At 39.8% G+C, this 127,011-nt stretch overlaps 1 protein-coding gene across 2 annotated transcripts; it reads left to right on the top strand.

Annotated features, from left to right (window-relative positions):
- Positions 1–14,289: 14,289 nt before the first annotated feature.
- Positions 14,290–101,982, top strand: LOC115765537 (homeobox protein cut). Of its 2 annotated transcripts, XM_030709158.1 has the most exons (6): positions 54,189–54,793; positions 75,735–75,776; positions 91,465–91,585; positions 91,654–91,865; positions 99,710–99,990; positions 100,060–101,982. In XM_030709158.1, the coding sequence occupies exons 1-6, from the start codon at positions 54,263–54,265 to the stop codon at positions 100,178–100,180; spliced, it is 1,308 nt and encodes a 435-aa protein (XP_030565018.1). In that variant the 5' UTR covers positions 54,189–54,262; the 3' UTR covers positions 100,181–101,982. The 2 variants fall into 2 exon arrangements, with proteins under 2 accessions (XP_030565017.1, XP_030565018.1); XM_030709157.1 differs by lacking the exons at positions 54,189–54,793; positions 75,735–75,776 and adding an exon at positions 14,290–15,811.
- The last annotated feature ends 25,029 nt before the right edge of the window (positions 101,983–127,011 follow it).

Raw genomic sequence — 127,011 nt, 5'->3', positions numbered from 1 at the left:
AAAAGTGGCCACAAAACGCGGCAGGTACGTCTTTCCATAGACTGTTTCACATTGCTTAGCAAAGGTTAAAGGTCACGCTTTCAGCTGGCAACATGAGTTAACAAGTCGTGGAGTTTAAAGATATATAATAGATTATGCTCTCGGAACTAAATGCGAAAACTTTATAAGTGAAAGCCAAGCATGCTTTTTAAATCTAATTCAATAATTTGGGTTTCCTTTATTATACGAAATTCGTAATTAACATTTCCAGTCTAGAACTCTTACAAAAAGGATTATATAATTTTCATATTTTTTTTATAATTTTTTTGAATATAATGAATATTTAAATCTCCATGAAATGCATCAATAATATTTATTCTTATTTTAAAGTGGCTTCCAAAAAAACTGGATGTTTTAAGCTATTTCAGTTATTTATATTCAGCAATTGTTTGTCCTGACTTTGACATACATAGGTCGAAATTTCCTCCAGATCAATTTGGCACATATGTAGGTCCAAATTTCCCAAGACCATAAATCGGTCAAATCTCATCCAATTTTGACGAGGTTTGACTTTTTGTTCATGGTTTGGCCTCTAGATCAATTTGGCATCAAAAGCTGGCAACATTATTTTTGGTCGAAATTCATGTGAAAATATTACCCTCAAATATTCTTTGTTGCAAATTTCCCGACCCTGTAACTTGGTCAAATCTCATCCGATTTGCACGAGATTAGGGTCTATGTTCAAGGCTTGACCTCTTGATTTATTTGGCATCTAAATTTGTTACCATTATTCTTGGTTTTAGTTCTCGTCCGATTTGCATGGCAAATGCGGCTCAAAAGTTTAATAAACGAGAATTCATTCTTTAGCTTCAAGATCCGGAAACCTCTGATTCCAACATTTGGTTCTTTCCACGGGCGTGTATCTTTGGAAGATGTCTTCTTATACATTTCAGATTTGTAACTATGATAACCGCCCGTCAAGTCCATAAAGTTGTTTACATCCATAATGAAACGAGGTACATTTGAATTGTTAACTATTGCATTTCAAAAAAGTTGGTCCTCGCTTCCGATAGCCAGCCACAACCCTGTTTAAAATTCCATTGTTAAATACTTGTAGGTTGATTTCTTTTTCTTTTGGCAGCGATTAAAACTTGCAAATTTTTGCGACAGGCAACTGCTGCAGCTTCTTGCTAAAGTTTCCCCCTTTTCCAACCGCTGCTCTTGCTGATTTCTTTTGCTATGCAGCTGCCAGGCGCCGCAGCTGACTTATCGATAAATAGAGAACAAATACAAAATATGTGTACATTTAGTACATTATGGAAGGGGGTGAATGATGGTGGGAGGGGGGCAAAAAACAAAGGGAAGCAATAACCAGAACAATACAAAACAAGAAAGAGAAGTTAGATTCGGCATGCCGAAGATTAAATACCCTTGAAAAAAATGATCATATGATCTATATGATATAAATGTAGGTATAATCTTCCCATGCCCATAACTCGGTCAAATCTCATCCGATTTCTACGATGTTTGTCTTTTTCTTAATGGTTTTCCCTCTAGAACGATCTGTCATTTAAATCTGAACACGTGTTTTTAGGTCGAAATTCATGTCAAAATCTTACCCCAAGATTCGTCTATAGACATGGGTCTAAACTTCTCATTCCCATAACTCGGTCAAATCTCATCCGATTCTTACGATGTTTATGTTTTTCTGACTGGTTTTCCCTCTAGAACAATCTGTCATTCAAATCTGAATATGTGTTTTTTGGTCGAAATTCATGTCAAAATCTTACCCCAAGATTCGTCTATAGACATGGGTCTAAACTTCCCATGCCCATAACTCGGTCAAATCTCATCCGATTCTTACGATGTTTGTGTTTTTCTTAATGGTTTTCCCTCTAGAACAATCTGTCATTCAAATCTGAATATGTGTTTTTTGGTCGAAATTCATGTCAAAATCTTACCCCAAGATTCGTCTATAGACATGGGTCTAAACTTCCCATGCCCATAACTCGGTCAAATCTCATCCGATTCTTACGATGTTTGTGTTTTTCTTAATGGTTTTCCCTCTAGAGCAATCTGTCATTCAAATCTGAATACGTGTTTTTTGGTCGAAATTCATGTCAAAATCTTACCCCAAGATTCGTCTATAGACATGGGTCTAAAATTCCCATGCCCATAACTCGGTCAAATCTCATCCGATTCTTACGATGTTTGTGTTTTTCTTAATGGTTTTCCCTCTAGAACAATCTGTCATTCAAATCTGAATATGTGTTTTTTGGTCGAAATTCATGTCAAAATCTTACCCCAAGATTCGTCTATAGACATGGGTCTAAACTTCCCATGCCCATAACTCGGTCAAATCTCATCCGATTCTTACGATGTTTGTGTTTTTCTTAATGGTTTTCCCTCTAGAGCAATCTGTCATTCAAATCTGAATACGTGTTTTTTGGTCGAAATTCATGTCAAAATCTTACCCCAAGATTCGTCTATAGACATGGGTCTAAAATTCCCATGCCCATAACTCGGTCAAATCTCATCCGATTCTTACGATGTTTGTGTTTTTCTTAATGGTTTTCCCTCTAGAACAATCTGTCATTCAAATCTGAATATGTGTTTTTTGGTCGAAATTCATGTCAAAATCTTACCCCAAGATTCGTCTATAGACATGGGTCTAATCTTTCCATGTCCATAACTCGGTCAAATCTCATCCGATTCTTACGATGTTTGTGTTATTCTTAATGGGTTTCCCTCAAGAACAATCTGTCATTCAAATCTGAAAACGTGTTTTTTGGTCGAAATTCATGTCAAAATCTTACCCCAAGATTCGTCTATAGACATGGGTCTAAACTTCCCATGCCCATAACTCGGTCAAATCTCATCCGATTCTTACGATGTTTGTGTTTTTCTTAATGGTTTTCCCTCTAGAACAATCTGTCATTCAAATCTGAATACGTGTTTTTTGGTCGAAATTCATGTCAAAATCTTACTCCAAGATTCGTCTATAGACATGGGTCTAAACTTCCCATGCCCATAACTCGGTCAAATCTCATCCGATTCTTACGATGTTTGTGTTTTTCTTAATGGTTTTCCCTCTAGAGCAATCTGTCATTCAAATCTGAATACGTGTTTTTTGGTCGAAATTCATGTAAACATCTTACCCCAAGATTCGTCTATAGACATGGGTCTAAACTTCCCATGCCCATAACTCGGTCAAATCTCATCCGATTCTTACGATGTTTGTGTTTTTCTTAATGGTTTTCCCTCTAGAACAATCTGTCATTCAAATCTGAATACGTGTTTTTTGGTCAAAATTCATGTCAAAATCTTACCCCAAGATTCGTCTATAGACATGGGTCTAAATTTCCCATGCCCATAACTCGGTCAAATCTCATCCGATTCTTACGATGTTTGTGTTTTTCTTAATGGTTTTCCCTCTAGAACAATCTGTCATTCAAATCTGAAAACGTGTTTTTTGGTCGAAATTCATGTCAAAATCTTACCCCAAGATTCGTCTATACACATGGGTCTAATCTTACCATGTCCATAACTCGGTCAAATCTCATCCGATTCTTACGATGCTTGTGTTATTCTTAATGGGTTTCCCTCAAGAACAATCTGTCATTCAAATCTGAAAACGTGTTTTTTGGTCGAAATTCATGTCAAAATCTTACCCCAAGATTCGTCTATAGACATGGGTCTAAACTTCCCATGCCCATAACTCGGTCAAATCTCATCCGATTCTTACGATGTTTATGTTTTTCTTAATGGTTTTCCCTCAAGAACAATCTGTCATTCAAATCTGAATACGTGTTTTTTGGTCGAAATTCATGTCAAAATCTTACCCCAAAATTCGTCTATAGACATGGGTCTAAACTTCCCATGCCCATAACTCGGTCAAATCTCATCCGATTCTTACGATGTTTGTGTTTTTCTTAATGGTTTTCCCTCTAGAACAATCTGTCATTCAAATCTGAATACGTGTTTTTTGGTCGAAATTCATGTCAAAATCTTACTCCAAGATTCGTCTATAGACATGGGTCTAAACTTCCCATGCCCATAACTCGGTCAAATCTCATCCGATTCTTACGATGTTTATGTTTTTCTTAATGGTTTTCCCTCAAGAACAATCTGTCATTCAAATCTGAATACGTGTTTTTTGGTCGAAATTCATGTCAAAATCTTACCCCAAAATTCGTCTATAGACATGGGTCTAAACTTCCCATGCCCATAACTCGGTCAAATCTCATCCGATTCTTACGATGTTTGTGTTTTTCTTAATGGTTTTCCCTCTAGAACAATCTGTCATTCAAATCTGAATACGTGTTTTTTGGTCAAAATTCATGTCAAAATCTTACCCCAAGATTCGTCTATAGACATGGGTCTAAACTTCCCATCCCCATAACTCGGTCAAATCTCATCCGATTCTTACGATGTTTGTGTTTTTCTTAATGGTTTTCCCTCTAGAACAATCTGTCATTCAAATCTGAAAACGTGTTTTTTGGTCGAAATTCATGTCAAAATCTTACCCCAAGATTCGTCTATAGACATGGGTCTAAACTTCCCATGCCCATAACTCGGTCAAATCTCATCCGATTCTTACGATGTTTGTGTTTTTCTTAATGGTTTTCCCTCTAGAACAATCTGTCATTCAAATCTGAATACGTGTTTTTTGGTCGAAATTCATGTCAAAATCTTACCCCAAGATTCGTCTATAGACATGGGTCTAAACTTCCCATGCCCATAATTCGGTCAAATCTCATCCGATTCTTACGATGTTTATGTTTTTCTTACTGGTTTTCCCTCTAGAGCAATCTGTCATTCAAATCTGAATACGTGTTTTTTGGTCGAAATTCATGTAAACATCTTACCCCAAGATTCGTCTATAGACATGGGTCTAAACTTCCCATGCCCATAACTCGGTCAAATCTCATCCGATTCTTACGATGTTTATGTTTTTCTTAATGGTTTTCCCTCAAGAACAATCTGTCATTCAAATCTGAATACGTGTTTTTTGGTCGAAATTCATGTCAAAATCTTACCCCAAAATTCGTCTATAGACATGGGTCTAAACTTCCCATGCCCATAACTCGGTCAAATCTCATCCGATTCTTACGATGTTTGTGTTTTTCTTAATGGTTTTCCCTCTAGAACAATCTGTCATTCAAATCTGAATACGTGTTTTTTGGTCAAAATTCATGTCAAAATCTTACCCCAAGATTCGTCTATAGACATGGGTCTAAACTTCCCATCCCCATAACTCGGTCAAATCTCATCCGATTCTTACGATGTTTGTGTTTTTCTTAATGGTTTTCCCTCTAGAACAATCTGTCATTCAAATCTGAAAACGTGTTTTTTGGTCGAAATTCATGTCAAAATCTTACCCCAAGATTCGTCTATAGACATGGGTCTAAACTTCCCATGCCCATAACTCGGTCAAATCTCATCCGATTCTTACGATGTTTGTGTTTTTCTTAATGGTTTTCCCTCTAGAACAATCTGTCATTCAAATCTGAATACGTGTTTTTTGGTCGAAATTCATGTCAAAATCTTACCCCAAGATTCGTCTATAGACATGGGTCTAAACTTCCCATGCCCATAATTCGGTCAAATCTCATCCGATTCTTACGATGTTTATGTTTTTCTTACTGGTTTTCCCTCTAGAACAATCTGTCATTCAAATCTGAATATGTGTTTTTTGGTCGAAATTCATGTCAAAATCTTACCCCAAGATTCGTCTATAGACATGGGTCTAAACTTCCCATGCCCATAACTCGGTCAAATCTCATCCGATTCTTACGATGTTTGTGTTTTTCTTAATGGTTTTCCCTCAAGAACAATCTGTCATTCAAATCTGAATACATGTTTTTTGGTCGAAATTCATGTCCAAATCTTACCCCAAGATTCGTCTATAGACATGGGTGTAAACTTCCCATGCCCATAACTCGGTCAAATCTCATCCGATTTCTACGATGTTTGTGTTTTTCTTAATGGTTTTCCCTCTAGAACAATCTGTCATTCAAATCTGAATACGTGTTTTTTGGTCGAAATTCATGTCAAAATCTTACCCCAAGATTCGTCTATAGATATGGGTCTAAACTTCCCATGCCCATAACTCGGTCAAATCTCATCCGATTCTTACGATGTTTGTGTTTTTCTTAATGGTTTTCCCTCTAGAACAATCTGTCATTCAAATCTGAATACGTGTTTTTTGGTCGAAATTCATGTCAAAATCTTACCCCAAGATTCGTCTATAGACATGGGTCTAAACTTCCCATGCCCATAATTCGGTCAAATCTCATCCGATTCTTACGATGTTTATGTTTTTCTTACTGGTTTTCCCTCTAGAACAATCTGTCATTCAAATCTGAATATGTGTTTTTTGGTCGAAATTCATGTCAAAATCTTACCCCAAGATTCGTCTATAGACATGGGTCTAAACTTCCCATGCCCATAACTCGGTCAAATCTCATCCGATTCTTACGATGTTTGTGTTTTTCTTAATGGTTTTCCCTCAAGAACAATCTGTCATTCAAATCTGAATACATGTTTTTTGGTCGAAATTCATGTCCAAATCTTACCCCAAGATTCGTCTATAGACATGGGTGTAAACTTCCCATGCCCATAACTCGGTCAAATCTCATCCGATTTCTACGATGTTTGTGTTTTTCTTAATGGTTTTCCCTCTAGAACAATCTGTCATTCAAATCTGAATACGTGTTTTTTGGTCGAAATTCATGTCAAAATCTTACCCCAAGATTCGTCTATAGACATGGGTCTAAACTTCCCATGCCCATAACTCGGTCAAATCTCATCCGATTCTTACGATGTTTGTGTTTTTCTTAATGGTTTTCCCTCAAGAACAATCTGTCATTCAAATCTGAATACGTGTTTTTTGGTCGAAATTCATGTCAAAATCTTACCCCAAGATTCGTCTATAGACATGGGTCTAAACTTCCCATGCCCATAACTCGGTCAAATCTCATCCGATTCTTACGATATTTGTGTGTTTCTTAATAGTTTTCCCTCAAGAACAATCTGTCATTCAAATCTGAATACATGTTTTTTGGTCGAAATTCATGTCCAAATCTGACCCCAAGATTCGTCTATAGACATGGGTCTAAACTTCCCATGCCCATAACTCGGTCAAATCTCATCCGATTCTTACGATGTTTGTGTTTTTCTTAATGGTTTTCCCTCAAGAACAATCTGTCATTCAAATCTGAATACGTGTTTTTTGGTCGAAATTCATGTCAAAATCTTACCCCAAGATTCGTCTATAGACATGGGTCTAAACTTCCCATGCCCAGAACTCGGTCAAATCTCATCCGATTCTTACGATATTTGTCTTATTCTTAATGGTTTTCCCTCTAGAACAATCTGTCATTCAAATCTGAATACGTGTTTTTTGGTCGAAATTCATGTCAAAATCTTACCCCAAGATTCGTCTATAGACATGGGTCTAAACTTCCCATGCCCATAACTCGGTCAAATCTCATCCGATTCTTACGATGTTTGTGTTTTTCTTAATGGTTTTCCCTCTAGAACAATCTGTCATTCAAATCTGAATACGTGTTTTTTGGTCAAAATTCATGTCACAATCTTACCCCAAGATTCGTCTATAGACATGGGTCTAAACTTCCCATGCCCATAACTCGGTCAAATCTCATCCGATTCTTACGATGTTTGTGTTTTTCTTAATGGTTTTCCCTCTAGAACAATCTGTCATTCAAATCTGAAAACGTGTTTTTTGGTCGAAATTCATGTCAAAATCTTACCCCAAGATTCGTCTATAGACATGGGTCTAAACTTCCCATGCCCATAACTCGGTCAAATCTCATCCGATTCTTACGATGTTTGTGTTTTTCTTAATGGTTTTCCCTCTAGAACAATCTGTCATTCAAATCTGAATACGTGTTTTTTGGTCGAAATTCATGTCAAAATCTTACCCCAAGATTCGTCTATAGACATGGGTCTAAACTTCCCATGCCCATAACTCGGTCAAATCTCATCCGATTCTTACGATGTTTGTGTTTTTCTTAATGGTTTTCCCTCAAGAACAATCTGTCATTCAAATCTGAATACATGTTTTTTGGTCGAAATTCATGTCCAAATCTGACCCCAAGATTCGTCTATAGACATGGGTCTAAACTTCCCATGCCCATAACTCGGTCAAATCTCATCCGATTCTTACGATGTTTGTGTTTTTCTTAATGGTTTTCCCTCAAGAACAATCTGTCGTTCAAATCTGAATACGTGTTTTTTGGTCGAAATTCATGTCAAAATCTTACCCCAAGATTCGTCTATAGACATGGGTCTAAACTTCCCATGCCCATAACTCGGTCAAATCTCATCCGATTCTTACGATGTTTGTGTTTTTCTTAATGGTTTTCCCTCAAGAACAATCTGCCGTTCAAATCTGAATACGTGTTTTTTGGTCGAAATTCATGTCAAAATCTTACCCCAAGATTCGTCTATAGACATGGGTCTAATCTTCCCATGCCCATAACTCGGTCAAATCTCATCCGATTCTTATGATATTTGTCTTATTCTTAATGGTTTTCCCTCTAGAACAATCTGTCATTCAAATCTGAATACATGTTATTTGGTCGAAATTCATGTCAAAATCTTATCCCAAGATTCGTCTATAGACATGGGTCTATCTTTAGATGGTTGTTCATAAAAAGTTTGATAACGGTTAAAAGCCTGTTTATAAAAAGTTTGTTTATGCAAAGTTGGGCTCAAATAAGTTAAGTTCGTTATCTTGAAAAAGTTTCTCAAATAAAAGCTTACCTTTCAACGGATTGTTCCTATGGAAGATATATGATATAGTGCTACGATCTGGGCCAACGTCGACATTTGTGCTTTCTACAACAAAAGAATGAATATATAAAAAGTTTTATCAATATAGCGTCACAGAGTCCTCAGTTAACATAGTCAAGTGAATAAATGGATAGATAATCTATGGGTATATCAACTTTTAGTTATTTATGAATTCCCTGGCGGGTTGCTCTGACGTCACACACTTCATTGGCAAATCATAATACCCTCTCTGCAGTGTATAGAAACCGCAAAGAAAACATGATTTCCATCATCATCTCTCAGCTTGTTTACCGCTCTTGACTTTGGCGCTGTCATTTGGCAATTTGGCAAACGCTTTGCTTTTGATTTGGTCTGAAATTGTTGTTTCTGTTGTTATTGTTGTGGGTGTGTTGCCCCTTGGGCTTGATTGATTCGTATCTATCAGCAAAGTTGCCAGACTCAATTAAAAATGCTAATTGATGTCTATTCTTGGGCCATTGTCAAAGCAAAAGCGCAATGTGAGATACGTGAACGTATCAAGCAATTAGCCACAAAAGTCACAGGCGGCAATTAATATTTCATTTTGTCAATAGATTAGTTGAATTTTGCAGGCTCGCGCTGTCAGCATTCATATTAAATTGAGCGTAATTACAAATAGTATTTGTATACCCTGTAGCATGGGCAAAAGGTGTTGCCAGACGGGTGGGAAAACTTGAGATACTAGAAAGAGAAAGAACTGGGAATAGGGAGAGAGAGCGAGAGTGAGAGAGAGATGGATAGAGATAGAGATAGGTATAGAGATAGAGATGGAGATGGAGATAGAGATAGAGATAGAGAATTAGAGAGATAGAGAGATAGAGAGATAGAGATAGGTATAGAGATAGAGATAGAGATGGAGATAGAGTGAGTGAGAGAGAGAGAGAGAGAGAGAGAGAGAGATAGAGAGATAGATAGAGAGGAAGTGAGAGAGAGAGAGAGGGGGAGAGAGAGAGAGAGAGGGAGGGCAAAAGGTGTTGCCAGATGGAGAAATAAAGAATGATAGAGATAGAGAAAGACAGAGTATGTAAAAGCTTTTTTCTTAAGAAAATTATTTAAGCACATACATTTAGTATACAGACTCTGTTCTACCCTGTACTTATACGTTTTATGCATTATGTATTCCTTTATCAAATCTCTTTCATCTGTTTCTTATGCTAGGGTATTTAATCGTCGACAACCCAACAGTCCAGAGTTCTCTATGTCTTTTTTATTATTATCTATTTTGTTTAATTTGCGAATTGGTGTGTGTTAAATGTCAGCTCAAATATTTATTTACCTAGCTGCTGATATATCATTCGACTCATTAAAGCAATTAAAATCTTGTTGTTGTTCCAGAAACTTTGCTGTCTGTGTGTGTGTGTGTGTGTGTGTGTGTGTGTAGATATTTATTTATTTTGTTTTTGGGGGCTTGTCGTTTGAGGGCGTGACACTTTTTAAATAGTTTAAACACATGAAAAAGTTGTCAAAAAGTTTACTTTTCGTTTTTATTACAAAACTCGCTCGCCCTCTCTTTCCCTCACTCTCTCACTCTCTCACTCTCTCTCTCTCTCTCACACTCTCGCTGAGAGTTGCCACCCAGCCGTAAAGCTAGCTGGGCAAACTGTTTGAGAAGTTTTAGTCAACTTAATTAGCACGTTGATTACTTTTAACGCCCAATCGAGCAGAGGCAATGATTTCATTAGCTGCTCGCGGCTGGCGTTGCCCCTCTTCGCACCGTTTGCCACGCCTTGCTCAAGTGTTGCCACATGGTTGATGGGAATTTTGGCTTTGCCAAGTGTAGCATAAAGTGCGCTATGATTATTTAATTGCCGCAAAGTCTCGAGCGTTCGGTAGTTTGGAAAGGTGGGGAAGGAGCGGCTAGAGTGCACTATTTGGCTGAGAGTCGTTGAAGAGTTGTAAACGTTGCCAATTAGTTGGCATATGGCAAGAGGGCTGCCACTTGGCCAATTTGAATACTTGATGACACTTCCAGCTGCTGTTTTTGCATTCACAAATTGCAAGTTCCCATAGAGAAGATAAGTAGAAGAGTTTAATAAAGTTAAAAGTAGTTAGAGCATAATGTGTTTGCTTGATTTCTTATGCTATTCATAAAGGTTGGGGCAGCTTTTGTTATAGAATACCAGCTGCGATTTTTACAAAATACTTAAAACCTATACTACTGTTTCATTAAGAACCTTGTCAGCTTGATGACAAGTTAAATCTTTTTGATAGAAACTTTATATATGCAAGTCTAGATCTAGATATCTTGGCTGTGTTGGGTACTTATATGTTCTGCTTTAATTGATAATGCATTCAATATATCCACAATTCATCAGATATGCTTACCATTATAATAATTCAACATTTTACTCAAGAACAAACCGCATATTATTGAATTTCCATGACATCATTGACGCAAAACGGTGGCAAAGGAGTTTTTGTTTTTTGTGATTTGCACTGTTTGAGTAAAATTCTCAACCGGTTCTAGGGCCGGTTTTGTGACCTGCTTAACTTGAGGAATCAGCCAACAGGGCCCTTTTTTGTCTGTGAACAGATCTGTGCATTGAGGTGATGAAATGAATTAAGGAAACAAGAAATGCAAATTATTATTTGTATATATTGCAGAGCTCGACATGAGCGCAATTATTTCATAGTTTCCAGGCTTTTAACCTTTTGCTGCAGTTGAAGCTTTTTGGAGATACGATATTTAACTCAATTATTTGCGTACATCATTCCGAATGTCGAATTGCCTTGTTGTCTGTCATTTGGGCCATTTGTTGTCTCATTTAAGCCGTGCAGCGTCTCAAATTAAGCGTTAAATTCAACACATAATATACGTTTTATGGCCCTGGCCCATGGCTTTACTATCCCCCCCACCACCCTTGTTGTTCCCTCTGGCCCCTTGCCGCGCTCTAATTCATCTGCCGCTATCTGCGAGGCAACTTGTTTGCCTTTGAGCTTACAAGCAGCAAACAGCGTTTGCCACATGCAACAGGCCAAAGGGAAAACCAAGAACTGAGAACAATGGGGCCTAGGCAGATATTTATATATAGATATATATACATCAGCCATATCATAGACATGGCTGTAACATGCCTCGTTATAATGTCTACCCAGGCGTTTAGTTGGAATTATTTGATCGCCTGACAAATCCTATTTGCACGCTTCGCAGGAAAATCAATTTATTCCTTCGTGCCTCGGTCTGACCCATAAAATTCCGCCGCGTCTTCGGATTTTTTATTGTGGCAACCCTTTTATCATTGATCATACTTACGAACTGCGACTACGCTTCGATTTTTATGGACTTGCTAAGATGCATTCGCGCTTCCTGTAGGTCCCATAAAATGAAAAGGGAGAGAACAACAAGTATGCGAGATAAACTGACTAGAAAATACCCTGTAGCCAAAATGAAGAAGTAGTTTAGGGAGAGAGAGAGAGAAACCCTTTGATTCATCTTATGAGAAGTGACCTTTGTTTAGTGTCTGAACTTTATGTTCCAGGCATCTAATTGTGTTTCTATATAGCAGAAATTGAAGCTTTTAATTCTGGGGAATGAGGGAAGACATCCATAACGAGAGCATAAGGAAAATGTTGCCCATTATTTAGTTCCGCGTACGATATATCTCTTTCTATAGATATCTATAATCCAAGAGTTGATCTTAGAGGCGTTATCGTCTCCTGCTTGCGTACATTTCGACAGAGCCGTCATACTCTCTTTTAACCATTTTCACAGGGTATACTTTATATGGGGAGGGAGCTCTAAAAAAACTCTGACTCATTGCCTGAGGTTTAATGGCAATTAGTTGGAAAATTTGTTCGGCTACCGTTGACGGTGGTCGCATCAGCTAGATGCTGGCCAGATTCAGTTCCAGTTTCATTGAAATGACACCCGGCCCAAAAAAAAAGGCAAAGAGAAGAGATACGCAATGTTGTCTGTGGTTAGGCGCAGGTTCTTGGGCAACATTTGAATGATTGCCGCCGCACATTGCCCGCTTGGATTATGTAATTTGGCTATGTTTTTTTGATTTTGTGTAGTGTATCTTTGGATCTGTGCTGCCCACGTCTGAGATCAAGTGGTGGCAGCCACATGGCGGGGCAGGAAGCGCTGCTCTGTTTGGGTTCTACCATGCAACACGTGGGCGTTGCTGCTGCCACTTCTGGCACACAATTGCAGCCGTGCCTCGACATCAATCACATACGTATATCTATATACATATATATATATATATATATATATATGTATATTTGTTGCCAATTGCGCGCAACAACAAGCGAAAGGCGATCAAATTGTCTGGCAAAGGCAAAACAAAAGCCGGCAATGTCAGTGCCAACATGTTCGTCCAGCAGCTGCATTGCAACATGTTCGACATGTAAGCGTCTAGGCGAACGTGTTGCAGCCAACATGTATGTTGCATGCGCTGCCTGCTGCGCTCTCTTGCAACATGTTGCTTGTGTAAGCGTCTGGACATGTTGCGCGCTCAGTTACAAGGCGAAAAAAACATTTTTGTGCATAAAGTACTTAAATATAATAAATTATTAAATATTAAATAAAAATGCAACTAGCTTAAGCTGAGTTGAAGTTTCTTTTGTTTAAATACCAACAACTCTTGCGACACTCACTAGCTGTTCCCATTTAATTGCTAAATTAAATTTCTTTCAGTGTATACATGTTGTGCTCTCAACATTGCGGCGCATCAGTTCAGATTTTGTTGCTGCCGTCAGATTCAGTTGTTATCTGTAAGTCGCTTCGTGTCGTCACATGTGCGGATTAAACGCATGCCCCACGCATCTACTTAGACAAAGTCTCTTCGGAATTCCAACTTTTATGAGGTAAACAAAACAAATACCGAGTGCAATAAAATAATAACACATATATCTATAATTTGTGCGTATTTCTTTGAGTTTGTGAGAGTATGTGCGTGCGATATTCACAAACGGTAAAAGTCGCGCGCGATTTTTAAATAAAAATAAAAGAAATTTGACTGCAAAATTTCTGAGAAATAAACTATTAATAAATAAATAAAAATATTAAACTTAAAATTCACTAAAACAAAAATTAATGTCAAATATTTAAAATGTTTCAAATTTAAAAAACTTGTTTTTAAATAAAAATAAAACACAATTAAAAATCTAAAAATACCAAAAAGTTGAAGAGTGAAGTTTCGGGCTATAAAATTGAAAAAAAAATAAAAAAAAACAGTCAAAAAAATTTTAAAAATATTTTCGACAAATTCTGTGGAAATTTTGAATAAATATTCAATAAACGAAAAATAAACAAAAAATATTTGCATATAAACAATTCCATTTAAATAATATATAAAAAAGTGAAAACAATAAAAAATTTTTAAAACAAATTTTAAAATAAAAAAAATTAAAATAAAATTTAAAAAAAAAACAAATATCGAATAATATAAAAAAGTAAAAGTAAATAATTTTAAAATAAAATAAAGCAACATTTAAATATTCAAATCAAGCAAAAAAGTGTTGAAAACTCGATAAATAATTTGTCAAAAAAGGCAATTAATTAGCGAAAAGAATTTCAATTGCGGCAATAAAAATATTTTTCCAGCAATGTAAAACGCAATTCGATTCAACGCAATGATTTATGTGAAAAAGTGAATTAACAAAAGAAAATGCTTTAAACAAATGCGAGTGCGAGTTTTATAGAACGTGCGACAACAAAGCGAAAAACAGGCGACGAACAATAAAAAAAAGAGAAACAGAAGGAAAGGTCCAAAGAGCAGACGCAGATAAAGATACAGATACATCTATAGCTGCAGATACAGATACAGCTAGAGCGGCAGATACAGATACGTCTATAGCTGCAGTTACAGATACATTTATAGCTGCAGATAGATTGAGAGATCAGCTCGTGGCAATGGGCAGCAAGGGCTTCTTTCCGCTGATGCTGCTGCTGCTGCTCCTCCTCGCCGATCTCGGCTATACCGAGGAGCATGCGCATCGCCACGCCCACAATGGCACCACCAGCGCGCCTCCGCCGGCTAATTCCCGCCGCCATCAACAGCAGCAGCGCCTGCAGCAGCTGCAGTGGGCGCAGGCGGACAACAGGCTGGACAACGGCGGGCATCATCATCATTTGCGGCACGAGCAGCATCTGCGCGCCGAGCTGGCGGGCAATGAGAACAGGCAGCCGCCGCCGTCGCCGCCAAAGACCATGCAGCTGGAGCTGGAGCAGCTGGCCATGTTGGGGCACGGGCCGGGCGAGCAGCATCATTTGCGGCATCACAATCGCCATCATGCCGCCTGGGAGCAGCGCGTCTTTCCGGAGCTGCACCAGCGCCAGCATCGCCTGGGCCTGACCACAGCTGCGCCAGCGGCTGCTGCCTTGGTGACGGATGCCCCACTGCCTCAGGCTCTGGGAGGCAATGGCACTGTGTCCACGCGCTACTTTGATCGCGATGGCATATATCCGGCCTGGACGCAGCCGCGCTCGACGCGTGCGCCCAATTGGCAGCAGGAGATTGAGGATGACAGCGAGGATGAGGATGAGGACGACGACGATGATGATGATAATGATGAGGAGGAGGACTATAAGGATGATGAGCCCGTGGCGGATGACAGCTTTGCCGCCGAGCTGGCCAAGCAAATGCCGCGCTACTCTTTCTTCAGCCAGAAGCTGCCCCAGATTAGCTCCACGGAGCAGGACTACGATGCCTACGATCAGGACGAACCGGCGCTGGCCACAAACAGGCATCCCAATGTGGCCGCCAGCCACACCAAGGCTGCCGCCAAGCGCAACATATTCGACTGGCTCTTCAAGCCCAAGCTCAAGCCGAAGACCTTAACGGAAAAGCCGCAGGCGCAGAGCGCCGACCACGCCTCCGCGGAGGAGGCGGCCTTCTCCAACGAGCAGTGGAACAAGATCGAGCACGAGCATCATCTGAAGCAGCAACAGCACCAGAAGGAGCTCCAAGCACTGCGCGACAGCAACAGAAACCGAAACAGAAACCGAAACGCGCCGCTGATAAGAGCCCGAGGCGGCATTGATAATGAGGTAAGTTTTGGCATTGCGCCCATTTATATAGCTATAGCTATAGCTATATCTGTAGCTATATCTGTAGCTATAGCTATAGCTATTGTTATTGTTGTTGCCGAAGTGATGTCATTAGACATTGTTATAAATACGCGGAGCAGATAAGTCAGACGCACACACACACACACACACACACACGAGCTGGCTGCCATGAAATGGGCCACAAATTGGATCGCTTTATAGCCCGACTGGTCAACCAGATAGACACACACAAACAAACCAACAAACACACACACACACACGCACACACAGTTTCAATATTTACACTGCGAGAAAGGAATGTCTACTATGAATCATTATACTTATCATGGCATTGAACTAAAAACTGTAAAGATTTCAGGCAAATGTATGTGACAGGCAGTTGGCATATAGTATATATATATGCCTGATCAGATCGCCTGACTGAGTTGATCAAAACATAACTATTCGTTGGTCTGAACGTGAAGATCTCGAAAACTTTGTTTAAAAGAAAAGCGGAACGAGCTGTTATTCTTTCATCGATATTTTGTCACTTTTTTCTAATTATTGATAAATATAGATTTTGAGTGAGAGAATATGTTTGCAAAGGCAGCTTAGCCTTGGCTACAGGGTATGTCTTAGTCGTGCATACCCGACCAGAGCACCCACTCTTGCCATTTTTCAACTTTACAACTCTTTTCCACCAAATTCCCACGCTTATGAGTGAAAAAATTACAACAAAAATGATAAAAATATAATTCAATTATAGCTACTGCAGCGAGCTTACATTCATCAGTCAGTAAGTCAGTCAATCAATCAATCATGATTGCCAAACAGTTCCATTAATTTCGCTCAGTGCATGCTACCTTTGTGTTGCAGATGGATGTGTAGGTAAATAGCCGTGCATACGCACTGACCCTGGCTAATACCGTTTGTGTTGTGTTTGGGCTTTGCCAGCAACAACAACAGCAACAGCAACAGCCACAGCCACAGCAATTGGCACTGTAACAGCAACAACAACAACAACAATGAGAGCTACAACAACATATGATAAATATTTACAGAATTTTGTTAAAGGGGCAACGTTGATTTCTGAACCAGTTGTCCAATTGTTTATCCAGTTGGCCCGGCTACTCCGCGCCGTTCGGCCAATGCGGCTGACTAATTGAAACCAGCAACAACAACAACAGCAACAGCAACAACAACAACAGCAACAACAACAAGGAGCAGTGGCAACCGCAGCAATTGCAACAATTTGTTGCATTTAATTTGCGCTTTTTGCATAGCTTTTGTTTTGTCAGCTTTTAATTGCATTTTGTGGCGCATTTCGTTCAAATTTCATTTTCGTTTCCTTTTTTCAGATCTTTTAGCTACACCTTTGCCTAATTGCAAAGTACAAATTTAATTAGGCCCCAAGCAAATAAAGGGGGTGTGGTGGGGGGGGGGGGGGGGGGCATACTTGACAGCCTAAAGACGCGCGCGAAACGCGTGCGACTCGCTAGCGTCTTGTTGTTTTTTACTCCCACACACAAATTTCTTCTGCTCTCTGTTTAATGTGGAGCTTTGTATTGTCTGCCAAAAATGCTGCTCATTAGGAATTATTTAATATTCATTAAGTTAAGAATTCAACAAGAACTCATATGTCATATGCTTGCCCCACAAGTAGCTGAATTTGTATACCCTAACAGACTCTAGACGGGCATTATGATTGCCTTGGCATGTCTGTAAATCACAAATGGAAAGATATGTGAGGTATATCAACTCGCTAGAGACAAGTTCCATTTATCCAGCTTTCCTTCTGTCTATGCGAACTAGTCCTGCTGAGAAGCTAGCCGAAAAGAACATTCGTATATCTGTTCCAGGCAGATATTATGTCGGAATTGGCCTAATCGGATCGCTATATTTTATAGCTGATATACGAAAGATAGGATGAGTTGTAGGTTCTTGTAGGAAAAATATATAAAAATTTGTCGAATATTAAATTCTTGTATGGAAAATGTGTAACGTCGAAGCAATTGATTCTTGTATGAAAAAAGGGATATCTTGAGCAAACTCTGCTTTCATTAGTCTTATAATCTTTATATATATTGAGTCAAATCCTATCAGGATCGCATTAGAATGTTCGACAAATAAGTGTTTGTTGGGCAAACTATTCTGTTTGCCAAGTTATTTTCATTAAGTTCAGCTTCGCTTTTCTCACACTTCTGCAGAGCAATAAGGCTAAAGTCTAATAAGGGTATTGAAGTTTCTGCTTGCTGAATATATTCTGACTTGTTTTCCTAATCGATTGATTTACTAATTTACGCCTGAATCAGATCTTGGCAATATGGAACTATCTATATCTCCTTAGAACAATCAAATCTTCAAGATATCGTGACCAAACTCAGCTGTGGCCAGCTTTAATATTCTCTTCACATAACAAGAATATGTCTAATCGGACTATTAGATATAATTATTATCTATTATCTATTATTTTACTCAACTGTAAGCATCATTTCGGCTACAAATTGTTTCTCTTCCATCTGCTTCGAAGCGTATTTAGTCTTCGACTTGCTTTAGCTTTTCTTTCTTGTTTGTTTCAACTTATTTATAGAACTTAACTTGAAACATTTCGCCACATCATTTGTCATATTGTTGCCTCAATTTGGCTGACAAATTGCTGTTCGCTTCGCTGCCACTTGCCACTTGCCACTTGCTAGATGTGAATTTTATTCGTAAAAACGCGCGAAATTGCGTTCATAATTAACACATAATTGTTTGTTGAATTTCGTTGCATGCTGTAAGTAAAATGATAAACAATGCGAAGCGCCATAAAAATCAACTTGAATAAAATGATTGAGAATGAAAACCAAAAAAAAAAGAAAAAAACATTGTAAATAGCAAAATAAACAGACAGCAGCAGCAGCTGACGGCACAAAGCAAAACAGCTGCAACAAAAACAATAACAAGTGTGTGTGTGCGGGTGTGTGTGTGTGTGTGAATAACACAAAAAGAAAAAAAATACAGCACGCGGCACGAGTCGCCTTTTACGACAGGTGAAATTGGCGCTGAGCCATTCGCTTGACAAGGCGCTCAGTGGTTGTTCCCTCTTCCCCCCTCCCCGCCCCCTCGGTTCCACTTCTGGCCACAAAAAGTGACACACATATTTACACATGTCTGCGGATGACGCCGTGGCGCTTTTGTTTCCTGTCCTGCCCCGCACCGCGACGACGACCGTGTCGGCAGCCACTCGTAAAATGTATCTCGATGTTTACATAATGCATTATTTGCATATTGCTCTCATTGCGGTCCTTGCTTCAGTTGTTGCAGTTGTTGCACTTGTTGTTGCTGTTGCACTTAATTGCAAAGCTGGTAAAACATTTTTTAATAATCTGCATACCCTATAGCTTTGATATGTGGGGTAGTTAGGATAAGAGTCGATAAATTCATGATGTGTCAAAATGAGGCTGAGTCTGTTCGAATGTGTCTATAGGGTATCGCTTAGTCGATCACTCTTTACTGGAGTACTTATAGTAGCCATAATTAGGGCAAGATAAAAGCAAGTCTAGTCGCATTTTTTAATATATGCCTATCTAATATGTATTAATCTGGTTACAGGGTATTAGCCAGTCGAGCACTCCTTACTAAAGTGTTACCTGTTGCCTTAATTGTGGCTAGGTAATCCCACCACATCTATTCAATGTTGTCTATAAAAAAATATGTATATAAAAAAATACAGGGTATTTTCCAGTCAAACACTCATTGCTGAATTCCTTATAGTTGCTGTAATTGTGACTGCACATCTGCTTGATCTGTCTGATTACAGAGTATTTCATAGTCGAGCACTCAATACCTATGCATGCCTTCTTTCTGATATGTCTGTAACATATGCTTACATCCAATAACAGGTTATTATGATTCTAAGCACATCTGCTTGATCTGTCTGATTACAGGGTATTTCATAGTCGAGCACTCAATACCTATGCATGCCTTTGTGATATGTCTATAACATATGCTTACATCCAATAACAGGTTATTAGCTAGTCGAGCCTTGCATTAAATGTATACAACTGCTTACAGGGTATAGCCTAGTCGGGCATTCATTGCTGGGTGATGCCTGCTCCTGCTGTAATTGCACTCATTTCTCGCTGTTCATTAACGCTTCAAGTGTGGTTAACCGGGGCGTATGCGTAATACTCAGCACTGATTTTAAATAGCGTATTAAAATTAACATTTTAGTTAATTACAAAGCGCAGCAGCAGAAATTAAATATTGTTCGATTAAAGTTGACAATTAAATGATCGCAGATTTCCAGCTCAACTGGGGCGAAAAATTGGGGGTCAGTTCCAAGCGAAATAATACGTAATATTCGCATTAATTTATTGCGCTTGCAGAATATTGAATATATTTTGGAAATTGATTTAGCCCATTTCCATTTTGAGGGCTTTAAATTAGTTTATGAATATTTAAAAGCATTTTTAAAATTCATGCATTTGAATGGAATGCATAAAACAAATGAAACATTTTATATTCTATGTGTTTGGCATTTGGCTTTGTGCAGAGAAAAGGAAGCGTTTATTCGCAGTGCCGAAGTTTGAATACTCTATTTAAGCGAAATTTCTTGTATAAAATATAAATATGAAATATTTTAGAGAGATATTCAATAGAATTATTTCAAGAGAAAGAAGAAATGTTTATTAATATTATTATAAAAAGCAAACAACATTTTGAAGCAACACTGACTTTTCATGGACTAGCCAGACAAGCGTACCAGAAATGTATAATGTGCCAACCTTTTGGAAGGGTATGGAAAAAAGCAGCTTAAGCTGCATTTGTCAAATGTTGCATTGAAATCGGTCGCATAAGCCTTTAAACTGCTTTTACCAAAGCTGTTGCTGCTGCGTTTTACCTGGCAGCAACAGCAACAACAGCAACAGCAACATCAACAGCAGCAACAATAACTGGGTATTAAGGAACAACAATTGCATGCAAAACAAAATAAATGTTTCAATTCAAATAACATATTTTACTCTTCGTTTTTTTGTTTGTTTTTTGTGTGTTGTCAAAAGGGTGTTGAAAAGGAAAATAAGCAAAAAATCGCATGCCAGCAAAATATTTGGCAACATTTGTGCAATGTGCAATGCAATTTGCAATGCTTTTCAATTGCTTTTCAAATGTTAAAGTTGCTGTTGTTGCAATTGTTGTTGTTGTTGTTGCAATTGTTGTTGTTGCTGTTGTTGTTGCTGCTGCCTTGAAAGATATCCTGCTGTTGCTCTTCTTTTTCGCCTTTGACCTTTTCGAGCAGCTTCATTTGCACACACACTCACAACTGCCACGCCCTCACAGCATGTGCCACGCCCCTGCTGTGCTGCCAGTTAAGCCAGAGATTTGCTTGTTGCTGCTGCTGTTGTTGCTGTTGCTGTCGCTTTATCATGCTCGTATTTGTAGCAGCTCGTATCTTGCTGTGTTCATAAGCTTTAAACTGCCTCTTGTATGCGTTTCTTCCATGTCTATTCAAACTAGCATCGCAACTAGCCCGCTGTGTTTGCTTTGCTGCCTTTTAGCAAATGTATTTGCAGCAGCAGCATCAACAACAACAACTGCAGCAGCAGCAGCAGCAGGAGCTGCAGGCTAAACAGCGCTTAGTCTGCACTTCAATTGGCAAAGCGGCTCAAAGTGAAATGAAAACCAACCACAAAGCAGCTAAATAAGTCCCAGCAGCAGCAACATCAACATTAGCAATAGCAGCAGCAACAGCAACAACAGCAACAGCAGCTGGAGCAGCAACAACAACAGCAGCAGCAACAACAGCAGCAGCAGCAACAACAATAGCAGCAGCAACAACAGCAGCAGCAGCAACAACAGCAACAGCAGTTGCAGCACCAACCATAGCAACACTAACAACAGCAACAACAACAACAGCTACTTTTGCATTGACCTTGAGCTGCTTGAAGCTTAACAACAGCAGCAACATTAACACGAGCCAACAGCTTCTTACAACATATTTTCTTATTGTTGCTGACAGTTGTTGCTGCTGTTTTTGTTGCTGTTGCCTTGCATGTTGCTACATCATCGTCTGCTGCTGCTGCTGTTGCTGCTCTTAGCTACTTAGTTGTAGCTTTGCTTGCTGCTATTGCTTATCCCAGCATATTGTTGCTGTTGCATGTTGCTGTTGTGTTAACTCTGGCTGTTGTCGTGTCGCGTGTTGCTGCCGTATCGCTGACTGTGCTGCTGCTGCTGCTGTTGACATTTGCTGCTGCTTTTCACCCGCATATCATGTTTAAAAGCATTTTCTTTGCTCTTATTAAGCATGTCATATACTTATTTGTTTTGCTTTCCATTGCCGCTGGCTTTCATTAGCAACAGTTGCAGCTGAAACAACAGCAACAACAGCAACTGCTTTATATAACTGCTGAACCATGTTGCTGTCGCATAAATAAAGCCAAGAACAATTTTGGGGATTTTCAATTGCACAAACTTTTGCTTATTGTCTCTGCGCCTTTTGTCTCTCTCTCTCTCTCTCTCTCTCTCTCTCTCTCTCTCTCTCTCTCTCTCTCTCTCTCTCTCTCTCTCACTCTCCCCCTCTCGTTTCATATTGCTTTTATTTTTAGCCATTTTTGGCTGTTTTGGGTGCCCTGGGCGCCCGTAATTTATAGCTGTGTCTAATATAAATTTCCAGAAATTACTCGCAAAAAAGCAATATAAATTCTCGCTCAGCTAATTGGCAAACGCCGTTGTCTCCGCTCGCCTGCATTTTCGGTTGACAAAGTCCCTGCTCGTGCGCTACTTCTTGAGGCAACACGATGACTTTATTAGACAAACAGCTTGGCTTGTCGCAACCTCCGAAGACCCCGCTCCAGCTGTAGCTTCTCCAGCTGCTGCCACTCCGAGCGAACTCCTCCCGCTGCTGAGCCACACATGTTGCGAAGAAATTCTTGGAATGCCGCGAAATCTTTTGCGGCGGCGTCGGCTTCAGCACTTTATAAATCATTATGCATATATGTATGTACATATTTATGCATGGGAGTGGGGCGAGGACAGTTTGTTAGTTAATCTGACAGCAAACTGTTTGTCAGCGGCAAGAAATTGATATGCATCTTTATGGAGCTGCATATCTGCTGGCTGCATTCGCCAGAAATCAGTTGCAACTCTTTGCTCTGAGCCCAAAAACAAAATAAACCAAAACATGTGTCAGCTGCCGACTCGCTGCTGATGATTTGATGAGCTTCATGGGAATGCTTCGGGGGACTTGGACGTGGAATTGGGTTCAAGGTGGATGATGCAGTTAGAACTCAGTTAGAACTCTCTGCCAATCAGCGATCACGTGGCAATGACATAAGCCACACTCGAGTCTCATAAATAAAAACCACGTTACGTGACGTGCAAGTTGAGGCGAGCCGTACGTGTGTGTCAAAAATATATGCTTAAAGTGCGTGCGGGCTTTTCTCTTTTGGTACTGGAAACATTAACACCTTTTAAAATCACCATAAAGCACCATGGGTTGATATATTGGCTAACTTTGAATTTCTTTGATTACGTTGCCCAACACTGTGTATGGCAAATGCATTCTTGATTAACTTGGGTATTTTATGGTACGAGTTTTAAGAATTTTGCAGGGCTTTAATGTGACCAACAAAAGAGTTTCTCGACTTATGCAGGTTTTTAAGCGAAAATATATATTTTCGCTCAACCCTGTGCTCTATAACTTTAATAGATGGCTCTTTACTGTTAGCAGCGAATCAAAAAAAAACCCTGCAACATGCAGAAGCAGTGTTGTAAAATGAGTTGCAAGTTTTGTAAATTTATATTTATGCAGTTTTATATGCGAAAATATTATTTTGCGCTTAACCCAGTGCTTCATAAGCCTCAAAGGCATATAAAAACTTCAACTCAGTGTTGTAAAATGACTTGCAAATATAAAAAAAAAAATGCTTAAATCTGCAAATGTACAACTTATGCAGCCGAAGTTCAAAGTGTAAAATCTTGTTCATATGCAGAACTGTTTTGCATGTTTTGTTTGAGACTTTTGAACGAACTTGAGCATAAAAATATTAAAAGAAAATTCGTAAGCCATTTTTACAGCTTAAGTCTTAAGAGATTCTCAAAAGTTTTCCCACCTATCGCAGCCACAATTTTCTCTTTTCCCTCAAGGCCGCTTCGGTATCTAATCAAGTCTGGCGCGTACTTTGTTAGCAAATATGCGGGCTCGCTTTCAACTAGAACAACAAAAGCGACAAATGACAAGCGACAAGAGACAAGCGACTGGAAAATAATAATATGCCCGTCAAAAAGGCCAAACAATAAATCATGACAACATACAAGGTGTGTGTGTGTGTGTGTGCGTGTGATTGTGTGTGTGTGTGTTGTTGTTGTTTGTGTTGCGGTGTCCATTTCGCAATCACAGCCATGCCCAATGCCATGGGCCTTGCCCAAATCCCGCGCCATTCCCGCCAAAAAGTCAGAAATTGTAACAGCAACATGTTGTTGTTGTGTGTTGTTGGGGGGAGGCATTCAAAATATTCCACGAATTTAATGAAGCCCAAAGCAGACAAGCGAAATGCCGCGCGCAGAGCCAATCAACTGTTAACTGTAAATAGTTGAAGCTCTTGCTCTCAGGTGAGCTGTAAATACCTGTGATTCCATTGCAGCTGTTGTTGCTTTATTCTAATTCATCAAGCGGAGCGCATAAATCAAACTCTGAAACGTCAATTGAATTGTTTTGAGCGCGCATCAATCAGACCAGACCCTAAACCTCTGCAACTCTATTCAAATATTCACCTGCTGTGAATCGGATAACTCTACCTGTTCACTTTGTTCTTGCCATATGAATTGCACCTGTTGTATTTTGAGTGCTTGATATTATCTGCTCGCTCGTAAAAAAAGGTCAAAGGTTGTTCATGTCTTTATGCAATATTGATGCATGGGCCCTAGGCCAAAGGCCAGTCTTGTTTTCTGATCATTAAATATTTAACATAAATCTTGACGCTGTCCACTCGACACAGTCGCACACTCATAAGTACTTGTGTGTGTGTGTGTGTGTGTGTGTGTGTGTGTGTGTGTGTGTGTGAGTGTGTGTATGTGTGTCAAAGAGTCACACCAAATTGCGTTGCCATTATATAAAGTAAAAGCCCCGATTAGACGCTGACAACAACAGCAGGACACGCAACCAGAGAACCCAAAAACACACCCACCTAGAGAACGAGTTTACGAGTGTATCTGTGTGTGTGTGCCAGAGTGTGTCAGTGAGTATGACAAGTGTCACCTAGTTGCATATGATTGCACAGTGGTTGCGTGTCTAGCTTGTGAATGCCAAAATATGCCAGGCCAATACTTTTGAGATACAAAAGTATCTAGACTCAAAAAGTATCTAAAGTATATTACGTATCTATGCCAGAGAGTATCTTTAGGAAGTTAGAAGTGTATGTGCATATATAATTTGAAATCTTCTGTTTCATTGCGAATCAATTATAATATAATTAAATTAATCAGACTATAAATCAATCAATCATAGTATAAATAAATCAATCCTAATATAAATAAATCAATATAATAACCAAAAATCTTAACATTTATCCTATCTATGTATTCCATCTACAATTTTATTTTGACTTGAAAAACGATTTCTCAAAGAAGCCAACATACTTTAAAATATATCAACATTTGTTATCGAATTGTTTTTAATATATTTGATCTATGTTGATTAAAATAATCTGAAGTATAAAGTAAAGTATAGGATTATTCTTCTCATGCAGTTTCTTCAATCTCAATTAACATTTAGGTTGTATTAATTTAAGTTTACAAATTGCCTGATTCGATAACTTATCGATAAGTCATCGTTCTAAATTGAAAGCAAATTTTTGTAGGTTATCAACTTGGTTCCATTTTCAATTGAATTTAATTCCCGTATTCATATGCTCTTAAATATTTATGTCCATTTCACTTGGACCACACCCATTTGGCGTGTGCGCCCACTATGCGCACAGCTATTGACATGCAGAGTTGTCGCAGCACTCAGTTTGGCTCAGTTTGCAATGGTTGTGCGCCCAAAAAGAAGGAAAATGGGAGACCGAGTGTTATGCAAATGACTGGCAAAAACGCATTTGACAGGTAAATCAATAAACATAACTCTTGCCACTGACAAGATCAACATTGCACTTAGCCAAATGTGCGGCGGATTGTGTGACGTGTGCGGGGTGTGAATGGCGGGCGAGTATCTAATGCATTTTTCGGGGAGTTTTGCATATGAAATTTGCATTCAAATGAGCTTTTCAATTAGTGCTGATGACTCAATTTCAAACTGCAGCTACCAAGTGTCATAGATGAGTATTCGATAAATAATCGATAGGTCGTCGGCATGTGCATGATGACTCAATTTGCAAGCTTGAGCTGCAAGCTGTTGAATACATAATCGATGGATCATCTTGTTTCAAGCTGAAGCTGTCAAATGCCATAGATGAGTAATCGATAGATACTCGATAGGTCTTTTTGCTGTAGCTGTGTTGACTTAATTTAATGCTAGAGCTACGAAATGTCAAAAAAGAATATTTGATAAGTAATCTATAGGTTGCCTCAACTTTAAATTGGAGCTACTAGATGCCAAAGTAAAGTATTCGATAAATAATAAATAGGTCGTCTTGTTGTAACAAGTTGAATAGATCATCACGCTGTGCTTAATGAGCTATTCTTGTTCTTGTTGCTGACTCAATTCAATGCTAAGCTATCTCATGGCATGGATGAATGATCGATACATATTCGATAGGTCATTTTGATTTTCATGATGAGTCAATAGAGTCATAGATGAGTAATCGAGAAATATTCCATGGGTCGTATTAATGCTTATGATGATTCAACCTGGAGCTGGAGCTATCATTTGCCTGAGTAAAATATTCGATAAATAATTGATAGACTGTTTAGTTATTGAAAGTTGATAAATATTCGAGAATTCGTCTTGATAGCTAAATTTCTAACTAGAGCTGCAGATATCAAAACTGAAATTCAAGTGCTCGATATACAATTGATATATCTTCTAATTGTTGAAAGATGATAAATATTCGATAAGTCCTCTCGATGACTCAATTTCTAGCTGGAGCTGAGCTATCGAAACTCAAATTCAAGTGCTCGATATACAATTGATATGTCTTCTAATTGTTGAAAGATGATAAATATTCGATAAGTCCTCTTGATGACTCAATTTCTAGCTGTAGCTATCAAATCTCAAGTAAAAATATTCGATAAATAATCGATGGGTCGCCTTAGCTGCTATTTGCTCATAAATCAACGAACGTGTCAAAATTGATAACATTCGAAACTCTTGAAGCCAAAATGACAGCAAATTGAATGCCAATGCCATCAAAGCATCCATAAATCGTCTAATTGATTCGATTGACACTCGATGGCCACTCGATTGGCACAAAGCAAATAAAAGCCCAGTAGCTGAGCGTTGTCTGTGGCCTGATGGGGTTGTCTATGGGCTCTCTTCAAAGTCTGAAGTCGCGTTTCGTTTTTTCTTTCGTTTTTTCTTTCTGAAATGTGTCAGACAACGAAATTGAATTAGAAATTTCCAACGTCTCGAGTTGCAGTTTTGCATTATGCATGAGGGGCTTGTCGATGAGTGCGGTGCGTTTGAGTTGCGTACAATGCATCAATAAATTTCATCAATATATCATTTTTTTTCGGACATTTTGATTGCCCCGCGTCGTCAAGTATTTTCTTACACAATTCAATTTATTGATTGCAACAAAATACTTTGACACTGAGCCCCATCGGAAAGGTGTTTCTTCTGGTATTTTTGGTAATTCCCAACTTATAACGGTACATTTCAGGTGTGTGTGTGTGGCAAGCACTTGAGTCTGAACTGCAACGTGCCACAATTAAAGTTAACTTTCGCTTTTCATTTGATTTTTTATTACACTCGCATGTCTCGATTTCGTCAGAACTTTTCCCCTTAGATTTTCCTAATCATTTTGTTCAAGACATCGCAAGTTCCACTCAACTGGAACTTGTTCAAATGATTCGGTCTGCATTCGGAGAAACAGAGCCAAGGCCAAGTCTATAAATATTACCCCAAGAAACGTGCGTATCTGTGGACTACGCAAAATACGTTTATTCATCTGATGATTCATAAATGCCAATTGCCCGTGCTCAAGGCCCAGGGCGAAGCTGACACCTATAAATAGTCGCAAACCGTCCGAAATACTTAATATTAAATAATGCAATTGAATTTTGACTTGATCAAACTTGTTGTATGTCAAATAATCCTGAGACTGGCTGATTGACTGAATGTCTGATTGATTAACGCACTGAGACAGGCGATTAAATGAATGATTGACCTATGATTAACTCTTGATCAACCCACAGATCAAATAATTTTCTATTCTTGACAGTTGCTAGACTGATTGGTGACTGATTGATTGACTCAAATAGTACAGAAAGCAGTATATATCTTACTTTATGGATGTAAGAGAATCCTGAAACTGATTGATTGTCTGAATGGCTGCTTGATTGACTGACAGCGTGGTTGATTGATCAACGCATAATCTAAATGATAAGAACTAGGAAACGTTCTGAACGGTTGTGATGTATGATTGATTCGTTGACTGAATGACTGTTTGATGATCATCGCACAGTTCAAATAGTCAAAGCTAGGAAGCTGCACTTTAAAGACTGTAACCATGTTAAACTAGTTGATTGACTGATTGATGACTGATTGAACTTACAGCTTAAACGCTGACAGTTAGTAAGCTAAGTAATCATAGCTCATATAAGCAAAATCATTATAATCACACGTAATTAGATGGATAATTACTTAAAAACTATATTGATTAGTTGATTGCAAGTCAAAGGTTTCTCAAACATTTGAAGTCAGCTGTTAAGCTGTTAATATACACAATAGAAGGTCGCATTGAGATAGGTCAGTGATTAGGTTTTATAATGAAGCCCCTCTGCCCACCCTCTGGTCAGAGCCGCAAGGTTCATCTCAATTCAAGCTGTGCCCTTCGCTTCGTTGAAACTCAATTTCCATAGTTATTCAAATGGTATTCAATTGGGGGAATGCACCTGCTGTGCTGTGCTTGTCGAGAGAGATGACTGACCCCTGGGCAAGTCATCAGCTAAACGATATCAAGAGTCGCATTGTTAATCACTTCATCAACGTCCGATGGATAAATGCGAATGCGAAACGGCAACAAATCGACTCCGAGTCCCAGACAAATCTCATCGTCAACAAATATTTTGCGCTCTGCTCGTGGCCACCGCGGGGCAGCTGCCAGTTGCCAGTTGCCAGTTGCAGATGTTGCCGCTGGTTTGGGGCAACACTCTTGGAATTATGATGTGCTCGTGCTCGTCGAGTTCGAGTTCGAGTTTGTTGCGGCTGCCAACTAATAATTGCCAACTGCGGGCGACACGCGGCGGGCCTTTGGCGGAGGGAGGCGGGGGCAGGCAAATAAATTTGCACTGAGTTGCAAATCATTTTACTGCTGGCGACTCCCAACTAGTACTCATTTTTTTTTTACTATTATTATTTTTGCATACCCTAGCAGCAGAGCATTTTAATTTGATCACGAACTGTGTTACCTCTGGTTGCTATAGGGTCGCAGGCAAGGCAAAGAACTTCTTTGAGTACCTGCTCGACTTCTTTGGCACTTGCTCAATTTTGAAGTACTTAGTTTATAAACTGTTATAGGTTAATCGAAATTAACGAGTGCTTAGCGCAGTAGGCTGAGGGAAGAGAGGAGAACAACCCCTCAAAAAATAAACGGAGCTTATGAAGAATATTTTTCTTAATTTGTTCAACTAAATTAACACAAAATACAAATTTGAGTACATAAGTGTTTAAAAACAGGCTAACGAATCGATCCTAGACTTAGCAAGCCTTACGACTAGAGCTGGCAAAAAATCGATGGAACTATCGATCAAATCGATATATTTTGAGAACTATCGCTTATTTTTTTGATGTGTTTCCAGCTCTGCAATGACATAATTTTAAATGAAAACATTTCATTTTGGCGTTTACTTGGAAAATAAAATATAACTGTCTTCTAATTATTTTCTTTTTAAAAACATCGATAGCATCGATATCGACTATCGAAACTATCTATATCGACGATCGATACTATCGATGTTTTGCTTAAAAACAATAGAAAATATCGATAGTCTAAGACATCTTCTAATTATTTTCTTTTTGATATTTAACTAATGTCTTATAATTATTTTCTTTTTGAAAACATCGATACCATCAATATCGACTATTGATATTGCCTATCGATACTATCGATGTTTTGCTTAAAAACCATAGAAAATATCGATAGTCTCAGACATCTTCTAATTATTTTCTTTTGGAAAACATCGATAGCATCGATATCGACTATCGAAACTATATATATTGACGATCGATACTATCGATATTTTGCTCAAAAACAATTGAAAACATCGATAGTCTCAGACATCGATGTTTGTCCAGCTCTATTTTAGACACATGAAAGACGTTTCCCTTCAGCTCTTTTCTTCGCTTGCTAAAAAGTGTATTTAATATTCAGCTTCAGCTGGGCTTGTCTATTCTTGCATGTTTCATATTACCTCTGTGTATTTTCGTTGCTTGGCTGTTTGTTTATTTATTTTTTTTATTATTATTTGTTGTTGTTGCATTCCGAGTTTTGTTTGTTTTGCGCAAAAGTTATGCGATGATGTCATATGCAAATGAACGACAGTCGCAAATTCCGTGCATTGGCCCGGCCCGAAATGACAAAGGTGATGGCAATGCTGCTGCCGTTTCACCTTAAGAATTATTGGACTGCAGTTTTACCAAATACTTGATTAAAATTGTAATTTGTATTTTTTCAAAATTCTTCTCTTTGCAGGTGAGTCTTAAAATTGGAATTTCCCAAATGCCAAATCCGAATCGAACTCGGGCAAGTATTTAACTGGTATTGCTTGCAGTCGAAATATGTTTTTCTATTCTTTTTTTTTTTATTACCGGACAAGTTCAGCTCGTAATTAGCCTTTGTCGTTGTTCTGAGCAATTTGTAGCTCTACCTTCTCCAGCATTTCCCATAGGCTGGGCTCCCTTCTAGCTTTTAGTCAATGTCTTTTCGCTGTCCGCAGCACACGCCTAACGGCCCATTAGTCACGTCAAATCAACACAAGTGACAGCAAAGTACACACAACACAACACAACACACAACACACACACTTTCCACCTACAGACAGCGAAATGAAGCCCAGAAAAACAATAAAGCCAAAGTGATCGTGACCAATTGTTGCCGTTGTCGCTGTTACTGTTGTTGTTGTTGTTGTTGTTGTTCAGCAACCCAGTAAAGCCAACCACAACGACAACAACAACATCCAGTGCCAAGTCGATGCCTGCAAATATTTGCCTCGTGTTGACAAACTTGCGGGCCACACTCAGTCCCCACACACAGCTGCACTTGCCCTTTGGCCCTTACCCACGGCCACGCCCCTCGGCCAGCTCTATTAAACCCAGTTGGCCCCTAGAATCGGACACTTTTTGTGTGTGTGTGTTTTTGGGCCTGCTTCCTGCAGACCAAAAATGCTCAGGCGGTCCATCAACTGGCCACAAAATGTCACTCAGCTGACGCCTCGACAAAATGGCTAAAAATTCTATAGCTAACCTCGGTTAGCCTTGAAGGGGGGAAAGGGCGTGTTAAGGGGAGCTGTGCTTTCATTAAATCAAAGGGGAAGATCATTTTCTAACTGGACTTCATGTACTCGGTCTATTATGAAACGATTAGCACGAATTATGTATGCAAATGTGGAAGAACTGTCATAAATAGTGCTTAAACAGAAGACAGCAGCAAGCTGGTTGCTGGTTCGAGTCCCATGTGTGGTTAAAACGACTAGGACAGATAGATCAATAATAGGAGTCAGTATAAGTTTCGAGTTTTATGGAAAGCAGTTAAGCTAACTACTTGAGCACGACAATTTTGGACGAGCTACAGGGTATATTCCAGTCGATAAGCTAAGCCCATTGCACGCTACTTAGAAGCGACATTTGAATACTGTACTAAAACGTGACTTTGTCTGGTCGCGCAAATCCATCAACAGCATTGACAGGCTTTGCATTCAGCCCAAAAACAGAAGATTACTTTTTGTGTGTGTGTGTGTGTGTGTGTTTCGCAGTTTTGCATATCCACATGCGACTAGCATGCGAAAATATTTGCCCGACTACGCACATTTCGCACATCTCTCGCATATGGCCGCATTCGCAAATAAACCCAAATCCTTTTAAGGCGCAGCGTTTACGTAGACCTAGTCCAGCTCCAACTGCTGGTCCCCCTGCCACGGCCCCTCTCGGGTAGCTGCTGCTGCTACCGTTTCTACCCAAATTGCAGCGCATCATGTGCAGCACGCTAAAAAATGAATTTCAAGCAGATATGCCACAAGCCACAACAACAGCAAAAACTACACTCAAAAAAACTAGAGAAAACCCAGCTTCAACCTCTTTTAAACAACCTCCGCAACGGCCCCAAAAACTCAGCCAAGTTTTTCTCTTTTTTTCTCCTGCTCTGTTTCTCTACATTTTGTGGGCATAGCGCGTTTTGCGGCGTGTTTGTGGCACTTTTTTAAGTGAGTCGAAAGGTTAGAAAAATATTTAGATTTTATATAAGAAAAGCTCTTGAAATTGTAATTATTGATTTATTTATTTTGAGAATCGCTTTTATAAGTATTTATGGGCATACGAATTACTGAAACCTCTCCAAAAATAAGCCAGAACAAGTAAGAGGTTCTAGTCGGGAGCTCCCGACTAGGGAATACCCTGAACCCTCTTCTTCCAACATCAAATGCATATATATATTCTATTTTAGAAGCTATATGTCAAGTTTGGTGACTCTAGCTCTTATTATTTACCAAAATTGCCCAAAAAAACAGGATATCGATATCGATTTTTATCGATTGCTTGGAAACGGACTTAGTTATCGATTATCGGAAACAAACTCGATCTGCGCAGGCACTAGGAGCACCTACATCTATTCAATTTCAAGTCTCTAGCTCTTATAGGTTCTGAGATCCTTGCGTTCATACATACGGACAGACGGACAGACAGACAGACGGACATGGCTAGATCGGCTCGGCTATTGTTGCTGATCAAGAATATATATACTTTATGGGGCCGGAGATGCTTCCTTCTGCCTGTTACGTACATTTGTCTTTCGCACAAATACAATATATCCTTTTTACCCATTTTTTATGGGTTCAGGGTATAAATATAAGTAACGAAATTTTTAACTACTTCTTATATTTAATTATAATAATTATTGAAATGAAATTAAACTCTTAAAAAGTGTATTAATTTGCTTGAATTTTTAGAGTTAAATTTCTTTATTTTAATATATTACATTTATTTACTTATGCTTAGTTTTATAGTCTGTCTTAAAGGTAGGGAATGCTGAGCAATATTTCACATACCTTTTATTTTTGACTTGGGAAAACAGCACTTTACATTTTATATGAAACATGTTTTAATAAATGAACCAAAAGCAGGGGAAGCATGTTTAAAAAGGAATTTAGAAGTTTAGAAGCTAGAAGTTTATTCAATCTACTTCCAAGCCTTATGGACAGGCTGTATATAATAATTCATTGAAAGGTTTAATTTTTAGTGTCAGATAGAGTTAGGCTTTGTTATAAATTTATAAAATATTATAAGTTTTATATATACTTATGTAAAATGCCTCAAAGATCTGCCCTATGAAAGCTTTCCTATATAAAGGAAAACAAACTCCATTTATTCAGTTTTATATTCAGGGCATTTGCAGGCGTCTTTGGCATAATTGAAAATTTCGGGTTTGTTTTTTAAGAGGGTGGTAGGGGGTGTGTCTAGTGCACTGAAATAAGTCCAGTGCATGTTTCCCCCCTCCCCCTCTCGCTCCGGCCCGCTGCCGCCTGCCGCTGGCCTTCAGAGCAGAGCGCCATTCGCTGCGTTCGTTCACAAGGCAAACAAACAGAAAACTGCGGCGCTGTTTGTCGCCGGAGTAGGCGACTTTGAGGGGGGCGTGGGTGGCTTGGCTGTAGCCAGATTTTAGCTAGCGGGCAGAGGGTGGAGTGGGGAGGGGGGGAGGGTAGGGTGTGGTAGACTGCCAACTGACTTGCCACATGTTAGACATTCTCGATGGCACGCGGCATCGGACAGGCGGACAGGCAGCAGCTGCTCTCGTCCTGCTCCACTTTCCCAAATTGAGTTTTTGGCCCACGCCTTGGATTTAGTTTTGCATAGTTGGAAATTTAAAGCTAGGCAAGGAATTTAAGCTGGAATGTTAGTTATTCAGCAATGGCCATTGGTCAGGCATTGGCCATGGCAGCGCCACAGTTGTGCTCGTAAGCCTTATGAGCTGCCAAGTCCTGGGAGCCTCTAATCCTTGCAGCGCCTCGGCTGAAGTGTAAATGCCGTCATAATGCTTGTACCGACATCAGACACAGCCGTACAGAAACAAACTACCTCCGAGTCCCCCCGCCAACCCTCCATTTCCCCAGCGAGAGGCTCGGCACGTGCTGCTTATTAGCCGTGCAGTTGAGTGCGTGTCAAGTTTCAGTTTTCGCTTAATTAATTTAAGTCTCAGCGCCAAGTAATCTGAGTATCGCATATCGCAATAAATAAAAGAAATTCATAAAAAAGCCAGCACAGAAACAAAAATAAAATATATATTGCATACACTCTGGGGCTTTCGCGCATAACACATACGCCGCGTGGGCTGCGTTTCACATAACCATCGGCGAGTTGATCTGGAGCAACATTGCAAATTAAGAATTTGTTATTGAAATAAATCGATCGACATATCGTACAGTCGGGCGGGGCAAAAATCTTATTCACAGACAGGACACGATTTTCGTAAAAATTAAGCAGATATCAGAGTTTATTTGTTAATCGATTTATAATCGGCTTATCGAAAAATTAAGGGTTCATTTATGTCATATTTTGAAAGGCAACTCTATTAATATATACTTTTTTTCAAAGGCAACTCTATTTAAATATCGATAAATTTCATGCTTCCATTAGTTCACAATTTGTTTGGTTATAGGTCGATATATTCGATAATATTCGATACAATTAAACATTTAAATGAAGCGATAAATTATATATCGATAACCCGATAAATTTATTGGTTATGTTAAACATTAATCGATAACAACTATTTGTGCAGCTTTATTTGCAAATTGAATTTAATTGCATGTCAATAGATTTTAATTGATAAATATTTAATGAGTTGATCATTCGTACACATCTATCGACTGATAGAAAAGTATTTCTCATAAGGCAACTTTTATCGCGATAGCTTTAAAGCGAATTTTCTGTAAAGTGCGTTCGGGGAAATCTCTTTTGTTGGGATTCGAGCAATTTGTCAGGCCGTCAAGTGCAAAAGCTCAATTGATAGATTGATCGCCCGCAATTTGGCGTTAAATAGTTTCGGAATTGTTCTCCAAATGGGAATTGGAGTCGCCGTCGATATAGTCAGAGTGGCGCATAGATATTTTGTCAGAGTCGCGGCGAGTGTTTTATCGCTGAATTCTAGCGTAAAATCAAATTGCTTCGAGGCACAAACTTGCAACCGCGTGGGGCACGAAGTGCTTTGACAACGCGTTAGCTGCATTTGCAGTGCAATTTTTGATTACATTTCAATTCGAGCAGGCCCGCACGCTAAAGGGGCGCCAAAACATAAAAAACAAGTAAGAGGTTCTAGTCGGGTGCTCCCGACTAGGGGATACCCTGAACCCTCTTCGTCCAACATTAAATGCATATATATATTCTATTTTAGAAGCTATATGTCAAGTTTGGTGACTCTAGCTCTTATTATTTACCAAAATTGCCCAAAAAACAGGATATCGATATCGATTGCTTGGAAACGGAGTAAGTTATCGATTATCGGAAAGAAACTCGATCTGTGCGGGCTTTAGGAGCACCTGCATCTATTCAATTTCAAGTTTCCAGCTCTTATAGGTTCTGAGATCCTTGCGTTCATACATACGGACGGACGGACGGACATGGCTAGATCGACTCGGCTTTTGATGCTGATCAAGAATATATGGGGTCGCAGATGCTTCCTTCTGCCTGTTACAACCCATTTTTAATGGGTTCAGGGTATAAAAAGATGTGGAATAAGGCAAAAAATATGTGAAAAGAAAAAAAAAATGGGTCACGTGCCGAGCACGCGGAACGCTCGAAAAATGCAAACGCAAACACTTGCTACAAAACTGCTTCACGAGCGGCACTTGTCTGTGGGCGTGGCACAAATCACAGTGCGCATACAAAATGGTAAAAAAAAACAACAACAAAAATGTGTAAAATATAGCAAAGAAGTGGAAAATACAACTAGAAAATGCTGGAAAATCTATCAAAATTAAATTTCAATTGCAATTGCGATTGCATTGAAACTGAATGACAGCTTGTTCTGCATGCCAGCTAGAGATGGGCGCGTGACTCGTGACTATGATAAATGACAAAAATTTAACGATATATATGGATAACTTCTCTCAGTATTTATATTTATATAGAAAACTTTCCTAAATATTTCTATATAAAGAAAACTTCTCTATAATTCTCCAAAAATATATAACTTCTCTAAGTTTTTCTATAGATAAAAATCTTCTCTAAGTATTTCTTTAAGTATTTCCATATATACAAAACTTCTCTAAGTATTTCTAAAAATATATATAACTTCTCTAAGTATTTCTATATATAGAAAATTTCTTTCAGTATTTCTATGTATAGAAGTTTTCTCTAAGTATTTCTTAATGTAGAAAACTTCTCTAAGTATTTAGCAGGACTGCTAACTTGCTAGCTTTTGCTGACTTTCTTCTACTGCATCTAGGTTTTAACTAGATATGCATAGCCTGGACCCATTCAAGCCCAGCTAAGCTGACTTTACTTATTCAAAAATGATTCTGCTGAAAAGTAAGCAAAAGCTGGCAGCTTGAAAAATAAAAGATATTCCGAGATGACAGCTTGTTGTATATTTGGATTCTCTGCCCAAAATCAACACGATATTTAAAATAATATAATTCGTGTCACGACGCCTCACGCGATTCACACAACTGTAAGCTGTGACTGTGACTGCGACTGTGACTGCGACTCGCAAATGCAGCAGTTACTCAGCGGAGCTGTAACTTGATTTGATTTGTGGCACTGATTATTGTTCTTGTCATTTTTCTTGTTCTTGTTGTTGCTGTTGTTGCTGTATTTTGTTGCCGCTGCGAATCTGTTATGCATTTCAATTCGGGTTGCATACAACAGCAGCTTAATTTCGCTTTAGCAGAATGCGAACACGCAGTTTGCCGGCGAGTGTAAAAACAAAATCCGCATACGCCGTGTGGTACGTGCGACTATGAAGGGGGAGTGGCTGAGAGAAGGGCGAGAGCACGCATATGCGATTGACTAAAGGAAGTGGCTGGTGATGTGAATGTGTCGAATGTGGGTTGTGTGGGGTGTGTGTGGTGTGTGTGGTGTGGAGCATAGCACATGAAATGCCATCTGATAAGTTGATTAGGTTGCCATGGATATACGCTGCGTGATTCGAAAAATGATTGACGTCTGCCCCAATAGCAACGCTTGCCCCCACTTCCCATTTTGGCGATTGTAACTAACTGGGTTTTGTAATTTGTTCAGCACTCAAATCCGGACACAACAAATAAAAAATAATTATGTGGCTTAGCATTTTTAATATGAACAAGTGTGAAGCATAAAATGATTGATGATCAATTTGATGTGAAGTTAAGTTAAGCACTTGCAAAAAAAAGAACACATTGCAGAGATCAACAAATTACACTCAAATAAACAACAGATCAATTATTGCTTCAAACAGGAATTTATGTTTTAAGATGAACAGGTTCTAGGCCTCACCGCAGCAGACCTTGCCATCGCGTCCAGTTTAGCAAATGCCTTTTCAATCTTTCAAGCTTCAACTCTTTGAGAATTACTAAGCTAATACGAAAAGTGAACTTCACTTAGTGAAGTCTATTTTTGTGTTTGTCAACAGATCTTCTATACTGTACAGACTTTGCGCCTCGCAAATACGCAAAGGATCCTTCAACTTGTTGGGAATTACAACGCAAAAGCGCACAAGAGTGAAGTGCTCGGCTTATGAGTTTGTCCCAGATCTTTAAAGACAGCCGTACGGACTAAACGCCTATCTAGTATTTCGAGTTATCTTTATAATCAGAGACCTAACCTTTACTTTATACATTTATATATATTTAAACTCTTTCATATCCTAGCTTGCCCTTTCAGTCGCTGAAAGCTTAAACTCTTTGGGAATTATAACGCGAAAGCGTAAAGTGAAGTGTTTGACTTTTGTGCTTGTCTCCAAATCGTATAAGAGAGCTGTACGAACCTAACGCCTTGTAAATATCTGTGTTTATGTTGATGATATGACATCTGAGATTTACTTTACATTTTTCCATCTTTCCTAGTTAAGATATTACACCGATTTCCTTTCTATAAACAACTTTGTTTAGACCCGTTCGGTCGCTTTCGCATGCGACACGGCTCCATCAGCTAAATCCCAGCTCAGACAGCCGCTTCCTAATGCTATTTGGCCAATCCTTCAGTCGCACCTAATGCTACAACCCGCAGCCCCCGCAGTCCCCGCAGCCCTGCTCCTGCTGTGTTTATCTGTTGAAGCTTTGGTCACGTAACAAGCAGCTCATTTCCCCAGTTACCGGTGGGGTGGTTGGGGGGGGTGGGGGGTTTTAGCAACACTTTAGCTGGAAAATCCTGCAGTTGAATGAATTTTCCTTCAACCGGTTGCAATGCGTCTCTTCTGCCACTCTTCCCTCTTCCCAGCTGTCCCTGCTGCTGTTTCTAAGCTCTAAGCCGCTGGCATCGCAGCTCATTAATCAACTGGCGCTTCCAGACGACGTCGCGTTGACGTTCGCCTCGAAGCTGTCGCTTCCTGGGCGTGACACTCGACACACATAGACACTCTCCAGCTTTTGTTTGGCTTGATTAATTATTTAGCCAGTTGATAAGAGGTACATATATTCAGTTTGCGTCTATTGGGCGCCCGCAACTTGGCTGTCCAATTAAAATTTGGAGCGCAACGCGATAAGCCACACGCGAACCAGACTTTTCATATACCCTTTTCTTTATTTCTGTTTCTTGATATGCCACAAATAGTGGCAACAGCAATTGGCTTGGCTTTGCGGCAGCTGTGGCAAGGGTGAGGGCGGGGGCGGGCTGCTGCAACCGTTTGTGTTTCAATTTCAACCGTCAACACTCGTTATTGCCACTTCAGAGATGAGTTCTTTCCCTCACACACACACACGTGAATGAACTCAACACACACATGCACACACACATACCGTCTCTATAGACACTGAACTGCCACAATCACCGCCCGATTGCACTTGTCTAAAATGCAGCTCACAATTTTTAGCAGCCTTCTCCATCACACGCAGTGCTACCCTGTAGCTGTTGTGGGCATAGGTTATGCACGACTTGTGTTACCAGAAAAGCTTCTGCTGCCAGCGAAAATCATATTTGAAATGCTTAAGAAGTACAAACATTTTTGCCTAGCATCAAACTTTTAAGCTTTCAATTTACACTAACCTTCAGAAAAGTATGCATTTAATTTTCTATTAGAAGAATATTTCGCTGTTCTACAAAAATTTTTTTCTAGACTTAACTCTCAATTTACGCTATCATCCAGGAAACTATTGGATGTGTTTAAGATCTTAAAGTTGAAAGCTCAAATACTCGACTGCTGCAATATTTTCTGATTCTATTTCTAGATAAAGCTCCCAATTTACACTGTTCTTCACGAAAATATTCTGCTCTTTGCTTATTTGTATTATTAAATATGGAATCTAGTATCTTTTATTTATTATTGAATCTAGAATTTTCTTTTTATTAATTATAGCAAATTTGTGCACGAGGTAAACTGCTTTTTATTAAAGCCTTGTCAAAAATTTATTATTATCAGCTCAAGCTAGGAAACTCTTACATCTCTTCTATTGTCTAAAGGTATATATAATCTAGAATCTTCCATTTATTTATTATATTAATTGTGTTCACTTTTATTATCGTCAGCTGAAGTGCCATTTTGAGAGCCTCTTAAATCTCTATTTTTTTTAGACATATGTCACAGGGTATTTGCTTAGTCCATCATTTGTAATGCATCACACTTTTTAGTTGTTGCTCGTTGTTCGTAGCGCGCATCATTGAGTTTTGTTCAAGAACAATTCTTCAACATGAGCACATGGCATATGTGTGGGTGCTTCTGTGAGTGTGTGTGCGTGTGTGTGTGCGTGTGTGTATCTGTGTGTGTGTGTGTGAAATTGTTTGAGTGTGTTTTCGGGCTTCTGAGTGCCAAGCCTGTATGCGACTGCAATGCAAGAGCTCTCGTTTGGCTCGTCATAAATGTTGCTGGCTTTTCTTTTTTTCATTTTTCCCATTTTTTTGTTGTTCTTGTTTTTCTTCTTATTTTGGCGTGGAAAACCACGTGAAGAAAATTCGAGCTGCACAGATATTTCATGTAATTTTGCGTTGATTTGATTTGCTTTTGGCTTATTTTCTTTGTATTTTCGACATTTTCAGCATTTTCCTATTATGTCGCAGGGAAATCGTTAGCTGCAAACTTTTCTGATAGAATCATGCACATGAACAAATTAATTTCCAGCAAGATTATTTATTTGTAAAGAAAAATAGATACCAGTAGATAAAATGAAAGGTAAAGGTATTTTCCCTTTGAGAAGCTTCCATTTGTAAGCCTTTCCGTCTCGTATATTTTGATTATTGCCTCGTTGAGTTTTCCGGCTTTTCCACGTATTTCACAATTTTCGGCCTGTCAAATAATTTCCACACTCTGCGGCATTTTTCTAGCGCTATAAAAAAAAAACTTTTTCGCACAATTAAGTCGGTAGCAGGCGAATTGCGGCCGGGCGGGATGCGCGAGCATCGGGGCAGGGTTTGAACTGGTGTGCAGCCTCCTTCTGGTTCTGCTTCTTGTTCGCATGGCGGCAGACGTCTGCCAACTTTTGCCAAGCGAAGCCGCGAGAAATTTAATTTGTTTGGCAAATATGTTCTACATAAACTTTCGTTTAATTTTCAAGTTAAAGTTTAGCCCAGTCAAATCTCATCGGTTGCTCGAAATGTTTTCTCAATAAGCTGCTCGCTATATTTTCTATTTACAAAAATTACGCAAAAATGTTTTGTTTATTTTGTTAAAAGATGAAAACAGCTGCAAGCGTCTCTTTTAAGTGGGCTCAACCCAAAGCGGCAGTATCCAAAAGGGCAAAGGATTTTCCTACCAGGGCTGCAAGCACAACAAAAGAATGGACCCTGCTTTGAACCAGCTTCCTATTTTCCATATTCATATGTGTTAAACCTTGGTTTGACTATATTTCGACTGTATTTTTGTTCGTCTCGGATGCTTTGAGCCAGCTTTCTGTTTTTACGTTGGGTTTTCCACATCCTTGGCCTTGGCTTGACATATATTTCGAACCAGCTTCCTCTTTTTCTGGTTCTGGCTAGCCACATGCAAACCAGCTTCCTTCCTTTATGTTTGATTTCGATGCTTTGAACCAGCTTCCAGTCTTTATGTCATATATTTTGAACCAGCTTCCAGCCTCTACATTCGGTTTCAGTGCTTCGAACCTGCTTCCTGCCTATATGTTCAGTTTTCGACATCTATATGTCTAAAACCGGGCCTTAAAGTATATTTCGAACCAGCTTCCTGCCCTTTTGTTCGGTTTCGATGCTTCGAAACAGCTTCCAGCCTATATGTTTAGATTTATTTATTTGGGTTAAACCTTTGCTTGAAGTATATTTCGAACCAGCTTTCTGCGTTTTTGTTCGGTTTCGATGCTTCGAACCAGCTTCCAGCCTGTCATATATATCTAGGAATTTTTAAATCTTTAATTTGAAACTCGTCTATTTTTGCCAATTTGGATGCATTCAATCTGACTTTAGTCTAGCCGGGTTTTTCGTATTAAGAAAATATTTTCAATTTTGTTTCTAGATAGATACAAAAAACTATCCACATTGTTGACGCACGCGTTGAGTTTGTTTCGTATTTGGGGTTTTTTTCTGTTATTTTAAATTCTCGAATCGTTTTGAAAGCAAAGTAATTTTCATTTAATTTCACTTAAAATGCACTCAAATTGTTTCGTTTTGTTATCGCCAACGAAAAATCAACGAGTAATAAAACCAAAATGAAAAGGTGCAACAAATCGAAATGACTTGCCGGAATTGTTATTGTTATTGTTGTTGTTGCTGTTGTGGGCTGGTTGTTTACATTGATTGCTGGCAGATAGAAGATGCCCAGCTGAACAAGAATATCCTGTTTATTTTTACAACTAAAACTGGAGAGTCAGCTGAAACTGCTCGCCTACCTGAGAGGCAGACGTACGGTGGCCTCAACCTGGTCAGGGTTTTTGCCTGGTTAGGCATCAAACTAATCCAATTAGTTAAACAATGGCTGGCCAGTTTGTTAGGGTATTTGTGTGCCACGCCTACTAACAAGTCGATCGGGCTGCCGAGACCCTGTTGGCCTCGTGCTTGGCACCGTTTCGAATCGCATCGGATCAGTTTTTGGCCCTCTTTTGCTGCTCATTGTTGTTGGCCATTGTTTGGCAGCTCGATCTGTAAGTCTTGTGCCCTGATCCCCTGCCAGACTCCAGACTAAGCCGTAGTCGGGTCCATCAATCAGGGCATTTGGCGTTAGTCGCAGCCCATTTATTGGCCCGAGTCGAAGCCATTTCAATTTGGACATAATCTATGCACGTAGCGTCTTGTAATTATAGCTGACCAGCTAGACATACATATATACATATATCAATTGGGTTTTAGCCAGGCTTTGACTAGGTCGTTCTCCAGTTTTCATCACATCGGTTATGGTTATTGTGCGACGTGGCTGTTAGCTGGAATTGGCCAAATTGTTTATGTGCCAAGACATGCATTTCTTTTGATTTGGGCCCTGATTATAATGTGCCCACGATAGAACCTTGTTTGGTTTACAGTTTATGGAATTGGAATTTGGCTTAAAGTTGGGAAAAATGGGAATCGGAAGAGCGAACGCCTAAATGAAGACATTTAGCTGGCCGTCAAGGGCTTAATTGAACAAGTAAGAGGTTCTAGTCGGGAGCTTCCGACTAGGGGATACCCTGAACCCTCTTCTTCCAACATCAAATGCATATATATATATTCTACTCTAGAAGCTATATGTCAATTTTGGAGACTCTAGCTCTTATTATTTACCAAAATTGCCCAAAAAAACAGGATATCGATATCGATTTTTATCGATTGCTTGGAAAGGAAGTTATCGATTATCGGTAACAAACTCGATCTGCGCAGACACTAGGAGCACCTAGCTCATATAGGCTCTGAGATCCTTGCGTTCATAAATACAACAGACGGACATGGCTAGATCGACTCGGCTATTGATGCTGATCAAGAATATATATACTTTATGGGGTCGGAAAAGCTTCCTTCTGCCTGTTACATACATTTGCATTTTGCACAAATACAACACAAATTTTCGCCTCTGAATTTGCGAGCAGCGAATCAACCAGATTTCAGCCTGAATCCTTTTGCCTACAACAGAACTTCCAGTTCTAGTCCAACAGAGCTTCCAGTGCTAGTTTCTACAAGTTGAAGTTATTTATATTATAAGATTTAATGCTTGAACTTGGAGAGGATATACAAATGTGTGTTCCGCTCCACAAATAGGCACAGTGACAACTCTCCAGACTCTCCTTTAGGCAGATATTTGAGAGGACGTTTACTCTTATTATGAATCATTCCTTACCCATTCCGCTTTTATTAGGGAGACACAGCTCCGTCGACGATCGCTGTCCACCATAGAGACTGTTTACTGTATATACATATTCACGATCTCCATGAATAGCATAGACATAATATATCTATCTGTATAGTAAGATTGTCTGTCCGACTGCAGGCTGTGCATATTTTTATTCTCTTCTCTTTTTTTAGCCAATTTATTGTTGATACTCTTGAGCATCTTAACCTTACCTTACAATCATGGGATTAACATACTTAACATGACTTATTAAGTTTTATATTTATTCGAATTAGTTTATATCTATCTTAGAATGGGGCGAATCGATGGGTTGGATCCTGCGAAGTCTCCTTGTTGCTCAGAGAAAGGCTGTGCGTACATCAAGGCAGGCTCAAATAACTATCTTTATAGCTGCTAAAGAATCTATTCAGCTCTTTATGCTTTCCTTAAATTGATTGCTTTCGATAGCTTTCTTTGCTTGAATCCATTTCAAATGTAGCTGCAACATTGGGCTTCTTCTTATGCAACAGCTGCTTGTTCATAATCCCAGCCATAAACATGAGCATAAAGCTACTATTATGTCAGATTTCTCCCTCTCCCCCCTCTCTCTCTCCCTCTCTCTCTTTCAGATTGTAATTCAATCACGTGTCGGCGGCAGCTATAAAAAAATGCTCGCAATGCCCCCTTCTAAATTTCTCAGATGCCGCAGCTTGAGCAACAGCATTTCCATTTTTAGCCACACACACGCGTCATCTGGCCCCCCCCGACTACCAGCTCCCTCCCCTGCTCCACCTGTGCCCCCCTCTCTACTGTTTTGAACTAATTGGCGGCGGCATTGGCTTTCAACACGGCGAATGCCGCTTTAATAGGCCGCCAGCTCCTTTAATGAGCCTACAGCTGTGGCCGGCTCCAAAGACTCCAATTCGATTGCCACCTCATCCGCGGGAGGTGCCACCAACTGTTGCAGTTGCAGTTGCAAACTGTGTCATTGGGTCTGCATCGGCAGCAACTGCTTCGGCATATTTGTTTTCATTGTTGCGGCTATTTACATTTTTTCAGCTGCTTCGCTTCGCGCTTCTCTCGCTTCCTTGTGGCCGCAGACCTTGTGTTTGGGCTTCCTTGTGGCAACTGCAGATGCACTGTCTATTCCATCAGGTCTCATTAAAGCAAATACTTTTGAAAATCGTAAAATAGATGCTGGGTGCTGTGCACAAAACAAAAAAAGTAGACTGAAAATTATAGTATATATGTAGAAAATACAAAAAAGACAAAAATATTAAAGCTTTAGATTTGTCTCAATTTGAGACTTGCTTTCTCTAAAAATTGCAATAAAATTATATAAAAATGCACATGTCAAAAAAAATAGGAACATTTTTCTCGAAAACAAAAATATCTTGTCCCGAATCCTTGAAATTTAATCATCAAATATAGATTAAATATTACTAAAAGAATCACAATTGAGAAAAGAGTGAAAATAATAAATGAAAGCTGTTTTAAATTCAATTCCCGACTGTACCGACCTAATATTGCCTTCTTTCTCTAGATGAAATATCTGTTAAGGCAAATTTTTAGCCAGTTTCGACTTACTAGAAGATTTTGGCAGCTCCCAAGATACAATTGCGTTCTGCTTAGGCTTAACTTGCAGCTGCTTCACATAAAAGCATATGAATATGTAGATTGTGTGTGACATTGAGCGCAACTAGAGACCAATTCTGAGTCAGACTGCGAGCTGTTGCAGACAATTGAAATATGTTTGTCGTGCTTTCCATGTAAGACAACAAGAAGTACACGCAAACAATCTTATCGGTTCTTTGGTCTTAATTTGCTTGGGCTGACCTTCGACTGGCCTACCCTTTTGCCTTGCAGTGTCAGCAGGCAAAATAAACAAATGCCAAATATTTGACTTGGAATGTTATGGTAACTAAACCCCGGCCCCGGCCCCGGCCCCGGCCCCGGCCCCGACCGGAAATTGCGTTGTTTCACCCTTTTTCCGCTGGCCTTGGGCCACAGGCGGCAAGTCTGCTCTGCACTTACTTTATCTTAAGTCAATTTGTTGCCCCTCATCATCAACTTTATCACCAGCATCATTATTAACATTATCATCAGCATTCTCATCATTGTCATTGTTGTGGAATTTTGTTTAGTAAACGGTTTAGCTGTCTTCTCTTTTTTATACATAATTGGACTGTGTCAACCGTTTGAGCCGCAGGAAAAAACAAAGCAAAACAAAACAAAATACAGTCATAGATCAAGAGATTCCCGAACTCTCTGACATTGACATTTTTATGGCCCGCTGTGCCTGGGCAGCGGCTTGCCTAGTCGCAAAGCCCGAGCACAATTAGCAGGAAACTCCAGCCACACACGCACACTGAGTTCCAGGGTGCAGCGTATTATAGGGGTTTATCATCTATTTTTTGCGGCTAGGGGTTGCTCATTTCTATCTGTGCGGCTGCTTCTCTAATGTGATTTCATTAGACTTTGACCTTTTGATACCCTAAGCTGAATTGAAGAAAGGGTATTATGCTTTTGGGTAAATTTATGTAACAAGCAGAAGAAAGAATCTCAGACTCCAGAAAACAAAGTCTTGTTCAGGCAGAGTCAGGGACTACAAAAGCCCGGCTAAATTAGTTTATCCGATATTTCCTTACATGTTCATAATATCGATAAACATCGATTTTGGTATATGGCTTTTTAAACCTAACTCGTATATCAAAATAGTCAGATACACCAAATTTGGCAGGTAGATTCTCGTAAAGTATACACATATAAATCAAGTTTCGTTTTTCTCCAGCGAAATCAAACAAAAAGTAGGGTAGAGCCTTGTGTTCTAGCAAAGACAACATAAACACAAAGAAGAGTAACGCTCAGACATGCGAAAGCGAAGCAATATTTCTAGACTGGCTTCTCAGCTGGCTTTTCATCTGGCTTTTCAGCTGGCTTTTCAGCTGGCTATGCAGCCAGCCAACTGGCTTTTCACTCTCCTGCCGAACTCTCTTTAAGCTGTGAGAGCGTCTTTGGCTCTTGGTATATGGGCGAGCTTAAGCGCCATAATTATCACATAGATCGGACTATAAATACCGAAGTTAGACAGTAAGGCATTTTCCATACACATAGCTAGAGGCGCAAAGAATGAAGAAGCTTGTAGATAGAAGCTGGAAAGTTTTGTAAGGGCAGCTTGGTGTTGGCTCTAGGGTATCTCCCAGCTGAGCACTTTCTCACTTTGTTTTGGTTCGTTTTTGGTTCTTGCTTTCCATTGCTGCACCTTTTCAGGCCTTGACTTTGGTTTCGATTTCGATATGTCAATTATTTAGCTAAAACCCAGCCCCCTCCGCCCGCCCCCTTCGACGACCATCCCTTGGGCCGCTTTCAATTTGATTTTTATGATTTTGCGGCGCATTTAGGTTCTGCTTCATTTGCATTTTGTATTGAATTTGTTTTTGTATCCTCAACCGTATCTGTATCTGTGGCTGTATTTGTAATTCACGTATATTTGTCTGCGGTTGTCTTTGTGGTTGCGGCAGCTGCTGCGGCTCCTCTCACTCGGCACCTACGCCTCTCCCGCTCACTCTCCCACGCTCCCCTTCTCTCTCCCTCTGACATTGCAAATGGCAACTTAGGCAAATTGAAGGCGGACAAACGCGAGAACAATGCCAACAACAAAGTTAATGGCAAACTCTGCCCAGGGGAACAGCAGCAGCAGCTGATATGTCCGCAGATGTGGCTGAGAATTTACAATGTTCATCTAGCTCAGACTCTCGATAGCAGCAAATTTGATTTCCATTTTCAATTTTCAATTGAAAAAGTTCTTAGCTAGGCACATTCCGGCAGTAATACGATCTTATTTAGCTGACAACAGTAGAAGCTGCCTTTGACGAACAGAATATTCAGTCAGATATATTGTCGAGCAAGCTTTTTTTCCTACTTCCGACTTGTGACTGGCAACTATTTCATATGTTATATAATTCATTTAAATATGAATAATGGGCATAGTTTTGCAACTTTTTATGTGCTTAGCTCTGGAGCGGAAATCTCATATGACGTTCACTCCAGGCAGCTTTCACTGTATTTTATCGTCATCATCATTTTATATAATTCATTTAAATATAAATAATTGGAATATATTTGCAACTACTTCTGTGCTGAGGGGATATAACATTTGGCGTTCGCTCCAGCCAGCTTTTACTGTATTTTATCATCATCATTTGTTGCCACACGTTGCACAAGGGATCTGCTCGTTACGCTAATGCATCGTTTAATGCCGCCGCCCCAACTCAGCAGGCAGAAAGAAAAAAATTCATTGAGAAATTCATTTTAATTAACAGCAAAATGCATTTGGCGCCAGCTGAAAGTCGGCAACGTCGCGCACCTGCGCAAAAAAAAAAAAATCAAAATAAAATAAAAGAAGAATAATATCAGAGAAACTGCCGCACTGCTGCCCCTTGTCTCAGCCTGGGTGGCCTCTGCTGCTGCTGCTGCGGCTGCTGCTGTATGTGCAACATAATAATTTGTAAACATTTATCAATTATGCAGCAACAGCGGGAGCTGCAACAGCAGCAACAACTACAACAAAAATGCTGGCTACTTGCAACGCCCCCCAAAGATGCCACAGGCGACCGCACCGAGCTCCACTGCCAACTGGCCACATAAATTTTCCACATAGGCCAACAGTCGGCGCGGCAGGGCGCCCAGTTGCACCCCCCTCCCCCCCCCCTCCCTACTCACCGACAGTTTGGCAGCCGCAGAGTGCATTCCAGAGGCGTTCGGGGCGTTGATTTGCCTGGCCCCAACACGCAATTAAGTGCAAGTGGGCAACACCTCAGCCACAGCTGCAGCAGCAGCAGCAGCAGAAGGGGGGCGGCGGGTCGCGGGCAGTGAGGAGCTTAAAGACGACTCTGTTGCACGTTGCACGCGCTGCACGCGGCCAATTCAGTCGATCAATCATAAAATGGCTGCGTGACTTGTTGACAAGTGCAACAATAACAACTTAATCCAATGCAACACGGCAACACAGTTGCATGCAAATGTTTATAAACACGTGTTGCCAAGCGCAACAACATTTCGAACTAGTTCCGCTGATCTATAGGCATATAAGATATATTAATATTGATATGTTTATATTAGTTAGTTGAAGTTGAAGTTCTCGATATGCTGCCATATCAAAAAATATCAAATATTTATATTGATATGTTAATATTATTTTAGGAGCAAATGACAAATGCCATCTATCATAGAATATAGTGTATTTGATATGTTCTTAGGAACTAATTCAATTGAATGCTTTTGCTTTTGTTTCTTTGTTTTTTTTTTAGATTTATATTTTATATTATATTGTTATTCTATGTGATCATTTTAATTCTTTATAAATATTACTCACTGTCATTTTGAAGAGAAAATAGCGAATTTCTTATGTTCCTTTACGAACTAGTTCAATTGAATGATTTTGTTATTGTTATTAGATCAATATTATTTTATATTGTTATTTTACTTTTTTAAATGATTTTGCTTTGTTTTTTTAATTTTATTTAGATTTTTATTTTTCTTATTATTTAATATTATTATTTCATGCATTTGTTTTATTTAATTTCATTATCAAAATATCTCTGCCTTAGACTATGCTTAGCAACATGCTGCACATTTTGACAATTAGAATGCGCCCAGCAACATGCTGCCAAGGCGAATTAAACTTCTTGTAGCAACATGTCTGTCTGCATTTGCTTGACTCACGCACTCGCAACTCTCTCGCTCTCTCTCTCTCTCTCTCTCTCTCTATCGCTCTCTCTCCCTCGCAGCAACATGCTGTATGTGTGCTTATGTTAACTGCCAATCAGCTGTTTAGCTCATGATTTGTTCGATGCAACCGACTGCAAACTTTCGCCGCATTCGCTTCAGTTGACAGCCGGAAGGCGAAATCAAACGTTGTTCGAGCGCAGTCGACTGCACAAAGTTGCCTTAGCTCTATTCTTGGCCGTAAGTGCGTGTATCTCTAGACGCATAAGTATCTGCATTGTGAAATAGGCATCTATGCGAGCAAATGCGCATTTAGTTGGCGCGAAGCAGACAAGGGGACAGAGAGAAAGAGAAGGAGAACGAGAGTCAGAGTGCTTCGAGTTGCTTGAATCAAAAATTCATTCACAAGTGCATTTACGTTTTTCATTCATGAATCGCGTGTGATCAAAAAAAGAGGAAAAACCAATGTCGTGCGTCGCGTGTTGAAAATATTTCAGGTGTTGTGGAAAATTTAAAAATAAATATACAACAGCTATAAAATTAAACGATCTACAATCACAACAATTAATTAATTGAGAAGCAACGAAATGCGGCGAGTCATGGCGTGGTGGTAACTAAACCCCGGCCCCGGCCCCGGCCCCGGCCCCGGCCCCGACCGGAAATTGCGTTGTTTCACCCTTTTTCCGCTGGCCTTGGGCCACAGGCGGCAAGTCTGCTCTGCACTTACTTTATCTTAAGTCAATTTGTTGCCCCTCATCATCAACTTTATCACCAGCATCATTATTAACATTATCATCAGCATTCTCATCATTGTCATTGTTGTGGAATTTTGTTTAGTAAACGGTTTAGCTGTCTTCTCTTTTTTATACATAATTGGACTGTGTCAACCGTTTGAGCCGCAGGAAAAAACAAAGCAAAACAAAACAAAATACAGTCATAGATCAAGAGATTCCCGAACTCTCTGACATTGACATTTTTATGGCCCGCTGTGCCTGGGCAGCGGCTTGCCTAGTCGCAAAGCCCGAGCACAATTAGCAGGAAACTCCAGCCACACACGCACACTGAGTTCCAGGGTGCAGCGTATTATAGGGGTTTATCATCTATTTTTTGCGGCTAGGGGTTGCTCATTTCTATCTGTGCGGCTGCTTCTCTAATGTGATTTCATTAGACTTTGACCTTTTGATACCCTAAGCTGAATTGAAGAAAGGGTATTATGCTTTTGGGTAAATTTATGTAACAAGCAGAAGAAAGAATCTCAGACTCCAGAAAACAAAGTCTTGTTCAGGCAGAGTCAGGGACTACAAAAGCCCGGCTAAATTAGTTTATCCGATATTTCCTTACATGTTCATAATATCGATAAACATCGATTTTGGTATATGGCTTTTTAAACCTAACTCGTATATCAAAATAGTCAGATACACCAAATTTGGCAGGTAGATTCTCGTAAAGTATACACATATAAATCAAGTTTCGTTTTTCTCCAGCGAAATCAAACAAAAAGTAGGGTAGAGCCTTGTGTTCTAGCAAAGACAACATAAACACAAAGAAGAGTAACGCTCAGACATGCGAAAGCGAAGCAATATTTCTAGACTGGCTTCTCAGCTGGCTTTTCATCTGGCTTTTCAGCTGGCTTTTCAGCTGGCTATGCAGCCAGCCAACTGGCTTTTCACTCTCCTGCCGAACTCTCTTTAAGCTGTGAGAGCGTCTTTGGCTCTTGGTATATGGGCGAGCTTAAGCGCCATAATTATCACATAGATCGGACTATAAATACCGAAGTTAGACAGTAAGGCATTTTCCATACACATAGCTAGAGGCGCAAAGAATGAAGAAGCTTGTAGATAGAAGCTGGAAAGTTTTGTAAGGGCAGCTTGGTGTTGGCTCTAGGGTATCTCCCAGCTGAGCACTTTCTCACTTTGTTTTGGTTCGTTTTTGGTTCTTGCTTTCCATTGCTGCACCTTTTCAGGCCTTGACTTTGGTTTCGATTTCGATATGTCAATTATTTAGCTAAAACCCAGCCCCCTCCGCCCGCCCCCTTCGACGACCATCCCTTGGGCCGCTTTCAATTTGATTTTTATGATTTTGCGGCGCATTTAGGTTCTGCTTCATTTGCATTTTGTATTGAATTTGTTTTTGTATCCTCAACCGTATCTGTATCTGTGGCTGTATTTGTAATTCACGTATATTTGTCTGCGGTTGTCTTTGTGGTTGCGGCAGCTGCTGCGGCTCCTCTCACTCGGCACCTACGCCTCTCCCGCTCACTCTCCCACGCTCCCCTTCTCTCTCCCTCTGACATTGCAAATGGCAACTTAGGCAAATTGAAGGCGGACAAACGCGAGAACAATGCCAACAACAAAGTTAATGGCAAACTCTGCCCAGGGGAACAGCAGCAGCAGCTGATATGTCCGCAGATGTGGCTGAGAATTTACAATGTTCATCTAGCTCAGACTCTCGATAGCAGCAAATTTGATTTCCATTTTCAATTTTCAATTGAAAAAGTTCTTAGCTAGGCACATTCCGGCAGTAATACGATCTTATTTAGCTGACAACAGTAGAAGCTGCCTTTGACGAACAGAATATTCAGTCAGATATATTGTCGAGCAAGCTTTTTTTCCTACTTCCGACTTGTGACTGGCAACTATTTCATATGTTATATAATTCATTTAAATATGAATAATGGGCATAGTTTTGCAACTTTTTATGTGCTTAGCTCTGGAGCGGAAATCTCATATGACGTTCACTCCAGGCAGCTTTCACTGTATTTTATCGTCATCATCATTTTATATAATTCATTTAAATATAAATAATTGGAATATATTTGCAACTACTTCTGTGCTGAGGGGATATAACATTTGGCGTTCGCTCCAGCCAGCTTTTACTGTATTTTATCATCATCATTTGTTGCCACACGTTGCACAAGGGATCTGCTCGTTACGCTAATGCATCGTTTAATGCCGCCGCCCCAACTCAGCAGGCAGAAAGAAAAAAATTCATTGAGAAATTCATTTTAATTAACAGCAAAATGCATTTGGCGCCAGCTGAAAGTCGGCAACGTCGCGCACCTGCGCAAAAAAAAAAAAATCAAAATAAAATAAAAGAAGAATAATATCAGAGAAACTGCCGCACTGCTGCCCCTTGTCTCAGCCTGGGTGGCCTCTGCTGCTGCTGCTGCGGCTGCTGCTGTATGTGCAACATAATAATTTGTAAACATTTATCAATTATGCAGCAACAGCGGGAGCTGCAACAGCAGCAACAACTACAACAAAAATGCTGGCTACTTGCAACGCCCCCCAAAGATGCCACAGGCGACCGCACCGAGCTCCACTGCCAACTGGCCACATAAATTTTCCACATAGGCCAACAGTCGGCGCGGCAGGGCGCCCAGTTGCACCCCCCTCCCCCCCCCCCTCCCTACTCACCGACAGTTTGGCAGCCGCAGAGTGCATTCCAGAGGCGTTCGGGGCGTTGATTTGCCTGGCCCCAACACGCAATTAAGTGCAAGTGGGCAACACCTCAGCCACAGCTGCAGCAGCAGCAGCAGCAGAAGGGGGGCGGCGGGTCGCGGGCAGTGAGGAGCTTAAAGACGACTCTGTTGCACGTTGCACGCGCTGCACGCGGCCAATTCAGTCGATCAATCATAAAATGGCTGCGTGACTTGTTGACAAGTGCAACAATAACAACTTAATCCAATGCAACACGGCAACACAGTTGCATGCAAATGTTTATAAACACGTGTTGCCAAGCGCAACAACATTTCGAACTAGTTCCGCTGATCTATAGGCATATAAGATATATTAATATTGATATGTTTATATTAGTTAGTTGAAGTTGAAGTTCTCGATATGCTGCCATATCAAAAAATATCAAATATTTATATTGATATGTTAATATTATTTTAGGAGCAAATGACAAATGCCATCTATCATAGAATATAGTGTATTTGATATGTTCTTAGGAACTAATTCAATTGAATGCTTTTGCTTTTGTTTCTTTGTTTTTTTTTTAGATTTATATTTTATATTATATTGTTATTCTATGTGATCATTTTAATTCTTTATAAATATTACTCACTGTCATTTTGAAGAGAAAATAGCGAATTTCTTATGTTCCTTTACGAACTAGTTCAATTGAATGATTTTGTTATTGTTATTAGATCAATATTATTTTATATTGTTATTTTACTTTTTTAAATGATTTTGCTTTGTTTTTTTAATTTTATTTAGATTTTTATTTTTCTTATTATTTAATATTATTATTTCATGCATTTGTTTTATTTAATTTCATTATCAAAATATCTCTGCCTTAGACTATGCTTAGCAACATGCTGCACATTTTGACAATTAGAATGCGCCCAGCAACATGCTGCCAAGGCGAATTAAACTTCTTGTAGCAACATGTCTGTCTGCATTTGCTTGACTCACGCACTCGCAACTCTCTCGCTCTCTCTCTCTCTCTCTCTCTCTCTATCGCTCTCTCTCCCTCGCAGCAACATGCTGTATGTGTGCTTATGTTAACTGCCAATCAGCTGTTTAGCTCATGATTTGTTCGATGCAACCGACTGCAAACTTTCGCCGCATTCGCTTCAGTTGACAGCCGGAAGGCGAAATCAAACGTTGTTCGAGCGCAGTCGACTGCACAAAGTTGCCTTAGCTCTATTCTTGGCCGTAAGTGCGTGTATCTCTAGACGCATAAGTATCTGCATTGTGAAATAGGCATCTATGCGAGCAAATGCGCATTTAGTTGGCGCGAAGCAGACAAGGGGACAGAGAGAAAGAGAAGGAGAACGAGAGTCAGAGTGCTTCGAGTTGCTTGAATCAAAAATTCATTCACAAGTGCATTTACGTTTTTCATTCATGAATCGCGTGTGATCAAAAAAAGAGGAAAAACCAATGTCGTGCGTCGCGTGTTGAAAATATTTCAGGTGTTGTGGAAAATTTAAAAATAAATATACAACAGCTATAAAATTAAACGATCTACAATCACAACAATTAATTAATTGAGAAGCAACGAAATGCGGCGAGTCATGGCGTGGTGGCAGGTGCTCTATCTGTGCCTGCAGCTTGGCCTGCTCAGTCTGGAGGCCAACGCTAATGACCACGAATACAACGTGCCCAGGGAGAAGGTGTTGCCACCCGCTGATGAGGACAGAACGAAGCTAGATAAAAGCGCAGTCGAGCTGGTAATTCTGCATTCATTTGCGGCCGGCGAGAAGCATCCGCATCAACTGCGCCACGTCCAGTATCATTTGCGGCATCCAGACAAATATCAGTTGGAAGCGTGGGAGCGCACAGAGCCAGAGCCAGAGCCACATCATCAGCATAAATCGCAGTCTGGCCCGACAACGGCAGTCGATGACATTGATTACCCAGCTGTAAGCACAGACAAGCCCCTGACCCGCCGGGTAACTGATGCGCCTGAAGGCTGCCGTGGCAAATGCCAGAAGAAGATGCAGCGTGCGCAAAGACATCGCCAGCAGAAAATACAGCGAGCCAAGGAAGTGCAGGCACTCAAGCAGGCGAGAAACACACTCCGCAATAACGATGTGAGTAACTGGTTGGGAATTTTAAGCACCCATCGATTGTTGCACAAGATTCGAGCGAGTTATAGATAGCCAAACGAAAAGATAGAAAAAGACAAAGTTAAACGCAAGCAGATTCTTACAATAGAAACCAGATGATATAGTAAACAGATTTGATAAGGCTTTACAGAGGAGAGAATGTTATATATATTATATTATTTAAGAGTTTCCCAAGCTGGTCTTAAAAACAGAAAAAGAGATCTTTGAAGGTCAGTTGGAAGTCGAGAACAGGCAGTTATATATCAAACTAATAAATAGAGTGTGTTATACACCTTTTCCTTCCACTAAGAGTGGACTATAATAAAAGGAAAATAATTTCCAATTTCCTCATCAAAGATGATGTCATGCCGCAACAAAAGGTGCTCAGCATAAAGCCCTAAACTATTCTCAAAAGAATTGTGGATGCAAATTGATGCCTTTTATTATCAGTTCATTTTTCATTTTTATTTTCAATGTGTTTCGTTTTTTTTTTCTGTGTAAGTTTTGCCCGGATTTCAACATTTAAATGAATTGAATTGTTCATTAATTTCCAAGCCGTCGTCGTCGAGGCAAATGATAAGCAAATTTGTACCCCTTGGCCCGCTGAGAGTTTCCACAGTTTTAGTTTCGGTTTCAGCTGCCGAGCTTGGCATACAAATTAATTCGTGTTTATTGGTCTGCCAGTGCACGTAGCGCATAGATCTTTAGCCGTAGATTAGTTGATTGTTTGTATGGCACGCTTTTTATTATTAATTGCCTGGCATAATTGTTCAGATTCAATTGAGATTTATGAAGCGACGCTCGAATTGCACTCCCCATTACCAATTAAAAGCGTTTTAATGCCCATATTCACACCCGCTCTTTGGGAAATTAAAATGAAAATGAAAATGAAATGCACATGAATCAGAAAATCACAACAACAACAACTGAATACCACGTACTTTTATTGTGGCACACAACAGAAGGCGTCGCCCAAGATTTTGCTAGAACCCCAATCGATGCGAGTGTAGAAAATTGCAGCTGTATTAGTGCACTGCGAAACGCTGAACGTGTCGCTCCTGCACATGCTGTGCAGGTTAGAGCGAGAGGGCAACAACAACAGCTTCAAATCGCCAGCTCTCACAGCATTCGTGCGTGTGTCCTCTGCTGGCGTCGCTTTACCGTTCGGCGGCAGACAATCCCTCCCTCTCTCTCTCTCTCTCTTTTGCTTCTTCTTGATCTACATTTACTGAAATATAAGAGAATCTACTAAGCATATTATGTATATATGGTTCTTATAGAGATTATTATATAGATATATCAAATCGTTCTTTATATAAATATATTCGCATATGATTTAAGAATCCAAATTGGATCGATAAACAGAGATACTTAGGTCTTTTTAAGAGAATCTACTGAGCAAATTTTGTGTCTGACTTTCTTTTACAGATAATTATCATCTATCTGTATATAAATATATAAGAACCTGTGTTCCAGATAACATAGCTCGATTTTGTGACACAAACAGAGAAATTTGACTCTATCTTTTCCAGTCTTCTGAGATCAGGAATATATATATTCGTTATTGGATTGCTTATGCCTCCTATCGATCAATGTTAATACATATTGCTGCTTAATGCATTTTTGAGTATCTTTCTGTGTAAACTTTCGGTATTTTTATTTGTTTATTTACTCGTATGCAAATATTCTCTCATTAAAATTCACTTTGTTAGCGATCCGCTGGGAGGTGTGGAAACCAATTCCACTTTCATCTGGCTAATCTCTTTTCATTATTAACACAGCATTGATATTTGGTTCGTTTGCCGGAGCCTCGCCTCTGCCCCCCTGCCGCCCGCCCTTAACGCTTTGGCGCCTTGCTGCTCAATTTTATTTGCTGCACTAATCGATACCGACACTTGCCCCTCCCCTCCCCCCTCGCCCCTTGTTGCAACTTTTCGAATGAGTCTCCAGCTCTTGCCACAGACTGTGGCGGGCTGTCATGGCCGGGGGGTGGAGAGGCGCACTTCAAACATTGCGCGCCGTTTGACATTTTTGGCGCTAGTAAACAACGCAGCTGCAGCATCAGTTGCTGGCAAAGGGGGAAGGGGGGCAGGTTGTGTCAGGGGCGTGGCGAAGGGGGCCTTTCAATTAATTCAAGGCATTAAAACAATTAAACGGCTGTGGCTTCATTGACTTGGCACACGCTGCCCCCCCCCCCCCCCCCCCCCACTCCTCCTGCAAGGCAACCAGGCCACGCCTACTTGTAGTTCAAATCCGCCCCCCTTTGCCCTCGCCCTCAGCCTCGCCCAAGCACACTTCGACTTCGATTGTGACCCAATTTTCACACAAATTAGTGCAGCTAATTTTTAATGATGATTTTTCAGTAACGCCTTCAGTTTGAGGCCCACTTCACTTGGCATTTTTCATAATTTCCATTTCTTCCATTTCTTTTTTTTTTACGCAATTTATGAGTAGCTCCCAACCCTTGCGCCACCCCCCCCCCCCCCCCCCCCCCCCCTCCCTGCCACAAAGGGGTCTTTGTGCCGACAAATGCAATTGAAATAAACATGGAAAATGTTGTTTGGTCTGCTTTATCGTGTGGAGGAGGAGGGGCTGTGTTGGTGGACTGGGAGGGGGAGTGGACTGGAGCAACTGACGCCTTCATCTTCATCTTTTCAAGGGTGTTGCCCCACAGCCAAAGCCAAAGCAGGCCGAGAAAGCAGATCCGGAGCCAATGTAGCCGCCGTCTCCATGCGTTTCAACTCATTTGCACCTAATTGTCATGCAAAGGGGCCCTGAGACGGGGCCAGATAGGTGTTTATGCAGAGTGAGAGAGAGAGAGAGAAAGAGAGAGAGAGAGAGAGAGAGCCCTGTATATATCAGTGCACTCCGAGAAAATGTTGTGCACTTTGTACTTAAATCAAGTGCAAATGTTCGCCTGGGCAATAAATTCTTATTCACAAAAATTCACTTGAAGCCATGTTAGGAAAAAATTGGGTATATCGTACTTGAATCAAGTGCAAACGTTCTTAGAGTGAGCATTAAATTCATTAAATTCTTTAATAAAGAAATATTTCTTTATCAAAAAGTTCCCAAATAAACAAATAAATTCTATGACATGCATATCAAAGATGTTTAAAAAGTTCTTTGAAATTGTTTTAGGCTTATTTCAAGCTTACAAATTCTTGAATTAAGTATTTAAATGCTTCTTTCTGTAACAATCCGTTCTAAATACCGGGTTGATTTGAACTAAGCATAAGCTTAACTTTCAGTTTCTCAATTATATTTAGTTTAAGTTTACAAATTCTTGATGCAAGTATTTAAGTGCTTAATACAAGACTTTATTTCTGTTACCATCAATCAAAATTGATTGATACTCATAAATTGATTTTAACTTAATTAAATCTTTACTTTAACTTTATTCAAGAGTATTAAAATATGTACATTCTCTTAAGCAAAATTAGGTATATGGTTTTTTCTCCAAGTGTATCTGCCTCTGCTGTTATGGCTATGCCCACAGCTTGGGAGGGGGGGAGGGGGCCTCACCAGCTGGCTGCCACATTTTTATCATTTTCTGTAGCTTTTCTCTGGCTCAGCTTCTTTCATGTTCTCTCCATCTGCACCTCTGGGCAAGTCGTTGACTTAATCTGCATTTTTTTTTGCTGTGCAGTTTTTTGCAGCCTTCTTTGCTATTTGCTTGCCAATGTGCTCACATTTTTGTGTCCCTGGTCAACAAGAATGAAATTTGCATAGTTTCCGGCTGCAACGCTTTAATTTTCAGTTAGACCCGAACGTATCAAGTACCCGCAACAAAAAGGAATCCCTGCCTTAATTGTGAATATAGAGATATCAGAGGGCTGCCTGAACTTGCAATTAACTTCTGAAGATGTTTCTTGAAACGTTCCAATTAGAAGAACATCAGATTAGATTAGTTTACTTGAGCTATCGATCACAACATTTCAATCGAATCGATAAGTATCGATGTTCAAAGTGGCGTGGGAAATTTTGTATGTCTATATGGAATATTTTTTTCACATGAATTTCGACCAGAAATAATGATGTCAGATTTTGATGCCAAATTGATGAAGAGTTCAAGCCATGAATAAAAAACCAAACCTCGTGAAAATCGGATGGGATTTGGCCAAGTTATGGGGATGGGAAATTTTGACCTATGTCTATAAGCAAACTATTTAGGAATAAATAAAGTGTGTATATGTGTGTGTGTGGGCGTGTGCGTATTAGTGTATGCATGCATGTATGTATGCATTTATGTACATATGTATGCATGCATGTATGTTTTTTAACACCAAACGCAAACTAAGCTTATTTGTCGCTGTGCTGCAAATTTAAATAAAACAAATTTCTACCAAGTGCTCTACTACTCGATTCTCATGAATTCAAGTAGGCCCAGCAGTTTTTGATGCATTTTTAGTAAGTGCCTGACAAGTGTGTTGGCGATGAAGTCAAGGTTGAGTATTTATATTTTAGGTATGTAGGTATGTATGTATGTAGGTATATATGAATGCATGTGTGCATGCATTTATGTATGTTGCATGTTGCCATATATACAAGCAAACATGTATACATATATATTCTAACATATAAACATATACATGCAGACATGCACCCAAACATATATGTACGCATGTAAATTGTTATATATGCATACATGCATGCATATATTTGTATGTATGTACATGTACGCATGTAAATTGTTATGTATGCATACATGCATGCATATATTAGTATGTATGTACATGTACGCATGTAAATTGTTATATATGCATACATGCATACATACATTGAATGTATGTACATATATATGTATGCACATGTATGTAGATAAATCAAAAATATATATTTTCCATAGAATTTATAGCTTGATTTCCCTAGAATCGGCTTTTGATATGCTGTCAACAGGGTATTTGCTAGTCAAAGTCTAATTCTCTTTCCTCTATCTCTCTTTCCATCTCTATCTCTCCCTCTCCCTCGCTTACTCATTTCGCATGCTTCTCTCATCTGCACTGGGCTTTCGTGCACTTCTCTGGGATTCCCGCTATTCGCAGCATTTCAAGTGCTGCTAATTCTATGTCACCTCAAACAGGATGAAGTCCTGGACGCAGGCAGCTGCGTTTAGCCGTCAGCCAGGTCTTTGTTGGCCAGTTTGCTCCTGCCCACCTCCCCCTCCCCCTCCCCCTCTCCTTCTGCCCTGCTCAGCTCGGGCTATAGAAAAAGCTACCCCAGCGCCAGCTCCCAGCTTCCAGCCTTGTGCTCTGTCAACGTGTGGAAAATTCTCGTTTTTCATTTATGCTGCAACGTTTTGCATTCGCATTTTATTTCCACAATTTGCGCAATTGTATTTTTAGTTTTTTCTTTATATATATATTTTGTTTTTTATCATTTTTGTTGTGCTTGCATTTTAAATTGCATTTGTTTTTCTGATTCGTCTTCCCTGTGGCAGCAGCCTGCACATGTTGCCACATTTCTTTCGGAATATTGCTTCTCATCGTTTTTGCCTTGTCGATTTTCAATTTTCCATTTACCATTTCCCAGTTTCTACTACGCTTTCCTTGCCGTTATTCAAATTCTGGTTGTCGTTTATCGCCTTTTGGGCAGCCCCAAAGCGCTTTTTATTACCCGCAATTTGCGCATTTTCACTTTTAGTTTTAATTAACTAAAAATTTGGTGCGACAGCCAGAGAAAAGCGCCCGCAGCCCCAGCCCCGGCCAACCGCTGCCCCACGGCTCCCAAGGGCGACTTTTTGCCTTTTTCTATGCCAAATACCCTTTCTACAAAAAAATATTCTAATTTTTACGTTAAGTAGTATGAAATACTGTGCCAAAGGACAGCTCTCTTGGGCCAATATGTACTTTGGCATACTCATTTTTTTTAGCTCCAATCTTTTTCCATACTTCATTGAAGATCTTTTGCCCGGACTCAAGCACTTTTTCTTTTAATCACAATATTTTAATACAAACAATAAAAATATACTTTATTTATGGAATATTTTTAAATATTAATACTTATGCGATGGTCATTGTTAAATAAGAATAATATATATTAATAATTTTATAATTAATTATATAAACCGATAAACAGCTTCGTTGGCATAAACACTAAAAAAAACGTAGGTTGTTTATAAGGTTATTTCAAGAACCTGCTCGCTTGCGGTCGACTCCAAGATTGCAGACGCCCCGCCCGCCTTCGCTGCCTTAACTAATTGAGAATTACAAGCGTGAAGCAATGAGAAAAGCAAAAGAAATGTGTACGAATCTTGATTATGCGTTAGAAAAGATTTTATCTATATACTACTGCCAGATTTGTTTTCCTTCTGTCACTTATTTTCTAAGTTACGATCTGTTTCTTCGTGCGAAATAAAAAAGCTCTAGGTAACGATCTTAGTTTATAGAGCCTAATCAAAAGTGATTGTAAGTATTATTATCGGTACTTGCCCATAACTTTTATATATATATTTTGTATATGTTCCTGGCCATCAAGTTGAGTTGCCAGCACATAAATTTTGATCAGCTTTCAATATTATGCATATATGCATATTATATTACGATATTAGAGCATGAAATCTTCGCCATTTGGCAGATAATTATTGACTTTCTGCTTAATTCTCTTGCTATTTTGATTTTCCCCTGCATTTTATTTGCATTAACAGCACGTTTTACTATTTTATTTCGGCGCCCTCGTTTTGTGTGCTTAAATTGTTTTTCTTCCTGTTTCGTTTTGTTGTTTTGCACACAATTTTCCGGCACATTTTCACATTTTCTCAGTTTTTTCTGCCGCACAATTTTAATTATTTGCAAATGGAAGGCTTTCGGGCGGGCAATCTCCGCCAACCCAGCCAAACCGGCCAGCTACTCATTGTTTATGGCCGGCTCCTTTGACAAAAGGATCGACGCCTCGGGGCGGTGCGGGGCGGGGCGGGGCAGTTGCCTGCAGCTCTTTTGGCCGAAAAGTTCAAAGTGCAAGTTCCCGTTTTTGACTCTTTTGCAGCTTGCGGCTTTCTGCGCCTTTCTGCCACAACAACAACAACAACAACAACAACGGGAACAACAACGAGAACAACAATTTCTTTTGTTCTGCAAACTAATTAAACATTTGAAGAATACCCCTGGCCGATGCCCAGGTAGGGTTAGGTGCCCCGCCATTATTGTTGCCGCACTATTAATTTGTTTTTAAATCGTTTCTTCTGCTCGTTTATGCGCTTCTAGAAGGGTAACACGATTCAGTCGCACAGCAAGAGACATAGCCCCATTATTAATATATTTTTCCTCTTCTTTAAACGAGTTGGTATATTCTTGTTCCAACTATCCATCTATATAGCTGATTAGGTTAACTCATCCGACTGTGAGGAAATGTTGACAAAACTTGGCAAATCTTCGTCTTCTTGCTGCAGGCAGCTTATGTGTTGGAACCAACTAGATCGTAGAACTATATCCTGTAGATGACATAGGGAAACTCAGTCGAAACTTTGTTCTAAGACGAAAAGCTTTTGTTTCTCACACATCAGCCTAATCTTATCAACATGGGAATACTATATCTGTTAGCTATATTTTGTAGCTATATTTCTTTTCTATGTAGAATTCATTTGTTCTTCGAGTTAACTTGACAAAAACTCAGCCAGAGCATTTCATCTTCGGCGTGCCGCAAACTCTATTCTTTTCTTGTTGTTCTTTTTCTCAACTGAATTCTCAGCTCTTGCAATTACCAAACACTTGGTGAAACCGAGTGAATGGGCGCACGGCTTGGAGGAGCCGTGCCCGAGGCTTGATTAATGGCCACGTGGACGTGGCTTCATTTTGATTGCCGCCTGTCCAATTGGCCGGCACATCATTTGTTTTACACAACTCAAATACAAACTGGCGGCCAATATCAATACACAACAACAGCCGAGAACAACCGAGCACAGCCAAGAAGAACAACAACGGCGATTGGCTTTTCAATTTTGGCCCCAAAATGAAAACGGATTTGCTTTCTGTTGCGCGTTGCCCATTAATCAGTTTCAGGTTTTCCTTTTATTTTCCGATTGCTGTGTGGTCTCTTTGGCAATACAAATTAGCTGGGCCGCCATCTCAGTTGTTGTCGTGCGTGTTTGTTTACACGGCCAACATTTAATCGAGCCACGCACTTTGAATCCGATTTCGGGCCACACTTCGAAACGTTGCCAAAAAAAAGGCCAACTTGAAGCCCCAACTCAAATATGGCCCAGCGAGACCTGAGTTCAGTTCAAATATTGAGTAATTGTAAGTGTTTATTTTGGATATAATCTGTTGTAGAGTGGGAAACTGGAAGAAGTTGTTGTTGAAGCCGCGTAAAGTGTCGTCATATGCAGATAATTGTTATACAATAAATTGGTTTCTTTTTTGTAATAGCTGAAAATTGTCGGAGTTTATGATAGAGGGCAATAAAAGCTGAACATAATCAATTTATATATGTTTTATGCCTTGTAATTGTTGAAAGAGAGTATCATAAACTTGGGTCAATTAATAGAACAGCTCGCATCTTTAAAACCTAAACTCTATATACCTACTAATATTAATTGAATAATATTATTTTATTATTAATATTAGTCTATATGACTACGATTCCCATATCCAATTTTCACATTTTCTGCGTTTACACAAATTAATAAATTTGTATAATATATATATAGTTTTATAATAATAACAAGAGGTTCTAGTCGGGAGCTCCCGACTAGGAGATACCCTGAACCCTCTTCTTGCAACATCAAATGCATATATATATTCTATTTTAGAAGCTATATGTCAAGTTTGTTGACTCTAGCTCTTATTATTTACTCAAGTTGCTCAATAAGCAGGATATCGATATCGATTTTTATCGATTGCTTGGAAACGGAGTAAGTTATCGATTATCGGAAACAAACTCGATCTGCACAGGCACTAGGAGCAGCTACATCTAAAATTTCAAGACTCTAGCTCTTCTAGGTTCTGAGATCCTTGCGTTCATACATACGGACGGATGAACAAACAGACGGACACGGCTAGATCGACTCGGCTATTGATGCTGATCAAGAATATATATACTTTATGGGGTCGGAGATGCTTCCTTCTGCCTGTTACATACATTTGGATTTTGCACAAATACAATATACCCTTATACCCATTTTTAATGGGTTCAGGGTATAAAAAGAACTTATAGCGAACCTCTAAGTGCCTAAGTCGCCAAATGTCTTATAAAATTATTTACTTTGCTTTTTACCCCTTACCTTATATATACTAAACAGATAATGCCCTGATTTCTGGTATATGTATTTATTAGAAATTCATATTAATTTTCTGAAAGTCTTAAAGCAAGCGTGAAGTAAACAAAAAGTTATTCAAAATGAAATTTTCTGAAAATGGGAGCACATTGCGTAGCTTATGGCATGCCTCGTTGTGTTTGTGTATGCATGTGTTTATATGTGTATGTGTGTATAGAGAAGAGTCGAAAATAAAGAGGAGTATCTAAGAAGAGTAAATAATTAAGCTGGTTAAAGGTTATTCCCTAGTTGAACACTCTCGTCCAGTTTTAGAACCAACTGATCCAAATCTATTCACATGCATGACATCCTTTTGATTGAAAGGAAAGTTTGATATTCCTTATTAAAATCTTATAGAAGCCTCAGCATCTCTCTCCCAGCTAACTTTTTCGATTATTTGCTCGGCTAGCTAATTAATTTGTCTCACTTTCTCAACCGACTTTATTCATTTTATTTCCTGCAGCTCAAACACTTTGCTTTTAATTGTCTTGCATTTTGTTGCAATCAGTTGAAATAAATCGAATGACACCTTGTAAGAGTTCGATCCACTCTACGAGAACTTTTCCCTTGCTGCAAGGTAGTTGCATTCCGTAAACGAAAACTTGCATCATACTCGGGTTCAATGGCCGGGCCAATGCCATACTTCCCATTCCATTGCCAGGCCCGGCCCAGCCCCTGCTCCCCCTTCCGCCTCTGGCCTTAAATGGCAGCTGTGCAAGTGGCACTTTTTACTTGTAATAAAAAGAAAACAACAACAAGAACAACATCAACTAGCTACACAAAAGTATAAACAAAGCAATTGCCGCTGGCATAAACAAAAGGCCTGCATTTAGTAATACCTACAGCTGCCCCGGGGTTTGTGGCGGGGGCAGCGAGGGCGCACACAAAGTAACTGAAAGATTTTCCGACTTTGCCCCTTTTTCCGCGTTGCTTCACACTTCACTTCTCTGTTCATTTGAAGACACACTTTTCACTTTTCGGTGCACTCAACACTTGAGCAAGGTCGAAACTTTTGGCAATCCATTAAATATGCTGCCATCTAAGAAAATGTCAAATGCTGCGAAAAACACACAAAAATAACACACGAAGAAAAAGCAGCAGAAATTAATGAAGCCCAACGCGCATGTCGAACAGCCAAATGAAGCCAATCGAGCCCGAGTCTCACGTAGCCAACACTTGACAAAAGACTTCAGCAAAAATCATGTCAAAATGTTACCAGATTATTATGCGAAACGAACAAGCCAGGTGGCAAAAACAAACTGCCAAAGATGTCATTTGGATATAAATAAAATCAAATTAAATGTAATTAAAGTAGAGTATGGTATAGAATAGTATATCAGAGTATAACATATATAATATAGTGTAATACTATATAATAATAATAGTATATCAGAGTATAACATATATAATATTGTGTAATATAGTGGGATAGGATAGTATATATATAGTATAGTATGCTGTGTCATGGTATACTATATAGTGTATCTAGTCATATAGTACAGCATGGTATAGTATAGTATAGAGTATAGTATAGTATATATAAAGTCATACAGTACAGCATGGTATACTATATTAAAGTATAGTATAGTATAGTATAATATAGTATTATAGTATAGTATAGTTCAGTTCAGTTCTGTATTATACTATAAAACATTATGCTGTAAAGCATGCTAACGTATATTTTGGTTCAGTATGGTTCAGTATAATTACATAGCACGGTATATCACGGTTGCCAACCTACCTCAACTCACAAAATATCAAGCACTTATACTAGACCAGAAATATCTATGCAAATTTTTAGAAGATGAATATATTTTTTTAATTTTTTCAACTATTCGCCAGATCTCTGCATATCTATCTCATTTAAGACTATTAAATATGGTCCGAAAATAGTTCTCCCCTTGGTTCCCAGACTTATATTACACAATATTAAATGCCCAGTTCTTATCATTCCTATATCTATATCTCATTCCTATGAATTGTGATCGTATTGTAATAATATAAGTGTTTGTCTACATCAATTTTAATCACATTTCTTAATCAAAGTAGCTGCACTTCATTTCCCAGATTTAAACTCCAATTTAACGTACATTTCTAGGCTTAATTATAATTCACGGCCCTTCCGACTACCCCTATATCATATTACACGCCCATTGCCCTAGTCCCTTTCTCGTAACCAGCTGCAAGAAAATATTTCATCATATATCTGACTCGCATTACACGAACTCTACGGACAATTCATTTATTGAACATATTCGCTGACAAACTCCCTGAAAGTAGTCGAGCTGTAGTCGAGTGCATTCGCCCACGCTCAGATTGTGTTTTTGCTCCGAGGAGCAGCGAGTATTTTAATTGACAACCAAAACTCAAAACGTGGCCCCTGTCAAATCGCGCTGCATTTGCCGCAAACTGATTGCGAATGCGGGCGCAGGCAGAGCCGTACATCAATTTCCACAGCTGCAGATACAAATGTATCTTTGTATCTATGCGCACACACACAGTAGCTGTTGCCAAGTGCAGCACGCAGTCGAATCATTCAGAGAGTCAGTCAGTCAGTCAGTCAATTAGACAATGTTGCTGGCAACTGGCGACGAGTGCGACGAGTAACAAGATGATATCTATTAGATACTTAGATACTTTTTTGTATGCAACGCAGCTAACTGAATTTATGTCAGTTTTTATGTGGCTCTGCGAACTTGCTGCACCATAATGAAGTTGTGCTTAATGATGATCACGTTGTTGATGATGAGCATGGGTTGTCTGAACTTTTCGCTTGTGCCCGGGGCTAGAGACACATGTTGAGTGCTTGCTGCTGGATTGGCTTCTCGGCCAACCGTCAGATACATTTTCTCCTCTCTGTCTCCCTTGAATGCACTTGCAATCCGCTGCGAGGCGTTTGCTTCTGCTGCATAATTAAATCATAGACAGACGGACGGAAAGACAGACTGCGTTTAAAAAACTCAGAAAGCCAAAATGTCGAGTCTGCGCCTCTGCGATTTCTGGGTCATGCTTTGGCCACAATTTATGACAGCTGCTGCTACGATGCGGGCTAAGTAGAGTTGGCCATAAATTAGAGCTCAATATATTTGCAGACAGAAAAGTTCTAACACACAAATATGTAAACCGTATGTCGAACAGTAATCTTTAATGTATCGGCAAAATGAAATATAATACCAGAAAAATTGTGAAATAATTACAGACAGTATTTTATCTAAGAAGCACAAAAAGTTGAATTAACGAGTTGCAAATGTCAAGAGAGAATTTAATAAAGTACAATTTTCTTTCTATTTCTCTTGGCTTTGCCACGAGTAAAATAATTATTCTTCATTTTTCTAGCTCTGTGTTGGGATTAAGTGCTAGCACAAAGGGAAATCGGGAAATATTTTCTTACTTTTAATTAGAGTAGAAGGCGATTAAATGCGATTATTGCATGTTGAATCTGATGAAAGCTGTCAAGTCTTGACAATGTGCATGGATGCAGAATGTATCTCAGGGAAATGAAGCATAATCGAAATTCTCTTATTAATCAAAATTTGTAAAATTTGAAGTTTTGGCAAGAACTTAGAGCTGCTAGCGCCTATTGGGACTAAGAGATGGGTTTCAGATATCATTTCTTTAAGTATTCATACACATATCATAAGATATCTTAAGCCTTGTCTATGTATATCTTTTCGTCTCTTTGCCTCTTTGAAAATGTACTTTCGTGTTTTTGTTGGGCTGTAAAAGAACCCGGCCCGCGCTCATCCCTATGCACAACCTTTGAGCCTATGTAATTCCGATTGGACACAGCTTGCCACAACTGACAGCTCACACAGCCCACAGTCGAGGCGCACCACGAACTCTGACCCAAGATCGAGACGATCTGAAGACCTTGGTCAGGCACTTGTCATGGCCAGCCACAAGAGCTTGCGCCCAGGCAGATTCCTTCGTAATCAAGCTACCATGGGCCACGCCCATTCATTAGGCACACGCAGAAGCAACAGGCAACCGAGCTGGAGATGGGGCAGTCCCATATGACGGGAGGGTCTGGTCTATAATTTGTTGGAAAAGAAATGTCCAAATGCAACGTGTGACACACTTCAAACTGTCAGCAGTTTTGAAGAGTGCGGCACGCTACGAATGCCACGAAACAGCAGCTGAGCGAGGGGTGGGGGAGGGGTTCAAGGTACTGATGGAGGGGGAGGGGGGAGGGGGTAAGCTAGCGAACCCAATTAAGCAATTTGATTTGTGTTCGCGTTCGTCACAAGCCACACGCACAGCAAAGGGAGGAACAGAAGCAACCTCTGGGGCCATAAAAACAGACGAATTGGATGAGACATTTGACACAATCGAAAAAGAGTTTTTATAGAGTATTTGAAGAGCATTTGATATGCGCGGGGAATTAATATTATTATTATTTTAACTATCGGTAATAAAAACAATTTTCAACTGTGTGACCCATAGAGTTGACTTCTGTTTATGGCCCCAGCGAGATAACAACTGAATAAGACATAAACAGGCCCATAATTTAATGCTTGTATTTTTAAGGTGGGGAGAGAGATAGTGGCAGTCAATCAGTGAGACAGTCAGTCTGTCAGATAATAAGCCAGTCAATCAATTGATCAATCAATCAGGCAGTCTGTCGTTCTGTACGAAAGTAGGTAGTCAATCAGCTATGAAGTCAGTGTGTAGTCAGTCAATCAGTCAGTCGCTAGATGAGGAGGTCAATCAATATGTAATTAAGTCAGTCGATACTCTAGTCAATCAGACAGGCAGTAATGTCAGTCAACCAGTCAGTCAGTCTGTTAGCTCGGCATGAGAGTCTATCAATCAGTCAGTAGGTAAGTCAGTTATCTACCATCAAATCATTCTGTCTGCCAGTAATTCTGATATCTAGCCGGTTGATCTGTAATTAAGTCAATCATTCAATTATCTAGTCAGTCACTCCATCAATCAGTCAGCCATTTAGTCTGTCAATCACTCTGTCAGTAAGTGAGTCAGTCAGTCATTCAGTCAATTAGACAACCCTTCAATGAGAAAGTCAGTTAGACTTTCAGTCATCTAGTAAGTAAGCCCATCATTCAGTATGTCAGTCAGTCAGTCAATCAGTCAGCTATTCTGTCAGTAAGTAAATCAGTTATTCAGTCAATCAGTCAGCCAATAAGCAAGTCAATAAGCAAGTCATTTAGCCATTCAGTCATCTAGTCAGTCAATCTGTCAATCAGTTAGTCTGTCAATCAGTCAGTCTATCAATTAGTCAGTCAATCAGTCTGTCAGTGAGTCTGTGAATAATTCTGTTAGTCTCTCAGTCAGTCAGTCAATCTGTCAGAAAGTAACTTAGCTATTCAATCCGTAAATATTTAACTCAGTCGGTCAATCATTCACTCGGTCAGTCAATATTTGCCTTTGTTACGCTCTTAAGCTGCTCTCGATGTCCCACTCAGAGCGCAGAGACGAACATAAGACGCAAACACTTGTGAATAATATGCGATTCGACAAGCTGCTTGAAATGTTAAGCAAATATTTACATTCAATAAGAGTAAAATATCGGGGAATTATGTGTTATCTGTCAGATGCAAACGAAACCGAAAGTTGTGCACGTTGTGGGCGTGTCCTCATTAGAGAATTGACCTTTTGTTGCATTGAATATCGCGCCAAAGATTTATTGACGCCTAATCGAATGCAGTTTCTACAAATACTTAACGTCTGTTAACCCATTGTTGCCCGCCCTTTGTCATGAAAAATATTTGAATAAAATAAGTTAACCAAAGAAAAAGCAAACATTTGTCACGCTCCGCTGCGGCGACTTACAAAGGGAAATGTAACGCGATAGCTGTCTGTGGCGAAGGGGCAGGGGAAGGGCTGTGTAGGGAAAGGGGCCGAGTTTTCCTCTGCGGCAGCATTTGTTAATCGATATTTAAATTGAGTCAATTTGTGAGCAACAGCCCCCATGAAACAGTTGAGAATTTTGCTGGCAAGTCAATCGTTTCCCAATTTGTTTTCTGCATTTCAGAATACCCCGCATTGCAGAGGCTGTGGGGTATATAATCCGGGCAAATGTGTAATAAAATTGATGAAGCAGAAGCGAATACTTAATAAGCATATCTTAACTTGTCTGCTGTCTCTAAGTTTTTGAAATTTGCATTACTTTTTGCTCCTAATATCAAGTCTGATACAGCTTTTTAATGCAAGTCGAGAATTTCGGGCAAAATACTTAAAACAAGCATGTGCAGGCTTGAAACAAGAGCTAAAGCATTCTGAATGGAAGTACAACAATGTTTTGATTAGGTATTATACTTGAGTTGGTCTTCGCAAAGTTTATGATTTGTTTTCAGCCTAAGATATATTTGCTTAGTCAAGATTTGAATAGCCTTTCAACTTGGTTTGAGTAACAGAAATCTTTTTTTAATTTATTTAAGTAATAGATAAAGTAGCTGATGAGTTTCTTAATATATTTGATTAAAGATTGAATGTATTGCATTAATTTCAATTTAATAAAATTATATTTAGTATTTCTTTCAATTCTACAAGTAGTCTGGTAAATGTTGCACTGACATATATATATATATATATATGTATATATATATATATATATATATAAGTATTATCTTGTCAGTTGAGTTTTTAGATCTTTTGTTGTTTTGTCCGAGATTGCTTTGTGTATCACGTGTTTGTTGCTCTGGAACATGTAGCAGAAGTGCAGATGTGTATATCTGTGGTCAAACACACACGCACACACAGACACGCACAGTCGACCGCACACCCAAGGGAATGGACAAGTCTCGAATGAGTAGAAGGTTGTGCGTTGTGCGTTACCGAAAGTTCGATGCAGCACTTGGAATTACAAGTTGTCGTTGTCGTTGTTGTTGTTGTTGTCGTTGTTGTTGTTGTTGCAGTTGTTATTCGATTTTTGTGTTTGAATTGAAGCAGCAGCCACATCGCACGCACTTGTCAATTGCAGAGCTTGTCAAAGTTTCTTTCTGCTCTCCTCTTCTCTTCTCTTTTTTTTTTGTGCATTTTTTCATAGCTATGGCCAAGTGCAGGGGAGCATGTCAAATGCCTGGCAAAACACAAGCGTTACACAAACGAGACTTGACTCTGCCGGCCAAGGACTTCATGCGACGAGCTTCAATTGGGCGGTATACAAAAAAAAAAAGAATTGAAAAGAGGAGCTCAGAAACATGCGAAAACACGCTTTGCAATGGGAAAGTGAGATGAAATCATTTGCTCGATGAGCCAATAACTATAAATGTAGTACGAATTCGAGGAAATAGGAATATTATATTTGCACAGTGGGCAACTATGCTAGAAGTTTCAAAACTATTTTTATAAGCTGAAAACTAAAACCAACTTGCATATAAAAAAATTTAAATAGTTAGATACAAGGTAAACGCAAATAAATATAATTGATATATGAAGTTGGTTTAAAAACGAAATAAACTGTTGAGCTTTAAACCAGGGCAAACTCTTTCCCATTGAGAGAAAAGAGAGAGAAGAGACTTTTCCCCGTTGTCAACTAAACTTCTTATGCTAATGAAAAGAGTGAGAAAACGGGAGAGGGAAATAGTTTATTAGCATTGTTGAAGTGTAATGATAATGTGTAATGAACAATTAGTAGAATTTTGGTATGCATTTTAAATCAAAAAAAAGTCCATTCAATTCCTAGAATTGCTTAAACTATAATCAAATATAAAATTAGCCTCAGCCAGAAATGTTTACTGTGCATGAAGAGATAATGATAATAATATGGAAATAGTTAGTGCAATAAATTAATTCAAGCTAATACAAATGGTAATAGTAAGTCTAATAATGATATTAGAGTACAGCAAATGCACAGCAGGGTTCATTAATTAAGACACGCCAATGAAATCTTTGCTCAACTTTTACAACACATTCAGTTTAGCGAAATGTTTATTTCAAATTAGAGATCCATCCAAACAAGTTCATCAATGCACATCGCATGAAACAGAACTCATGCAAGAGATTTGTAACAAATGTTTATTTCGGGCAACCGAAAAGTGATTCAACAGATGTTTAACAGCGAATAGTTCAGCTTATTTGCCATATCATGACGTATCATTCTCGTAAAATGCGGCTATTATCAATGATCGCCTGCTCATTGCTGCTCATTGCTGCTCACTCGGCTGCTCATTTGCATTATGAAATTTCCTATCGTCAAGCGTTGAACGCGTCTCGCTTATCGCTTCCTATAAATTTGTCACGCTTCACACACACCACACACACACACATAGGCACAGCAACACCCTGGCTGTCAAAAGAGTCACAAAAAATACACGAAAATTATGACATCAGACAAAAAAAAATAAAGAAATTTCAAATGGGGTAAAAAAAGTCATTATCAATTACGCCACTTAATTATTTTTATTGGAGCATAAAATGCTCCATTTCCATTTCTCGGCGACAACAAAAAATGCAGCTGAGACACACACGCACAGCCTGTCTCCTCTTCTGTGTGTGTATGTGTGTGTGTGTGCGTGTGTGTTGCACATGTGTCAATGATGTGCTAATTGCCGCGTGCCCACTTTTGACTGACTTTCGGGCATTTCGATCCTATGAACTTTGTGGCATGTTGCCCCCCAACCCCCAATCTCCCCCTTTCCCCACGCCCATTTTGCATAATATTTGAGCATTTACAGTTTGCCGAATTGGCAAATTTTCCGGCCAATTTGTTGCTGGCCTCGATCTGGGCTTGGCCCAGACACGCTGGCAAATTGCGAAAGCGAAGGCGTTTCACACTTTCCAATTCAATTTGCGTTTGCGGAAAAACTGTGCTGCATTTATTAGCAATACCCTTCTAAAGGGCACATATATTTATATGCTTAGCACAAGAAGTCGCCGAGTCCATGGCGTACATAAGTATATATATATAAATGGATCTATATATCCAGCAGCAAGAGACGTGTCAATAAAGCCAGGTCTATCTGCGCCTTTCTATTCCAACTAAGCTCTAAGCCTTGAAGCCATCGCCAGGAAGTCTAAAATAGATTCAACTTTTTGTGGCAGGCAGTATATATATGTATAGGAAACGCCCAGATCGTAGAACTATATCATAAAGCTGCCACAGAAAAAATAGATCAAAAAATGAGCTTTTGTATGGAACAATGTTCTATTTTATCATGAGCTTCACAATTCTCCTCACACACGAGCAAATGCATAAGCTATATTTCTGGAATTGTATTCAATGTGCCTTTGGTGAGCTTCACAATTCCCCTCAAGCCATCAGCTGCACATCAAATCGCATCATTTCTCTAGCTAACAGCATTTCTAGCTAACCAAACGCTGGATAATACTTTCCTGAATATGTTCCAAAGTCTTTGCGTTGATGTCTGCTGACTTTGAATTCAAATATTGCCTTAAAATAATATAAATATCTGATATATATTCATTCTCAAATTATTGAAAATTGCAAAGCAACAATTTGTACCAAAACAACTCTTGGCCATAAAATTAACAAAAACGAAAAAGAAAGGCTATCCTCGGCACGCCGAAGATCTAATACCCTTGCAGAACCAACCTTTCCCCGTATCTAAGAAGCACACGGAAAATAGTTAATGTCGAGTTTGGGCAAGATAAAGGTTTTTAATCAAAAGCCTAGTTTTTGACCGATCGTTCCTATGGCAGCTATATGATATGGTGGTCCGATCCAGCTGGTTTTGACATATGTGCTGCGTGCAACAGAGAAAGAGACTTCTTCTTTCATAAGGATAGCCTTAAAACTGAGAAACTAGTTCGCATAGAAACAGACAGACGAACAGACGGACATGGCTAGATCGACTCGGCTGTTGATGCTGATCAAGAATATATATTATAATACCCTCTGCAAGGGTATTATAAAGTGTTTTGTTAATTATTCTCGACATTTTTGCAGAAATTCAGTCAAAACGAGAACGCAGCACATCAATAATTGGCCCGGCTGTCAATTTTTTGCCCTCTTAAATGTTGCTGCGGCAATTAAGAAAAAAAAAAAACTGGTGCTTGCAGCATTTGGCGGCACATGTGGCATGCATAATGCAATCGCACACGTTAATTGGCTTTTTGTCTTGATTAAAAAACAATTTCAATTGCTGCGATTTTTTTTTTCTGCCCTGTCGCAATAATTTAATGAAAGCTCGCAAATTGACGCCGACGCGTTGAACTGTTGCACAAAAAAAGGTCACAAAACAGCTAGAAACGAGGCAAGGCACGGCCAAGCGCTGTTGTTGCCACAAAATGAATGCAACAATTTGTTGCCAGTCTCGCGACGCATTGTTTGCGTGAAAGTTGTTAATCAATTTTGATGGCAGTCGAGTTTAATGTTATACATTACATTAAATCGCAATTAAAGTCGTGTAAACGTGCCACGCATTTCATTTGTCCACATCCCGACAGCAACATGCGCCCAGCAACATGTTGCTGCAACATTACAATGTTGCAGTGAAAACGACATCGACGCTGACGTGCACGTTGACGTTGACTTTAACGTTGACAACAACAACGCCCAAGTGCGGACAGCCGATCATCTGTTGGGCTCCGTTTTGGATCCGTTTTGGCCTCTTGATTGATGGCCCATTGGCGCAAGAAGAAGAAGAAGCAGCCACAGCAACAGCAGCAGCAGAAGCTATTGTGCATGCCAAGTAAATGCGGCCATGACTCAACAAGTTGCAACATACACACACATCCACACACACACACACCCACACACACACGCGCAATAGCGAGTCACTTTGCGCCAAAAACTTTTTAGTGCCAATTGCAGTTAAATTGTTGTCGTTGTCGTCAAGATTGATCAGAAAATATTGTGGAACATTTAATAGTTGTTGCCCTGGCGATTAAATACGCTTGCAACAAGCTGTTTGCATACAAATCATTCGGTTAGTGTTGCGAAATGTTGTGAGGTATCTAAAAAATAACTATCTTGTGAATTATGGAAGTACTTTAAGTTTTGTAACGATTGTGCTTAAATGTTGGCTATATTTGATGAAAGCTTTGGGCTTAAACATTCTCGACTGGTTTGTAGAATAATTGATGCATAGGAACAAGTTGTCGTACATTCATAATTTTTAAGTTTCCCGCTTAGATATATATCTAGATATTTTTGATTAATCGATAATAATTATAATCGTTTATCGTTTATAATCATCTCTAGTTCCATCTCTTGCTTCAACTCTCTGATATATCTGTTCGAAAAGCTTAGCTATGTTTAAGCTCGTTCTCTCTCTCTCTCTCTCTCTTTCTCTCTCTCTCTCTCTCTCTCTCTCTCTCTTTGTTAGCTCTTAGTATATTTGTATTCCAATGCTACCTTTTGGAATACATTTTAGCAAATTTGGCTGGTTTTGAGCTGGACTAGAACACAACTCAAATAGCATTTAATTTCCAGTTGAGCGCAGACCTTGTGGCATATTCATTTGCTGTGCAGGAAACTCTGAAGTGGATCACTTTCCACTCGTGTGGAGTGCTCCGAGCACAGCCTGGGTGGCATTTGGCCTCTGCAGCTCTGCAGCACTCGAAGATTAAGTAGTTTACCAAGAACTTGCAATTATTGTTATATGCCTCGCAGGCGGGCAGTTAAATGTAGCCGAAGGGACCCGAATGCCTCTAACAGGCCTTGCCACGCCCCCTTCCCCATGCTGACAACTTTGCAACTTTGTTCAACTTTGAAATGATTCTAATGGCCCCTTTCTCTCTTTTTCGTTGCAGGTAAGTGCAGCTGGGAAGTCATTAGAAGACACCAATGGCCATGTAAGTAACAGAACATGAAACCCACCTACACGACCCGGCAGCTAGTTTCCCTCTCTGCCCCCTCTCTATACCTCTCTGTCTCTCTCGCTGTGTGGTCTACAATTGGCATTAGGTGAGCCACTCCTGACAACTGTTGGCACTTCCGCCGCCCAGTTTAATGGCATTGGCAATTGTGCATGCCAGACTCTGTCTCTACTCTATAATAGCTCGTTCTCGCTGCAGAGAGGTAGTTGAACCCGCGCCCAACAAAAACTACAACGACTGCAACTGGCAACTGCAGTGCGGCGTCTGTTTAACGATCGTGACCAATTTGTGTTGGTCAAATCAACAAATCGACATGAGCAAATATTTACATTATACGATCTGTCTGTCTGTCTGTTGCCTCGTCTTGAACCTCTCCTCGATCCCCGCCCGCGCAGCGCTCCGCTTGTCAGTCAACAGACGGCGACTCATGTGTTGTGTGTTTAGCATATTCAATTGAGCGAATGCGAATATACACTCGAAGAAAATGTCAAGAGTTTAAGCCACACATATGTAAGGCTGAGCATAAGGTTCTTAGCTCTGGAAACTGAAATTGAGCACACTTTATGCCTATTTTCAGCATGGCAATTCTTGTGAAAGCTCATTTCTACTTAACTCAATCTTTATCTTAAGTTTTATCTGATATTTGATGTTGACTCACTTTAAATATATGTTGTGCTTTTTTTAAGCATGGCAATTCTTAGATTAGGCAAATTTTTACTTAGACCAAGATTTCATTTTGTGCTCGTTTTAAGCATGCAAAAGCTTGTAATAAGTAAGTTTTAGTCGATCCAAGACTTTCCTCTAATATTTGACAATGATTCAGCTTAAGCACAAATACTTGTTAGCAAATTTTTAACTTATTTCAAGATTCTTACGATTCAGTTAGACTTTATTTTGCGCTTACTTTAAGTAGGCAAATGATTGTTATAAGTACTTTTCATTTAATCCAAGATTTGTGTTTCAAATTTCAAAGTGACTCAGTTTAAGCACATTTTATGCTTATTTTAAGTGTGCAAATGCTTGTAATAAGCCGTTTTTTACTCGATCTAAGATATTTCATGACTCGGTTTGAGATCATTTTGTGCTTATTTAAAGCGTGCAAATTCTTGTTATAGCTCATTTTTAACTTCATCCAAAATTCTGATGATTCAGTTTAATTATGTCTTATGTTTTAAGTATACAAATGCTTGTAATGGGTACTTTTTATTATATCCAAGAATTATCCTTCATATCTGAGAATGACTTAGTTTAAGCATATTTTATGCTTATTTTAAGAATGGCAATTCTTGCTCAAGTTAATTTTTGTGCTTACCTCAAGTATGCCAATGCTTGTAATAAGAAGTTTCTGATTTGATCCAAAATTTTTCGCTGATATTTCACGATAATTCAGACTTAAAAAAAACACAGAACTGGAAGCTTGGTTAGTTTTTGTCGCAGTGCATATGCCAGTCGCTGTCACAAATTGCAATAAAATTGGCGCGGGGCGCCCCACAAAACGTGACGTGTCTAGATTTGTTTATAGGCAAATTTGATTTCGCCAGACTCTGCGAATTAATTTGACATTGTCGGCGGGCTTAATTGAATTGTTAGCTAGAACTCTTGACGCTGATTTGACTGGCAGCTATGTGGCTTACCTGGGGCCAAAAGCCACGGCTAAAACCTGCAACTCAAAACCCTTTTGGCCCACTTCCAAAGTAGCTGACCCTAACAAAGAGCACTTGCACCAAGTTTATGGCTTTCATTTTCTCGTGTTTTTTTTTTTTTGCTGTCGACTTGCCACGAAAATGTGGGACAATGTTTACGTTCTACTGCGGCTGCCAGCCAAAAACTCTGGAACAATAACAAAACCCAAAAGACAATTTATCTGCGGTCCACCAAAGCTTAGACCAGCTTTTGTAGGGCATTGAAATAATGTGCTCTGGCCAAAATTGCATAACAAGCGTGATAAAATGTTTATAAATTTCTAGATAAATAAACAATTGTTTGGCAATAAAAGTCGAATTAACTGCAACTAAGAAACGAAAGAAACTTAGAAACCTTACAACAATAAATTAATAAAAACAATTAAAATGGTGATAAATTGCTGCTCAGTTTGAACCAGCGGCCTTGCGCTTGTCAGTTCAACTTGGTGCTTGGATAACCCATAAAAACCCCAAATAATGAAAGCTTACCAAATCTTTTTTAATATTTATAAGCAGTGCTTTTTATGTGAACCAACCAGCTGGATTGTCGGGACTAAAAAACTTTGTAAAATTTAAACTAAAACAAGTAAGAGGTTCTAGTCGGGAGCTCCCGACTAGGGGATACCCTGAACCCTCTTCTTCTTCTAACATCAAATGCATATATATATTCTATTCTAGAAGCTATATGTCAAGTTTGCTGACTCTAGCTCTTATTATTTACCAAAATTGCCCAAAAAACAGGATATCGATATCGATTTTTATCGATGGCTTGGAAACGGATCAAGTTATCGATTATCGGAAACAAACTCGATCTGCGCAGGCACTAGGAGCATCTACATCTATTCAATTTCAAGTCTCTAGCTCTTATAGGTTCTGCGATCCTTGCGTTCATACATACGGACAGACAGACAGACGGACAGACGGACATGGCTAGATCGACTCGGCTATTGATGCTGATCAAGAATATATATACTTTATGGGGCCGGAGATGATTCCTTCTGCCTGTTACATACATTTGCATTTTGCACAGATACAATATACCCTTTTTACCCATTTTCAATGGGTTCAGGGTATAAAAAAGGTGTTTCAGAGGGTGCATAAAAAATGGTCTCTTATTTATACGGAAATTGTCATTTTGTGTGACGCAGCGTGAATTTATTTGAACGCAACGCAATTTGCAGGACTGTCAAATGCAGTCAAATGCGAATCCAAATGCGAAATGTCAACGCATGGGAGTGGGGAGGGGAGGGGGCGTGGCCATTAAAATAACCATAAAATGCACACACAGTAGTCAGAACAAAGGAGGGCAGCAGCAAGCAGGACAACAAAATTAAAACGATGCCAAACATGTTTAACATCAGCGACAATATTTCAACAAATATTTGCAGAGCATGCACAAAACATAAAACAGGGCCAAATCCATGGCTGGAAATTCAATTTGAGAGCCAGAAACGGGCCGCGTTACGGCTTTGAATTGTTTTGATAACATTTGTTTTGTTTCTGGCGAAAGGGTATTTGTGAATGCACGAATTGGCCGCATTTGGCATTTAACCACTTTGCAATGCAAATATTGAAATATGCACTGAAGTCTCTCGCTGCTGACATTCGCAATTTAAATTTAATTTTAATTTAATGCAAACATTTGCGTTACAGGATTAATTATTTAATTCGATATGCGCCGCGCGCGGTCAGAATTTTAATTACATTTTTTGTCGATCAGCCTTTTTTGAGCTGTGATAATATTCTAGGGCACATATCCATTGTATTAATTAGCTCAGCTCCATTTCAAATTTTGAGCACTCGGTAAATCAAATGTGAGTGGCAAAAAAATGAATATTACAGTGAATATGAATCAGCTTACATTGCATTTATTCTGTTATTTTTATCCTGAAGTTAAATATATACAAGCAACTTTTTATAGATACATGAAATAAATATCTTATTGAAATACTCTCGAAATGAATTAGTTTACATTGCATCTAGTTTCCATTAAGTCCTATTTTTATCCTGAGGTTAAATATTTACAAGCTACTTTTTGTAAATGCATGGAATGAATATTTAACAACCAACGAAGTGAATTAGTTTACATTACATTTATTTTCCATGAAGTCTTATTTTTATCCTGAGGTTAAATATTTTCAAGCAACTTATTGTAGATACATGAAATGTATATTTTACTGAAATACTCTCGAAATGAATTAGCTTACATTGCATCTAGTTTCCATTAAGTCCTATTTTTATCCTGGGGTTAATATTTACAAGCAACTTTTTGTAAATGCAATTGAAATACCCTCGAAATAGACCACACCTGAGATTATAATTGAGCTACACATAGAAAATGTAATTACGAAGCATGCAGAGTTCATTGTTTGGAGAAACATGAAACGCAACTCCTTTCTTCAAAGTGTATTGTTCTGTCAGGAATCTTTACACCCCAGACAAGACCTAATGAGCTGTACACACAATCTACCTGCTCGCTGACTATCTTCGGGCTTGAGTCGCAGAGTTCCCCGCTTGATTAGAGCCCATTAGAGGCGGCAACAACAATCGAAGTGCAACTGCAAATGCAGAGGGGGAGCTGTTCCACAAGAGACTCTCGAGTCTCTGTTGGGGAGGGAGGATGCAGTTAATTGTAAGCGCATCCACAAAATACATTCGGATAGTGCAAACACAAAGTTCAAAGTGGAGTCTGGGATTAACACAGAGCACAGAGCTGCACTTGTTTTTTGGGGTTTAATGCACGATAACACAGAACTGAGAACGGAGAACGGATGCATATTTGAGGAGGCAGAGGCAGACGATAAGCCGGCAGCTCAAGAAGCTAATGAAGCGTGCGGCTTTGTCGCCGTTGACATGGGACCAGAGATCCCTTCAATTGGCCCTGGGCAACTGATAATTTAAAGCTGCAAGCCCAAACGATACAGGGTCTAAAAAGTTTTTTAATTAAATTGCAATCAGAAACAAGCCAGGAAACAAGTCACAAAATGCCACAGCAAAAGTGCGGTCCCAACTTATTTTATTTTATAATTTTTTTCTGCTTGTGTAAACTATGCAGACAGGCGCCAGCTGCACTTAATTGAAATGATATGGGCGGGGCGAGAAACTCCCAAAAACTCGAAAGGCAACGAACCCAAGTCAAAGCCAATTGCTTGCCTCACAGATTGATGTTGGGGAATTCTTGAGAAATTCCCTAATTCGTGGCGAAATTTAACTGGAACAGTTCTCGAATGTCGCTTTTAAAGGCCATCATCATTTATTTAAGGCAACAGCTTTCGGCTTTGCGAACCTGCAACGTCATCTATCACGATAAGCGTCTAAGGAAATGATGAGAAATTAAATAAAACACGAAATCAATAAATTGCAATGCCACCAGCCGGAGACGGAGACGGAATGGGGAAACGGACCCAGGAGCCTTGCCCAAAGGCTGCTGCAAGCTGAAAATCTCAATAAACTGTCAATAAATATGCATATGAATATGCATGCAGCACATACATATATATATATATATACATATATATATAGGATATGCAAACGAAAGCAAGGATATATACCACATCGAACAAGTATACGTGAGCTGGTAGATGGCAGATATGGCAGCGCTTAAAATGCTACATAAGAAATAACGCAACGGACGAAAGACAATAAATTGCATAAATTATGTTTTCGAAATGCTCGTAGTTAAAAATACTTGTACATATATAAGGGGTTTCAGACGCGATAGATAAAAAAAAATAACGAGCTAACTATCGAGAAAGCAACTTTAAATGCTATCTTAAAGAATTCAATGTTGTGCGAATAGATTGATGGAAAATACCTATAAGCATATCGATAATTGTGCCGATAACAATTTCAGTATCGATAGTTACTAAAAAGCAACAATTTTGTTTATTAAACTGTAGTCAAGTATCTACTAAAACAGCCATAAAATGTTCATATATTCTATCGATTAAAATATCGATAAAGTTTTGCTTCACTTCAGAGCAATAAAAGTCAAATGCACTTATCGATAATAAACGATTACTGCACAGTTATTGTAGTCAATTCTACTTATCGATAATAAAAGTATACTTAACAAAGTATCAGAATCATTATCGAGAAAGCAATCGTAAATGCTAACTGAAAGCAATCGATAATACATATCGATTGTGTTATCGATAACGCGAATAGTGAAATATTTAAGCAAACGTGTTCACTTTTTTCTTTAATTTAATTTCGCCTTAAAATGCAGTTGTGAAACTTTAGTTTTTGAGTGCTCTGCTTTTTCGCTTTGCTCAATGCGAAGCACTTTACGCTTTCATTAAAAACTGTGTTTGAATAGAGCCGAGTTTGGGTATTGGTTGGCGTGAGTACCCTTATGCAGCAGGTCTCGGTCTCGGTGCGGCGCACACGAATTTATTTATTTTCAATCAATGTTTGCTCCTTGCCACAGCTGCCCCCCCCCCCACTCTCCGCCCTCCCCCTTGACAGACCCGTCTTCGACATGCTTGCAACATGGTCGGCAACTTTTGTCGCCTCGTATTCCCACTTTGGCGTTGCGGGCGCCACAGAGCGCGTGCCTCTGGAATATTTATGAGTTGCGTGCATCCATTGGCCAACGACCAGGAAGGGACGGACAGAAATCAACGCTGACCCAGTTGGCTGGGGCAAGGACGGAGCCACAGCCACGACCACGTCCACGTCCACGTCGAGGCTGGCCTCCAAGTGAAAGTCAAGAAATTAATTTCCCAGCAACTCATTAATATTAAGTGCAAAAACCCAAAAAAGGCCATCAGACTTGCACATAATGAGACGCAGCTCATTCCATCAAATGTCGCTGCTCGCCTGTCGCTTTAATTGCTGCAACATTCATTCAACCCAACCTGAACCCAACCTAAGTCCGAATTGAATCCAGCTTGGTTCCTGCTCGAATGGCGTTTTGATTTCCGTTTCCGCTGCGTTTCCATCTGCGCTAAATGCTTGCCATGTTTTTTTTTTTGGCCCATACACTTGTGATTTATTGTAACGAAATTACAGCTGTTAAAAAAAAAACTAAAAAGATGTGGAAAAAAAACGCTTGCCAAGTTGCCGAAACACATATGCTCTATACTCAAAATATGTACTCAGTGGAGTAGTTAAATAATTTTAAAAAAATTGCTGATCTTTATAAAACATTCAGTTTCTTTACTCAAAATATTTACTCAGTGAAGTAGTCAGATTATATTTAGAAATTGTTGATGCATTTATGAAAAATACTTGCTGCTAACGTTGCTAGCTTAACAGATCTTAGTCTAAGCAAATATGAGCTCATTTTGATAGCTTCGCGTTGCCAGATACTTAAAAAACATTTTTTATATAAAAAATATGGTCACACTGTATGTTGACCAGTGTATACCAGCTGAGATATTCTTCAATTCATACAAATTAGCAGCTGCCCCAGAAACTTCATCTATTTTTATAGTTTTCTAGCATAAACTTCAACTATAACAAATCCCTAACTCTTCTAACTGCAAAAGTGTTGCCACATATTTAAATTTATCGATAAGTTCAAGTAAGTCCAAATGCTGCACATTTGCTAGAGTATCGTAGGGCAACAACTATTTTATAGCCATTGGCTTTTCGCTTGGCTTCTATTTTTTTTCTATTTTTTTGTGTGTTCTTTTTCTTTTTGTTTCGTCGGATTTCCGCTCAAATCGATAGCTGCAAATTTATGACCAGTGTTGCCATACTAAATGAATTTATGGCAAACGCTTAACGCTGCCAGAGAGTTGTGGGCGGAGGGCGGGGCGCGGGCGGGCTTGCATTTTGTGTGCTGCAAAATATGCGTAACTTTTTAGTAACTGTGTGAGTATGTGTGTGTGTGTGTGTGTGTGTGTGTGTGTGTGTGTGTGTGTGTGTGTGTGTGAGCTGAAGGCGCCCGCAGCAACAAGCCCGCAAAAAGTTGGCAACACTGAAAATTCATTTTGGCTTTTTCGGGTCTGGCTTAGCTACGCTCTGTGTATTTTTTTTGTATTATTTCTGTTTTGTGCTCCGCAGAAGCAAAAACTTTTTGCGGTTTGTGTTTTTCGCCTAAAAGCAGGCTTTAAACTTTGTATAGCTCGCGCTGCAGCCAACCTCAGACCGTGCACTGTCCACGCCCCACGCCCCACCCCTCGCTCTTCCCTCTCTCTCTCGCTTCGGCAATTTTTGAATTTGAATTTGAGGCATTCATAAATTTGACACTTTTGGCTTTTAGCTGCTGCCACTGACTGCGCTTTTTGGCCACACAAAGTATTGCTCTGGTTTTATCTATGCAAACTAAACTTTTGGCTCTCGTTGCGGTCTTTGAATTGCAAACCAGTTGCGAAGATGCCACCGTATTCCCATTTCCCACTTCGAGCAGGTCGCAGCACATTAAGTACTATATAAATTGCCCCTTGGAACAGCTTTCAGCTGCTCTGCTGCGTCTTGGTCTCAGCTGAGCTGCTCGCCAAACATTTGAAATGTAAACCCGAAAAGTTTCTTAATTAATTTCTGTTCTCGTGCTGTTTAGAATACATAAGTTTTTACACTCTTCTCAACTTTGTCCTGGCAAGTGGCTGACTTGAGCTCAGAACTTCTTTGATACATAAACAAGAAGTTAAGTGCACAAAATTGAACACAATTTACACGTATCTATGGAGTATCAGTTCATTTGGGCGTCCTTAAGGTTTTGTATATCATATCATAGAAAATTTATACATTTATGAATACCGACCCCAAGAAGAAATTCCATTAAAATTGGGACCTATATATATCTATATCTATAGCTAAATTCTAAGTTCTTCCAACCAGTTAATATTCTCAACCCCAGGGTATTTACGTGAATTTTCTTCTTTTGTTACTTCCGACTGCTTATCCAATTACACCAAAATCAAAGGGAAGAGAAGGAGAGGGAACCGCCTTTCGGGAGGGCGCGGGCATCACAAATTTGTATCCTCTGACAGGCAGCTGCTTATCCCAGATGAGTTATGACAGAGTCCAGTTCGAGCTGAAAGCGGAAGCTGGCAATCAGTTTAATACCAATCACAAGCTGCAAGGACCCTCCTATGCTGCTTAGAATTCTGAGAATTTAATTGTTGACTCGTCTGTTGACGACACTTGCACTTGGTTGCAAGCAAATTTATCACCTTTGGCGCGGCTGCAGCTCGACGATGGAGCAGCTGCATCAATGCGAAGAGAAACTGTCTCTCTGTCCCTCTGCCTGTCTGTCTATCTGTCTGTCTGCCTGTCTGTCTCTCTGTCTGCCTGTCGCTGCTTTCATCAAGGTTCAGCGTCTGCTTATTAAAATCGCTTCGCGTCACACGCTTTGCTCTGAGAGCTGCTGTTGACTGACTTAAATATGGCCAAGACGGTTGCCACGCCCCTGCGCCCCTACAGCCCGGCTTTGCCCGTCTGCCTGTCTGCCTGTCTGCCTGTCTGGCTGTCTGGTTGTTTGTCATATTCACGCGGCGTCAAGTGGCAGACGCGCCTGTCAAGTTGATAGCTCTGCGTCGCAACGCGCTTTTATTTATTAGCTGCAGCGTCTCGCTTACAGCAGCAGCAACAACAGTTGCCGCTGGGCAGCAGCAACAGCAGCAACTGTTGCCGATAGCGCACAGCAGCAACTCGCTCTTGCAATTGGTTTTTCCTCTTTCTGCTTCTTTGCCTTTGCTCCTCTGCCCTGCCTCTGGCCCAGACTAAATCGCCATCGTTTTTGGTTTGTTGCTCGTCACGTTTGTCACTTCTGCGCTCTGACATCCGCATCCGCATCCGCATCGGCACTCGCATCCGCTTTTAGCTGTGGCCTGCAACACGTTTAGCAAAGTTTTCGTTTTGCTGCCTGCTTTTAGGCGCCTTCTGTTTTTTGTTCCCCTTCCATTTCTGCAATTTTTTTCTGCTTTGCATGCAAATCGCGCATACGCCACGTCTGACAATTGCATATTTTTTTATTATTTATTCGCACAAGACAAATTCTAAAAGTTGGCGTCAGATAATGGCACAAACAGCGGAAAACGGATGCAAACGCTGAACTGCAACTGGAACTGGAACTGGAACCAGAACTGGTACCATTTCTTGCAACTTAAGGAACGATAACAAAACTTTGTAAACGTATAAAAACAAATAGGAAAGTACAGAGTATAGAGGAAAAGTATCGAGTAAAAAAAGAGTATAAAACCTCTACTCCATTAAAGGACTTAAGATATTGAGTATATAAAGTATGAAAGAGACAACTATAGAGTAAAGAGTATATGATGTAAAGAGTATAGATAATAAGTATATACAAAGGAAAGTATCGGGTAAAGGCAGTGTAGAGTATAGAGTACCGAGCACAGAGAGAATTTAGTTGAGTAAGAATGGAACACAGAGAGAAATAGAAGGAGTATATGGAGAGTATGCAGCTCGAGTAAAGAGAGTTTAGAATATAGAGAGTATAGAGTATAGAGAGTAGACTGTATTAAGAATAGAGAGTATAGATAATAAAGTTGAGTGACTATAGAGTATAGAAATATATGGGACAAAAATATAGAGTATTGTAGAGTATAGAGACTATAAAGTATCGCGTGTATAAAGTATGGAATATACAAAGCAACGAGTATAGAGATTATCGAGTATAGAAAGTGAATAATATAGAAGATATCGAGAGTGCAGGATAAAAAGAGTATACAATATATAGAAAATAGAGTGAGATAGCGAATAGTGCGTATAGAGTATAAGTATAGAGAGTAAGTAAAGAGAGTATAAGGAATATAAAGTTGTATGAATATAGAGTATCGAGAGTATCGAGAGTATAGAGAGTATCGAGTATAAAAAGCATAGAATAAAGAAAGTATCGAGAATATAGAATAAAGAGAGTATCGAAACTACAGAGTAAAAAGTATTAAGAGTATATTGTATACAGATAAGAATGCATAGAGATCATGGAGAAAATTCACGATAAATGTTTGAAATTTTTACATATTTTCTATGAGAAAGCTTAAACATTTTTAAAAATCTTGATTTATCTCATTTATAGGTATATAAACATAAGAAACCTCCCCAAATTTCTCAAATTCTCTTTAAATTGTTCTACTTCTTTTTGCTAGATCTCTATTTCTCTTTTTTTTTAGCTCTAGTTAGGGTACACAAAGAACTGCATGCAGAATGCTCGTCACATTCCCAGTCGAAGTTGTTCTCGTAATTGTTGTTTACTCACAGACGCAATGTGCTGCATAAAATAGCCTTTGACCTCGCAACCCCTAACCCCTCCCCCTCCCGCGGTCATCCCTCGTTACCTGTTTGTTTGATGCGTTTTGCAATGCATATAAATTTTATTTGTTCAACTTTATAATGGCAATGGAGTTGATGTTACCACTAAACTCTGTTCTCTTCCGTTCGAACAAGATAAAAAAATAGAGAAAGACAAGCAGATAGAGAGAGAGAGAGGGGGAGAGAGGAAAACAGCGCTAAAGACATATATAAAAGTTTGCTGTGCAAAAGTTGATTGTTAGCAAAAAGTTTTCCTTTTGAGGTAACGCATAAATTTGTATTATTTATTGTTGCTTGTTAGAGAGACCCGGAGACCCGCCTCAGACCTGGCGCAATCTATGCGGTTCTGTGGGTGGCTTCACTTTCCAGAATGCTTTTAAAAGCGCTTTGTGGCTTCTGATTTGTGCACTCATAAAACATATGGTTTATGAGCTGCAACATTGGCAGTTAAATATGCCCACAGAACTTTATATATTGCTTTAATACCCTTTGAGGAATTTTTGAGTTAAGGTATTTGAACTTCCTGCAAGTGTTCGTTTCTTGTGTTGTCATAAACTCTTTAAATATTTAACACATCTATTTTCGTCGTCAGTTTAGATTTCTTTCTAGTTATTTTTGAGGATAATGGAAAGAAGGAAATTTTAATAAATTTATCAATGTATTGCTATAACAGTTTTATTAGTGAATAGCTGTTAAGTTGGCTGCGCTTCGTAACAGTGTCTGTTAAGTTGGCTGCGCTTGTTTAGTTGACAGCTCGTGTTAAGTTGGCTGCACTTAGAGCTTACAGAGTTTATGGTTTTAAGATAACCGGTTCGGTTCAGGATCTAGTTCTTGGTAAAAAACAAATTGGAACTACGTATTAATATATTAAAAAATATAACAATTTTATAAGTGGACAGCTGTTAAGTTGACTGCATTTGGTTAGTTAACGCCTTCTATTAAGTTGGCTGCGCTTCGTTAATTAACGGCGTCTGTTAAGTTGGCTGCGCTTGTTTAGTTGACAGCTCCAGTTAAGTTGGCTGCGCTTAGAGCATATGGAGTATCTAGTTAAAAGCGGCTGTCAGTTAAATGAGACTAAATTGAGAATCCGAGCTAAGAAGTTTATTTCCTTTTGATTTATTTCTATTTCAGTAAATGTTTAAAAGACTTAGAGATGAGCATAGGCTGGTTTTAATGTAGCTTATTCGGTTCGGAATCTACTTCTTGGTAAATAACAAATTGGTATTGCTTCAAGTATTTCGTTGTCGAACACTGTTCCTGCTTTTATGGCTGATGTTATTATTGTTGCTGTTATTGTTGTTGCTGTTATTGTTGTTGCTGTTATTGTTGCCCAGCGGGACCCTTTGTACCACGTACACACACGTCATTTTGTGCCTTTGGCATTTGAAACTTAATTATTGCGCATACGACACGTTCACCCAGGCGCCCACACCCACACACACTCACACACACACACACACACACACACACACACACACACACAGCAGGCAGTTGCTGTTATTTATGAGCTGTTTCAGCTTCTGCGCAAATTTCCCAAGTGCCTGATTGCCTGAGAGTCGACGTCAGACTTTAAAGAATTGCTGGCTTTTAAATTTTATCAGCTGCCTCTGAATGTTTAATGCCAAATGGCCAAAGCGCCTTTCGCTGCGTCTTTTGGCCATTGTCCTGCTGCCATCGCATGCCTTTACCACACACAAGGGATGCATTTGCATGCGCCGTAATTCAAATCGAGGCTAACTCGCCCGCCGATGACCAGGTGTGAGCAGCTTGGGGTCAAAGTTCAGCTCTCTGTCTCTATCCCTTCCCCTCTCTCTGCGTACACTCTCGAATGTCGACTGCCAGCAACAGCAGCTGCCTGCCCCAGACAAGCCCTTTGTCAAAGAATTGCCTGCCCCCTCCCCTCTCCTCTCAGCCCCAACTCTCAACTTGTGAGTGTTTCGCTTGTTTAAATTTAGTTAGGCGCATCTCCTTTATCAGGCCCCACGCTGCACGCTGCGACTAACGAGCCGCTCAATTTAATCAGCCTTTGTGCCGCATATTGCCAATGAGAGACAGAGAGAGAGAGAGAGAGGGGGGCAGAGAGGAGGGAAAGAGAGGGGCCGGAGCTTAAAAGTGCATCATGATATGTGCAGCACTTGTGAGTTCTCTCTTTGACTTTTATGTGACAGCAGACATGGACTAAAATACATTTATATATACGTATATATATATCTATCGATTTAAGCAGATGTTTTCTGCAGTTTTTAAATATGTAGGATAATAGGATATATATGATTCTCGAGCATCTCAACCTAGCTTTACACTAATGGGATTAACATTATTATACATTAACATTATTATATGTGATTCATTCTTCAATAACTTCGGTCTATATGTTCCGAGCTACATTACATTTTGAAGTTCTAAGAGATATAATGATGGGCATATATCTAAGCATTTCCTTTTAGCAATTTATTTGAAAGCGCGAGAAGGTTTTCCAAAAGTAGCATAAAGTCGAATAAGAAAATATATTCAATTTGCTGTCTTAAGGGAAAATTAACAGATAGTAGAGAGCACAGACGGGTTTTTCAATAATATTGAATATTTATTTATTTATTTATATGTCAAACAGATAGTCCCTGATCAAGTATATATATATCTATACTTTATTGTCTTGGAACTGACTTCTCCTGCCTGTTGACGGCTTTCTTGATCAACATTAATATTTCGTGAATAACTTTCCCTTAATATTTTAAGCAAATCATAAACAGTATTTATAAGCTTTAGGTAAACACGTCTCACTTTCTTGAACTCTTGTCGCACAATTCTTGTTATTTCCCGATATTATCATCATTTTATGAACATGTTTTATGCACTCGGCAATCGTAACCAAAGGCCACAAAGCGATTTGTGTCAGCTTAAGAGCGAGGCGGGCGGGGGGAGTGCGCTTTAATCAATTTGAATTGGCCTTAATGCCAGGCATTGGTCAATGGAGCTGGCCATAAAGCAGAGCGCGGCACTTTATGCCAAAACAATTCCATCTATTTGCGCATTAACGCCACGTTTGCGGCGACTTGGCGTGGAGGTGGGCTGGCTAAGGGGAGTGTTGTACAAACAATGGCGCATTCATAAGCCCAAGGTTAAACCGCTAAAAAACAAAAAAAAAAACAAAAATCATTAAGCGCCATTGTTTTGGCTCTGTGCTAAGCCAAATGAAATGGGCATGAAATGAACATATACAAAATGCCAAGACGCCAAAGATTTATGCCAATGGCTCTTGAGCACCTTGATGTTAGCGCCCCTCCCCCCCCCCCCCCCCTCCTCCCCTCTCTCCACCACTGACTCCTGTGTAACTAATGAACGACGGCCGCCTTAAGAATTGCGCCTCGAACTCAAGAGTTTGAGTCCAAGTCCAAGTCCAATTCTCAGATGCGGTTGATTTTTTGTAAATTTTCTGGCATTTTCTTGGCTTTGGACATTTATTTAGCCATTCGGCTCATTGGCACTGGACCACATTGAACGCCTCTGTGGCTGCGACTCCTCCTTTAGCACGTTTACCAACACTGCTCGCTGCTGCTGCTGCTGCGGCTGCTGCTGCTGTTGGCCCTCTGCCTGCCTCATTAATTTCGCTTAACTTCACAAATTGCCAATTGTGCGCATTGGTCAACAAAATGTTCCTCTTGTTGTTGTTGTTCTTCTTATTGTTGTTGTTGTTGTTCTACTTTGAGTTCTCTGCAGCGTCCAACTGCGAGCATTGTTCTCAATGGCTCTGTTGCTCGTATTTATTGCCCAGACTGCCAATTTGTTTTGTTTGCTGGCATTGTTATAAAAACCACTCACAAAGGCAAAGGGTATCATCACTTTGTGATAGCCTTTGTCAGTTGTTAGATATCAATTAAAGCTGATGTGCAATATTTTCTTAAAATTCTCAACTGGTTAAAGCAGATCATGCCATGCATCCCAAGCTAAATCTATTTAAATTCTTCAGACAGATTTTGTGGGAAAACTTGCCTTATAATTCCCAACTGGTTACAGGTTTTGTCAGTTATTAAAAATAAACAACTTTGCTTATAATTCTCAACTGGTTAAGGCATGTCTTGCAAGGGACCTCCCAAGTAAACTCTATTAAAATACTTTAGACCAAAGTCCTTTATATATCTTCTCTTACTGAAATTGAAGTGTATTCAATATTTGTAGCACTATTTGCTTACAATTCTCAACTGGTTAAGGCAACCCAATAATCTCCCAGTCTTAAATCTATGTAAATTCTTCAGATATTTGTAATCTTTTCCCTTTACTGTAAGGGAAGTGTGTAGAATATTCGTTGCACTGCACAAAAACTGTAGCTAACTTATGACCATTGTTGCAGCAATTGTTGTGACTGTGAAAACACATGAATTCTTAGTTTATGAAGTTCTGCAGCAATTGACCGCCTCCAGGCTGCCTCCTGCCTGCCTCCTGCCTGCCTGCCAGACAGTTGATGTGTGTCTGGCACGTTACCTGAATCTCTGGGCCAGGCCCCACACAGTCGCCCGCCTTCTCGGGTTTTGGTTGGACAATAAATATTGTGACAAATTGCCATCACACGGCACAAATGGGCATTTTATTTAGTGATGACTTTTGTGTGTGGGCTGCGTAATGCGGCAAGCAGCGGCCACTTTTAAGCCATGTCACAGCTGAAACTTGGGACTGGCATTCACAGCTCGATTAATTAAGTTTGGCAAAGTTTTTGGGCTGGCATTAATCAAATTTTCGTTTGTTCTACACACACTCACACACAGGATGCGGACAACAGTTACTCGAGAAATCACATTGCCGGCACCCTGACGGCCCACAAGCAGAAGAAGCTGGGCACGCCCGAGGCTGTGCTCAACACACAGCGCCAGCTGGCCGAGGACAAGGGTAAGCACTGGCCCAGGTGTGAGCACAACACCTAAACAAGCTAATCACACTCGAACTCCGTTTTGCAGCCAAGGCAAGAGCACACATGGAGGAGGTCAGGGATGAGAACATTTGCCGCTTGCCCCAGCGAAGATGCCTGCGCATCGAGCGGGAGACATCGAAGACCTACTCGCCGCACTGCACCAGCGTCTATCGCTGTGCCGAGGACAGCGGCTGCTGTCCACAGCGCAACGAGATCTGTGCCCCCAAACGCACCCACAAATTCGAAAGGCATTTCAATGTAAGTACACGCAATTTACTTACCTTTGAGCTAAACAAGCTGCTAGCTTTGCTAAGTTATAATTGAAAGAGGTCTCAAAAGCGAAAGCTAGCAGATCTAGCAGAGATTTTGATACGCAGGGCAAGGCTTATAAATATTATTGAAATTATTTAATAATATAAAGGCAATCTTTTTGAGAGCTGATCTATGCATAAAATACACAAATTTCTTGGCACTTATGATGGCTTTAAATACTCTACTTAGTTGTTATCGATATATCGATATATTGCTGTGCATTTCGGCAGCCAAAAAGGAAAGGAAAGTTTGTTATCTATCTAAATCTGTTAGCAAAATTCAGCAAGCTTCTCATTTTATAGATCACTTGTAAATTAGTCAAATTCTTTGGCCCAAAAGCAATCAAACAACACTGTTATCGATATATCGATATGTATTGATTATCATGTGTAAGTGTTGTCACACTGCAAAAAAAACTTGCATTCAAATGGGGAACAAACATTTTTCTAGCTTCTCAACGTATATAAGTATTAAATTATTATAAAATCAAAACCTAATTTATCGATATATCGATAGGCGCCTAATTAATTTAGTTGGCGTTGCCACACTACAAAAAGTTGTAGTTCAAATGTGAAACGAACACACTTTCCTAGCTTTTTCTTAAATGTTTTTTGGTCAGAAGCTAGCGTATAGCCGTTTTTATCGATATATCGATAGGCGCCTTTTCGATTTAATTAGTTTTACCACACTGCTTAAAGCTTTAAATAATATGTGGAACAATTGAATTTTTTCAAACTTCTAAAAACATGAAGCATTTAAATATTTTAAGGTCAAAACCTAGCTTATCGATTTATCGATAGGCGCCTATTTGACTCAGTTGGCAAAAGCCTTTAATTCAGATGTGGAATAAGCCCATTTTTTCAAAGTTTTAAAGATATAAAATCATTTAAATATTTAAAGGTTCAACCCAATAGATCGATTTATCGATAGGCGCCCATTTAAATGTATTTGGCGTTGCCACACTGCGAAAAAAAAGCATTTAATTTAAGCACAGCTTTGCCACATTTAAAGCTTGCTCTTAACTGCCTGAATATGTGCCACAAATTGCATATACGCTGCCTTTTTGCCAAATTGGTAATTAAAAAATGTTAATCATGCTGCAGCCGAGCGTTGCCAGAGGGCACAATATATCGGGCACACACCTTGAAAGAACTGAATAAATACATAAACGAAATTCAGCAGCCGGGCATAATTACACTCTCGATTTCAACATATTGAATGCTCGTTACAAAGGTAACAAAGACAACAACAAAATCATGTGGCATAAATCAGCAACAAATTGAATTATCATTGCGTCATTAAAAACTCATTTCGTAGCGCAAACATTAAAAAAAAAAAAACAAATATATATATATAAATTGGAGTAAAATGTATGAAAGAAAAGGTGAAACGATATAATTATGTTGCAACATGACGCCCTCAAGCATGACCTGCGCCCCCAGACGCGGCAGCGACAACAATCAGAGCAATTGCAACAACAAGCACGTGGCTGTAATCGTGGGAGAGAGAGGGAGAGGGAGAGGGAGAGGGAGACAGGGAGGGAGACAGCTGAAGGCACGAGGCAAATAGAAGTCGCACAATGCGCGCCAACGACTCTTGACAAATGGTTACAACTTTTGGGGCATGCACGACTACATACACATATAGAGACATGCATGTATGTGTGTGTGCGTGTGTGTGTGTGTGTGTTAGTTAGGGCCTAGGCCCTACTTGAGTGTAGCGCCTCGATTTGGTTGTTGTTGTTGCTGCCGTAGCCGAGCGCAACGATAGGAAATTGAAAAAAGAATATATAAAAAAAAGAATAAAGAGATCGAAAATATAATAAAAGATCGTTCATGAATGACAGATCCTATTCTATTCATGTATTTGCACCCACGCCTCGGTTAATAGGCCCTGGCACATTGTTTAGCCAGCACTTCGGTTAGCCGCAAAGCCAGCCCAGCCTAATGACTTTTATCGGGCATGTCTGACTGCTAAATACCCTGCAAAACTAAACCAGCCTAACGACTTTTCATTAAAAACACATTAGGCTGTTATAGGTGAGCGTGACAGACTCTGGGATACCCTGCAGAACCCAGCAGCACAAGCTTTCATTGAAAATAGCATGTATCAAGTGCTATAGTCGCGGCTATCCGACTGGAAGATACCCTACACAACTAGCCCAGCCTAACGATTTTTCATTAAGAAACATATTAGAGTGCTTTAGTCGAACGTGTGCGACGTACAGATACCCTACAAAAACCAACCGAGCCTAACAACCTTTCATTAAAATCAAGATCAACTGTACTTATCGGACCTTTCCAACTGTCAGATACCCTACACGCAGGGCCAAGCTGCCGTCTTCCATACATGCATACACAAAAACACACACACACGCGCGCACACACACACACGTGAGCATCTTGTGCATCATTTGTGCTTCTTCTTCTTTAATACCCTATATTTATGGAAAATGCTTTCTTGCCTAACTTCGGTAGTTATCGAACGATCTTGATGAATTTTTCGAAGCTGAAATATGGCCTAGAAATATGTGTGCATACTTAAGCGCAAGGTTCCACCTTTAAAAATTATAAAATACCTGATATCGGAAGAAATGGAGGAGATATTCAAAAGTGAAATATGCTTTTTTCTTGTATCAGACGATAAGCTATATGAGAAGTTAAGTGCACATAGCTTTTAGAATTAGCATAAATATACACATAAATGTGTGTATATATATATTTATATATATTTAAATTTATATCTGAACAAACTGAATAATTGAGTTCTGCGCACTTTTGGCAGAGTGCATGTTAACCAAGTTAATCCCCAGCTGAGACCTGCACGAAAAACCAAATTAGTCGAGCTGTGTGCACCTGACCCCACTCTCTCACCTCACCCCCCCCCACACACACACCGCCCCCCTCCCACCCCGCGCAGTAGAGACAGCTGTCAATGTGTGTGTTGTAGAATTTGGTGCAAGACTGCAACTGTCGTCGGGCATTTGGCATAAAGTTGGCAACGAAAAGTTGGCCTGGCTGCCAATAACTGTTCATAGCACGCACGCACTCACGCCGGCAACTGGGCATTAGGTAGCTGCCACGCCCACTGACTATAGCCGCCCACCAGTGCTGTTTACGTGCAATGGCAATTTGCATTCAAGGCGCACCTGAGCTGCGACTCGAGCTGGGACTCGAGCTGGGACTCGAGCTGGCGGCGGATGTGTCACGAAACTGTGGCAACTGTGGCAAGTGGAAGGCACCCATCCCTCCCCCCTGTTCCACTCCAACCTCCCCTAACGTCTCATTGTTTAATAAGCAAAATTAATGTTTGCTTTGGGCCCGGCGACAGGCTCCACCCACAGTGCATCGAGCTGATTATGCATGTGCCTTGCAGCGAATCGCGCGAGTTCGAGCCACATTTTGTGGCAAATTAATTAAACGACCGAGACGGAGGCACACAAACAGTTGGGGACAACAGGACTGCGGACCAGATTGGACATGGCCAGCGATTTGCCTGTCAGCCAATTGACTTTTACTTTGCCAATGCCAGCCAGGTGGGCGACATGGACATGGACATGCAAGCGGTGCAAGCGCAGTCGGAGGAGGAGAGGGAGTTAGCGGAGGCGTTGGCTTTCACGATGCGAAGGCTCTTCTAGCTTCTGGCCTGGTCCGGGTGAAAGTCATCTCACACGACATCTCTCTTTCGCCGTGGTGCATTGAACCCAGAACCGAGGCGAAGCGTCATAAATCTCGCCATGCTTTGCAGCATGTGCCTGGGCCCGAGCTCGCCTCATGTCGTCTGGCCTGCCGTGGAACGCTGGGGCCAATGCACTCCTCTGTGTGCTGTGGCCAACAATGCAGACTGCACTTCCCGGTGCCCCCATCCCCTCCCCCTTCCCCATCTCTCACCCGCTCCACCCTGAACAAAATTTGCGCAACATAAATTATGTTTTGTAAGAATGTTTTTTTGATGCTGCTCGCCGGGCTGCAGCACTCCTTTGCCCTCAACTCCTCTCTCTCTCTCTCTCTCTCTCTCTCTCTCGCTCTCTCTCTCAGTCTATCCTCCTGCTGCTCTCAAGCTGTTTGCCTGGCACTTGACACCTCTCAATGACAGCCGCTGAGCTGCCTCTTTGGCTCGTGTGTGCGCAAACTTTGGCTCCCAGCTCCAGCTCCAGCTCCAGCTCTCCTGCTCCAGCTTCCACTCCAGCTGCCACTGCTGCTCCTGGCCACATATTCTTGTGCTTTATGGAGACAAGCAGCAAAGCGGTTATTTATTCTTTTTTTTGCTTGAGTATTATTTTGTATGCTTAAGCTGGCAGATAACATTTTCGCAACTTTGTGGGCACAAAAAGTGACCATGGAGGACAAGCTGAGCGCAAGTTGAGTTATTTCAATTTCATTTTCGACGAAGCTCTACATATATTTACCAAAAGCAGGCGCCTGAGCAGGATGCCTTAACACATAGTCTCCCTTACTCTACTCTCTCTCTCTCTCGAGACCTTCGAGTTAATGTAGGGTATTCAAAGTTCGACTTTAACTGACTGCGTTTGACTTTCAGGGAGCGCATTGCCCCGGCATAATTCCTGTGGTCTTGCCTAACTTTTATTGGATAATTAAGCGCTGCGCCTCGCCAAGTGTGCGTGGGCGTGAATGGGCGTGGCTGTCTTCTACTCACGGCTTGTTTTTGCCCCTCAGCTCTCGTGTGTGTGCATAAATCTTCGTGTCGAAAACTTTTTCCCAACAAGCGCATCATAAATATTTGAAAATTAAAAGCCCTCCACAAGGCGTCGAATGGGCTGGCCGGGGAGGGGAGGGGAGGGGATTGGAGGGGTTTTTCACCTGCTTATCTGCGGCAACAAGAGTCATAATTAGATGCATGTAAAGGCGGTTAAGGCAGGGCTCGTATTAAGATGAAAATGTTGCAGAAAAGCTTCTGTCAAATGACCCCGAAAAGAGTCCAATTCCAATTAAATGCAGTTGAAAATTGTTGTCCTAATAGAGTTTATGCTTTAACCGCCTGAATGTGAATAAATGTTAATATTTTAATAGATTTTCATAATGCTTCATGCTTCATGCTTTATGCTTCATATTTCAACAAGCAGATATAGTAGTATATATTATAGTCCTCTTGTTACATTTGTCCTCTTACTTTGTCTCTTATAACATTTATTTCCTTAGCGATATCTACTTAACATACTGTTATACTTAACATAGCTGGCAACACTGTAATAACCTAGCTATTCTATTATGCAGAATAACTAGTCCGTGCAAAGTCGGGTAATTTCAGCAATTCTCTCTTCCTGTCCCTCTCTCACACTCACTCTACCTCTCTCTCTGCCTGCAGTTTCGTGTGATTTCTCTAGTTTCTCGCACACTTACCCAACACTGCCACTTACCCAACACTGTCAAGTAGTGTTAATAGCTTAAACGCCCACGACGCATGCAATGCACTACAAATTGTTCTACATTTCACATGCTTGGCTTGAGTCCTTGATGCTTGGTTCTTGGTCTCCTTGGCTGAGTCGAGTCCTTCTCGGTGCTGGGGACGTCTTCTGCAATGCAATAACTGACTAATTGCTTGAGTCCAAAGTGCGCACACGAGAGCGCCAAGTGCATTTGCATATATATTATATATAAATATGTGGCACAGGCTTAGCCCAATTAGAGGCGTGGCTTGTCTTGGGGGGCGGTAGGGTAAAGGCAAAGGCCCGGCGTATATGTATCATGCATGGAATTGAGATCCAAGCACTTTGAGAAGTGCTTGCGCACACAAACCACAAAGAATCGAGAATGGAGAAAGGCGTAAGGCGAATGGAGAAAGTAACAGCAGCACTTTGCACTTCCGTTTCCGGCAATTATTCGGCTGACGAGCTCTTCAGGCGAGCTCAGCAGGAATTTTTGCCACATGCAATCGGGCGACTGCTGCAATTTTCTTCAAATTTTATGCTGGTTGTTAAAAATGGGGGGCGGTGGGCGGTGGGCGTGTTCGCCAGTGAGATATGTCAAGCATGAAAAACATTTTCAATTCGTTGCATTCAACAAATTTGCATAAACATGCCACCAAACTTTGAGCACGCCCACAAATAACAAATAAAATATACTTAAATGCAATTTTCTCTGTGTACTCATGTGTGTGTGTGTGTGTGTGCGTGTGTGTGTGTGTGTGTAACAGCGCATAAAAAGGTTTGAAATCATGTTTTTCTACTTTTTGATCAGCTGTCAGTTTTCTGCTTTGATGCGTCCAAATCAAATTGCAAAGCCTTCGGCCTTTCAATTGTGGCCAACAACATTTTGGGGCACATTTTTGGACCTAATTTGCCTGGCTTCTCAGCCAGCCTGCAGCTATTTACTTAGCTTGATTAATAACCGGCCTCTGTAATTTTAATTAAACGAATCGCGCTTAATTTATGCAATTCATATGGCATTTCATCATTTGGCACTTGTCATGCAACACAAGCCGAGACTCCGACTTTGCCAGCCGACGACAAAGCGAATCGGAAGCCGTTCAACTTGTCTCCTAATGCCCGTCGCCAGGGGCTTAGTCCAAGGGGGGACTTGCAAAGTGACAACATTTTGAGCATGGCCCTGAACCCATTAAAAATGTGTAAGAAGGGTATATTGTATTTGTGCAAAATGCAAATGTATGTAACAGGCAGAAGGAAGCATCTCCGACTCCATAAAGTATATATATTCTTGATCAGCATCAATAGCCGAGTCGATCTAGCCATGTCCGTCTGTCTGTCCGTCTGTCTGTCCGTCCGTCCGTATGTATGAACGCAAGGATCTCAGAACCTATAAGAGCTAGAGACTTGAAATTGAATAGATGTAGGTGCTCCTAGTGCCTGCGCAGATCGAGTTTCCGATAATCGATAACTTACTCCGTTTCCAAGCAATCGATAAAAATAGATATCGATATCCTGTTTTTTGGACAATTTTGATAAATAATAAGAGCTAGAGTCAGCAAACTTGACATATAGCTTCGAAAATAGAATATATATATGCATTTGATGTTGGGAGAAGAGGGTTCAGGGTATCCCCTAGTCGGGAGCTCCCGGGTAGAACCTCTTACTTGTTTTTAACTATTTTATTATTATATTTTCTATTTTGGTTCTATTCCTAAACTATTGTATTATTTTGGACAAAAGTATGAGCTTATGCTTGATTTATTTAAAACAGAAAAAACTATTATAGAGAAATTACACAAAAAATGTCGTAAACACAGGAGCTCGATCCCGAAACTTAGCTTATGATAACATTATCGAAGGCCAAACTTTGAAAGCAACTTAAAAATAGTTATATAGAGAGCTATATAAATAGCTCGATGGATTTTTTTCTGCTTCTTCATTATTTAAATTCAAGTATAATATGAAAATTAACAAGAATAGGGCGATTGGATGAGACCTCCACATTCTCCTCCTCTTTGTTATGATTTATGGCAATGATAAGAATCAAAAGTGCCCCCCTTACAATGGGTTCTGCCTACGCCTCTGGCACTCACAAATGGCAACTGACAGCTGACAACTCATTTAGACTTACAAGAGCTATAGAAACAAGAATAACAATGACGACAACTTTGATGAGCAGTCCAGCTTAAGGAACAGACAGACACGCACACACACACACACGCACACACACACACACACGCACACACATGTCTCTTGGAAGTTTTGAATAATAATCTCCATATGCAAATTGACCGGGTCAGCTCGTCATTGAGTGTGTGAGCTCTTGTGCGTTAAAGGCATATTAAGGCCCAATTAGCTAGAAAGTAATAACATGGCCAACTTGTTATACCCATTTCCATTTCAGGTCATGAACCACATTGACAAACGCATCAGCGTCGAGAAGTTGACCCTTGTGAATCACACCGAATGCCACTGCGTGGAGCGCGGCGCGACTCTGGCGGAGGGGCACACAATTGGCACTGGGCCGCAGACTGAGCTGCAGGCCATGCCCCACTTCGAGTGCCCAGCCCTGTTCGAGAAGATATTGGGCAAGGATGGCAAATGGCGCTGCGACTGCTCCTCGAGCAACGATCATTGCAATCTATTCAAGAGCGGCAGCGAGCACTTCTCCCTCAACGATCGCAAGTGAGTTTCAATTCCCTCTAATTCGCAATTACCCCCCAGCCCAAACATTCTCTTCTTCCTTCTGCCTAGACGCATTCGCCAGGGCCTCTACAAGACGCCCACCTGCCAGTACGGGCCGTATATCCAGAAGCACGGCGGCTGCCCCACGCAGCACGAGCAGCTGCCCAGCTACAATGCGCTCGGCAATTGAACCGAAACCGCAAACGGAACCGAAAACGGAACCGGAACCGGAACAAAAGTATTAGCATAAGATCTGTTATACCAGGCGTTAAGTGCAGGCGCGAACTTTTGAACTAAAAACAATTTGTTGTCGAAAGCGAAACCAAAGCGAGTCTTAAGTTCGACTTCGAAGCGAAAAGCCTGGCGAAAAGTAAGTGAATTTAGTTGCATATCCTATATACAGAACGAGAACATATATATCTATATATATATACGCTGATCGATCACACTCAATTTTTGCCCCCTTATTCAAAGCAAAATCATCTTAAATAGCTGTAAAAATATATAAAAAAAACAGAAAAAAAAAGTCGAATTAGCATTGTTCATTGCAGTTTACTCAAAAATTAAAGGGAATATAACTTTGACAGAAGATGAAATACCCTTGCATATAAAAATACTGCGAAGGCAGCTAAAATTCGATTTCGATTTCGATTTGTTATCGATACTTCGATAAGTTATCGACGCGAATCATCGCCCATTCTGCAGATATATGCACTCATATATATATATATATATTCCTGATCAAGCTCGAGAATAGAATATCGATTGCAAGGGTATCGATCATATCGAATACATTTATGTAATAATATTAATCGAAAAAATGAAACTCAATAATTCTGCAATTCTACAACTATTCCAAAATCGAAAATTGACTGCGTTTTAGTTTAAATTTACTAATGTTATGTTATTTAATTATAAAACTAAACGAAACGAAACGAAACGAAACACAGGATTAACTTAATATTATTAGCAATTTTAAACAAACTACATATACATATTATTATCGAGATCATAAACAATATCAGCTAGAAGAGGAAGACACTCAAAACTGCTCACAATACGGAGAGAAATGTTAAGCATTTGGTATTAAATAAATACCAACTCGTTTAAATTATTCAGTAATTTTCTAGTCAACGTATTTTTTTTTGTCTCGCTCGAGGCATACATATATATACCATATAATCGGACAAAATACATAGATCCCTCACTCTCTCTCTCTCTCACTCTCTCTCTCTCTCTCTCACACACACTTTAACAATGAATATATACGGAATTTATAATTTACTCAAAAACCCACCAACAACAACAACAACAACAAGGACAAAGACAACAACTTTTGATTATGATTTTTGCATTTTCAAACTTGAGACAAAAACGAGTTCAATTCGGTTTAATTCTTCTTCTCGAAATTGTGTTGTGAGAAATTGTAACATCTGGCAATAAATTGCAACAACTCTAGATGTTTTTGCACAAAAAAATAAAAATATAATTAATATAAGTATTTTGAGTTGTTTATGCTTTCGGTTCATTAGGGCTGCAAATGCCATCATTTGAACTATTTAAGTCGCATTTGAATTGTATTCAGTTAATCGCAAATGAGTTCACAATTTAATGAGTCCATTCACAAATCAATTCATTTGCAAGCATTCACAATTTATGGGCAAAACAATGCGCCGTTCATATTTCGCGTTGCAACATTTATTTGCCATAATTCATGAGCAATTTATTTATATTTATTGTAGTCCACACACACACTCACACACACACACACACGCACACACACTCAGTAGCAATTAAATGCGCAATTCAACACATAAATATTTAAACATTTATGCATTGCTTTTAAATGTTATCATAGAATTATGTGTGCAAAACAAAAAGCAAACATTTCAACACATTTTATTTCTAACTTTTAGCATAAATTTTAGTGTATAAAAACAAACACAAACACATTTAAGAACATCAAGCAAACCATACTTATAAATAATTGAACAAATTATTATTACTATGCAAAAATCCAAATAAATATTATAAAAATAGAAAACCAAAAACAAAACAACATTGCTTAAAATTCGAGCTAACAGCTGTAACTGCTCGTTAACAGCTGGCTTTAACAGTGTAATTGTGCTCAAACTAACAGAGTGCTAAAATAACCGGCGCACAGAAATTAAGCAGGCGATCGAAATTCGAGTGTAAACAATGCGCCGCATTGCTTAGAGCATGGTGCACACACGCACAAACACGAGATGAGCCAAGGCCGGAGATAAGCAGCCATCAGACAGCAGTTCGTGTGTGTGTTCGCTGTCATTTATCTAGTTACGCTCACGCGCTCACGATTCTTTTCGGCGCTGATCGCTGATTGGTCCAATCAATAACTGCCGGCAGCGATGTTCTCTGCTCTCTGAGCGCAGCTTTGATGCAGCTGCGCAACTTTTGTCTGAGTCAGTGCGGCCCTATAAGTCAATAGGGCATGTTGTTGTGCTGCGCGATATAGTCTATTAAGCCTGTAATTATTTTATTATACCTCTTTGTGGATCTGATGCGTAAGCAGCTAAGGCTATTTGTTGGCGATTCTCTCTGCATACATAACATATGTTTAGGTAAGTGTTTTTGCAATTGATACGTATTTCCATATGCTTGTGTATAAAATGGAATCAAAATTTGAATAAGTTCTTATTTCATAGCAATTTTCTCCCACCAGCGCAATGAATAGGAAGAAAATGCACAGGCAGTCATACGGTACACACACATATGTATGTACATATATTTGGCGATTCTCTCTGCATGCGTATGTTTGTGTGAGTGCTCTCGCAATTCATGTCTACTTATGCTTGTGTATGATTGCTTACGCGTTATCTTCCTTGGATCTGCGCTCAATCGAGTTGCTGTGCGGCGACTTTTGTCCACTTTGATTTTGTGTTAGTTGAAAGGCAACAGTCGAGTAAAGCAGCTTTAATACAAATTACAAAGGAAAGTTGTCAAGTAAATAACGTCCGTATCTCTAATCATATACGTTATAACCATTAAATAATGGTTTGCAAAGTTTGGCAAAAAATGGAAGCAAAATTTAAACAAGTCCATCGATTTTATAGACTCGCGAATGTTTAAGTGTTCATTTTATTCTTCTCCCTTCGCATGAAATTCGTGAGAGCGCAATGAATAAAAAGATAACGCACAGGCAATCATACGGTAAAGACACACACATGTATGTACACATATTTGGCGATTCTCTGTGCATGCGTATGTTGTGTGTGTGTTCTCGCAATTCATATCTACTTATTATCTACCCTTGATCTGCGTTAACTCGAGCGAGATGATTTCGCTTTAGTTAAACGGCAGCAGTCGAACAAAGATGTTTAATAAGAAATAATTAGTGCAAATTGTTAAGTAAATGCCATCTTTTACGGGTCGGAAGTATAAATAACCATAAAAAAAAATCGTTTGCAAAATTTGACAGAAATGGAAGCAAAATTAAAACAAGTCCATCGATTTTAATAAAGTGTTTATTTTACAATAACTTCCTCTCACGTTCGCAAAAAAAAGTCGTGAGAGCGCGACAAAGAAGAAGACAATGCAAGCAATCACATACACATTGTATGCACATATCTAGCGATTCTTTCTGCATGCATATGTATGTTTGTGTGTGTGTGTTCTCGCAATTGATATGTATGTAGTTGTGCTTGCGTATGATTTTCTTATGCGTTATCTAGCTTTGATCTGCGCACAATCGAGTTGCTGTGCGTCGACTTTTGTTCACTTTGCGTCCGCCCAACGTGCTTTGTGTTAGTTGAAATATAAACTAAATTAGAAGTGAAAATTGTCAAGTAAATGTCGTCCATAACTCTAATTGTATACGTGTTCGGACTTGTACGGATCGCAAGTATTAATAGCCATAAAAAAAATCGTGTTCTTAAATTTGACAAAAGTGGAATTAAAATATGAACAAGTCCATCAATTTTAAAGGATCGCAAATGTTTAAGTGTTTATTTTATAATAATTTTCTGCTCAGTTCGTAACAAATTCGTGAGAGCGCAATGAATAAAAATTCAATGCACAACTAATCATACGGTATACACACATATATATATATATATGTATGTACATATATTTGACGATTCGCTCTGCATGCATATGTTTGTGTGTGTGTGCTTTCGCAATTCACACTTGCATACATACATACTTATTATCTACCCTTGATCTGCGTTCTCTCGAGCGAGATGATTTTGCATTAGTTAAACGGCAGCAGTCGAGTAAAGACGTATAATAAGAAATAATTAGTGCAAATTGTGAAGTAAATGCCATATTTTACGGGTCGGAAGTAATAATTAATAAATCGTATTCTAAAGTTTGCCAAAAAAGGAATCAACTGTTTGAACAAATCCATCAATTCGATTAAAGTGTTTTTTTTTATAATAATTTTCTCCAGACATTCGCTAAAAATTCGTGAGAGCGGCATAAATAAAAAGATAATGCACAGGCAATCATACGGTGTACACATACATATGTATGTATTGCTGTACATGTTTAGCAACTCTCTCCGCATACATATGTATGTTTGTGTGTGTGTTTTCGCACTTGATACCTGCGTATGCTTGTGTATGATTCCTTACGCGTTATCTAGCTTTGATCTGCGCTCAATCGAGCTGCTGTGCGTCGACTTTTGTGCACTTTTTTTTTAGTTAAAAGGCAACAGTCGAGTGAAGCTGATTAAACAAAAATTATAAGTGAAAATTGTCAAGTAAATGTTATCCGTATCTCTAATGTTATACTTTTTCGGACTTGTGCGGCTCGGAAGTATTAATAGAGTCGATTTAATAGACTCACGAATGTTAAATGGTTTATTTTATTGTAATATTATCTTCATCTCGCTCGGAAATTCGTGAGAGCGCGATGGGAAGATAATGTACAAGCCATCATACGATGCTCACACATATGTATGTACATATATTTGGCGATTCTCTCTCTCTCTCTCTCTCTGCATAGATAACATATGTTTGTGTGTGTATGTGTGTTTTCGCACTTGATACCTGCGTATGCTTGCTCCAGTTTTGTGGGTTACTTGCTCTGTTTGCTGTGCGCCGACCAGCTTGGCCAGCACTTGAGTGAAACTCTTTGAGTAATGTAAGGAAAAGTGGTCTGGTCGGATTAATATCGTCCATGTCGGGAATGTCAATTGACATGTAAACCAAAGCGATTTCTGAGCTTTGACTAAATAAAGATCTGATCAAAGTGCTTGCTAAATTCTTCTTCTTGAAGACTTTCACGAACCCCAAAAGGTAAATTCTTCTGAAGTCCAATATTTAAAGTTTACGAAATACTAATTCATTTGTTTCCTTTTTTTAATTCTGCTGCCTGACTGAGCTTGGATATATGCTCATGCCATGGATATATGTTAGCTTACACAAAATCGTATTTAGATTTTGTTGCTGCCAATCTGCGTCGATTCTTAAATCAACATTTTGTAGAATTCTGCCGATCTTTAAGGTATGTCGGACGTAATTAAGCCCATGTATTTAAGTTTACAAAAACTAATATATTTTTCATTTTGTATTTTTCAGCCTAATCCTGCCAACGTTCATGGACAATGTATAATCAACAAATATGTATTTCGATTTTGGATCGGCGGAATTGTGTCCCTTTAAAATTATAAACACAGTATTTCCCGCGCAGAAACTCAGCCAACTCTGCCACGCCCATGGACAAGATTTCATCAGCAAGTGATCGATATATATGGTACCTAGTTGACCGATATATCCTTGGTTATTCCATGTCAAAGATATAGTCCTAGCGAACCTAAAGGACAAAATCTTGCAAAATGTGTATGCTTTTCTTTTACAGCCGCCCCGAGCCACAGTTCCTGGATCCTGGATGGTTTCTAGTTGACTAGCATATCCTTGGTTATACCATACCATCGATATAGTCCTTGGGAACCTAAAGGATCAGATCCCTGCAAAATATGCATGGGAATGGTCCAAAAATATGTATGCTTTTTCTTTCAGGAGCCCTTTTATATGCCCTGCAGCTGCAGCTGTTGCTTAACAGCCGGCTTACAGTGCTCATTTAACATGCACTGCTAACTAACATCACTCATTTTGAGTTACATTTTTGCCCCTTAATGCTATGCTATGAAAATTTTATTCAAACCACTCATCGACCTTCTGGGCGTTTCTGTTCGCCTGGTGTTTTTCGGAAATTTTAGCTAAAAAATCTGGGCCCGGCCGCCGGCTAGGGCGCCCCTTTTGGGTATGCAATGAAATTGTTCGGCAGCTAAAAATATTCTTTGTCGACCTTCTGGGCATTTCTGTTCGCCTGGTATTTTCGCAGATTTTAAGAAAAATCTCGGCTGCCACCAAATGCCCCTTTTGGGTATGCAACAAATTTTTTTTTTTAATTTTTAAATGAAAAAACAGGAATTTCGTTTAAATAATTGATTTATTTACAAAATAGTTGTTTTTTTGCCTTTTTTCTTAATTATTTTTCTTAAAATTATATAAATCGAGCATAAACTATAATTTGAGCTTATTTAAACTTCAAATAGGTATATCTGGCTTAATTATAGTCGAATCCTGGAAATATTGGCTTTGTCAGTCGTGGAGGTCCTTAGAGCTCATTATAGTCCTTAATTTGTCAGTCTGAAAGGATAAAAACACATTAAAATTGAAAAAAACGAAAAAAATATAAAGGCAAATTTTTTCAGAAAAAAGGACATAACTCGGCCATATCCTTGCAGATTTTCAAAGGACATGGTGCGTTAGGATCGTATCGACCCCCTGCATCGATCTGCATCAAAAAAATAGGGGGTCATCTAAGAACCCCAGGACTTGTATTTTTACTTGTGAAATTTTCATCCCGAAGTGCACCGAAATGGCCCGAAAACACAAATCCTTGAATATCTCAAAAACTACAAGGACGATCTTAATGAAATTTGGCCAGTTGGTAGTCCTGGTCAGTACAATTTTTTTGACATAGGACTCGACAGGATACGCAAGGATATGGCGGAGTTATGGCCTATTTTCTCTTGCAAAAATCGTCCTTAAAACTTCGCCGTTTGAAGGACTATCGTCCTTTTTTTTGTATTTTCTTAAATGGGAGGTCGAGCACTATTTACAGTTCAAAGGACATCCCGATAGTCCTTCAAATGGCCAAGTTAGTCCCGATTTTTTCGATTTTTGCCAATTTTGCGACTTACCCCCTATGAAAATTTTTTGTGAAATTTTTTGTCGAATCTTGGAAATCCTTGAATGCCAATCGATAGTCCTGCTCTCCACGAGTTCAACAAGGTATATCCTTCCGATATCCTTAAGGATTTGGCCGAGTTATGGCTAATTGAAAAATGTCCTTTTTAGAAAATTGGCCATATCTCTGAAACGGCAAGGACGATTTTGATGTCCTTTGGACAGTTTGAGGTCCTTGTCCATACGATTCGCTTGACACAGGATTCGTCAGGATCTGCAAGGATATGACCAAGTAGTGGCTTTGTTAATTTACGAAAGAATTGTACTCATATCTAAGCTGTCTAAAGGACTTTCGTCCTTTTCATTATATATTCTGAATTGAGAGGATGAGGACTAACGACTGGCCAAAGGACATCATGATCGGCAAGGATACGGCCGATCTACAGCCTTTTATCTCTACAGACAAAAATCTCTTCTCCTCAGCTCCTTGAAGGATTTTCGTCCTTTTTTCGGACATATTCTAAATTGGCAGGGCAAGGACTGCATGTTGTCCAAAAATCATCAGAATAGTCCTTAAAGTGGCCAATTTAATGTCCGTTAAAAGGACGATTTTGATGTCTTTCGGGCAGATTACAGTTTCTGTCCTGATACGAGCTGTTTGACACAGGACTCGTCAGGACGAATTAAAAAAGGCATAATATTTTAAAATAACACAATGATCAAAATAACACAATCCCTAGAATCAATTGTTTGTTGTGCTTGCAGTCGCCTGTCGTTAAATACGGCAATAACAATCAACATTATGTGAACGATAATCTTTCACGCTAATTTTAGCACTTGCTGCCTTGATAAGGATAATGGCTGAGCAGTTCTAATGAAAATGCATAACAAATGGCGGAGATGTTAACCCATTTCCACACGCACACACACACGGAGAGAAACCGCAATGAGGAAAACAAAACACGCAGCACACGTAGTTTTCACACACTCACACACACACATGAGACGACGTGTGGTTTGAGCATTATGATCTAAAATTTATAGAATTTATAAGCAGACAGAGCCCAAAAGGGAAAACGATGCTGGCGCCCCCTAGCGGCCAAGTGGCCAAGGCAAAAAGCAAAGCAGCCGCAGTTAAATAGGGAAATTAAACACAGCAAGAGCGAGTGAGACAGAGAGATAGAGAGAGAATGAGCGGGAGTGGGAGCGGGAGGGCAACAGATGGACAATTAATGTAATCAATAAAAGTGCGGCAATTGAGCAGTTGAGTCCTTGCCCGTGTGCGTATCGGGAATCCGATCAATTTGGCAAGTGAAATCACACGGACGAAATGCAAACACACCGAAAACTGCCAGCACTTGGGGGCGGCAATATGCAGGTGGGGCGTGGCAGCCGACAGGGAAAAGGATCAGTGCAACGCATTGCAGACGCGCCTCGAAATTAAAACCGCACACGCACACAGCTGGGCGTGGCGGGAAGGAGAGGGGGGGGGGGGGGTGGGTTGCGTGTGTACGTATATGTGCAAAGGATGTGAATGCATGCACAACGGAGAGACGGGCAGGAGTCAGAAGGAGGGGCGGCAATGATGTTTGCCATGATACGCCTGCATAATTAATTCCCATACACACCCACAAAAGAGAGCGTGTGGGCGGCGGGACGGCGGGCAGCGAGGCGTGGCAGGCTTTAAATACAGGTAGCTGTTGGAAGTGCCGACAAACGGCAAATGCCGCAGCGCTTAAATTGAAACACACACACACTCGCACACACACATACACATCCTATCAGGCAGGCAGACAGACAGAAATTTACATAAAGCAGCAGCGCCTCCTGCCGCGCCCACAGCGTCAGCCCCACGGGTTTGAGTCCATGCTAAATGCGCTTAATTTCCCGTTCGCAACTTTTCATATACCCTAAGCAGCAATTGGGTAATATGACTAATATGAATCGAATTGGCCACACTCAAAAGGAAACTCTACAAATATGTTCACACTTTATGCACCCTTTGGAGACTTTAAAAAATACGTTAAAATTCTCAACTTGTTGTTGCAAGCATGTAATTAGGATGAATACGACCCAAACGTCTGCAATTTTAAATGGAGTATTAATTTATAGTTATTTTGCTTTAAATTTAAATAAAACTAAACTAAATTGGGAATAAACACAGAAGTTATTTCATTTAATATCAGTTCTATAAATTCTCAACTTGAACCAGTTGAGAATTTTAAACTTCATGGCAATTCAGGGTATTTGCGATTCGTGGAGTACTTTTTAAAGAATATTTCTTTTGCCATTGTTGCCATTACAATGTTGCATTTTTATGACTCTCGTGTGTGTGTAAAGCTGTGTGTGTGGGTGTGTGGGTGTGTGTGTGTGTGCGTGTGTGGGTGTGCGTGCTAATTTTTATATCTGCTTGCATTTGGCAAACGAATATTGCAAACATTTATAAAGAATTATGCATTAACACAATTTGCCGCGCACAATTTGCATTTATGCGCCGGCACAGCGCAAATTTTTAATTGCACGGAAAATCTATGCAAAACGAACTGAAATAAAATGCAGCAACAAACAATTGCAGCGATTTTCCCATTGAGCCAATTTAATTTCCAGCTATTACTTCTACAGCCTTTTATTTCTACAGACAAAAATGTTTTGGGCGACCTTTTGGGTATGCAATAAAATTTTTTCGGCAGCTAAAAATATTTTTTGTCGACCTTCTGGGATTTCTGTTCGCCTGGTATTTTTGGGAAATTTTAAGAAAAATCTCGGCAGCCAGCCAAAACGACATAGCTCCGCCTGGAGATATGACGTTCCAAAACGACATAGCTTCGCCTGGAGATATGACGTTCCAAGACGACATAGCTCCGCCTGGAGATATGACGTTCCAAAACGACATATCTCCAGGCGGAGCTATGACGTTCCAAAACGACATAGCTTCGCCTGAAGATATGACGTTCCAAAACGACATATCTCCAGGCGGAGATATGACGTTCCAAAACGACATAGCTTCGCCTGGAGATATGACGTTCCAAAACGACATAACTCCGCTGGAGATATGACGTTCCAAAATGACATAACCGCGCCTGGAGATATGACGTTCCAAAACGACATAGCTCCGCCTGGAGATATGACGTTCCAAAACGACATAGCTCCGCCTGGAGATATGACGTTCCAAAACGACATAACTCCGCTGGAGATATGACGTTCCAAAACGACATAACTCCGCTGGAGATATGACGTTCCAAAACGACATAACTCCGCTGGAGATATGACGTTCCAAAACGACATATCTCCAGGCGGAGCTATGACGTTCCAAGACGACATAGCTTCGCCTGGAGATATGACGTTCCAAAACGACATATCTCCAGGCGGAGCTATGACGTTCCAAAACGACATAGCTTCGCCTGGAGATATGACGTTCCAAAACGACATAACTCCGCTGGAGATATGACGTTCCAAAACGACATAACTCCGCTGGAGATATGACGTTCCAAAACGACATAACTCCGCTGGAGATAAGACGTTCCAAAACGACATAGCTTCGCCTGGAGATATTTTCGAAATAAGGTTTTTAAACATGTAAAATCGCATACCTCGGTTAATAAAATCACACTTTCGATAGATATTGCTAAATCTATAATACTCTTTAGATTTCCGTCTAATTGGTTCGTGTCTATGCTAATTTCTATTGTCTCTTGCAAAAAATTCTATTGCATACTTTGCGAGGCTTGGTATGATGTAATGTTGAGCTATGATAATTAACTCCTTGAAGGATATGCATTATCCCACGCTTGCTTTCCCTTCAACAGGACATGAGCGGAGCTTAGCTCTGAAATGAGCGAAATGTTGCCCACATTCACATTCACATTCATATGCCGACCTTGAGTCATGCGAAATGTTAAGTGCTTATGCAGTTCGGATCGTGCCGGGTCCAACATTGACCTTTAGACCTACAAGTCACAACGACCCGAGTGCCCAGGCACGCAACTCACATTCCAGGCGTGGCAGCTGCTCTTCTTCTTCTTGTTCTGAATGTTGAAACATTCGCAACATTCGTAAAAGTGCGCGATTATCCTCGCCGACGCATCGGAATGGGTTTGGGAACGGGCAATGGGCTCCAAAGAGCCCAAGCCCGATTGCCCCTCAGTGTGTATATGTCTGTCCCTGTGTGTGAGTGTGTGTGTGCCATTGATATATGATATGGTTTTGCCGGTCGCTTTTTGCCCACGAGCCAACGGGGCGGCGCGTTGCGAAAAAGCTAATAAAAAATATTTACACATGCGCGCCTTTTGTTCGTGTGCTCGTCTGAGATACAAATGTATCTTGATGTGAAATGGGAATCAAGGTGCAGAACGAGTTGCTCGTTGGGGAAGCTGCGTCAAAGGAATATTGTGCACAGAATTGGATTAAAGGCGAAATGTTTGCTGTTGCTGGCAAATGCGAGATTCGAGATTAAAGCAACGAATATAGATATTATCTGGGAATTAATTAGATGAAGCTAGGCGGCATATACAACTGAAAGGGAGCATGGAGAAGTTGTTGAGAAGACAAGCATAAGACTTAAGTCGATTGACAGATTCGAATAAATGGAATACATGGAATACACAGAAAACGAAAAATAATAGAAGCAGGCGAACTTATGTTAAAATTAATAATTATCTGTAGTTGTATAAAGAGTATTTTAGTCTAGGGGACTTACTTGATGACCTGTCAGGCTGGTCGTCATGCAGGACACGCTGCATGACAAGTCAGCTACGCTGTCTTCAAGCGCATCTTTAGAGATCTTATCAAATTAATAATTAGTTACAAAATAGTAAGCTACTCAATAAATCCAAAGATCGTTAGTTAAATATAAATTAAAAGGTCTCTGAATCATGGTAAACATTACATTTTGAATGTGAATGCAGGACACGCTGCATGACAAGTCAGCTACGCAGTCTTCGAGCGCATCTTTAGAGATCTTCTCGAATTGAAACTTAATTATTAGTCAGAAATATATCGAAATAGCCGTGGATGAATAAATGTTAAAAGGTCTTCGAGGCATGGTTAACATTTCATTTGGAATCTAACCTTCCAGTTTCTCATCATTTCGATTCGACACACGCAAGTTCCACAAAATTCGCACAGCTGAGAACTTTTATTCAAAACCAATAACTCTTTTAACGATGTAATCGGCATGAAATGATCGGCTGACCAATAAAAAGAACCGTATGCACATTAATTTAACGCTTAGCTGCGGTCAGTTCTTGTCTAAGCTGAGCCACATTTAACCCACATTTCGGGTGAAGCCATTAAAAATCCTTTTTGCGCACACAATGTGTGCGAACGTTTTAGCTATGCGATGTTGCAATGCCAAAGTGCCAAAAGGAAAGCAAACACTCGATTTTAAACCAAACAGGCGCCGTAACAACAACAACAACAACAACAACCGACAACAACAACTGGCAACAACAAGAACCGACAGCAACAACAGTTGCTGCTGTGAAGCGTGTGCTAATCTTATTTTTATGGTCTCGACGGACTTGGACTTGTTTTTCGTGGCTCACATCGACTGGCAGCTAGTGCCGGGTGCGTAAATGCCGTATGCCAGTGTCTGTGTGTCTGTGTGTGTGTGTGTGTGAGTGTGGCTGCATCTGAGCCAAGTTAAGTTATTGGCCAAGTTGTTGTTGCCGCTCGCTTGTTTGCATATTAGTCACAAAGCACGCAAAAAGCCACAGCCACAACAAGCGAACAAGCAGGACGCGTGCTCACGACTAAAAAATACCCTGCATAGGAATACAAATTATTTATAAAAGCTTTCTACGAGTATATTTGTAAAACATTTAGCTTCACTCGGACTTTTGGAGAATTCCAGAAGAGTTTTTCTTGCTATTTGAATTTACTGTTAACTTTGATAGCCTTGAAAAAAGCCTTCTGTCAAGAAACTCTGTAAATTAACAGAATCAAATCATGTTAGCTGCATTAACATAGAAAATTATGCTAGACAAGCATTATGCCAAAAATTTTTGTGCTAAAAGTTTGTCAAAAATAAGATAATTTACCTCAAATATATAATAATATAATTCACTTTTTATAACTTCTACCGAAAAATGTAAGAAATGTACCTTTTGTCATTCAAATGCAAATATCCCACTTTTATAAGCAATTCTCAATTTGTACAGGGTGTAATAATGATGACGACTCGATGTGTTGGCTCAGCGGGGGAAGCTCAGAGCGAGGAGTACGTAGAACAACACCAAATTGAGTATTAAACGAAAGAAATGATGTCGAGGCTGCACATCTGAGGCTATTAGAATTAATCAAAAGGATTTGTTAGCGCTTTGCGACCGAAGGCGTTTGGAAATGGAGAAGAGAGCAGGGCCAGAAAGGGGTTCAAGTGTGGGCCGAACTGTGTAGGAAGTGCCAGTCCGAGCAGCTGAAGATGTTGCTCTCTGGACTAGCTCTGGCCAGGGCACATGATATCGTCTAGCAGGATGCCAGCTTTGCGCATTTTGCGGTTAGTTTGGTAATAAATTCGTGCTGGCTTATTGATATTTATTATTAGCCCCGGAAATTGTGCTCATGTTTGCCCATATATCGTTACGATAATGTTCCGAACGGGGGGCGTGGCGTGCGGTAGCATTCGGTAAACGTAGCTGAAGGCAACTCAATGGACGGAGAGTAGCCCCCGCCTGTCATGATTCAAATTGATTGGTATTTGCCGAGAGAGTTAACATTGGCTAAATGGGTCAATTGAACGACAACTGGTTGTATTTCAACCGGGGTGGCAACCCTAATTGATACAAATTATGGCCAGAGTGTTAATAATACAAATACAATAACAATAAAACGTAATCATAAGGCTCTGATATGAGGACTCTGAAGTCAAGAGCTTAAAATTCCCAAACAGTTAAAGCGCAGGCAAAGCTAAGCAGCTTAAGGCTCGTTAGCTTAAAGCTAACAAGTAAGAAGTTCTAGTCGGAAGCTCCCGACTAGGGGATACCCTGAACTTTCTTCTTCCAACATCAAATGCATATATTTATGCTATTTTAGAAGCTATATGTCAAGTTTGGTGACTCTAGTTCTTGTTATTTACCAAAATTGCCCAAAAAACAGGATATCGATATCGATTTTTATCGATTACGGAGTAAGTTATCGATTATCGGAAACAAACTCGATCTGCGCGGGAACTAGGAGCACCTACATCTATTCAATTTCAAGTCTCTAGCTCTTATATAGACAGACAGACAGACAGACAGACAGGCGGACATGGCTAGATCGACTCGGCTATTGATGCTGATCAAGAATGTATATACTTTATGGGGTCGGAGATGCTACCTTCTGCCTGTTACATACATTTGCATTTTGCACAAATACAATATACCCTTATACCCATTTTTTATGGGCTCAGGGTATAAAAACGAAGTTATTTAAGTTAAGTCTCATAAAAGTTAATAATTAAATTTTTTAAAATATTTTTAATATTAATTTTCGCTTAGCCTCCTACAAGAAAACTGAAGCTCATTCGCAATAAAAAGGCCCAAAATATGGCCAGGCAAAGGTCTTGACCGACGTCTGACCCCCTGCCAGTCCCCCGCACAGTGCTAAAAGGAACGTCAGTCAATTGCCAAAAGCTAAAAAAAAAAAAAATACAAATTAAATCTGCAAAAAGCCGAATTTCAATTTCGCATTCAATTTTTCAACGTGTTTTTAGAGGCTTTCAATTTCAAATGCGATAAACGACAACCACAACAACTGCCAAAGGCTGTCAAAAGATTGCATCAGGCCCCGCTGGAACTAGAGGGGGTGTACGAAGGGGAGCGGCAGCGATCGGTATACATATTCCGAGTCATATTCAAGACCAAATCGATTTCGATTTCGACTTCGATCCAAACGACGATCGACGACTGCGCTCGCTGGCTTCTTTGGCCTTTGGGGTCTTTGGGGCAGTACCCAGCTCTCTTGTTGTTGTTGGCCTGGCAATTAAATTGCGAAATAATCATTTTTATTGCCCGCTTGCCAACAAGATGCAGCCCAAACACCCGCAAATGAAATGAAAATCAATTGCCGTAGGTTTTCAATACCCTCACAGAGGCAATTACCATTTGATTAACGTGTATGTGTAACACATTTCATTATGATATTAAATTCAATTAAATTAAATCAAGGTAAACAATATTTTTGACAAAATAATCAAATGCCAAGGCTAAGACTGCAAACTTTTCCAAATCTTTTGATAACCAGACGATTGACAACTTTAATTGAAAGAAATGTAAATTTCATTTAAGAAAAAGCGAAAATTGCTGGAAAAGCTATCTGAAAAATAACCAACCAACCAACCAATTTCATTAAACCATGTTTAAAACTCCATTTTTTAAAGAAATATTCAAGATTCAATTTCGAAAAAACCTTTGTAGGGTATTGCAACTTCGTTGTGCTGTTGTCAGCTTTAGCTCTTATGTTTATTTATTTACGAAAAATTGTATTTTCTATAGACGACAGCTTGTTAATTTGGCGTTTATCCAATTCGCCCGCCGACTGTCTGGGCGTGGACAGGTCGCAATAATTGCCAATTGCCAATTGGCTTTCCCATAATGCGAGACGCGACGTTCATTGACCCAACAGCCGATCCTCCAGCGGATCCACCAGCCAGCCCGCCGACCCGCCGACCCACCGACCGAGTGGGTGTTGGTCCCCGTCAACCCACTGACAAACTTTCGCAATATGCGCTTCGCTTGGGCCACATGAAATGTAAAATGGGGCGAAAGGTTGTTAAATGATTAAGAGGCGTTGCATTAGCCCGAAACCCCTCCTCCCCCCCCTGCCATGGGGGGGCTGGCTGCAATAGAAAGTTCGTGGGAAGTCTTTTCAAGTTGTTGACGACGCCGCCAGAGCAACAGAAGGAGAGAGAAGGACAGGGAGGAGGAGTCGCCGAGTCGGAGGTGCAAAAGCAGTCAAAAGTTTTTCCACAGCAAATGCCTTGCATAAAGGAAGCGAACAACTTGAGAGCTGGTAATGAAAAGCGCTAATATGCCAACCAGCCAAGATTGAGTCCAAATGCGTGTGTGTCTGCGAGTTTTATGTTAATTGAGGCACTGCGTCAATGGCATTCGCAGCTCTTGTGCTCCAACTGCAACTGCAACTGCAACTGCAACTTTGGGTTATGTCAGCTGTGAAAAGTGCCCTGGAAAAGGTGGAGACTTGACTGTGGCTGGAGTGTGTGTGTGTGTGTGTGTGTGTGGGCCGACTTTTATGGGCCACATGCTGATGCCTGCGCTGGCATACAGTGACTATTAAAGTTTCAAGAAAAGTTCCAACAGCATTAAACTTGACAACTTCGACTATTTACTATTTAATTTGGCCTGAGTAGGTTAATTAAATTCAATTGAAACAAATAATTGGTTTATGGCTCGCTTAAAGTGGACATAAATGCGTCTATTTATGTTACTTATTGATTTTTCACATAACTTGTCAGCTTTTGCCCAAATCCATCAAAAATTGATTGTTGCTCTGATTCTCAATTTGATTGAGCACATAATGCAATTGATTCAATTATCCACTGTGCAGGGTATTATGTTACTTTCATGAGAAGATCTTTTAACATATTTCATGAGAATATTGAGTATATTTATTTGTAATAAATTAAATTGAAATCGAAAGAGTTTCGTAAAAGTATTCCAAGTATTCCATAAATAGAAAACCCAAATACCAAGTGCTGAGAAATTCAACATAATAATAATAATTACCCAACACTATTTGCGCAGCTAACCAACACGCGATCAAAACTGTCTTATACTATTATCTTGCTTAATAGAATAAGATAGATTATTTAAAATCGAATTGGAATATTTCTTTTTAGTTTAGATTCTCTTTTTCAGAAATTAAATTGAAATCGAAAGATTTTCTTAAAATTATTCCCAGCATCCCATAAATGGAAAACCCAAATACCAAGTGCTTGGAAATTCAACATAATAATAATTACCCAACACTATTTGCGCAGCTAACCAACACGCAATCGGCAAGCGGCCTACATCGAGTTCCCCCCATAAACTACGCATTTGAATGTGTCTTAAGAGGCCCAGCTACAAATTGGGGCTTGTCGTTTGCGTTTGCATAAAACATAAAACAAAACTGTGCTAATAATTTTTCTTATTTTTTTTTTCTACTCATTTCCTTTTGTTTTTTTTTTTTTTTTCTTGGCAATTTGTGGTGGGCGCCAGTTGGTTGCCAATTTGGCGACAGAGTCTGCCACGCGAGGCAGCTGCAACAAGTGCGACATTTTTGATGATTAATGGTCTCTATTTTTGGCCGGCCAACCGCAGAGAGTAGGAAAGGAAGCAAAGCATTAGAAACGGTAGCCCACAAGATGATTTCTCGCTTGGAAATTGGGTCAGGCTATCCGCTGGGATCTTGAATCTGTGCGGCATGTCGCTGCCGCCAGTTCAAAGTTCTGCCACGACCCGGATATATATGGGCACAGACAAATATAAAAATGTCATGCCACAGCCCAAGCCCAAGCCCAGACCCAGACCCAGAACCAGAACCAAAGCCGAATGCGCCGCGATGCCATCATCAAAGGCGCGCCCTTGTCCGCCTCGTCCCGCCGAGACGCAGTCGTCTGGAGACCTCGTCTGGTTTGCTTCGACTTCGTTTGCCTTTGAGCAACTTTTTACTGATCTTGTGCATTGCTCACTTCTAGAGATGGGCGCGTGAGCTCAGCAAATCACGAGAGATTTTAGAAATATGAGCGAGAGTATTGTTGTAAAATTCAAATAATTTAATGGCCATAGCAAACATTAATGTTCAAATCAAAAATGGATAAACAAAATGGTATTTTTTCGAAAAATCAGTTCAGTTTGATGCGAACTAAGAGAGCAAACATATTTGGTATAGAGTTGGGAACTTCACAGCTCAAACTTTCAAGATTGACTGAGAAATCTATTACCTCTCAATCGCTTAAATTTAAATAAAATTTCTCAATTTTGTAAATGAATATAAAATTCAAATACTGTTTACAAATGATTAAGAATATCACAAGGATAAATTCCAGAAAAATAAAAAAAGTAATCAAAAAGTCGATATTTCCAGATTCAATATGAGTTTCTCCCAAATAGTTGGTTCCAATATTGTTTAGAGCAGCTCAAGAATAAAATCCTCAAGATAATAAAAAAAAAACTCTTCAGAAAACAAAGTTTGCTTAAATCGAAATCTAGAGAGGAAAAAATCTTAAAAATCGTTTTAGTTCCGTTCTCCTAACTCATTTAGAGACCTATCGTTAATCGTTGTCAGTTCGTCCCATCTCTAGATCCTATCTTTCATCGGGCATCATCTCTCAGTTGCATTTGGACTCGGACTGACTCTGGCATTGTGTGTGCACAATGTTCAGTTGTTGTTTCCCGTGTTTCTCCTGTTTCTCGTGTTGCCCCGTCTTGTTATTGTTTGCCAAACATGCCAGATGCCACAAGGGCTCCGACAACGTGTAGCTGGATAATAATTATCGCTTATCAGCGCAACGCCTCAAGTTAGGCAGCGCTTTTTCGGTCGGATCCAGCTTATCGCTGGGTCATTATCTGCACTCGGCAGAGTTCAAGTTCAATGTAGACATGCGTGGGGTCTCCAACTACAGTAGTAGCTCGTTTATAAATGCCACAAACTCAAATACAGTAGTAACTCGTTTATAGGAAATGTCAGAAACTATGACTATGTAGAAACACATAAAAATCATTTTTATAATTGATTTGTTGAAGTCTTTTCTTTATGGAAAAATCTGTTTTCTAATATATTTAAATACTTATGAATCTTTAAAAGATGTCCTAAGTTATGTCTGTAGTAAATATGTAAGAAAAATATATTGTTTTCCCTTTAAATGAACTTTACATTTTTGTATAATACGAAGCTGACATTTATATATAAAGATATTAAGGAATTTCTGAAAAACATCTATTGATATTCGATAAAAAATATTGTTTTCTCCATAAATAAACTTTACGTTTATTGTAAAAAAAAGATGGTGAAACAAGCTCTGAAAACGAGGCGTTCTTCCTAGCGAGCGTTCACTGTAACTAGCTAAGAAAAAGCCTGGCTTGAAAATGTTTTCTGTTCGTTTTTCAACTATGTTTGTCTATGGGTATATATATGAGTATATATATATATACATTTGTTTGATAAGCACGTGTCCACGTCGAACAGGTAGCTGGCCAGACTGGAACCAGTTGTGGAACAAGTTCCAGTTCAGGCAGCTAAGCAGAAAAAACTGGAGACGAGGTCGCAATTTGATTGATTGAAAAACACGCGACAGCTGATGTACTTAGTGCCCGTTAACACCCCCCCCCCCCCCCCCCCCCCCTGCTCACCTATCCCCCCTCTATCTGTCTACCCCTTTTCCCCGCCTTGAGCTTACCCCTTATCGCACCGCCCATCAGGCCAAATTTTCTGTGTCAAACAGCCAACAATTGTCGTGTTTTTTTTTTTTTCTTCGATTTGTTTTGGTATTTTTGGTGTTTTGCCTAATTGCCTGGGGGCCAATGAGGTATTATTACCGGTTGACCTTAGCGCTTAACGTTTTGTTGCCTCATCTGCATATGTGGCCGCAAGGGGCGTGGCTGGGAGGCTGCTCGCATCGATTATGAAATTGGCTGTTTGCATTTTTAACACATAAATTGCAGCGACTTTGACTATTTCAAAAGTGTTCATTTTTTTGTTTTTGTAGGTTTGTTGATTTGTTGTTGGGCGCCTAAAGCGTCGCGTGTCTGCCAAAACGCGAGGAAAAATGAGACAGTGTCTGGAGGCCCGGCCCGGCCTGGCCAGCAAAATATGACTTTTATGCAAATGGCTTTGGTAAATATGCGATATTTGCCGTTTTGTGCGCGTTTTCCTAGCCCCCATCTCGTGTTACCCTCCCCCCCTCCCATCGCCCCTCACCGCGCCGCCCACCCACTCACCTGCCAGCCCATCACGTTTTGCAGTTATTGTAAACCAATTTGGCTGCGTGATTTGTCTTTTTGGCAGTTACTTCTTAAGCCATGTTGAGCCAAATGGGCGTTACGTTTATTTGGCTTGTTGTCGGAAGTGTGAAGAGGTCCCTGACACCTGACGGGCAATTCACACACACACACACACACACACACACACACACACACACACACGCACGCACACCTGAGGCCACAGTCAACAATGCTTGTAAACGACTGTCAATGTTTTTGTTTATTTAGAAAATTATGTATTTATTTGTATCCTACGACACGGGCGAATGTTTGCATAGCTGCAGGTAAATTTTAAATGTTTTCCTTATACCCTGTAGCAACGGCAAATAGGCATGCGCAGTTGTGACCACGTATGTAACGAACAGAAAGAGGTGTCTCTTATACCTTAAAGACGCTTGGATACCTCGCTTAATTTCTCGAGAAATCCAAGGAGGATGCACATCATTTTAAGGATGTGCACTTATTTCAGTAACATATTAATGCCCAGAAAATATTATAAATATCGCACAATAAACAACCGAGTTATTTGAGAATGCATTTAGCATAGTCGCAGCTTTTCGCATTTGGGATAATTCCAAGCTGATGTTTACATATAAAATATAAACAAGTTGCTTTATGTTAAGCTTGTGAGGCATACAAATTGATTAATTTATTTCATTTGCCCGCCGAATCAATAGATGGTATCTGAGCAATGCGCTCTCAAAAACTGGGGCAAAGTTTATTACTAAAAAGTGCGTTATCAGCTGTCGTGAAAATGCCGACAAACTGTGGAAAAACTATGTTTGCTTTCTTCATCATGCTGTGGCTTGACTTTGTAGCATATGATGTCATTGTACATCATGGAAAACTTGGAATGGAAAACTATAAGAAGTTCGAGAAGAAAAACAACTTTTATGCAGAAATTAAAATAATCTATCATAGTAAATGTTTTTTGATTGTTTTTATCAAAATTCAGGCACTTGCTGTGTGCTCAGCAAGAGGTTATACTATATTCATTTTCTTTTAAAAATATGCTTTTGGTCCTCAACTTTCGCCATTAATAACTGACGGCAATATTTTGTGCTCCCAACTAGATTACCCTGCCCTGTTTAAGTATGCATTTGCCTATTTTCTGGCTATATTTAGAATTATCTTGTGATAAATATCATAAAAAGTGGGCTGCTTAATGACACATTTCTTTTGCCAAATGCGAAACTTTGATCATAAAACAAATTAGCACTTGCGCTTATTGCCAAGCAAAAGCAATTTATTTCGTTTTATTTGATTTGGTTGCATTTGAATTCATTTCGTTTTCGAATGTGGCCCACGCAAACCGCAAAAGTGGCCAAAAAACTGGCGCAGACATTAAATAGACGGCAACGACGACATAAAGTCTCGAAATGCATTCAACCTCCCCTCCAAACGCAACCCCTCCCCCCTCGCAACGCCCCACACATCACACGCCCCATTGCAATGTTGCCAACTTGTTACGCACTGCCCCGCCTCCTTCTCCCCCGCCTCCGCATCCGGAGCAGAGCCTATTGAATGGATGGCCAAGACTCGAACCCGGCGCGGCCCCGACATGCATCATCATTAACAAACGTTGTCGTTGTATTTGTTGTTGTTGTTGTTGTTGTTGTTGTTGTTGTTGCTGTCGCCAATGTTGTCTACGATGTTGTCTTTTTAATGTTGCGGTCGCCGTCATGTCTATGTCTCCATTTTTTGCATCTATTTTTGCCAAAAACTATTTACTACGAGTCTCTCTCTTACACATCATTTCCCCCGGGCTATGCGATTTTCTTGTGCAATTGAGAACGCGTGGAAGTATTTCACGCTCTTAAAACTTCTTAAAACAGTTTTAAATGTATTAGAAATTAACTAAATTATTAAAGGACTTTTGATTAAATATTCGAGCAATATTTGTATACTCAGTTTTCAAAAAACCTTTCTAGTGGAAAGTAAAATATATATATCACCCTTTATAAACTTGACAAAGCCTTTAAGCTCTAGTCACTTTTAAATATAAGCTGATATTAAATTAAATTGTTCATATCTTACCTTAATAACACGCCAAGTTTCTGATACTTTTAATCACAAGTAGATTTCACGCGTATTTCCACCCATTTTCCGCCAGTGAAGATGAATTTGTTAGAAATCTGTAAAATATAAATGGATTTATTTATTGCTTAATAGACCAAAAGTTTGGTTTCATTGAAAATTAACTATTTTTATGCAAGATGTGAAATTGAAATCGATCGCACAACAATTTCACCCGTTTTCCACGCTTCTGCGTGGAATTTCGTAGTTCATTCAAGTTATTTATCGTAACGAAACTTGAGAGTGTTTGCGTTTCGGCTTTGGCTGAGTTTGAAATTTGCATTTTGTTTACTTTTGCTGCCAGTTTTTGCATTGGCCGTTTTGTCTATTTGTCGGGCCAAACATTTCTTGGCACCGTTTCTGAGCTGGTTTCTTTTTCGAGGCCCAGCTGTTGCCTGTTTTTATTTTCGCCTATTTGTTTTTGCATCCGTATCTGAATTGGGTTTTTGGGCTTTATGTGCACAGCAATTTGTCTCTTGGCCAGGTTTTAATCCTCGCCCGCTTATCGCTTGACCAATGTGGCCAATAAATTTGAGACCCTCAACTGTTCCAGAGCCGATAATTTGTTTATGCTTGGCCCATTGACAATTTAATGGGCCAGTCGCAGCAGCAGCTGCTCCATTTTCCTTTTCGCAGCAAAGTGAAAAGCGCGTCTGCGAGGAAAGTGCAAATCATGGTACTCACAATTTTCACACGTCTCGAAGATCACAAATCCCATGGAATCCATGACAGCATTTAGTTGGTGTAAACAAATACATGACCCGGTGTGGGGGCGGGGCAGGGGCAACGGCAGGGGGCGGGGGGCCAGCGACATATCCACTTTCACTAATTGACAATTCTGTAGCTCAATCGGGAAAAACAAAACAAACAAAATAAACCGCAGACACCGAACAGACAAACAAACGCAACAACATGGAACGTGCTTTCAATGGAACTGCAAGAAGTGCAGAGCGTGCATAGATAAATAAATAGTTGGTAGAGAAAGAGAACGAGACAGAGAGAGAGAGAGAGAGAGAGAGAGAGAAAGGGAGAGGGTGAACTGCACTTGACGCCCCCACAAAAAACAAGCGGAAAACTGGGTTAAGCGTCGGCCTTATCGATATGCCCAAGTTGTTCCACAGATTAGAGAGCGAGAGAGAGAGAGAGAGAGAGAGAGAGAGAGAGAGAGACAAATCTTTATCTTTATAAAGTATTCCGAATTGGAATGCTCAGCTTGAGTTCGATTTTGATTCCGATCAATTCGAATCGTATTCACAAGTTTAGAATTGAAATCGATTCGAATTCACTCGAAAACTCAAACTCAGCAAAACGAAAACGAGTGGAAATGTATCCGAATTTACGTTTGAAACCGCATCGACAACTAGAACAGGGCCATATATCAGATTGATTGATTGATTGATGGAGTTCTATGAAAGTATTATTCCGATATCATATTATCTGGTATTTAACATATATCATTTTTTATAAGGTATCTGATCTATTCATCCAATGCTTGGCACATTCGACTCGCAATATTCTCCAGATTCCCGTATTCCCACGCAAGTGAATTGCATTTGGGACTAGACTCTGATTGAGCGTATGACAACTTCACTTAGACTCAAACCCGGCAAACATTCCACTGCAACACACACACACACACACACATGCAGGCACAACAAATTGAAGCATTAAAAAAAAGTGATTTTCGGAGCAATCTTTGAAATGATCGAGCCTGAATCTGATGCTGTTGCAGGCGTGACTAATGCATAAAAGCATGTCAAACAATTAGGGGAAACACATTAATCAATGTAAGCCGGGGATCGCATAAAACGCCCAATAAACACACGATACGAGCTGTCAAAAGCGGCCTCCAATTATCGTCTCGTATGCGGAGCGAAAGATCTCCCAACAAAATATCAAAGTAAATAATAGTAAGCGGACTCCAGAAGCCGAAAAGGGGCAACTGGAAAAATGCGGGCATTTTATTTTGGCTAGAAAATGAGTGAGGGAAAATTACTTCTGGCTAGAAAATGGGACAAAAAAATAACTTCTGGCTAGAAAATGGGAAAGAGGAATTAATTCTGGCTAGAAAGTGGGAGAGAGGAATTAATTCTGGCTAGAAAATGAGAGGGAAAATCAACTTTTGGCTAGAATATGGGAGAGGAGAATAATTTCTGGCTAGAAAATGGAAGAGGAAAATTACTTCTGGCTAGAAAATAGGGAGGTAAAAATTACTTCTGGCTAGAAAATAGTCAAGAGAAAAACTAAATCTGGCTGGAAAATGGGCGAGAAAAATATTCATCTAGCTAGAAAATAGAAGAGAGAAATTACTTTTGACTAGAAAATGGGAGAGGGAAAAATTCAACTTAAAACCGAAGGCAAAAAATTGTTGTGTCTACAAAAAATTGAGATGTTGCATGCAGCAGTTGTCTTTGGGGGTGCGGGGTGGGCGGGCGGTGAGCGGGAACCAAAGTTATTGGCGACGCATGCAAAATTTCCGCCTGTGGGCGTTGCTACCTATAAGTTGCCCAGAACAGGGGAGGAGAGCTGGCTTGCGGTGGGAGGGGGGCGTCTACAAGTTATGTCATATTACGAACTGCATATTTTTGGTCTACACAAAGACGAAAAACGAGAAGGAACAAAAATTAGATTTACCTTGACGAAAATCTAATACACTTGCACATCTGTAGAAAATGCTACAATTACACACTATACTATATTCAATTCTCGACCGATTCTAGCTTTATGATAAAGTAATCCGATATTGCTTGCATGTAAGAGAAGTTAAACATATTGTAAGTTCTTGCTGACATCTTAGTAAAGAATATCTTGGAAAACTAAAGGAATTTTCCCAAAAAAAAAAATGCTTTTTTTGATCAAATTTTTCTATATGCAGCTATATATGGTGTGATATAGATGATAGATGTTGACTAATCTTTGGGCATATGCGAAGAGCATAGTAAGACTTATAAAGTAGGATATATATGTAAATATTTTAAAAAGGAATTAAGAACTTGATTTCTGTCAAATTATGCCTACGCCAGCTATATGCTATAGTCAAGCGATGTGGCAGACTCCGATATCTGAACTGTCTGCAACAAAAACAGCTTCAATACAGCGAAAGACAATCGGGCAACAGCTGGAGCCGGCTACAATTAGTCAGCAATTGATTCTATATATATTCTTGATCCTATATATATTCAATCAATATACCAATTCCCTTCACAGTTAATATACCCCACACGCAAGCGTAGTTATATGCGGCGCGGACTGAACGCATTTTTGGTTGATTGCCTCGGTTCGCGCAAATGTCACGCCCACAACAAGTTATGAATCCATGGGAGCTGTGAGGGGGGAGGAGTGGGGGGCGGGGAGCGGTTGGTGTGGCGCAACAAAGTGTCAGAATTTTGTGGCTTGGTTAATTTAGCAGAGAAAAGGGTTGCCGACAGACAGATTGACTGGCAGCGTTGAGAGCTGTTGTCCATCAGCGCACACGCGACTCGACAGAGACAGAGAGACAGACAGAGAGAGAGAGAGAGAGAGAGAGTGAGAGACAGGGAGACGGACATCATCTGCGTATGGGTATTAGCTCGGGTGCCTCAACAGCCACTTGACAAGATCATTAATAAGATTTATGCGCTATTAGCCAAAGCAGCCAAAGGCCATAAATAAAATACGAGCAGAGCAGAACTTGCCGCGCGACTCGCAACTCGCGACTCGCCGCAGAATGAGGCGACAACAAACCCGTTGACAGATCCACGCCCCACTAACTGGCACCCATCTGGTGGATGGAACTACAGCTCCAGACACACTCAGCCAAATCAATGACACCTCATATATAGATAGATGCATAGCTATATAGAGGGGTGATTCCGGGGCCAGGCACAACAGAATCTTAATACTTCAAGTTGCGGAAAATTCGATCAATATTTAGACAATTTTATATATAATATATTAGATAGATAGATATAGATATAGACAGATAGATAGATATATAGATATATAGATATTATTAATATTGTTATTATTATTATCAAAATTATCATTATTATTATTATTGTCATTATTATCATTATTATTATTATCATTATTATTATTATTGGCATTATTATTGTTATTATTATTGTCATTAATATTATTTTTATCATCATTATTATACTCATTATTTTTAATTTTAATATTTTCATTATTATTATTATTATTATTATTTTAACATTTCTGATAGTTTAAGGGTCCGACACGAAGTTTAGGGACCGACAGACGAAATTCTAGTTTTTCAAATACCTAAACTATATGAACACGAATACATAATCAATAGAAATTGTTATTTTTTCTGAAATCTGTAAGTTTTATATCAAGAAATGAATTCTATGACTGATAAATTTACTGCCCGAGCAATTGTTCTAAGCTTTTTTTCTCTGTGCATAATTACAAGCATATAATGTCAAGTATCGTATGTATGTATAATATGTATAGTATAAATATTTATATATATATGCGTACAGCCATGAACTGAAGCTGAGGCTTTTCAGTGGCAGCTGCTGAATAAGCGGATCTCCGGCTTATCTCTGATATTTGTAATTAGCCTTTAAATGTGAATTTAATAGCTATAGACTCTACCAGTTCGCAGTAGCTACATATTTCTGCTAAATATATATATATATATATATATTTATACATATATATATAGATTTGCCAATTTTTATTTATAGAACTGATAACAAAGGGAATACGTTTTTATATAAATAAGAAATGCCACGCAAGAAAAATGATTCATTTATCGATTTCATCATTTTCTAATTAAAAAGAGTTAATTATGCTTCAATTAAGAT

Source organism: Drosophila novamexicana, unplaced genomic scaffold, assembly GCF_003285875.2.
Source record: "Drosophila novamexicana strain 15010-1031.04,08,12 unplaced genomic scaffold, DnovRS2.1 tig00000974-arrow-arrow-pilon, whole genome shotgun sequence".
Lineage (NCBI taxonomy): Eukaryota > Metazoa > Arthropoda > Insecta > Diptera > Drosophilidae > Drosophila > Drosophila novamexicana.
Note: the sequence above shows the minus strand (reverse complement) of the source record. Positions and strands in the feature narration are given on the sequence as shown.

Bases quoted from the DNA above. Each gene is read 5' to 3' on its own strand.
- LOC115765537 (XM_030709157.1), top strand. From the start codon at position 14,675: ATGGGCAGCAAGGGCTTCTTTCCGCTGATGCTGCTGCTGCTGCTCCTC. The intron at 15,812-91,464 runs GTAAGTTTTGGC...ACTCACACACAG, and splicing joins GAGGCGGCATTGATAATGAG to GATGCGGACAACAGTTACTC. The intron at 91,586-91,653 runs GTAAGCACTGGC...TCCGTTTTGCAG, and splicing joins CCAGCTGGCCGAGGACAAGG to CCAAGGCAAGAGCACACATG.